At 44.6% G+C, this 105,273-nt stretch overlaps 1 protein-coding gene and 1 pseudogene across 5 annotated transcripts; one reads left to right on the top strand and one right to left on the bottom strand.

The window, feature by feature from the left end:
- Window positions 1–316: 316 nt before the first annotated feature.
- Window positions 317–71,858, bottom strand: Itga6 (integrin alpha 6). Of its 5 annotated transcripts, none has more exons than NM_008397.4 (26): window positions 71,424–71,805; window positions 41,990–42,114; window positions 40,184–40,263; window positions 38,490–38,745; window positions 36,175–36,306; window positions 33,025–33,235; window positions 32,161–32,354; window positions 31,933–32,021; window positions 30,730–30,848; window positions 24,950–25,048; window positions 24,674–24,735; window positions 20,316–20,476; window positions 20,023–20,166; window positions 18,067–18,182; window positions 17,769–17,958; window positions 17,594–17,677; window positions 17,416–17,495; window positions 17,188–17,265; window positions 16,998–17,100; window positions 15,442–15,615; window positions 12,863–12,961; window positions 12,661–12,771; window positions 12,482–12,580; window positions 9,238–9,363; window positions 5,081–5,210; window positions 317–2,890 (listed from the first exon to the last, which is right to left on the bottom strand). In NM_008397.4, the coding sequence occupies exons 1-25, from the start codon at window positions 71,603–71,605 to the stop codon at window positions 5,103–5,105; spliced, it is 3,222 nt and encodes a 1,073-aa protein (NP_032423.2). In that variant the 5' UTR covers window positions 71,606–71,805; the 3' UTR covers window positions 317–2,890; window positions 5,081–5,102. The 5 variants fall into 5 exon arrangements, with proteins under 5 accessions (NP_032423.2, NP_001264899.1, XP_017171196.1 ...); XM_017315707.1 differs by lacking the exon at window positions 36,175–36,306 and adding an exon at window positions 34,305–34,421 and having other exon boundaries at window positions 401–2,890; window positions 71,424–71,858; XM_011239308.1 differs by lacking the exon at window positions 5,081–5,210 and having other exon boundaries at window positions 401–2,890; window positions 71,424–71,671; window positions 71,746–71,858.
- On the top strand, window positions 95,982–96,512 carry Gm13739 (predicted gene 13739; annotated as a pseudogene).

Raw genomic sequence — 105,273 nt, 5'->3', positions numbered from 1 at the left:
AGCACCGACTGCTCTTCCAGGCGTTCTGAGTTCAATTCCCAGCAACCACATGGTGGCTCACAACCATCTGTAATGGAGTCTGATGCCCTCTCCTGGGTTGTCTGAAGACAGCGACACTGTACCCACATGCATGAAATAAATCTGAGAGAGAGAGAGAGAATCTGAGAGAGAGAGAGAGAGAGAGAGAGAGAGAGAGAGAGAGAGAGAGAGAGAGAAAGAGAGAGAGAGAGAGAGAACTCCCAAAAGCTGTTCTCTGACCTCAGCATGCACTCTGGGGGCACACATGCACACATAAAAGCGTACACACTAAAATAAATAAAATTACAAACCTTCAATCACATTTATATTGTATCACACTTTAGGTATCTTTAGCTGTTCTGAAATTATATGGGACACTAAACAAATATTGAAAGCTTTACTTTGGCTTGATGAAATACAAAGAAAGGCAACTCAGGTTGTCATTTATAATCTTAGAGTTTGCTTTCACATACATGATGCTGTGTTAACAAGCGATGAGCACTTTTGTAAAAAATTTATTTCACACTTTTATACAAATATCCACAGGTATTTTCTAATTGAAATAATCTTATAATGCTAGTTAGTATAAAAACCTATCAAATGCAAACAGACCAGTGACTTGACTTGAGATGACATTTTAGACAACTATTAAATTTAAACATGACATTCTTGTTTCTTTGTTGTTGAACTCCCTCCCAACCCTTTCCAGGACATTCATTTTTATAACAAAGGTCTACAAACACTGTCAAGGTATCAGCTTCTTAGCTGTGTCCTTTAAAGCCAGTGTGCTAGGCTCCAAGATACTCCAGAGAGAAACTGAGACTTTACACATGACTAGGCCCTGTGGTAGAGAGCTTTCTGTAAACAAGGCATCATTTGTAAAACCAGTTTTGAGTGAAAAGACAGAAATAGAACCAGAATAAAGGTCTTTAATATCTTAAGACTGTAATGTTTTATGAAAGAAAGAAAAAAAAAGAATTAAAACTCAAAGCAACAATGGCACATTTAGCAATGTTTTGTTCTTTTAAAAGACAGAGAAGTGGCTGGGACCTAATTCAGTCGCAGAGTGCTGCCCTAGCACCGACAAAGCCTGGGGTCAGTCCCAAGCGCACACCTGCAATCACAGCCCTGGGGTGGGGAGGCAGGGGAATCGGAAGTTCAAAACTATCCCAAGTTACCTAAGGAGTTCAAGGCCAGCCTGGGTTACTTGAGACCCAGTCTTAAGATAGAGAACTGCTTATATAACTAATATCCAAACAAATTAGCACCTGTTTGCTGTTGGCACCTGTTTGCTGTTGTTGCTCTCCATATAAATTATTTTAAAGCACAATTAAAAAAAGATTTGATAATATATTCAATCTCTGTTGAACATATATATAAAATAATTGTTTTCCCCCTCCTACCATTTTTACAACCAACCAAGGCGGGCCGAGGCACGGTAAGCAAGCACTTTAGCAATGAGCTAAGAGTAGTCACAAGTCCTTTGGAGGAATTTAGATTCGGCGAACAATTTGAACAAAAAGCAAACACAGACTCGCTGGCTGAATGGTTCCGATGTTATTTAAGAAGCTAAGTGCTGGGGCACTCCATCTGTTTGGTGTGGCCGTTCTGGCAACAGATGTTCTTCAGTAGTCTCACACTGGATTGGTCTGGATCCACACGGGTACTCACTTCAGGTCCTGAATACAGCGTTGGCAGCATCTAGCACACAGACCCTAGAGTTCAGTGAGCACACCCATGTCTAAGAGTTCTGAAAGTTACAGCACGAAGTTCAGAAGTTCCACACAGGGCTCAAAACAGTACATCCACTGCCGGGGAAGGACGAAATGTCCTACAGTTAACCCCCTTTGTCAAACTTTCTGGGTTGGTGGAAGGCCTGCCAGAAAGGCAATTACGGTATCATGTACAGGTGAGTTTAAGTTATTAAAATGACCCTTGCATGTTTATAAAGATCTTTTTTTTTTTTTGCAGTAAATAAGTAAGGTCAGAACAACAACAACAACAAGACCTCCCAGGTTCTCATTCTCATTGCTTAAACCACCCAGAAGCATCTTTGGCCTATTAGTCAACAGCAAGATGGCTTGAAGAAAAAAATAAATATCATATACAAACAAATGTAACTAGCATTCAAGTCTGTCGACCCTGTGCTTTAGTGACAAGGGAGACGGGAACCTGTGTGCATTTGGCGTCAGCAAGGGTCCTCACTTCTAGGAGATGGAGAAAGAAGGCCAAAGGGTAACATCACCTTCTATTGCACATTTAAGACAGAACTTTCACCAGAGGCACAGCTATCCATTGGCAGTCTTGAGCCAAGGTCAATCTTATGAGAAGAATGCTTGTGGGAGCAGGCTGGGATAGCCACTCTGTTAGCACAGGTGACCTGGGGGAGAGCATCCCAGCAGTGCAGATGGGCAGGCCCTGCCCCAGCGTGTGGAAGTCAGCCACGTCAAAAACAAAGGCAATCCGGAAAGTTAAATTAAGGCAGTTAAAGAAAAATCCACTCTACCAGTCTTAAATTTGGCTGTGCAAAACAGGAGCCTTAGGTGTAACAATATCCACAGTTGAAACTGTAGGTCCATACTGGGTGTCGTCAGTCTGAAATCATATATGGGGGAGCTGAGCAGGCTTTGAAGCCACCTGAATTTCTGAGCTGGAAAAAATAAGGGGGGGCTTTGGGTAGTGTGAGGTGTTCTTTCCTGTGCCCTCCTCTCTATGAGTAACTTTCGTTTTCATTCCACTTGGTGATCCACTGTTTTTTTTCGAGGTTATCCATGTGTTTCTCATCTTTGATCTCTCGCTCTTCTTTCCGGATCCGCACCGCATGGTATCGGGGAATGCTGTCATCGTACCTAGAGCGCTTAAAGAATCCACACTGGAAGGGGTGGGGGACAGAAAAACAAGATGGAAGTTAGTTAATCTGAAGACCTGGTGCATACACCAGAACTTGTAAGCACTCAGTGCAGCTAGGTCTCCCTCTGGAGTGCTCGGAAAAGGCACTGATTCCTTTTAAGAAAAAGTAGGCAGTGGGGTAAGCAGGGAGAACGGATGTGGGCCCCACAGAAAAGTCAGTGTCCACCTTCTTTACTTTTTATAGCCTCAGCTATTTCATTATAAAACATCTTGTATTTGTGTGTAGGGAACTGGAGCTTGCTTTGTAGCCAAGGTTTGCCTCAAACTCAACATCATCTGGTCTGAAGCTCCCTAGTGCTGGATAATAGGCGTGTGCATACCATGGCCAGCTTAAGAGGATTTCTCTAAGGGTATAAAGAAAAAAAATCACTATTTCTCACCCATTAATAAGCTGTGAATCAGATCACAGGTAATTTTACAAACGCTGTTTGGTGCGCCATGTTCCTCTAACATGATTCTCTCCCCCCTGGGCCTCTCATCCTCCAATCAATCCTCTATCAATAGTCATTGGGGAGACTCGGTGGGGTGCTTCCAATTACGCTGTTTTGTTAATGAGTTACAAAGTAATTTGTTGCATAAGAACACCAGTCAGTCAGGAGCCTCACAGGACTCACGGGCAGCATCACTACACTGAATTTTGGAGCATTCCCCAATTTCTCCTCTTCCTTTAAAAACAGGAAGGAAAGAAAGAAAGGGGGAGGGGGCTTGTGGAGGGGAGGGGTAAGTAAAGAAGCCAAATTATTAAACTTTATTTACTTAAAAAATTTTGATCTAAACAAAAGTTCACTTAAAAAATATGCCTAAGATTTTTGAACCAGATTTTTAGAAGTTATAAATAAGAATTTACATGTTTTTTTTTCTTTTCAAAGGAGTCTTTTCAAATTTAAAAATGCAGTTCAGAAGAGGGATCTATGTAGAATGATCATTTAATGTCCTTATTTTGTGACGGCAACAGGAATAGAATAATTATATTGAAGAATGTTGTGTTATAAAATTGCCACAAGGCAAGGCAAAAATCCCAATCCCAAATGAGCCTGGAGTTTGGTATAGGCCATTTCTCTATGGTCTCATTTGTAATTCTGTGCAGAAAAAGCCAATATACTTATTATAAAATATGATTTCTGTCTGCCCCATTTAAAAACAGAAGAAAATGCAGTTGAAATGTACAATCAAAATGGCCATGTTGGGATCACTGGGTCAATACCTTGGAAAGGAACTGTAGCAGTAACTGAAATCCCTCTTGCCCATGGGAAAGAAAAGGGAATTGACAATAGTTCCTGTTTCCATGGGTTTATAAATCATAGGAGAGAAATACGAACTTAAAATCAGCTGAGAGCCAAGGTGGAAGAAAGGGGCTAAGAACACGAAACCTGGTCAAACTCCATTACAACATCTTGAAGTAGAAACCACCCCAGTACTTGGGTGCTAGAATTTTTTGCACGCTGGTGGTTACTTGGGGAAAGGACCATGTCCTGAAGTATTCAAGAAGCCCACGTGCTGACAAGGATTCTTTGTTGTAATGGCTTTGGCCCAGGAGAGAAAGGAGGGAAAAGGAGGGCGCATGCTTAGCTAGCACAGGACCACGTCCAAGCGGCAGTAAGAAGCGCCCCAAGCCTGGCCATCGCTCTAGAACAAGGACAACCATGGAGACAAGGACAAGAGAGCCTCCTCCCAGGAGATACACAAACTCTCCCACATGCAACAGGTTAAGCAGGCAGTCGACAAAAGCTCCTGCCCCCAGGGAATTCCAAAACGAACAAGAAATCTGGGCCGATTTCTCATGCACTTTTGAAATTCCGAGTGGGACACGATACAAAAACACATGGCAAAGGGCAGCTACGGAGCTCTTAAAACCTAATCAGACAAACCAGTGTGGCTGCCTTCATTGCTGTGGTGTTGTTTAACAAGAACACAAAATAACTCACCTGCAACAGAAGATTCTTTGTGCAACAACAAACAACATCATCATCAACAACAACAACAACAACAACTGAGCTATCAAGTGAAATAACAAAAATAAATAAATCCAAGCAAGGCAAGCCACTTGGAAACAACTGTTAATGGGACAGACACAGCAAGCTGTCGCTCTTAAGTTAGCCACCACAACCACAGCAGGTCCCAAAGCTAGCGATGAAAAACATTGATCAATTACCAATTATGGAAGTAGATCAATACTATGCATCGGAAGTAAGCCTCTCTTTATCAGACGGCTGAGTATGGATCTCAGCCTTGTGATAGGTGGCATCGTAATGATCTTTCTTATTTCTCTTGAAGAAGCCACACTACAAGGAAGCAAGGTATTTAGTCAATTTTACAGTTTCGTGTTTGAGAGCTAAAAAACAGAACACCTCAGACTTTAACTTAAGCGAGCAGTCACTGTGCCGTCACCCTGTGCCAGCATTTAACAGAGTCTGTCACTCAGTGTCTCTACATAAAGATGACACGCACTGACTAGTTGACTTTTCTATTTGTAGCAGAAATCTTAGGGTCATCCTAAAAGGAAAACACGCACATTGGACGGGAACTTCAAGTGATTTTTTTTTTTTCCCTTGCAGAATGGACTCTTTAGAAAAGTCAAAAACAGTCCCTTCTGAGGTCTACTGAGACAAATGATGGGAAATAAAGTCTGTAAAACTCAGTACAAGTCAAAATAAAACATGAGTATAGTGTGTTTATCTGCTTCTGCAGTAAATTTTATGGACCAATACTCTCAGCTGGGTACCTCTGGACCAATTGGTAGTGTGAATCACAGAATAAATTCCAATGGAGGAGTAATTGCTGTTGGTTTCCCTGGATTCTGAACCACCTGTGCAACCCTTAAACGGGAGGAACCCAGGCTCCTCAGTTTAGGTCACTCTAAAGGAGCACAAAAGTGCAATTCTACTTTCTGTTCTTATTTTCTTGAGTCAACAACAAAAACCGTTCCCTATTTACTTCTATCTGGTTCACAGGCTGTGGGAGCTACCATTTGAAATAAAACTTGGTGTGGTGGTTTGAATATACTTGGCCCAGGGAGTGGCACTATTAGGAGGCATGGCCTTGTCAGAGTAGGTGTGTCACTGTGGGTGTGGGTTTTAATATCCTAGTCCTAGCTGCTTGGAAGTCAGTCTTCTCTTAGAGGCCTTCATATCCCGAGCTTATCCCCGTCCCGCGGGAAATAAACACAGGACACACCAGATTCTTCCACGGTTAACTTTTACTTCTATATCATATTGAGGTAGACAAAGAAAGCTCAGAAAGTGTGTGGCTTAAATACTTTTGGTGACGTGTCTAAACTAGGACTGGTAGCAACACCCATGATCCTCATGCACCCTGGGGATAGGTTAAAGCCCCCAGGGGTTGGGCAAAAGCCTCGGAGATGGACTGGTGACTTTGGCTGGCTGTGCTCTCGCAGCTGCGCACAATGAGGTTTAGCACCATCTAGTGGCGGCACGTAGATTGCAGCCCTTTACACCTTCAGAACGAGATGTACAATTCTCAGCTCCTCCTGCACCAGGCCTGCCTGGATGCTGCCATGCTCTCGCCTTGATGATACTGGACTGAACCTCTGAACCTGTAAGCCAGCCCCAATGAAATGTTGTTTTTATGAGAGTTGCCTTGGTCATGGTGTCTTTTCACAGCAGTTAAACCCAAACTAATACAGTCAAATAAATCTCCTGAAGAAATTGTGCCTCCTAGTCTAGCAACTCATAAAGGGGTGGGGGGGGGGGGGACACACACTACATCTGCCTCTTGCAAGGTGGGAGCTACCAACTGTACATGGTTATTCAAGTTTAGACAAATTTAAATTGAAAATGCAACTTTTCTACTGTACCAGCCAAAGGTGACTCCAGGGAATCAGGGGATGATGCCACTCCAGGACATTTCCATATTATAGATCATTGCACTGGGATGCACTGGATTAGCCTATCTCATGTGTACTTGTGGCTGTGGCTGTCAGGGTAATACACAGTAAATACAGCCAAGTTGCAGTCACAGGAACTAGTAAATAGGGCAGGAAGAAAAGTTAACCAAAACGAACAGTCTTTTGTTTTGTTTTTGACAGGGTTTCTCTGAATAGCCCTGGCTGCCCTGGAACTCACTCTGTAGACCAGCTAGCCTTGAACTCAAATATCCAATTGCCTGTTTCCCGAGTGCAGGGATTAAAGGGACCAGTGCCCAGCAAAATGAATAGTCCTAAGATCCCTGAGGACTTTTGTCTTTTACTTCTATAAGGACTCCTGTACAAGAGGCAGTATTTATGAAACAGATAAAACCAGGGTTCCTCTAGGTAAAGTGAGCTCTCCAGGAGCCACTGACACTGCTGTAGATGGACAAGCTCAGTTTACAGACTGCTGAACATTATTATAGCCCACCTATCATCCTTTCCTATCCTTCCCTCCACAATGCTGGGGAATGAAGTCAGAGCCTAGCACACAGTATAAAGCTGCTTTACTGATAAGCTACATCCCAGAACCCCAGAATCCTTTCTGATCCTTAAATTCCTTGGTTTAAATATGAATTTTTTTTTATAAAGAAGAATAGGAAGTAATAAGACTATTTCCATATGGAGGTTGAGGAAGGTATCTGATCATTTTAGAATCTAATTTCTGGAAATTAGAACGCAAAGAACCCAATGAAATCATTTAGTCTGACCCAATTATTAAACAGCTGAGATCCAGGGGGATGAAAATTATTTGCCCAAAATTATATACCTCTCAGGAATTGTAACTCTGCATCTACTGTCATGACTACATAAGGATTCAAGCGCCAATAAAATCTGCTCTGGGAAAAGACTGGCCTTGTGGCCTCTTCCAGAGAATATAAGAACATCTTCAGGTATCAAAACTCCAAATTAATTTTTAACATCAAATAATTATACCAAGAGCTCTAATACTCATTGGCTGTATTTGCCAGATACACCTACTGCTTGAGATATAGTGGAGTAAAACATTAAAAAAAAAAATCTGTGTATCAGGAAGGCTACTGGTATGGACAGATACCAAGTCTCAAGATTATCTCAGCCTGGCAAAAGGAAGTTGTTTGGAAGAATGGTGGGGGTCGGGGGGAGACTCACTCAAACCTGGCAAGTCAGAGTATCCTTCGTCTGTCATACTCGGACACAATGGAAGGAAAAGTGTGGTTTGACCCTAGCGCATTCTTACTTCCCACCAACAAGCCTTCTAGAATAAACACATTGGGAAGCACTCCACACACAATGGCATTGTAATAAGAAGGCTAGTGTTTCTGCGATGCAACTCATGAAACCAAAGAGTGAGACTGTAAATATTATCTCCTCACATCATATCAGGTTCTACCAAGTCAGTCATCAAGGTGCCAGTTTCCAGAGATTTCTGTAATCTGGAATCACCCATAAGGACGGTGGACCTCCATTACTCCCTGAGACTCACATGAGATCTATAGAGGTTGTAATCTGTTGACAAACACTCATAACTATCTCCTACATAGTCTTTTGATGGCATGAGTCTTTATGGGTAGGAAGCAGGGCGAGACGCTCACACCTTGTGCGGTCAGAAGATTAGAGTCTAATGAGGACCATCACACTGAGCCCGAGTGTTTGCCATGCTTGTTACAGGCTGAGAAACCGTGAGATGGAGTACTCTTTCTGCCATGTTTCCCTACTCCTAAGTTAGATGTAAGGCTGATGATCCCCAGCGGCTGACGTGAAGGCTTCTTTACAGAAGGGGAAATTAGCAGGAATTTATGTTCAGATCCAACTGTTATCTGTCAAGTTGGCTTAGATTTAGGGTTTGATTGCAGGCACAGAGAATGCTAAATAAAGTAGCAAAATTCAAATTGTCATTTACCAAACAAGCTGAATTATATATGAGATATTAAACTTATTTTTAGAAACTTTTTACATATGAGTAATCTTTAAATATAAATTGTTAAGATATATGGGTATTCCTTATAAAAAGTCTCGCAGATTTACCATAATTTTATGATAAAATGTTGGGAAAAGGGGCTAGAGAGATGTCTCAGTGTTTAAGAGCATTGACTGCTTTTCCAGAGGTCCTGAGTTCAATTCCCAGCAACCACATGATGGTGCACAACCATCTGTGAAGGGATCTGATGCCCTCTTCGGGTGTGTCTGAAGATAGCAGCGTACTTACATACATTAAATACATACATACATACATACATACATACATATATATACACACACACACACACACATATATACATATATATATATAATGTTGGGAAAAAGAAATAATGAAAGAAGGAACTACAAATGTGTCAGTGTGAATCCTCATCTATAAAGACATGAAGTTTACATCCCAAACTCAAGAGACAGACACAACTTACCTTCCACAGTAAAAACACTAATAGAGCCAGCATCAGAATCCCGGCAAGAACAGCCAGGAGGATGATCCACCAAGCTACTCCTGAATACTGAGCTACAGTCTTTGAGGGAAACACCGTCACTCGAACCTGCAGGGCACAAAAGAGACACCACTATAAACCCGGTGCCAGCTCACATCAGGTACCGATGGCTTCAGTTCGGCTCAGTTCTGCTCCTATACATGTTCTGAATGAAAAAGCGGGAGGACAGACAAGTCGCTTCCTTTGTCAGCCATTTCTCATAACCACAGAATATTGCTTCAATGGGCTTTCCCTGAAAATCTTATCCAGAACTGGAAAGGCCTGGGTTGTATTTCTAATGTAAGTCTTAAAGTAAGTGTGTGTGTGTGTGTGTGTGTGTGTGTGTGTGTGTTTTAAAGAAAAGCAGAGAAAACTATACAATGACGTACCCACCACTCCCTTTTGCGTCTGAACAGCTATCAGCAGCTAACTGTGTTTCACCACAATTACTTGGTTTTGTTCTGTTGTTGTGTTTAAATCTTGCTGTACTGGAGTCAAGCTTTGCACATGTGTAGTAAACACTACCTCCAAGCTCCACCTCCAGCCTTCAGCCAACATCCTTTTGAGAAGGATCAGACGTTTAGTCAATTTTCAGCCGTGGAAAGGAACGGGTAAGTTTGGGTGCAATTATTCTACAAACCTCAGATTCCAAAGACACTGTGAAACAGGGGACAAGCTTTGTAACAAAGAGGAGCCATTAAACTTTTTTTTCCTTAGGCTATCAAACTAAAGATCCTCATTTTAATTTCCTAAAATGACTTTTTACCATGCCAGTATGTGTGGACAAGGTAGGTTTCTCCAGGTGTAACTCAGACTCCAGCTGTAGCAATGAGACATTCTAAGCATTTGATTAATGGCAAACACCCATCAAAAATGTTTAGCTCCAGTCCTAAAATGTCTTAGGGATTTGTAACAACACAAAAGAAACATCTATAAGGCTTTATAATTCCTAGTAAGTAACTTTTCCCTTTGGACTCATTAAACTTTGTGAGTTTCCATGGGGGTGGCTTTCCATAGGTGACATCATTTACCATGTGCCAAGAGCAGAAAGGGCTCACACACTCTACTGGTGTATCCAATTTTATCACCAATAACCAGTACAGAGGCCACATCAGCTTGTTAACTGCCAAAACACCTGCCCCAATTTACATTATAAAGCCCACTCTGACCGAACAACAGTATAAGTCATCTGGCAAAGGGGCTGTCACAACTTTTATAAAACTTAGTATCAAATTTACCATCCACCTCTATGCGCATATAAGCCCATCTTCTAAACGCACACGTATCTCAAGTTCTCTGAATTTGAAACCCCTGGAATGAAAATCTCACTGCCAGGAAGAATGGGGCACTCATTTCTATTACAATTTCTTCTGTCTTCAGCAGCCAAGAAACTTGGATAGTCCCTACATGATTCTTAGGAATAGAATGGAGACACGTGTACACACATACACGGCCCCTTCTTTCTTGGATTACATTGAAATCCTCAACACTTTTATTCAGTTTCACTTCTGGCACCGTAGTACAGGGAAGACACCCATGTGTTTTAACAGGTGCTTGTTTGCATGTGCATTTAATTAAACTGATGTCAAAATACAATCATCTTACCTGGCTCAATTGTGTGGTTTCTGATTTCACTTCTTATGACACTGTCTAAACTTAAAAGTGTCTTATGAGTGGCAAATACTTAAACTCTTGAAATTGGGCAATTAATAAACAGATTTCTAGTTTTCTTTCTTTCTTTTTAAAGCAGGATTAGGTTTTAAAAAGACTGAATTACACAATCTAGTTTGTGGTTATTAACAGAGAAAATGATCTTCAGACTAGAAAGGAAGCGAGCCCTGAGATGAGGACAAAAGTGTAACCCAAAACAAGTCAGGGGATCGAGGAAGAGGGCATCCTGAGGCTCAAAGTAAGGTCTAATATTCAGGCTTAAACACTGCACCTTCGGATATACAAGGAAGTGCCAGCATGGGTCCTGAGCTATTGTAGCCCAAAAATCACAGAAAATAGGAGGTAGTAGAAGACCAGCAATAAAAAATATGTCTCCATTTTCAAAAGAGATGGGTTCTAGACAAAAGGCTAGAAAGAAAGTAGGATCATACAGAGACTCCATCTCTACAAGGAGGCTGGATAAAATAACATGCCCAAGACAAGGATTTTCCTTTGTGAATAGGCAACCAGACTTGACATCAGGCCCTTGGGTGGTAACCTTCTAGAACTGAGAACTGAGACCCGTTCTCAGCCCCACTGACAGGTCACAGGACAGTAAGGGAGAGACAATCTTCCTTCTGAAGGTGTCCAAGGAAACAGGACAGTTCTGTCTGTCATTGGAAAGGCTGCTCCATGGCCAAGGCTTGTTCCAAAGGAAACATCAGGGACTTATTTTACAAAAGTCAATTCTAGACTAATAGATCGATCGACTGATTGATGATTGATCGATTCATTCAATCTTTCATTCACAGGGGTTTTGAGGTAGGGTCTCACTGTGGTCTATTTTAACCTGGGATTCACTAAATAGCTTAGGCTCCCTCAAACTTGCAACAACCCTCCTGCTTTGGCCTTCTAAGTGCTAGGATTGTAGAAGTGAGCCACTGTGATTGGCTTCTCAATTCCAGATGTACAGAGAAATATCTTTTTTAGGATCCTCCATTGGCCACACATAGCACAGACATTCTTAGGATGGCTGCAGTCTCAGGGATGGGCTGCCTTCACTACCTACTGGCTGTAAGCTATTCTTCCATTGTGTGGCTGCCCGGTTCTCATCCTGACCACAGCTCTGCTCTAGGCTTCTATTTTTGGGGGTGTGTGTAGCACCTGGGATTGGACCGAGGGCCTTGGGTGGTGGTAGGAAGCACGAACTATCTATTGACTCTTTTAAACTTTTATTTTGGAACAGGGACCCACTAAATTGCCCAGGCCAGCCCTGAATTCACTCTGAAATCCAGACAGACTAAATCAGTGATCCTCCTGCCTCAGCTATTAACACACCTGCATTACTAGGCTTGGCTCGGGTCCATTTTTTATTTTCAACACTTTTACTAAAATACACCTTCAAATGGCAGAACCTCAAACTGTCCTTTAAGGAGGAACAGGACCTGAGGAGTAGGAGGACCAAAGAAGATGACCACAGGTTGTAGCCACGGTGTAGAGAAGTGGCCATCTCTGAGTTTAAGGTCCCAGATCTCACCTGAGTGCCCGCGTGAGGGAGCTTGATATTCTGAGCAGCAGCGGTGACATCTATGGAAGCCCTCAGGAGAATGTCCAAGTAGTTCAGTTTGGAATATTCCTATGGGTGACAAGAGGTGTGTTAGGAAAGTGACAAATGTCCCCGGCAGTAGTAAATTCTCCCAGGAGGCAGAGCCGCACCTCTAGAAATGTGCTGTTCCACAACCTGGAACGAAGAACGAGAGAGGCCTTGCTGTCCAGCCCTCGCAGTGGGCACCTGATGTTCACACACCTCACGTTGACGCTGCAGTTCTAAAGAGGAGACCGGTGGTCAGAACCCATTGTTCTGGGAAGCCATTCCTTGTTCACACACAGCACATTCACAATCTGGAAAAATACTCACGAGAGTCTGGTATTTTCTTTCAGGAAATAAAGAAAATTTCCTGCTGTCATCTATCTGTTTTTCAGGAAGTTCCCGTTTCTTTCTTGAGTTGTGAGACTCCTAAAAGTGATAGCCAAAACAGACAAACATTATGTAAATCTGCCACTGCTCTATAAACCTCCAAAATGAAGCCAAATTTATAGCATCAGTAGTATTCACCTTCTTATATTTCTTTTCCTGTTCTATGATAAAACACCCTGAGATAGGTAACTTACAGGAGGAGTGTGATGGTTTGCATATGCTCAGCCCATGGAGTGGCAGTATTAGGAGGTGTTGAAGTAGGTATGGCCTTGTTGGAGTAGGTGCGTCACCATGGGAGTGGGTTTTAATACCCTGGTTCTAGCTGCCTGGAAGTCAGTATTCCTCTATCACCTTCAGATGAAGATGTAGAGCTCTCAGCTCCTCCTGCACCATGCCTGCCTGGATGCTGTCATGTTCCCACTTTGACAATAATGGACTGAACCTCTGAACCTGTAAGCCAGCCCCAATGAAATGTTGTCCTTTGTAAGACTTGCCTTGGTCATGGTGTTTGTCCACAGCAGTAAAACCCTAACTAAGACAAGGGGCCTTCTTTGCCTCACGGTTCCATGTGGCAGTGGAAGGTGAGGAGCTGAAGGCAGCTGGTCACATGGCATCCACAGTCGAGAAGCAGAGAGCAATGACTGCCTGTGCTCAGCTCACTTTCTCCCTTCTCTTGGGTCCAGCATCCCAGGCCAGGGCTTGATGCCATCTATCGTCAGTGTGGGTCTTCCCACCTCAAGAAGCCTTATCAGAATTATCCTTCACAGGCATGGCCGGAGGCCAAACAATCCCTCTAGTGTGCTCAGTGTCTCACCGAGTCCAAATTCTGCCAAGGCTACCATTAAGCGTCCCATCTTCCTTCCCACCATCAAAAGCAGAGGAAAGGTAAAACCAGCAAGCATTATGGCCATTTTAAAGTTCATCGGTGGGGACTCTATTTATTTAAGTAGTTTATTCCTAGTGTGATACTGAAACTCGGGGAAAGAAAGACACCTCCTCAGTTCCTGTCTCTCCACTCAACCACAATACACAGCATCAAACTGTTAGTCAGTAGATCAGAAACCAGAGATCTACCCTACCCCAGCATTCAGCCCCATGTCCACCACATCAGAGAGAGTCAGCACATATGGAATAATGAAAAGAAGCCATGAAGAACAACAGGAAAGCACAAGGCCCTTTGTATGATCAACATAGAGAGGAGCATTGAAGACTAAGACAGATAAGAACTTTTAGCATTATGTCTTCCTTATACAAGGTGAGTCTCTCCTATGAGCAATCTTTACAGCATTTTTGCATTTAGGATTGCTTAGAAAGGGATAGTCAACTTATACTTAAGAATAAAAATAACAGGCCAGTATGTTTTTCAGTGTTGCTGAGTCAAGGAGCAAGCTGTAAATCTGCGACTATACAGTCACTTTGGAATTTAAAATAAGAGGGCTGGAGATGTAGCTGAACTAGCAGGATGCTTGCCTAGAATGCATGAAGCCCTGGGTTTGAGCCTAGCCTAGCCTAGCCTAGCCTAGCCTAGCACGTATGGGCGCAGCAGCACACGATGTAATACCAGCACTTGGGAGGTAGTGGCTGGAGAATCAAGATGTCAAGGTCATTTCTGGTTACCCCAAAAGTTCAAGGCCAGCCTGGGCTACATAAGACCTGCCTCAAAAATAAACAGCCAAGCCAGGCATAGTGGTTCATGTCTTTAATCCCAGCACTTGGGAGACAGAGACAGAGGGATCTCTAAGTTTGAGGCCAACCTGGTGAGTTCCAGGACAGCCAGGGCGACCCAGAGAAACCTTGTCTCAAAACAACAACAACAAAAACCCCAACTAAACAACAGCAAAAACCCTAAGAATTTAAAAGAAAAAGAGCAGCCATCTACCACACTGGAACTCACTCACCTGGGCTAGTTATGTAAGTGTGCTGCAGTAGAGGGATTAGGCTTCGAAGTCGGTGGGTGCTTATGCAGAATCCACCTCTCTCTTAAGAGCTGTGCCATTTTGAGGGTACTTAATGTCTCAGGGCATTCATTGTGGGGAAGGGGGAGATAGTAAAAACTATCTCAAAATTCTCAAGAGAATATACACAGTGCTTGGCCTGGCAGTGACACAGTAAGGGACTCGATGAACACTTACTATTAATAAGATTGCAAGTGTTCAAGGTCGTCTGCCTCAGTACAAAGGCCTTGGCTGTGCCTTCCTGACGCTCTGTGCAGCTTATGTCCACTGCTTCCTCCCCGGGGCATGTTCTCCTTACACAGCTTATTGGGTCATAACACTTTAGAAAATGTCCTTCGCCCCAACAAGTGGATGTTCCATAACAGTCATGCATCAGCGAAACCGCTTCTGTCCCACTGGCTAACTCAGTCATAAATGAGGAAACTGTGACACCCACAGAAAAAGTCAGCACGCCACAGTGCAGCTTCCTGAGCAGAGTCGAGCCTACCCCACTCACTCTGGGGGAGGGGGGGGATAGGGGATGTGGGGAGGGGGAGGGGGCATGCAGGAAAACCGTCAGCATACCTTCAGCTTCAGGTAGTTTATTTCATTGTGTGGCTCACAAACAATCTGCTCCAAACCTTTGGATTCAACTTTCATCAAATAAAGCAACCATTTGCCATTGCTAATCTCCTTGGGCCACTGTATATTCAAGGTTGCTGTGCCGAGGTTTTTAAGAGGCTTGCCTAAGTTAATCACCTGTCGGAAAACAACGTATATCGATATAATATCATCCTTTTATGGCAAAATTAAGTAGCACATCCTATTGCCCATAGGCTAAATTCCCAGCATAAACCTACAAGGAAGCACAAATCCCACAAACGGATCAGGAACAGAGCTTGCGAAATAGTCAGTAGTAATTAGAAGATTTTTGTCATAAAAATAGAAGGGGAAAATGGTCAAAGAGGAAGGATTGCCTGCTCAATCCACAAGTAACTACCTTATGCAGTTATGGCATGTTCCCGTCAGCACAGGCAAAGTCCCGGGCTTGTTTGTGGATTGTTCAGTGAGCACCCTGCCTGGCAGATGGCAAAGCCTCTGCTATGGCCCAGGCACCCATATCCTGCTTCTGGAAAACCTCCCTACTGTGAAAATGAAGCTGCCTCTGCCATCAGCCACACAGGAAAGGTTATGGAGAACTGCATGACAGCTCAGAGCCAGTGCTGGGGTCAGAGTAGCTTTCTACAACAGAGGCCCAGAGTGAGAGGGCAGAGTGGCCTACCTGCACTACTGAGCACAGTTCCGATCCCCATCTTCCTGACTGCATAGCGCTCAGGTCAGCCAGCCTTCCTGGGGAGACCTTGCCTCTTTAGAGTGCTGGCTTAGGGCCACGGCCACTCTTGCCATTTCAGGCTTTAAGCTCAATGCTCACCGGCATTTAGGAACTCATTTGCACTATGCAGACCCAAATCCATACGAGGCATAAGGCAGACACCACAGTCCATGTCCAGTTTGTTAAGCTGGACCCAAAGTCACTGTGGTTGCCCACTCTGAGCCTATCACCCATCTGCCTCCTTTGCTGGCAAATACCAAGTCTACTTTCACCACTAAAAAATTGGGCTTGGTGAGAGGGAAGTAAACGAGAGTATTCCTTCAGCCAAGGGCATCAGAAGATGACTTTCTAACAAAGAACGAATTACTTAGGCCTTTTTCTTTGTTTTACAGACCCTGAGGGGGAAAAATAATTAAGTATTACTTCTTGTCTATATTACATGCACATTACAATTCCCAAAAGTTATTCTGTACTTGGGAGAATAAGGTTTCCACTGTTAAAAACAGGCAAACAGGGGCTGGAGAAATGGCTCAGCAGTTAAGAGCACTGACTGCTCTTCCGAAGGTCCTGAGTTCAAATCCCAGCAACCACATGGTGGCTCACAACCATCTGTAATGAGATCTGATGACCTCTTCTGGTGCATCTGAAGACAGCTACAATGTAATTAGATATAATAGTATATACATAATAATATATACATGTTTAAAAAAATAAAAAACAGGCAAACATTTTCAACTGAGTAGTTCCTTAAGATGTCTGCGACTGATCATTGATTAAAATGACATGTAAACATTGTGTCTGGCCTTACCCTAAATTCATACTCTATTAAACTTCCTACTTCATCTTCAGATTTCATAGCTTGCTCACCAACAACTGTACCTCCAAAATACACCTGCGAAGGCTTAGCGACTCTGTCAAATTAAAAAAACACACGTTTCAGTGGGAATTATAAATGGTTCTTTCAAACATTGATTTGTTATGCCAAACACAACACTTACCCGGAGACCGATAAAAGCAATTCAATAACCACTTTTGCCTTCGCTGTAATTGGAGCCAAATTATCCTGATTGCTTGTTCTGAAAATGAAAAGGGGAAACAATGGGGTTTTATTTGAACAGTCAGTTTTCTCATTACAATTACATTTCTTTTATGAGTTAGATCAGTGCTAATTCAGCGACTCTCGGGTTCTCCTGAAGTAAGAATGGAGAGGTTGAAGTTACGCTTACGTTTCCAACTTCAGATTAATATCCAGATCTGTGGTGTCAAAGGTGACCTCGGTTGTACTTAAAATCAGATAGAAAGTAACCTGAAAAAAATATATGGGAAGAGCGGTTACCAATGGCCAGGCCTCTGGGCACAGCACTGGCATTCAGAACAGTAAGACAGTGGGGAGGCATCACCTACACTGGAATTTCTCTTGAAAGGATTTCCGAGCTCACAGTCGGCTTGGGAGCCATTCTGGTTGGCCACACAGCTCAGCTGCTTCTCCTACGGCAGAAAAGGCCTTGGGGTCACGGTTTGTTCACGTGCTATGTGACACCGGTCTTTCCCTCCCTGCTGCTTTCTCAAAAACACTTACAGGGAAAGCCCTCAGTTCTCTGTAAGCGGAATATGTCAGAGTGTCTGGAAACGTGGCGATGAGTTTGGCTTCATGGGCATCGTCGCCATCTTTCCGGGGATTCCTTGGATCCGAAGGGCTGTTGGTCACCGTTATTTCCAGAGCTATATCTTTCTGATCTTTTAGGACTAATTCTGGGATGCCTTTTTGACTATTAAAAAAAAAAGAAAGAAAGAGAGACAAAGACAATCTCAACCCATGTTCAGTTACTTCTGTAACCAAAGCCTAGAGGTCTGTTACTTCTGCTTGTGACTCTTACATTGGAAGGTAAGAGAATTTGTCTTGATTTCCTTCTCGGGTACCAAATTTATACTCTAGCTTAAGGTTGCTGTTACAGACATTGTCGTCTCCACATCCTTCCTTTAAGAAGTGGACCTGTAAGGAACCAAATGCAGAGAGATGAGTTCCCAAAGGTCTCCACAGTCAGTCCACTTCCCTATGATCTTCTACCCTCCTTTGACAAACACTTGGCTCCTGCTCTATCAAAGTGACTTTGACCAGGTCAAGGCGGTGGGGTGCAGCAGAGCATGAGCCCCCACCAAGCTAGAGAATCTGAGTTCCAAGCCCTCCTCTCACACCTGCTTAGCTGTGTGGCTTTAGACAAGACACTTAACTTTCCATTCTAGCTTGGTCTCATATAGGGCAGTACGACTTTACTTTCAGGGGATCTATAGCAGTATCACGACCTTATGCTACCTAAAGTGATTTACATAGCTTAACTCACTTAACCTTCAGGACAGTCTGAGGGACTATCATTCTGTGCCCATTGTACAGATGAGGAAAATACAATTAGGAACAAGGTCTCCTTTCCTGTTATGTTTAACTTGGCTCAGGAGCTAGGAATGTACACAAGAATTAGTAATAGCCAGGTGGTGGTGGCACATGCCTTTAATCCCAGCATTTGGGAGGCAGAGACAGGTAGATTTCTGAGTTTGAGGCCAGCCTGGTCTACAAAGTAAGTTCCAGGACAGCCAGGGGTAATTCAGCAACAGCTGGATTGTGTGTGTGTGTGTGTGTGTGTGTGTGTGGTGGTGGTTGTTGTTTTGAGTTTTTATGAAGATGGGGTGTGAGTTAGGTCTCAAAGTTGCTATATAGTCAAAGATGGCCTTGCCTGTCAGATGCTCCTGTCTCGACCTCCCAAGTGTCAGCACTACAGGCGTGGAGCACTTGCCATTGTTACATGGTGCTGGGGACTGAAGTCAAGGTTTTGTACACACTAGGAAAGCACTCTGCCGACTCAGCCATATCTCTATCCACTGATTGGATTTTGACAGCTAATGTGCAGTGTCAGAGCAAAGCACGTGGTAAGTGCCTGGGAGGCCCTGGGAATAATTTCCAGCACCAAAACAGTAATCAAGATGATAATAATAATAATAGCCAGGCTGTGGGGGCGCACACCTTTAATCTAGCACTCAGGGGGAGGAAGAGGAAGGTGGGTCTCTGAGTTGGAGGCCAACCTGGTCTACAGGGCAAGTTCTAGGACAGCCAGGGCTATGCAGAGAAAACCTGTCTCAAAAGCAAAACAAAAAGATAATAATAACAACAATAATTATAACAATAATAATGCCAGATCAAGATGTCATACTTTCCTAGGCTCATTTCCGCTCTGTCCTAACACACAGATCCCATATCCTACGCCATGCCCAGCAGGCCACAGAATGCACATTTGCTTCCCACAATGACCCGAGCTGCATTAGACACTTTAGTATTTCATTGTGAATTTTTCCTTGCTTTGCTAAGTTTTGCTATTCTTTGGTTTTAATAATATATATTTATCATACTGTGTTGTTCTCGGTGGTAAAATAAAGTATGTCAACTACAGGAGAATGAAGGTTTGGCTAGCTATAATCTCAGTAAGGACCAGGGGCTAAAAACAATGAAGAAAACAAGGAAGAAAATAAAACTCTGGTCCCTAAATTTCATCTTAGGTTGTTATCTTCACTGCTACCTTGAGAAACACCTTCTCAGAGGCCAATTATGAATATAGAAATAAGTGGTATTTCTGTTGATTATTTTTTTCTTAGACAGGATCTGGAACCCTGATTGAGCTGGAATTTGCTGTGGAAATCACACTGACCGTGAACTCAGAGATCTCCTGCCCCTGCCTCCGAGTGCTGGGATTAAAAGCATACACAAGGTCACCATATGTGGCCACAGGAAGTGGCCTGTAAAAAAAAAAATCCAACACTGGCAAAAGAGAAGCCAAGCAGCTTACATCTGTCTGGACCGTTTTGGCTTCATTTGAATTCAGGATGGGAAGAACTTCGGGGAGTGAGTTCACCCGCCGGCGAGAGCTGGGCTCCTGGATCTCCACAGAAGCCGTGATGGGGATGGGACGCAGCTTGTCTCTGATGTTCTCCTGCAAAGGGGGCAGGGACACAGTCAGTGTGCCCAAATGCCAACGGACCTCCGAAACGATGGCAGAGCAGAGATGAACGGTGCTGTTCAGAAACTAAGCGTCTCACAGAACACCGGAGTCCTGTGGAGACGACCCTGGCACACACTCACCTGCAGCCAGAGGGTCTCCTCCATGCACGCCCGCTGCTTCTGCCGATTCAGGGTCAGCTCCTGAGTATACTTTGGCTCGGAACCTTGGTTTCGAAACTGAACTCTCGATGACAACCCTGACTTTCTTCTTTCTTTTTCAGCTTCGAGAATACCCAAAATTGCTAGGTTGGAATGAACAAAATCACGTTAACTTAAAGTGCATCTTCACACCCCCTGAACTACAAAGAAGATGAGTTCTTTTACAGCACTTGCCCCAGAACCTTCGCCTCTCAGAATCTCCTGGAAGGGGGCCTTCTGGTGACCAGAGGGGTTTTTAATCCAATTGTTCTTCCCAGTGCTGTTAGTGTTTTAAATTCTCACTGGACCACCTGGGGGCGCTCGAGAACAAGCTAGAACCTTCTGCAGCAGCTAGGAACCCATCAGTTTCTGGCTGAATATCTGAAACTCAAAGAATACTAAAGATAACTGGAAATCCCCAATGTTCCTGCCCCGGGACTCTTTCAGCCTATGCGTCATGACCTTGGCGGGGGAGAGTCCTTGCTATTTGAAAAGTTGTCTGAGAAAGCAGGCTCCTACAGCAGAACTGGTATTTGCATTATAGCACTGGTAATCAAAGGAGACACATATATTAAAGATAGAAGTCACTGAGAGCAGGAAGAGACACCTGTAATCTCAGTTCTTGGGAACAAGGGGTGCGTTCTTTTACAGGACTGCCATGAACTCAAAGCTACCTTCAGTTACAGTGTGAGTCTGTCTGAAAAAAACAGATTAAAAAGATAGATAGATAATAGATAGAATGGTAGATGACAGACAGATCTGGCTGACATGTGTTCAGTAGCCGGAAGCCAGTTGTTTAGCCTCACACAGCTTTTATACACAAGTCTCCAGCCTGCAGCAGAGGTGGCCAGCTGCTCCGTGGAGGCAGGCCAGGATCGGGACTGTCAGGAGCTCACTTCTGGACTCTGGAATGCATTCTTCACTGGGTCACTGGATGGGGCTACTAACTATGCTTCTCATGGGCCAATACTTCAATCACTTGCATTCATTAAGCACTTGCTAAACCCATCAGAGGAAAGAAAGCACAGGAGTGTACACAGGGAGGAGAAGTCAGCCTCCAAGAAAAACTCAAGAAAATGGAGAAAGCTTATAGTCTACCATTCATGCGAGGGGGAAGGAAATGTCTTTTGAGTGTTTGTTGTTTGTTTGAGACAAATTTCACGTGGCCCTGGCTGCCTGGAACTGCTCCTCCTTCCTGCACGTCCCGAGTGCTGGAGTTACAAGCATGCACCATCACACCTGCTTCATACAGTGCTAGAATGGAACCAGTGCTTTATACTTACTTACACAGCGCCGGGATTAGACCAGGACTTTGTGCATACTAGGCAAGCATTGTACTAACCAAGCCATTTATACTTCTGGCCATGAGACTGTGCGTTTTAATGTCCTCTTTATAAATTAAGAAAGGGCAGCCGGGCATGGTGGTGCATGCCTTTAATCCCAGCACTTGGGAGGCAGAGGCAGGTGGATTTCTGAATTCCAGGCCAGCCTGGTCTACAAAGTAAGTTTCAGGACAGCCAGGGCTACAACACAGAGAAACCCTGTCTTGAAAAACCAAAAAGTAAGAACGGAAATTCTGAACCCTACAGCAAAGGGCAGCATCATCAACAGCTCCAAGTCTCTACCTGGCACACAAAAGCTGGCTGCTTTATACAGAGGCTTAGAGGCCAGGTCTCACCGCCCTTCCCCTTCTGCACTGGCCCCTCTCCTCCTCCTCCTCTCTATCCTCCCCAACTCCAAACTAAACCCTAATCCATTACTCTTCAGATCTTGACCCAGACTTTAACCCAAAAGCCTGTCCTGGCTCCTCCTGAGCCACTGAGAAAATTCTACCTCTGAGGCTATACACTGGGACTTACTGTCCTGCAGAGTGTGGAGGAACTAAGGACAAAGACTGCATCACCCTTGTTCACCAACTGCCACACTTGATAAAAATATCATCCACAGGACAGATGAGTGGAATGGAGTACCTGGCCCCATGCCACCCTACGCAGGGCGTGACACGTATGCATGTGCACACAGTGTGATGCAATCTCTGCACTGAAATCCTATTCACATAGGTAAGACCAAAATTTAGAAGCACTGGCAGTTTCAATAGCAATTTCTCTGTCCATCTGAGATATTCTTAAATGTCACGACTGCCAAATGGAATGCCCCTCATTTTTGGCCTTCTGCAGCCCTGACACCATCCACTTATCAGTGACCTGCTAACTTCCCGATGAACCAAATGAAGGCTCCCAGGCTGAGTGCCCCTCAGGGCAGAAGTAGAGGAGGGCATGGGTACATTAAAACCGTTTAGCTACCAAACCCTCGCTGACCTCTGTAACCTCCAGACAACTCACATCATCTTAAAATCCTTGTAGGTCACCTGTGCTGACCTCCTGAGGAACAAGCCAAGAAAACTCATTAAGGCTCAATTATAAATATCTGTGCATGCAACATCGCACGAAGAGGGCTGTCAAGCTAAAATATCGTGGCCCCACAATAAGCTCACTCTTGGGATACTGGGATATGATGCTGAATGTATTATACTTCTTCAGCTTTGTGGAAATTCTGTTTTATTTCACTGTAAAGTTATTACTGTGGAAGTATAATGAAAGAGTTCTTCCAAGTGAAGAGGCCCACCTATCACAGGCTGCAATAAACACGCAGGTAATGGAATGGGTACATACTATAAAGGAGACGCACATAGCAACAGATGTTGCATTAAGGCTAGAGGAAAGCTCATAACCCCGCTCTATAAAGGCAGTTGTTGGATGGAGCACACCGGTGAGATCTGACACTTATCGTCAAACAATGGTTTGAGGGGGGAAATGTTTTCTCATTTCTTCTCCCTTTACAAGAATCCAGTCTACTCTTATTTCTTGAATTCATTACAAATGCAGGTAAAAAGCATCCAGGTGAAGAAGGTGTGTGTTTGCTTATCATCAAAAAACATGTAACAAGGGGGCTGGAGAGATGGCTCAGCGGTTAAGAGCACTGACTGCTCTTCCAAAGGTCTCGAGTTCAATTCCCAGCAACCACATGGTAGCTCACAACCATCTGTAATGGGATCCGATACCTTCTAGTGTGTCTGAAGACAGTGACAGTGTACTCATATACATAAAATAAATAAATCTTTAAAAAATTAATGCAACAAGAGGTTGGTAAATGGTTCAGGTTGTAAAGTGCCAAGAAAATGAGGAAACACCATTTAAATCTCCAGACTATTGACTTTTTTAAAGCCAGGCATAGTGACCTTCCTGTCATCTCAGTACCAGGGCGGTGGAGATGGCTCTGTCCTGTATAATCCTGAGGACAGAAGTTAGGATCTCCAGAACCCATATGAAAAGCCAAGAAAGGACAGCAGCCTGTGCTCATCAGCCCAGCCCTGGGGCTCACTGGCCAGCCAGCTCTGCTAAAGCAATAAGCTTCGTTTTCAACAAGAGATCTATCTCAAAGAGTAAAGGTAGAGAGCCAGCAATTATGGAAAACACTTGCAGATGTCTTCTGACTTCTACACATATGTGCATGCATACTTACACACAAAAGCACATGCTCGGTTTACCATGTAAGTACATGTATGTACACACACGCACACACACGCACGAATGCCAATCCCACACTGAGCGCCAGAAAAAGACAGTAATTTAATAAATTAAAAGACAAAGTGCCTTCCATCTGGTTGTCTCCTTGATCAGCTTCATAACCCTAGACAATGGTGACTTAGGGGCACTGTTTTAACTGACAGGAAAATTAAACCCAAGGGCCAAGGACTTGTCCTTTGCTGTGAGTCAAGCAGAACTGAAGCCAGAAGCAGCAGCCGGCTCTCTGCTCCTATGGTCAAGCCTTCAGGTACTCAAGGTCCCGTACTGAGCACAGCTTAGACATTGTTGGGCTGCAGTCTCCGTGGGAGGGTCAGTGAGGCTGGTTAACTTGGCGAGTGAACCAGCCGCAGCTGTGCTCTGGCTGCTAGAGCTATCTTTCCACAACAGCCACCCGCCACCTCACCTCACAACCACACAACCCATTTTCCACAGGGCTTTTCAGAAACTGAAAGGGAAGAAGCTGTTGTGACAGCAGGTAAGTGCTCTCCCAAGACATCCCATCCCAAACCTGCTCGCTGCTCTGGAAAATTCAAATGGGGAGCAAATGGAGAGCCTTCCCTCCCTCCTGATTAAAGGGGAGACCACAGACAAACTTCCTCCTCTAGACAAGACTTTATGAGCTCACTTTGGCCACTAGAGTTTTGTTTTCCTGTTATTTATACAGAACTTTCAACCTAGCAGAGAGAAGATGTTTTTAATGTACTGGGCACTTACATATTGGAGGGTTATAACCGGAAGGTTTCGCAGTATATTCAAAACAGGCTTTAACCTTGAGGCTGCATAAAATCAAACACATATTTCTTAAAAGATGCACTGTAGCAGTGGAAGACCCCACCTTGTCCCCAGCCCTCCAGTGTCCCCACTGGCTGCTGGACAGTGTCTCGACTTGTCCCTTTGTCCAGTGCACCCTTCCCCTTCTCAGTGGCTCATCATGTCAAGGAGCTCATCGCCAAGCTGAGAACTGAGCCAGCGCCCAGAAAAGGGACTCACCATATCCCGCTAGGTGAGCCACACATGGACTTCTGGCGGAGGTCAATTCTGTTAGGAGTCACTGTGATGGTTTTTAGAATGTTAATCACTGGCCGGGATCTGTAAACAAGAGTGAGAATGGACCTAAGCCTTTCAGTATCTTTTGAGTCATTCACACATTAGCAGTATTTGCAACAGCTCTGCCTCTTCCCAACCACAGGAGAATGGTATGTGTTGGTGTGACTTCTACACCTACTGTGGGAACAAATCAACTAATGCGTATAAACTTATACAATACTTAAAATTGTACTATATTTAAAAACCAGACATTGCATGCAATGTCTTCAAGCAAATACTTTCTCCATTAAACACACTCACACCCCAGTGATCTTGTATGTTCTTTTCAGACATGTTATCTGTCTATGTTTCTGTTACAAATACTGCCTACTGCCAAATATAAAAATACAGTCTCAACTAAACAGGAGCTTTTTTTTTTTTTTTTTTTTTTTTACATTAAGGATTCTTTGTGGAGGTGTTTCTCATTCATTAACATTTGGGGAGGGACTTGTCCTAGCATATAAATATGACTCATTACCACTCACCTGTTGTGATGCTTAACTATAACAATGTAAAGTCCTCTATGTAATCAATTATCACCAGCAGCCATGCTACAGCCATACAGAAGTCTGTGTTTGGGCTTGAGAGATGGCTTAGAGGTTGAGAGCACTGACTGCTCTTCCAGAGGTCCTGAGTTCAATTCCCAGCAACTACATGGTGGCTCACAACCATCTATAATGAAATCTGGTGCTCTCTTCTGACATGCAAGCATATATGCAGAAGAACACTGTGCATATAATAAATAAATAAATAAATAAATAATTTTTTTAAAAAAAGAGAAATCTGTGCTTACACTTGAGTTTACTTATGAATAAATCCCCAGCAGTAGAGCTTCCAATTCAAAGAACATGCATGTTCAAAGCCTCAGGAAGCAGAGGCAGGAGGGATGCTGTAAGCTCAAGGCTAGTCTGGCCTACATATAGAGTTCCAGGCCAGCCAAGGTTATATAACAAGAACCTGCCTCACTACATAGAGAAACAAATAAACTTTGTTTTACTGAATTTCTAAAAACCTATACATACATATATAAAAGTATAGAAAACAGCTAGGCATGATGGCACAAGTTTGTAATTCTAGCACTTGAGAGGCTGAGGCAGGACTGCAAATTTGAGGACTTCCTGGACTATACAAGTTCAAGGCCAGCCAGTGCTTCATAGTGAGAACCTGTCTGTCACTCAACACTCACTAATTCCACCTCTCCTCCCCCTCCCCCTCCCAACCTCCACACCCCTAACTCAACGTTGGTGAGTTTGGTGATTTTAGATTGCACCCATGAGTGAGATCATGTGACACTGTCTTTCTGTGCCTGGCTTGTTTCACTTATCACAGTGTCTAATTTCATCGCACTATCACAATGACAAGGTTTCATTTTAATAGCTGAACTGTGTTCCGCTGTGCACATGCACATTGTCTTTACCCATCAGCTGATGCTTAGGTTGTTTTGAATAAAGCTGCGATAAACATGGAAGCCTGGGTATCTCTTGCAGCCTTCATTTCACTTCCTTAGCTGATGCATCTGCTGGGTCACAGGGGAGTTCTTTTACTTTTAAAGAAACAACCTCCACATTGCTTCCCAGGATGGTTGAACTAGTTTTAAGTTCTCACCAGCATAAGCATTGCCTTTCTCTACATTCAGGATGGCATTCGCTACCTCTGTCTTTCTGGTAAATGCTATGTCCTAGAGTACGGTAATACATGCATTTTAATTACACATGTTTTAATGATAAATTCAATAACCTCCAAAGATTTATACTGAGCCACCTGACATGTGGTTGTTAACAGGCGTCTGCCCTGTATGTTAATTTTAGTAAGACTGCCAATCATGAACTACTTATTTACCCTTCTTTATCTGTTGGATTCTTCCATTCCTCACCGTAAAAACAGACTAACATCTGGGTATTGTAACACGCATATGGTGATTCGGAGGCTGAGGCCATCTTGAGCACATAGTAAGACTTTGTGTCTTTAACAAAGCCCCACAGTCTCTCTGCAAACCAAAACTTAAACCCTTAACCATTCCCCATCTCTGCTGAGCTCCAAGCCTACAAACAATACTCTAAGTCCTACCCTTTGGCTCTGCTCATTACATGAAAACATCTTTTCTCCCTTATGTTGTTCTCTGGAGCAGAGAAAAAGGACAGCAGAGGCCTTTGGCTTGAGCCATAAGGAGCATCAGCACCTGGTGGCAGTGTGCTTGTGGGCAGAGGGGCATGATGGGAAAATCCTGCCTAACCTTTCACCTTCATTGCTCCCTCCAGAACTAAGAGTGAGTACAGAGTTTCACTACCATGAGGATTCAGCCAGGACCCTGGTGAGCTTGTGGTAAACACGAACATCCTGATGAACATGTTTTTAATAGGAAAATCTTCCAAACCCCAGACAGCCACCTCAACCTTCTTGAATCAATGCACTGGTAGCTGCAGAGGGTGCCAAGCCCATCCTGGGGAAGGCAGGCATGAGGAACGGTGATGGGGAGGGCAGGCCCAGGAACAGTGAATACTCCCACATACCCCATTTCTCCATGTTTCCTACTGACCTCATCCTATCGTACATTCAGACAGCTGTGGATTTCCAGGACACTAACTAGATGCAGTCTTGAGTTCTGACAGCAAACTCAGAAAGTGAAAAATCTGTATCCTTTTACTTATTGTACTTATTCATGCATTTTAAAATAAGTTGCCATCCAGGGTTTTGCATATTAATTTCTTCATTAGTACATACATTCCAAAATATTTGAACACACTTGGCTGTGAGTCTGCTTTAATTTAAATTTTTAAAACACATAACACACGCAGAACACAGCATATAACATGATAGGAAGTGTGTCTTTTCATGCACAAGGCAACTCTTATGGTTAATCTGCCACATGGCTAATTTCAAAGACACTTGGGAGGTTCAGGCTGGAGGACGGTCTGAGTTGAGGAGTTCAAGACCAGCCTGGGCAGCAACATCAAGTGCACGTCTCACTAACAATGAAAGTGTCCTGAGATGGTTTCTTCTCCCAGGAGTCTTTGGAGGAAGATTATATTTCAGTTGCAGAGGATGCCTGTAACACCTCACATTTTTCTCAAAGTCAGCTCTGAGCCTACAGCACAGAGCCCTCAGCTCTGAGCCCATAGCACCAAACCCGCAGTGCCCAGTCTGCCGCATGACGTTACACCTTATTACCCATTTCTCTAAAGGGAATTTTAAGAAATAAAAATACTCTAAAGTCAAATTTAAAAAGAAAAATGAACAAACAATCCAAACCAGAAACCACATGTGTGTGATAACACACTGCTATAATCCAATATAATCCATGCACCTTGGAAGAAGTCAAAGAAAGAGTGGGCCAGTTTCAGGCCAGGCTGGGTTACAGAGCAAGGCTCTGTCTCAGAAACAAAACAAATAAAAATAAAACCCCAAAACCCAATCAATCAAATGGTTCCTGTTCTCTCTTTATTTTTTGTTTTTGTTTTTGAGACAGAGTTTCCCTGTGTAGACCTGGCAGTCTACTCTGTAAACCCAGGCTGGTCTTGAATTTACAAAGATCCGACTGCCTTCCCCGCTCCCCCTCCTCCCGCCCCTCCCCCCCAATCCCCCATGGTGTGCACCACTATGCCTGGCTTTCAGATGGCTCATTTTGAGAGAAATGTAAATTAAATCAAAAGGTAAGATCACTTAACTAGCAAAAATTAGATTCATATATAATACTGTTAAGTCTGTGAGAAAATAACCTCTCAATGAATATAAAGTAATATATGTATATGTAATAAGTATATGTATTAATGTAAGTGGTTGCTATCCTATATCCTATGAACTTTAAGAACATCATATAGGGATGTATATAATGTAATATATCATGTAGTTTTTAATAAAAATCCAACACTATCTACATTTTCCATCAGTTTTAAAAATTAACTCAGCATGTTTATAGCAGGCTACCACTATGTCATACAGGACAACTGTAGGGGTCTATTCTTTTCTTCTGCACCCAGAGGACCCAGGGATGGACCTTAGGTGGCACTGAGCCAGCTTGCTGGTCTAATTTTTTACATATTATTTTAAAACCGGTAGACCTACTTGGCCTGGACTTTAATATGTAAATCAGGCTGGTCTCAACCTCCCAAGTACTGGGGCTACAGGCATGAGCCACCTCGTCTGGCTAGACATTAAATTTTTACATTAACCAGGTTAGGAACAACAATACCTGTGGTCTTTTACTGACCATAAAACAACAGAGCTGCTCTCACCCGTTACGTCATTCTGAGGAAGCGGAATATTTAGGAACTTCATTTTCTCTACATTTGAATTAACACTAATTAACAACAACAACAACAACAACAACAACAAAAACCCAAGGAACTTCTACTTAAAAACCAAACTTTCTCAAATGGGGATTGTCAGGAGTGACGGAAACGCATCCAGCAGCCCACTTTGCAGGACCACAGCCTCTGAGCGTCTCTGGGTGAACCCAAATCAAGTCTGCAGATGCACACAGAGACTTCCCTTTCAGAAGCTCAGTGTGAGGAGCTGGCTGTGGGCTGCACAGCCAGAGCTCATGTTGCAGAAACTCACTGTCAGGAACTGACCGAGAGAGCATGACAAGTAAGAGGGTTTTTTTTTTAACTGCTGCTTTTTGTACCATGGGCTGGAGGGAAGGGAGGCATTTAAACCATCACCAACGATACGGCAGCTGGTCAGATAAAACGTAAACATGTCCATCCACAGCTCGTTACCCTCATTCAGAAAAATACCCAGAGACAGGGACACGCGTCATAAGGCCACACGGGCCAAAGCATGTTACAAACAATTGGGAAGTATTTTTTTATTAGCATGGCATATAGAAGATTGGAAACATAAAAAAAATAATACTAATTTTGGAGCTTTAGAATGGATGGTAAAACAAGTTGAAACAAAAGGGAAAATAAGATTTCCTTTATATGTTTTACTTTTTCATCAATAGGAAAGTTGCTTTTAAAAAATGCTTTTGGGGGCTGGAGAGATGGCTCAGCAGTTAAGAGCACTGACTGCTCTTCCAAAGGACCTGGGTTCAATTCCCAGCAACCACATGGTGGTTCACAACCGGCTGTAATGGGATCTGATGCCCTCTTCTGGTGTGTCTGAAGACAGCAACAGTGTACTCACATATATAACATAAATAAATCTTCTCATGTGTACGTGTACATGTTTTTCATGTGTAGGCAGGTACTCGAGTATGTGTGGAGAAGCACCGTTGACTCTGAGTGACTCAAGAGATTCCTTGATTACACTTGCACTGTATTCGCTGAGGCAGGGTCTTTCAATTAAACCCAGTCCTACTAAAGTCTAGTGTTACTAGCTAGCTAACTCCAGGAATCCCTTCCGGGGCTGGAGGGCCACCACACCTACCCAGCAGTGCTTGGCAGGTACCTTGAAGCCAGAGCCATCTCCCCATGATTCAAAAAAAAAAAAAAAAAAAGGTTTTAAAGATATATTTAGGAAGCAACACTTTCCATGAGTCCTGACACATTTTATTCCAAATCAGTTCAATATGAGCAAGAAATTACATAATTTTTATCATATACTATTATATCCCATCCAAAAAAAATCTTCAAATTTATACAAGCCTTTGCTTCAAAAAAAAAAAAAAAAAATCAAGACAATAGTAGTTAGAGTAAGACCATTCTGAAGCTTGGTTAACCAAAGGCAAAGGCAACACGCACCTGAAAATAGTGACCGAGTCTGAGAGGGAGCCCACAGCAAGGTCGGGGTAGGAATTCCGATCCAGGTCCATATTCCCAGCGATTGAATAGCCGAAGTAAGGCGATGTCCCCTCGAGAACCTGGAATACACGGGGCACTGGAGTGAACACTGGGCCACTAACTGAGCTGGCTGGCTACCTCTGAGAAAAACACAAACGAGCTAGGGAGGGAGTTCAGGGGTACAGCACTTCCCTGGCACGGACAGAGCGGTGACTGGGGTCCCTGTCACCACGAGCAGGAACAAAGAAAACAGAGAAAGAAAAAGATAAATTTCATTCCAAACAAAAGCTTCCGTTCACTTTCAAACAAGCTATATTACATTATGGGTGTACAGTATGATTTATTTCATATCGTATGATTTATTTCATAAAATCCACCTGAGTCACAGAGTATATTCCAAAGGACAAAAGCCTATTTTGTTTATTAAGTTAAACAGAGTAGTTTAAAATCAAATCTAACCGCACCCCCCCCCCCCCCCCCGTCGTATTGTCAAAACAAGTTAGAACTTTTGCTGTCTGAATTCTCTGTGTAATTACAATCCTCTATTCGTCTGCTCAGTTTCAATTCTATTAAACCCACTGCTAAGGGCAACAGAGCACAGGCCACCCCCAGCCGCTTCCTGGACAGAACGGTCCTCACCCTGGGTTTATGCTGATTTCCTAACTTAGTTAAGACATTTTACAGTTAAAGCAAGCAGGTCACTGCATCTGTGTAAGTGAGCCAAAGCCATCTCCCAGTTCACACAGGGCTTGAGAGATGGCTCACCCAGGGGACTCCCGTTCTATTCCCTGCACCTGTGTCAGGAGGGTCACAACCACCTGTAACTCTAGTTTCAGCAGATCCGATAACCTCCTGAGGGGCGTTCTCTTTCTCTCTTCCTCTCTTCCTCTCTTTCTCTCTCTCTCTCTCTCTCTCTCTCTCTCTCTCTCTCTCTCTCTCACACACACACACACACACACACACACTCTGTCTCTCCTCCCTCCCTCCCTCCTTCCCTGTCCCTTCCCTCCTCTCTCTCACACACATAATTAGAAGTAAAATAAAAACTTTTTTAAAATTCATACTATTGAATATTTGAAACAAATACGTGTGAAGATTAACGTAATCCTACATACAGGTAGAAAGCTGACACTGTTCACTGTTTTAGAGACGTTATCTGGTTACCTGTGTTGGCTTGGTAATTATGCCAGTCGGGGATCCATGATAGATAAAAACCTTCCCCAGATCATCATAGGGAGCTCCAACAGCAATATCTGTTGACACAACATTTTTTTAAAAAATTACCATTTAAAAAAATACTACAGCGCCTTAAAGTAAGATGCATAAGTATGCTCATTAGGTACCCGACCAACTGGTCTAGGACTGGTGATCATTTCATAATCTATCACCCACCTGGATAGCCATCTTGGTTAATATCACCTATATTTTTCACAGAGATTCCAAACATCGAGTCTTTGGTCCCATTTAGACGAATCGGCTTCACATTACTCCATTTGCCTTGCTGGTTAATGTAGACGTAAACTGCACCCCCGACTTCACCATCCCTATCAAAATACTGTGGAGCTCCGATAACAATGTCTTGCCACCTAGAAACACAACGAAGGGGAGAGCTAGGGACCACTGCTAAGATGCCAAAAGGCTTAGGGAAATTACTAACAATCCAGGCTCCAAGAAACACAACAACAGAGAGCCTCAAATCAAAGACTCACATGTCATCAATTAAAATACTGAACAGAAGATCTGCGATAAGCCAAGGAAATAGCGAAGGTAGCAATTTAAAGGCAGCTCCTCAAGTCGGAGCCACAGAACAAGAGGACTTCCAACAGGGACCTGCCACTCCATTTCCATTTCCAGCTGGCCCTAAGAGCAATGAATCCTCTAGGTATCAACATGGTCACCACTTCCTGCTTTCTGTGAGACGTTCTGGATGCTTAACAGCTGTGCCCTTTACCCCCAAGAAACCAGAGATTGTCATGTAGCCGATATCATTTTCTAAGTCTTTTTTTTTTTTTCAAATTTAAATTTTTAAGAAATTATGGTCTCCAAACTCAAGTGAAAGCATAGCATTTAAAAGGTCATTCCACACCACGGGGCTGGGGCAGGGGGATGATGATGAATGCCCAGCTGTCAATCAATGATGAAGACAGGATAGTAAAGCACGTTTTTTTAATCAACGAACCCGTAGTCCCTTCTCTAGACCTACGGAAGGCAGCCATCAGCAACGTTAGCTGAACATAACAACAAAGATATGCTTACCCATCTGCATTGAGGTCCACCACTGCCACATCATAGCCAAACGAGGAAGCCAGGCCTTCTCCGTCAAATATATACTCAGGGAGCAGATGCGCGGACTTCATGTCTCTTTTTAGCAAAACTACAGCCCCACTGTGATTGGCTCTTGGAGCACCAGACACAAAAGTGATGTCATCTTTAGAAACAATACCCTTCCCTGAGTCCAGTGAAAAGCCTAGAAAAACAATACAGAGCCGCATCAACCCTGACCTTTGGGAGGACACTGAAGTGCTAATTCCACTATAACCTTTCCCTCTGCATCCTCACACACCTCTCCACACCATCCGTCCCTCTACTTCCACATTTACTACAGGAGTCATAGTGCTAAAGGACTTGACAGGTCAAAGGCAAAGGGCTACACCACTTTTACTGCTTTCTATAAAGACTTTAAAAAACCACTTTTATGCTATTTAGCACTGGTATAGCTTGAATTGTGAACTACTCACCCATCTTAAGAATCAAATCAAATCCTATTCTGATATTAAAACTATGACAAAGGAAGAGCAAGCCAGATACTGGAGTGCCTAGGAATGCTACATCGTAGTGCTCATTACAGAGTGTAAGTTACAGGGTTCTTCACTGACCAGTGACTTACATGAACAGCATCTATGCTTTCCAGTCTGCTTGGTAATCGGGTAAGAGCAAATACTAATACATACGGTAAGTAGCATCTCATTACTTTGGACCAAGTCAGTTCTCAGGCACAAACATGCAAACAAACCATGCATGGTGATTCAGTCATTTGAGAACCTCGCATCAACAATAGAGGTGAGTGAACTGTCATTTGGATCAGTGACATATTGTTCAAAGGGCAGACAACATTGGAATGTCCAATTATAATGCACTTGGGGTGACTCTAAGGTCTGCTAGAAAAGCAGATAGAACTATCCATTGCCAAAACTCTTCAAATGAATCCATCTCGCTCTCTGTATAAAAGCAGCTGGTGCAGAATAACATTAACTTCACCCTTTTTGTTGGGTTTTATTTATAAAAAGCGTCACCACTACTGTCGCAGTTCTCAAATTGTGAGGTGAATTGAAAATATGATGAGCCCCAAGTTTAGAGCCGGGAGACATGGCTGACCCAGTGCTGAAAACCATCTGGCCACTGAGCATGCTTTTTCTATGTGTTTCACTGGAAATGAAATAGAAAATAAGAAGATTTATGCTCTGTATGGACCAAAACAATTTTGAAATGACCATGAGCAAGGCAATAATTCATTTGTCATCTCAGAGGTCACAAACCTAAGTAGCTATTCATCATCACATCAGGGAATGCGTCAGGCCGCTCCCTGGGAGGCCGTGTTTTATAAACAAACTGATCGGGATCTGTATAGGAAAGGCTGGTCAGAAACAGCAGGCCTGTCCGTGTGCATGGAGAGATTGAAGAAAAACGGTTAAGCAGTGTGGTAAGAGGCCGGACCGTGGCGTCGTGTCTGACAAGCAGTGCCCCTTCCACAGGCTCAGGCAGATCATTACACCCTACACCCACTCATCTTTGGAAATGAGAACCTCGCGGCACAGACCAGCAAAACGTAACAACGTACACCGGACTTCTTTCTCAGACATATACTTTTGAGGAAACCCATTCTGAAGGAGGCAAAGGGGTCTGAGAACAAACAAACAAAGTGGCTCACATCTCCCTATGTTCTACCAGTAGCCTGTTTATAAACCCCAAGGGCATCTGAATGACCAAACTTCTGGCTTGTTCACCGGAATAATTAATATTAGATGCAACCCATCATAAAATGATCCCTTAGTAGCACATATCCCGAAAGAGAGCTTGCTAGTTAATATATGCCCATGGAAAAGAGTGGTTTGTTGCCATTTTCCTGGAAGATCCTAGCCCAGAGAGCCTGTCTTGTCCCGCAAAGCCACTAACAGACCTCGTGCACGCAGTCGCTACATGGGCGCACTGTTTTTCATGAGTGTTTCTCTATTGCTTGGGAAATTAAGCTCCCTCAGTAAACACAGGGAGGGGCAACAACAATCTTTAATAATACTGTAAATGTGTAAAGTACTGACCATAGTACCCTACTCATAGAACAAGTGTTTAATAAGCAGCTGCTATAAACGTTCTTTCAATACTGTCTTATCAAGTTTGTAGAGAGGGTGGGAATGGTGCATGAATTGGTATGGGATTTTCTTTTTTCATAAATACTACTGCTCATGTGTATTTATACAATTAGATTTACTTACATGTATGTTTACTGTAGCATACTGTTTAGATGTATTTACTTATTCAGAGCAGCTTTTTCTCCCTTTTTATTAAACCTTCCATTGTTCCAGTAATATCTCTAGAATATGTGTATTCCCCTGCCCATCACTTTTTAAAAATAGGTTACTATGTAGCTCTAGAAGATTTTTTACATTTTTCCAAGAAATGTACAGTAATTATTCTTTATGTCAACTCACACCAAGAATTAAAGCTTTTAAAAGCCTTTGTGTAATTACCATAATGTGCAGGAATAATTTAGGACACCATTAGTAATGCAAACAAGCCTCAGGAGTTAAGGAATTGGCACTTAGACACAATCTGGGTGTTCTCCAAGCTGCGTTAGCAGGTCCTAGTTGGCCTCCTCTGGGACGCCCTGTGCCACCCACAGGGCCCTCTGACATGGAGCTCAATCCAGTCGCAGGGCCAGGCCTTTGAGAACAGCAATCACCAAGGAAGGATCTGGAAGCCCTGACCTGCCACTTAAAAGTAACTTTGTGAGTGGAGCTCTTAAGTGTTTGTCTAAAAATGGCCCTGAAGGCAGAGGAAGGACCCCTCAGCCTACTCTGAACACCCAGACATTTCCTCATGGCTTCACGATGGTCCTGCTGCAGTCTACACAGGCTACCATCAGCTCAGGAAACGTAGCTCCCTTCCAAATGGGAGGAAGCATGATTTGGAGGTGATGGCAGATTCCACCCCACTTTGTGGAAGCTCAGGCCAGAGGAGTCAGTCAGCAGGCAGCCTGCCTTCCCACGAGCACAGAGGTGAAGCTGAAGCAAACACAGCAAACACAGCAAGGCCCCGGCTCCCACCAGACCTAGTCCCAGCTCTGGGTCCTCAGGTGGAGAGTCACCCAGTGTCTGAGGAGACAGGTGTGGTGCCTCTGCTGGCTCCTACCTAGGTAACTGTTAGCAGGAACGGGCACGAGACTTTCATCATGATCAGTCTCTCCACCAACTTCATAGGGCCCATCTTCAAAGATGTTCATGTCAAAAAAAGTGTTATTCTTTTGTTCTACACGGACGATCCCTAAAGGAATGAAATGGAAAACAACAACAACAACAACAAAAATAAATAAATAAATAAAAAATAAAGATGAGACAAAATAAAACAGATGGTTCTAACAAACATGTAGAAGGAGAAAGAGAATGAAGAGGTGATGTTTAAGATTCTTCAACATGGTCATGTAAGTTTTTCCTTTTATTTTGGTGGTGGTAGTAGTGTTTCAAGACAGGATTTCTCTGTATAGTCCTGGCTGTCTTGGAACTCACTCTGTAGACCAAACTGGCCTCAAACTGAGATTAAAGGTGTGTACCATCATATTTGGCTTTCAGATGGCTCATTTTCAAAGAAATGCAAATTAAATCAAAAGGTAAGACCACTTAACTAGCAAAAATTAGATTCATCATATTTAATACTGGTAAGTACTGGGATTGAAGGCAGGTACCACTACCACCCAGTGATCATTTAAGTTTTTATGTGAAAGAAATCTGTTCTAGGAATCTTAAACATCACCCATGCATTCTAATAAACTATTTTTATTACGCCAAGAAGCTAGATGGAAAATGGAATGTTTGCTTAGTCAACAGAAATCTGTGGAAAACTAAATCTGAATGACACGACCTTGAAATAAATGACTATTTTGTTATCTATAATTCTCTATCAAGTTTCCTTTTCTGTAGTGTAAAGTGAAAATAATATATGCATCACCTCCTTAAACTGCTTTAATGAAAATTTCATCTTTTGGAAATTCTACAATTCTTAGAAATATTTCAGTATATTAAACCCAAATACAACATGACCTTTTAAAACTAACATTTTAAGTCAGAGCTGGTAAGCTGGAAGATTTATTTTCCATGAATTAAAATGGACCTAACTGGTGGGTGTTTTTATTGTTCTGTTTTACAATATAATGGCCATCTACTCCTGCCAAAAAAGACTCTTTCTAGATACAAAATGTTCTTTCGGTGAGGTTTGGTTCTATGAAAGAGTCTATCATAGATGTGAGTGAGGAAAAAGGGAGAACTCTCCAGTGTCAAAAAATGACGTATGCAGGCTCAAGGGCCATTTTAATAACAGTTGAGACTAGAATTTATGTGTGTGTATGTGTGTGTGAGACGCTGGAGAGGCCCTCACATACATGCTAGCAAGCCCTATATATCAAACTACACCCCTGCTCTTTTCACAAATAGTTTTAAAAGAGTTCTTTTTAAAAATATATCTTTTATTTTAGTGTGTGTGTGTGTGTGTGTGTGTGTGTGTGTGTGTGTGTGCGTGCGTGCGTGCAAGCACATGTGTAGTTACAGGCAGTTGTGAGCTGTCTGATGCAGGTGCTGGGAACTAAACTGGGTTCCCTGCAAGGCTGGTGTGTGCTCTTAAACACTGGGCCATCTCCCGGCCTCACCCAATTCCTGCCCACACACTTTATTCTGACTCAGGGTTTTCATGAAGTGTCGAGGCTAGCCTTGTTTTTTTGGTTCTCATGCCTCAACCTTCCACATCGTAATTTTTTTTTTTTTTTAATTTCACAAAATGTTTTATTCCCAAACCAGATGTGGTTCTCTTCATCATGGATTACAGCAGTTTTCTATATTCTTCCTAAGTTTTCCAGAGAAACTGATGTTAATTAAAGGAATTGACCCGACTCATCTGATCAGAACCATGGGACATTTTCCTCCCACGCCCCAATGTCTCCTTTTCTCACCATAATATAATACTGCCAAACAGCGTTACCTCACATTGCCTCCAATTTTTGCCTCAAAAAAATCCCCCATCTGCCAGCCATCCGTTCTTTTTGTTATTAACTATTAGTAGAACATGACCTTCTAAAATAACACACAATGCAATGTCCACGTTAACACAGTCCTTTGTGCATACCATTTACTTCAACAGCAAACAGTTTTACCTTTCAAGTAACAAACAGAAAACAACAACAAAAACAAACAAAAACCACAACCAACAACAACAAAAAACCCAAACCCTATTAATTACTACATTCTTAGAGAAAAAGATTAACCACTTCCACAGATGAAGAAAAACCCCCGACCCTAAAACATTTAACATTTACTGTTAAAATCCATAGGAGAGATTTTATTTTAATATTCTACCTGCTTTAGTAAACACCTTATAGCCCATTTAAAATGTACTAAACCATGGGCATATTATAGAAACTTTACTGATATCCCAGGTGTCTGTAAATACAGAGGCCATACCTTTCCAGTTGTAAGTCCCTGGGGCTCCAAAAACAATGTAATGAAAGTCCTTAGTGAAAGTAGCCGCTACTCCTTGCTGACAGGAGCCAAACTTTTCATGGCCTCTCAACCGGCCATCGCAGAAACTCCAGTCTCCTCCGTCCATATCATCTTCAATTCTGAGATTCTGACTTAGGACATAACATCTTCCAAAGATATCCCGCGACTCCTGCTTCGTGTTGACGTGCTGCCGTTTCTCATATCGATGTGCACACGTCTGTCAACAAGTGGAAATGGTAAACCCTGTTATTTAAAACTTGACAGAACTGGGGGCTGAAGTGATGGTGCAGTGGTTTAGAGCATCTAAACTGTTCTTCCAGAGGTCTTGAGTTCAATCCCCAGCTACCACATGGTGGCTCACAACCACCTGTAATGGGACCCAATGCCCTCTTCTGGTGTGTCTGCAGACAACTATAGTGTACTCACATACATAACACGACATAAATAAATGAATCTTTAAAAACAAAACAACAACAACAACAACAAAAAACTTGACAGAACTGGAACGCTTAGCAATAATAAAGAGGTTGGTTCTAAGTAAGATGATTAAATATGTCCTTATCCAGGGAGGGGATCCCAGAGCATACCAATCACCCCCCACTCCGAGAGGTCATGACCAAGACAGAGAGGACCCAGGGCTTCTGCCTTACTCTTAAGAGAATAAAGCCTCATTCCAAGTATTAACATACCAGTTCACATCCACAGGCAATTCACCTGTAAATTCACCTGCACAGAAAAAAAGGCAACACCACCTCCCTGCGTCTTCTTTATTTAATTGGCTTTTAATGGCTGTAAATAACTGCGTCCTGGACAGGGGCAAGGACATATTTTCTCAGGAGATAAAGCAAACACAGCTAAGGCAGAGGTGTTCTCTTTCTCCTGGCACTATCCCCTGGCAGTGAATCCCAGTTGATATTCTGTGCTCTCAAAGTCTTGAGAACTATTCCCCATCATTAAAAGGCAGAAAGAATTACCCAGCCCAGAAAGACAGAATACTCTCCATTTTCTAAAGGGTCTTTGTGGTTACTTCCATGGAACCCAGTCTGGGTTAGTTACAGGGAACCCAGTTGATATCCTATACTGTGCCCCTTAAGTATAAGCTTCTCATTGCTCTCGAGTTTCTGTGTAAACTTTATTACAGCAACTAGACTGTGAAAGAGACAAGGTCATGCTCTTCCCACCAGCCTACCCATCAAGCTGCCTGCCTTCTGCCTGAGAAGGTTAAGGGTAAACAGAGTAAAGGTGAAGTGTTTGTCCTTAGTCATCCCCATGGTTTACAATACTTTTGTCTATAAAACTCCAAAATGTTCCTAGGGCAGAAATGGTATCCTTTGGCTTTGCTTTTTCACTTTGTTTTTGTCTAAAGAGCAGCTAGTATTAGAGATGTTAAAAAAATGTGTTATTAAGGTCTTTGAATCTGGATATTTTAAGGTCTCTCTCTCTCTCTCTCTCTCTCTCTCTCTCTCTCACACACACACACACACACACACACACACACAGAGGAGACTTGAAGTTTTGGCTCATTCCTGGCATCAGGTCTGGTGTTAGAGCAGGGTGCTTCTTGCTCAAAGGTAAACAGAGGCAGGAGCTTGGTGGCCACTGCTGTGAGCCCATAGCCAGTCAGCACTGAGGATGGTGCGGTTTTCCACACTTACCACCACTTTGCCCCCTGGACCTTGGCTCTGAACAGTGACTCCCATCCACTGGTCTTCCTTGCTTTCTGACATAGGATCAGCTGCAGAAGAACATGGGTAACACTGACAGTTAGTGTGTTGGAGTGACCAGAAGCCTACACAGATCCACAGGGTAACATAAGAAGACTCCACGCCTGGCTACACAGGAAACTCAGTGAATCCTGAACATTGGTTTCTTATCTCAAGGAGACTGTGACATGGTTACCTGAATCATTCATAAAAACTCTATACCTAGGATGTTTGAAACTTGTGTAACGGAGAAGTAGATGCCTCTGATGCAGCAATGTAAAACATAGTGTCTCAACTAACAGAAAATGGGTACTTCTCTGTTCATTCCTCAATGCTTTATACAACAGACTCAATTATTGTCTTAAATGGAGAAGGGAAAGAGAATACACAGAAATATCACCATGTGTTCATTTCATTATCAATTTAAATCTATTTTTGCCTTCCTTAATGAGAATAAAAATATTAAGGTGCTATCTAGATACTAAGACTAGTGGCATTTTACCCTTTTTTCTTTACATGTATCTGTATATTTATAGGTTTTCTGCCATTATTATGGAGCATTTCCTAATCAGTAAGAACACACTATTCCTGAAGAATGCAGGCGACAATGCGAACACGAGCCTGCTTGTCTACTTAGGCCAATAATCAAATTTGGTTTCCTCCAAGCTTCTGGGAACACTAATGGCTCTGCCCAGCCTACCGGAAACCAGGTAAATTAGCTGGTGGTACATATGGACTCCATTATGGCATCTTCCAGCCACCCAGAGGCTTTATAAAATGGGATATTAAAATAAAAGGGAAACAAGCCTGTCTTTCAGAGGTGGCAGCTTTAGCTGGGTAAGAGTCGGGAGTTTAAAAGACCCTTTTGGAGGCTGGAGAGATGGCTCAGCTGTTAAGAGCACTGGCTGCTCTTTCAGAGGAGCTGGGTTCAATTCCCAGCACCCACATAGCAGCTCACAGCTGTCTGTAACTCCTGTTCCAGGGGTTCCAACGCCCTCACATGGACATATATGCAGCCAAGTCACCAATGTGCCTCCTGAAGAATTTTGAAACTTATTTTGGCTCTACCCTAACTCTTGTACCACAATCTCCAGGGAGATTTTACTCATGCTGTTCCGTTCTCATTTTACAGGATTTTCAAGAAAAGTTTTTCAGGGCTAGAGATGCAAATTGGTGGTAAGGCACTTGAATAGGATACACAAGGCCCTAATACCACAAAAACAGGCAAACATATACAAATACATGAGTTAAATAATAAAGAAAAGTAAACAAAATAAGTCTTTCCCCCCAGTTTTTTGTTTGTTTTTTTGTTTTGTTTTTGAGACAAGTTTCTCTGTGTAAACTCCTCTGTAAACCAGACTGGCCTCACACTTACAGAGATCCGCTTGCCTTTGCCTCCTGAGTGCTGGGATTAAAGGTGTAGGCTGTCACCACCTGGCTTCTGCCCCCCTCCCCCAACATTTTAACAATACGTGACTTTTTTCCCCCCTTCTAGTGTTTCTTCACAGCCATGAACTCAATTTTGCAACAGTCTCAACAGACCACTAGGTGGCAACATAAACACACCATTCTAGTTTAACCGGGATGAACCGAGGCAACAAGTATTTTCAGGACAGATAAAACACTCAAGACTGACAAAAAATTAAAAGTGAGAGGCCTTCTCTGCAGGAATAAATGCTTTGTTTCCTGTCCTATCTGGTGGCAAGTGTCACATGGCACAGACAGGCTGGCCAAACGAACAGTGAGGGCAGAACACACCGTCATTATCAAATTCAATCCGTGTACAAGGTCCCCGGGAGGTGATGTCACAGCTGTACAGGCCCCCTGTTCTGTTCGCCCTCTGCAGCGGGAGTGCTTCTGCCCGAGGTGCCCCCACAAGCAACCTGGTGACAAAACAGAAAGAACTTAGGGACTTGAATGTTGCATATTTTAAAGTCTAGCCAGAGCTGTGGGCATCATTCTCTGCCCTGCAGCCCACGAGTCCCACAGCTGCTGAGGAGTGGAAGAGAACAAAGATAGAGGCTTCCGGGGCACAGGTCTCACAGCTGAGACGGAATGACACCTGGTGTCAAACAGAGGAGAGTGAGCCTGTCCCTTACAGAACTGGCAGGTAGCTGGGCGCAATGCTGGTATCGGAAGACACTCTTCATAGAACAAGCATAGACCATGTGACTCACAGAACAGTTTTCTCTCTCAACTCTAGGTGGGAAGCAGCCATCATGTTCTATCTAGTAGGTACACATCTGTTTCCAACGCTGCCTCCCCCCCCCCCCCCCCCCCCCCAGGTACTGTACTGGCTGGTTTTGTGTGTCAACTTGACACAAGCTGGAGTTATCACAGAGAAAGGAGCTTCCCTTGAGGAAATGCCTCCATAAGATCCAGCTGTAAGGCATTTTCTCAATTAGTGATCAAGGGGGAAAGGCCCCTTGTGGGTGGTGCCATCTCTGGGCTGGTAGTCTTGGGTTCTATAAGAGAGCAGGCAGAATAAACCAGGGGAAGCAAGCCAGGAAGGAACATCCCTCCATGGCCTCTGCATCAGCTCCTGCTTCCTGACCTGCTTGAGTTCCAGTCCTGACTTCCTTGGTGATCAACAGCAGTATGGAAGTGTAAGCCGAATAAACCCTTTCCTCCCCAACTTGCTTCTTGGTCGTAATGTTTTGGGCAGGAATAGAAACCCTGACTAAGACAGGTATCCTCCAGGGAACACTTTGACTACACCTAGCTTTGCAACACTGTATCTACAGATTAAGAATCCAACTCTTGCCCATGTCACAATTAATCTCTTCCCTTTTTCTTTTTCTTCAGCTCTATTGAGGATATAGTTGACAAGGAGAATCTCCATCTATTTAAAGTGCAACACGTGATGTTCTGTCTCATGGGTACATGATACAAGCTCCCCCATATCAACCAGTCTCCCACAAAGGCTGAGAAATGAAGTGGCAGCTGTGGGTGGGACATTCCTCTTCTCTCCACCCCAGACTTTCCCCAAGGAGTGGCTCCTAATCCCAACTCATGATCGGCAGGCAGCGGAGAGCTTTCACTTCATTAGCAGAGGGGCTGGCTGGTCACGTGGTTTACAACCTCTAGGGTAAGAAACAAACAATACAAGAGACAGAAAGAAAGAACACACACCGGACCACACAGAGAAGTGGAAACCAGAGCTTTGAGGTATGGGCTGGAGATGGAAAGCCAGCTGGGAACAAACAATAAACCCTCTGAAGGGAGCAAAGTGCACTGGGAAGCCTGCAGGGTCAGGTGCAAAAGGAACAACAAAAACCAACGCTAGCTAACATCAGCAAAGTGCACTGGGAAGCCTGCAGGGTCAGGTGCAAAATGAACAACAAAAACCAACTCTAGCTAACATCCCCACTACCTCTTCCTTGCTGGGATGGATCCCAGTTAAAAAGTAAATACACTAACGGCTATGCTGCTGCAGGTGCAACAGGGGGAAGGGGATCACATCTGCCCAGGAGAAACAGGAGCATGACGATGGCTTCCATGGGGACAGTGGCTGCCCTTCCTACCAGACAGATAACCCATCTCCTCACCTGAGGCAGTTCGCACTGCCCACTTCTAGTTCCAAGTCTACATTGGAAATGATGAACCCGCACACACCAAAGCAACGGAACTGAAGTGGAGACTTAGGGAAGCAATTGCCCCCCGGGTCCCCAAATTTATCAATCAATAGGGGGTATAGAGAAGCCAGGGTGCAGGGGTCTGCATAGGCCCACCAGGTATCCAAGTAACACTGTCCCTGCAGGAGCTCACAATACCTGAGAGACGAGGTGGCCTAGAATGTGCAGAGAATGGGTTTTGATGCTTGGCAGATGTGGGATGGACCCTGTGCTGGGGTGGCTAGAGAAACAAACAATGAGCTGAACCATGAGTAAACAGAAGCTAAGGAGCCTGCACCCTCCCATTTGATAGGAAATCGAGGCCTTGACAGAGATTAATTATGAGGCCTCTGGACCTCACAGCCAGGTGCCAGGCAGGACAAAGATTACCTAGAAACAGTGTCCCTGTCCCTGCGTAATGAATGCTCCCCAAGAAACAAAACTGAACAACTAAAACGTTTAGCACAAAAGCCAGCCTATAACAATGACACACTGAAATAAAAACCACTGGCATACTGACAGATTTAAGTCTGACTCCCAGCAGGCGAAGGGAAAAAGAACCCAGGCCCAATGGTGGGTAAAGGTAACCAACTGCCAAGAGGAGACTCAAAGGGCAGCTCCGACAGCCTAGACAGCTTTCCCTCCTCTAACCACTTCCTCTTACACACACCCAAGGAGGCTGCTAAGGGTGGCAGGCTACTTCCTGTTTACCAAGCTCCTCCTACAGCCAATTACTGCTTCAACAAGTACTGCCCCAGGATGCATAAGGGACGGCCTCCCAGGTAGCTTCCATCTCCTAAAACTCCAGTGTGGCTCCACCTGATCCAGAAGTAGCTAGCTCAGAAAAGGACTGGGAGGGAGAGGGCAAGTGCTTTGTAGAGAGAGTGCTACCAGGAAATGACAGCAGAAGAGACCTAGGAGGGACAGCAGAGAACAGGCAAGACTGGCTTTGCTTCCAAGGGAGGAGCTAGAGCAGTGGGTCTCAACACTCCTAATGCCACCACCCTTTAGTACGGTTCCTCATGTTATGGTGACCCCCAACCATAACATTATCTTTGTTGCTACTTCATAACTGTAATTCTGCTACTGTTATGAAACATAATGTAAATATCTGATATTTGAACCTAGTGAAAGAAAGGGTTGTTTGACCCCTGAAGGGGTCACGACCCACAAGTTAAGAAGCACTGAGATAGCCGCCGTAGGAGACTGGAGTCTGGTGATTTGGTAAGTGGAGTTGAAGATGGACAGACAGCCTGGTGAGAAGACAGGCTCAGGGGAGAGAGGTAGGAGAGGAGGCCCGCAGAGCCTAAGGATGCAGCCATCTCTTGAGCCTTTCTGGGTCCCTACATGGGATAGGCACTTCAAAGGTTTCCAGCAACATGAACAAGCTGTGCAGAGGCTGGAGGGATGACTCAGTGGTTAGTGCACCTGCCTGTTCTTTCCCAGAGGAGCAAAGTTCGGAGTCCAGCATCATCAAGTCTAATGCCTATAACTCCAAAGCCCTTTTCTGGCTTCCGCGGGCGGGGGGGGGGGGGGGGGCGTGCACGCGGGCTCTCTCTCTCTCTCTCTCTCTCTCTCTCTCTCTCTCTCGCGCACGCACGCACACACACACACACACACACACACACACACACACGTTTAAACAATAACAGACTGTGGAGGTTACTCCATGCACAGCCACAGGTCTTCAGAGCCAAGGGCTTTCTCCAACCCTTCTCTCCTCCATCCCCGGTGGGGCACAGGCATTGGACAGAGAAGGAAGTGGCGGACTGCATAGAATAAAGGAAGGAGCCAGGTTGTCAGGCATAAAGACAATGTTAAGAGGCATACATCTATAAAGGATAATGCCAGTTGAAAGGGTGCCTACCCCAGACTCTGCCCACACGGCTTCTTAAGCATCCTGTTTCCATTTCAGATACCTTCTGGGAGGGAGGGAAGAGGATCCACACCGGCTGCAGGAGTGGGTGGCTACAAAAGGGAATGGCCTGCCAGCAGAGGGCGCCTGTTGCACCACTCTGCATTTCAAGGCTATACTGCGAGCTAATCCAATACAACGGCAGGTCCCAGAAACAGATGAATAAAGTCACCCCAACACTCAGCAACCATTGGGGACCCATTTCTCACAGTTACCCTGGTTCAGAGATTAGCAAAAAGGCTCTTAATCTCACTTGGAATCAGCTTTATATACAGTCACAGTCCATTAGTTCAAGCTATGTCTGTGAAGAACAAATAAATGAGCAAAACTAGACCAGTATGCAAACAAGGACACCGGGGACAACCGTCTACTTCTAATCTAAGTCATTTTAGGTCATGGTGTAGGTTAAATGCTAGGCACACATTGATTCTTGAGCTGCCAGGTGCTTGTAGGTTCTGGAAGAATAGCCCATTTCAACCAACCCCTCAAAACGCGTGCCAAAATCTGGCTTTTGTATAAATCCAAAGCTTCCTCCCGGTTCCTCACAGGAAGGGCTGGGCGCCTGGCTGCCCAGACGGGTTTAGTAAGGGAACCAGGTGCTCTGTGTGCATTACTGCTCTGTGGGCACCAAGTCAACTCCAAGGACCAGGGCTGCAGGTATGCCACTGTCTCTCTGCTGCTGCCATACTCTCAAGACTCTGTCTCTCTGTCTCTGTGTGTATGTCCCTCTCTCTCAGAGACATCTGTCTGTCTGTCTGTCTGTGTGTCTCTCTCCCTCTCCCAGAGACAGGGTTTCCCTGTGTAGTGCCAGGCTGTCCTAGAACTCAGAGCTCCACCTATCTCTGCCTGGGATGAAAGGTGTGTACCACCATGCTCATAAGTAGAAGCCTGAACTACAGCAGCAGCTCTGCACTCTACAGACAGGCTGGGGTGGGAGCGGGGAAGCGAGTCAGGCCTTGTAGGGGCAGGAGCAATGGAAACTAACAAGAGCAGCATCCAAAACCCTGTTCCCATATCAGGTCCAAAGGAGAGACTACAAACATGGGGCCAGTGTCTAGAGTTTGGCACTAGGAAAAGTCACTGTTCAAACTGCTTGCCTTAGAGCCACTAGACAGCGACTTCTACTAAGTTTTGTTATTTTTCCCGTGTTTTGGGGGGAGGGCAGGATTTCTGAGGCAGGAATTTCCTCTAATGCACCATCTTTCTTCCCTCAGCCTCCCAGGGCTGGATTAAAGTTGAGCCACCATGGCCACCTTCCACCGAGTTGCAAAGTTGTACTGGAGTAACTCCCTGAAGATTTCAACATATTGGAAAATATTTAAAGATAAGACGCAAGAGGCTGGAGAGATGGCTCAGTGGTTAAGCGCTGCTCTTCCAGAAGACCCCATGTTTGGTCCCAGGACCCACACTGGTAGCTCACAACTATCTGTAACTCCAGTTCTAGGGGATCCGAATCCTCTTCTAACCTGCACCGACACTAGGCACACACGGTACACACTGTACATGCAGACAAACAAACAACAAAATCCTTTAAAAAACCCTCAAAACCACAGCACCATCTTTAGCAAGAAATAAACTCTGTCACAGAGAAAGGCGATGTCAAAAAGCATGGTGGTCACTCAGAGTAAGACATAAACTGAGGTCTTCAAAGGAGACCACGTTTACAGGCTAAAGGCTCTGGATGCACTACCACAGTCTGAATAAGCTATCCTAGAATCCAGAGCGGGCCACTCCACCAGTCACTCATATTTGCACGTCTCCCCCGACAGCTGGCCTACTTCTGTATTAACTATTTCCATCAAGCGTCCTAAACACTGGCATTCTTCAAGCTTTAAAGACAATAGCAGCTTTGCTTCATTGTCTTAGGCAATAATTCATTTCCTTAAGGATTAAAGAGTGTGCCTCTAGCTACTCAACTCTGTCTCGGGAAATGTGAACTATTGCTTCATTAGAACAAGGCCACTATTATTGCTTAATTTAAAACACTGTCTTCTCAGCTCATTTGATTGAAGACCTGAAAAAGCAGGCCACAGCATTACCCAGAGAACTGTGTCGCTCTGACATCTAGAGCCATCTTCAAACTCAATATTTCATTTTTTTTTTTGTAAAATAAATAATAAAGGAAGGCAGGCAGGCAGGCAAGCAAGCAAGAACGAACAAACAAACTTAGGGTCGAAGTAATAGATTCTAAACTCATCCCAGGCTACAGAAATGGGCAACTCTTACTTTTATTCTAGATTTAACCTCTCTTTATTTATAGATTGTGATATTTATTTCTTGATTAGCCAATGTTGGCCCTATCATCAGAAGGGGAAGCCAACAAGACACTTGTTGCTTTGGGTTGTATTGGCTATGTTCCGTTTTAAATTCTTGAACTTCTATTTCCTTTCCAACATTTGATAAAAATCTCAGTTCCTTCAATGAGTGAGATGAAGGTGCAAGCATTCTGATATTCCTTCTTTCCAGACATTCCTCTTCATTTCCCAAGTCCTACTATGTGTTATCTTTCATTTACAATGAAACCAAGTCACCTTTTGGCAACCACAATTCGCTCATCTCTCTCTTTTTTTTTTTAACAGACCCAGATATTATTCAGTGTGAAGTATAAATTGAAGTGGAAATTTCTGGTTTCTTTGGAAACTCAGTTGTGGTATTTTTCTAGAAGCTGTTTTACGAGAGGATGTTTGGCTGAAGCAGACACGTGACAGGGCATGTGATGTTTTGCTTGAGCGAGCGCTGGAGAGGGTGTATGCTGTTTGAAAAGAGTATAAATGGAACCCCACAAACAGTGAGAGGCCGCTGTCGCATTGTGACGCAGTGCACCACTTAGGTCTCGCTTCTTCGCTGGCCTTTACTATGTAGAGAGAAATGCACCAAAGAACTTCTTGTGGTATTCCAGCTGATTCTGGCTGCTTCCACGGACTCAAGCCAATTCAGAGGAGCTCTGTGGTTCCTGTTGGACCGAGCCTCCTCTACCGATTCATGTTTGGCGTTTGCTATTGGACCACACTGCTGGTATCCTGACAACAAGGAGTGGAGTTGCTCACCCCAAAGAACGACTGTTAAACAGGTCCACACCCCCCTTTTCCTATTAACCTTCTTTCTCCCCCATCTCTGGTTGAGGTATTTGTTAGAAGGGAGGTTGAAGTGTTGTTAAGAACCCTAAGTAAAGTAGATTTAGAGAAAAGCCTAAGCCGACAATAAATGGATGGAGGACCAGTACCAGAATCAGACGTCAGTGTCCTCACAGGAAGCTGTCTCTAATGTTGAGGTCAAGCAAACTTTCTCCCCCACGTTCCATCATGTGGTGTGATTCATGTTCAGACCCTGACCTTTGTTTTCCTGGTGTTTCTACCGCCTTTCTTTTTCTAGTTTCACTTCGCTTTATCTTGACTCCTAAGCTCCCAATCATGCTTTGTAGTAGGTCCAGACATTGCCCTTGCTCAGACTCCTGTTTATCTGACAGTCACCTAGGCCCGCTCTACAGGATATGCTACAACACTATGGTGATATGCTCTGACCTGGGGCGGGGGGAGGGGCATTCTTTCCTCTTAGTTGGATTGTCTTACTGTCTTAACAGTTCATGACGAAGAAGCCAAGCCTGAGTATACAAACTTCTTTATTTGTTCTCACGTCAGGTGGAGTCAAGGCATACAACTCATCTCCTGAGAACCTGGATGGCAGTGCCGACATCTAGACTTGCGTTCCTTTGAGGGTGGCTTTTCTGCAGCTCACTTTATCCCAGGAATCCTGGAATGCCTTAATCTGTATTAAAAAGCCTTTATCGATACATAAGTTCTAAACAGCCTCGCTCACACTGGGAAGAACACATTCACCCCCAGGACACGCCTCCTGTCACGCACAGAGCATTCCATGCAGTCTACTCTCTCATTCTCTTTCTGGAATCCCCGCTTCTTAAGGTGTTGGATATTTGCGGTAATCAACCTTTCTCTTACATGTTTGTCTCTTCTCTGTGGTTCGGACAGGGCCCAACTTAATTTCCAGTGTTTCTACTGACATCTTAGAATTCTGCAGCCGTGTTTGCTAAGCCCCTGGAAGCTCATTCCAGGTGTGCTTTTTACATAACTGTATTTTGTGCATTTGGTATGTCCTCAAAATTCTGTGTGTCCCACCTACGAACTCTCCTGAAGCTCCCTTTGTGCCTCTGGAGGCCTTTTTACCTTCTCCATTACTTTCCTCCACCCACTGCTTGTTCTGTGGGTTTTGTTCTTTGGCCCTTATCTCTCTGAGAACCCCTTTTTGACCATCACCTATTCAATGAGTGTCAGTCATTGGCTGATGCTCATACGTATAAAGGCTCTCGTAGCATCACGGCTATCACTCCAGGTTCTCATGAAGTTTAAGACCATCAAAGAAAGAACCTAGAAGTTCATCCAGCCAGACTGATATATCAAAATTAAGTGTAGTAGTACTCAGAGGTCCTAGCCACGGGGTGCATGAAGAATCAGGGGTCATATCCTGATGCTCAACCATGGTCCTGGGGGACAATAAGGAAACAAAGCTCGAGCTGTGTGTACAGCAGCTTCCAGGTCCCGCTCTACAGTGTCGAGGAGCTAGAGGCAGTGGTGTGCACGGGAGATTTGCTGATATTGGTCACACTTCCTTTAGGACTCACAAAGTCATTATGGGAAGAGCAGCCTAGTTGGCCATCAGTCACCAATGCCCGTGGCAACAAAGAAACTGAAGAGATGGCTCTTGGTAGAACATGTACATGAATAGTCTCCTGCACCCACTCCTAGCAAAACAATGGGGCTTTTCCTGTTAATCACGAGTAGCTAAACTTTGTGCAGATGTGGGGAGGATAGTGACATTTGGCATCCATGGATTCTGACTCCTCATTCCCAGCTCTCTCTTACATTATCATTTCTGGCTTGGGGGAGGGTGGATACAGAACAGAAAGTCCACTTCCTTTAACCAGGCTGCAGCTATTCAGGGGCAAAAGGAAACCATCTTTCCAAGTCTTCTATGATCTCTCCAACTGTGGACAGGCATTTGGGGGGGGGGGGGCGGACTAGGCCTTTCCACATAGGTTACATGGTACTGAGTTCATTTTGCGTCCCCAAACTATCCCATGAAATGATCTGCTCCTAGGCCTTTCCATGGCTGGCTGTAGCCTAGTTGTCACCAGGTCAGGCCTTGCTCACACCTGTTGCCTGAAGTTCAATACCCACTCTCCCTCCCCACCTTAAAAAGGTTCTGGTTCGAAGACTGGTGATGGTCAGCCCAGCCTCAGACATAAAGCTGGCTGGAATGTGCCCCATGCAGCATCAGTTGCATAGTGAGCACCTTGTCCAAGTCACACTGTGTGATGAGACACAGTGTGGGTTCACAGGCCCTGGAGAGCTAGCTTTGCCCAGGAGTCCTATAGTCAGTCTCCCACATGGGTAATTTGTGTAGTCACCAAAGCTCCACTGATCTTTCCAGTAACCCCACTTCCTCTCAGCTGAGACTCTTTAGGAGTCCAGTAACAGAAGGACCAGTGGCTAACAAGAATGACCCCACTATTTCACCAACCCCCTAGGCATTGCCAGTATATACAATACCCTAATCAGGTCAATGCAGATGCACTAGCCTAATCAGATCAATATATACACACTAGCCTAATCAGATCAATGGGAAATCTGGCCTTTACTCACTGTCTAAAATTAATTTATTCTGCTGCATGCCCCCTGTGCCTTTCTTACACAGGGAGAGGTAAAGGAGCCACTAAAACTTGCCCACGCCAAGCCATGCACCCCTGCGCCGGCCGCTGGACTCGCAGCTCACATAAATAATTGCCTTTAAATTATTTCTAACTTTAATAACATTGTCACACATACATCATTTTACTTTGTCATATTCCACCCCCATACTTTCCCTTATTCCTGGTTCCTTTCCTCCCTCCAAATAGTCCCCTTTCTGCTTCCTTATATTTATACATGTGTGTGTGTGTGTATAAACTGTGCACACATATACACACATTTCATTTATACACATGTACATAATCATATATATATACATATATTTTAAAATCTAGATTCCCACATTTCTCATTTTTAAAAGAGCTACAAAATCATCATTTCTCTCATTTTGGTGAACTCGAGAACTCTGCACCCACAGGAGCATGTCTGTCGGCACAGGGCTGCGCCCCAGCAAATATTATCCCATTCAATGTGTCCTACTTTATCAGTCCTAAGAAATCATTTCGAAACAGCTTCAAGGGAACTAAACGCATGCATATTGGTAAAACTTGAGTTTCCCTCCAGGCAAAAGTCACTGCCGTTCTCAATGCTGGTGTGATGAGCACTGAACACCTCGTTAGCCTCCAGGGTGGATGCAGGTACACGCTGCTCGTGCATCTCTGGATATGGCTGGCGGAAAGCCCAAATAATACACAAACTACCCATATTTATAGAACGTTCGACAATCACATTCTCGTCCGTGGATCTCTAAGCAGTTGGAGGATAGCTGTCTCCATCTTACAGATAAAGAACCCAGGACTCAGACATTCCTGACACGGGTAGGTCTTCAAGCCCAAGGCTCTTCCTGCTGAGCCATTTCCTTCCAGCTACAACTGGGAGCCATCCCTCCATGTTGGAACCACACCCCGATATCCACCCTAGGCACCCTGCTCTCTTCAGTTCCTAGGCACACCCTAGCACACACCTCTGCATGTTTCCCAATATCCAGCTTCCCCAGTAAACACACAGGAAAGCTGCTTCCTCTAACCATCCCCAGGCTACAGCTTCTGGCCTTACCTGTGAGTCTGCCTTCCACACCCCACCTTCTCACAGTGAACTTCGCTGGGCCAGCATCTCTCCCACCCCAACTTAACTATCACCTCCTTGAGGACAGGAATCTGGGCCCAGTTTTTAATAACCTAAGGCCAAAAGCAACAATTAAAAGAAAAAGAAAGCCCTTTTTACTACCTTAACTGGCCAATCCAGTTGGACCAGTAGGAGCTCCAGCAATCTGCTCACCTCCTTCGTGTTTTCATGTTTACACAGAAGCTGATAAGCCACAACCTCCATTCAAAACACCAGAAACCTCCCACCAAGACAACGTGCTCACCACCAAATAAGGGCAACAAGCTGTTACAGCACTAACAACAGGAGCTATCCTGTGGATGCTGCCATAAGGCAAGCAGGACTCTGCTCTGAGCCCAGGGACACAACCAGTTCCTCTCACTTCACTAATGTGGATGGACCCATGGTTAAAGAGGACAAGAACCTACCAGGTCAAACAGCTGGATAAGTAACTCCACGGAGCTGTACCCAGCACTCCCTAGCTCTCAGATCTTGTGCTGAACCACTAAATCCCTAAGTCTACTCTTGGCTTGGTTTGACGGCATCACCCCAAAACCCCAATGAACTCTTGAAAAGAATATTTATTTACCAGAGGCGATTATAATTAAGGCCTACTAAGTGCTTTATACCCACCAGGAGCTCCCAGAAATTACTTGTTGCCTTTAACCAGATCACAGGACCAGTAATTTGGTTGTGGCCTTTTCAAAAACTAAGAGCCTTTCCCCTGTCTCTCTGAAAAAGCATGCTAGGACTAGCCCCAGGTGCCAGTGACCCGGGAACGCATGTACCAGCTAAGCCTGTGGGTTCTAGTTCTTACCTGACCTGTGCAGTTTCCTACAGGCGTGTCTCTGACTAACAGAGATCAGGCAAAAGGGTCATCCAAGGCCAAACCTGTTTCTATTAACTATAACACCGAACGGTTCAGAAACCTCTACCTCATACCGGGGTGGGAGTAAAAGCAAGATCACAGCCACTGACTCACATTTAATGGAATGTCTGCGCAAGTGGTCAGACTAAAATGGAAGAGGGGCTGGGAACAGTTCTGGTTCTACCTCTGCATCTGTCTTTGATGTGACCTTGGACCACCAACATTTGCTTATCTCCTGACAATCAGGACTTTTGTCACCTCTAAGGAAAGGAATACCAACACTAAGAAAGTCAGAATAAACACTGGCCATATTTAAAGCGGTCACGAATTCCATTTCGACTCAACTCAAACTTCAAAGTATAAATCTAAAACTAATTCATTTAAAAATGATTTATTAGTTTATTTATCAGTTTATTAAAAATAATAAACTAATGCACTGGAAAGTGTTCCCTAGCTGACAAAGCAACTCAGAACAGCAAGATACTATCCAAGGGCTGCAATAAAAACTCTGACTTCTGGAATCAGAAAAGGGAAGACAGGAAAAGTTCCCAGGGTTTTATTTTTTTGTTTTGTTTTTTGTTTTTTTTTTTCAAGACAGGGTTTCTCTGTGTAGCCCTGGCTGTCCTGGAACTCACTTTGTAGACCAGGCTGGCCTTGAACTCAGAAATCCGCCTGCCTCTACCTCCCAAGTGCTGGGATTAAAGGCGTGCGCCACCACCATTGGGCTGGAAAGTTCCCAGTTTTAAGGCATATCTCCAAACAACTCTGGGATTTCACAAAGTGGCTGCCAGAGCCTGTCAAATGTGGAATTTAATCATGTCCTAGACTTGCAAGTGATCAGATGACCCACTTCTCAGTCCTCAAATCACATTTGTCCTTTACAGGAGTCCAGACTTTCAATCTTCCTTTCAAGGAACCAGCCTGGAAAGCTGTAAACATCTGGACCTGTGACCTTCACCCTTGACACATGGTGGCGGCAGTCTAGTAAATTTCTGCTAAGGGAATATTTACTTTATAATTACTTATCATTTTTAATATTTTATATTCAAGTAGGTAATGACCAGGAAATCTTTACATATGCCAACACACAGGAGCAATATAATCAGTCAAGTTTTCCTAGTAGATGCTAGCAAAGAGCTCATATTTCATTTGCAAAGGAAAGAATAATCAGGTTTCATCATTCTTCAGTAAAATGTTTTTAATGAAAACCAGGAAGAGATAAGTTATATCTAACACGCTCACACCAGGCTGAGTGCCATACCTACTCTACTACCTTTTACAAGCTTAGGAAATCCATATTTTTCACTGTTTTAACAAGGAAATTAATATGCTCGCACAGCTTATTTTCTAACTGTGATAACAGAAGCAATACAGCTGGCAGTGGTGCCAGGGGTGCTGGCCCATGCCAAGTACAGGTTCCCTCTTTTTCCATGGTAAAAGGCTTTTAGCTGGGCGTTAAGACTGCCCAGAGGACAAATTCCCTAAGGCCCCATTCCCCCTGGCCACGTCACACTGGGTCCTGCTGAACGAGGCATCTATGACTGCTTCTGAGACCCCTCCTTAAGACGTTATGGTATGGTGGGGGGCATGCACCTATAGCTTGTTCTTCACTTCTGTCATCCTCTGCCATCTTGGACGATAAGGCTGAGGCCCCAGTGGTGGGAAGATTAGATAGTGAGTCCCAATACCAGAGACCAGACACTCAAGCTTTGCTAGACCAGGAAGGCACTAAGCAAAACATAAAACCCGAAGAGGATTTTGGGGATTTTTCTTTTTTTGCCCTGCTGAGTATCAGGCCTTGCACACAGTAGGCAAACACTCTGCCACTATGCTACATCCCTAGCTGGGTCTCTTTCTCTCTCTCTCTCTCTTTTTTTTTTTTTTTTTGGTTTTTCGAGACAGGGTTTCTCTGTGTAGCCCTGGCTGTCCTGGAACTCACTTTGTTGACCAGGCTGGCCTCGAACTCAGAAACCCGCCTGCCTCTGCCTCCCGAGTGCTGGGATTAAAGGTGTGTGCCACCACGCCTGGCTGGGTCTCTTTCTCTTAAACCTAGATTTAGAAGTAGAATACTGTGAAGAGAAACATGAGCAAATTTAAACACAAATGTGACAAACACCAAACAAAGTTATTTAAACAATGACATCATTTACTACTCTGTGGCACTTGGATATTTACAAAGTATTTAGGGACCAGAGTGGCTTAGGAACCAGTTAGCTAGCCCAGAGGCTACCTACTGCAGACAGCTTATTTCCCCATTAGCAGCTGGGTGGTGGGCATCAGAGTTTCCCATGCAGAGTGGCCACAGCAGTGCAGAGGGGCACTCGAGCTGTCTGGAGCAATATTTACTAGGATGGAAGTACTCCCATACCTTCACACCTTGTACTACTCACTCATCCATGCCTGGTTAGTTGTCTGTGGGCCTGTTATTACTGAGATAATGTGGTACATGCCTGTAATAGCTACTATTTCCAGAAAACCTGCACCTTGTCATCTGTACCATAACAGCCAGGTAGAGCAAGACCATAATCAGAAATACCTAGGGAGTTCCAGGAGTGTATGTATTGTTATCTCGGTATCAACACAGACTATATGAAATGATCTAAATGTCTTAGTGGGTGCTGTAATGATCCCATGAAATAATACCTGATCGGCCTGCAGAGGACCACACTTTCAATACAAGTGCCCTTGGGGACACACCACATCCAAACCATGGTTTGCTGTTTTGTTTTTTCCTTTACAGGAAACTGGCAGAACAATGGCCTCCTCTAGGACCAGCAGGGCTACTGTACACCAAGCACCAGAGTGTGACTTTCACTTCACAAACTCTTTGTACCATACAACTATAATACATTAAAAATGTAATTTAAAATACACTGTCAGTCAACAGACATGAGTCACTGGAAATCTTGCAAAGAAAACAGAGCAGGCCGTGGAGGTAAACCTTATAATTGAATGAGACAGGCCTACACTTGCCATCTCCATTGAGTCAACTACAGGCCAAAAAAAAGAGTCAAAGATTAACGCCTCTGGGCCATCCATCCCAGAGGCATGACAACCCACTAAGAGCACATAAACACACCCCTACTCTGCACAGGCACTGGGTGCCGACAGCCTGGCCCTAACAGTGAAGCGCACCTGCAAAGCACAGTTTGAAAGATACTGAGAAAATAAATGTTGATGCTTTAAGAGGCAGGCGTTCCGACGATGCTGTGCCGCAGCCAAGCGAGGCACAGCACAACCCAGCAGTGAAGAGAGGAGCTCACTCCTGAGTTCTAGGTCGGAGGTCCCCAGGAGCACTCTGCGGAGCCGCTCAACTGTGGTCCCTCACCTCCCCCTTACAGGAGAGTCAGACAGCTCAGGGAGCTGAAGCTTGGCAAGTGCGTCTCTGTGGGCTCCTAAGGTTGTCTCTGAAAACCATGGATACTGTCCAAGCTGCCTGGGTCATCACTTCCCATAGGAGGAGCTGACTTTACTGAGCACAGGGTGAGTCACCTCCTGAGTCAGGCCTCACCTTTGATCCGATCTAAAGCCATGAGGGGAGGGGAGGGAGGACTCCCTGATCAGAAAGGTATCAGAGGACAAGGGGCCAACGGGACACACTTGGGACTTCTGCATTTCTCATCCTGAGGCAAATCCAAGCCTAGCTCCTAAGTAAGAAAGGCCTGTCGCCCCCATTAACTCTCAAGGAGAGAGAAGAGGATTGGGGCTTGGACAGATCTGCTTAAATGTATAGTGACATTTATAAAGACAAGCACAGAGGCTGCGTGTGTCTCTGCTCGGGAGTGAGGGTGGGGTAGGGGCCTGAGTGGGAAGTACAATAGGGAGAACTCTGAATGTGAGGGGGTTGTGAGAACAGTTCAGTCTGTCTGTCGGAAGCTAGAGTGATGGCTTCAGAAAAATCTTCAGCCCCCAGTTCTTCATCTATAAAACAAGGGCAGCGATTCCACTTTGGAGCAGACCCCAAGTTCACCCACAGGTGCCAGGTGGTAAATAATTCTAATGGCAACAAGATTCCCCCAAAGCATGGCTGGGTACAGTACTAGAGTACACCTGCTCAGTGTACAGCAGGACACCCCGGGGCACGCTGAAGGGCAGCAAATGCCAAGCTCCAAGTCAAGGTTCTAAGAAAATACAGAGAAGCTGGAGCCCAGTCTGTCTTCCGAGTTCCTCACATTAGGAACCCACAATGTTTTTTTTCTGACAGATCCCAACAGCTTCTGAGAAATCAGCCTATGAGAACCAACGGACAAAAAAGAAAGAGAGAGAGAGAGAGAGCGCGAGCTCCTCCCAGGTAATAAAAGAACACAGCCTACAGGAAGTAGGGTGGGGCTGGTAAGAAAAGCACTGGCTAGGCAATCTAAAGATGGCCTTATTGAGGGACAGCTGCTAGTACAAATGGCAATCCCTGAAGAAATAGGTACTTTCTCTCGACCTCTGATCCCTAAATGCGTCCCTGTCACATTGCACCTAGCTTAGGTACTCAGTGTACAACTAAAAGCACTCTCAGTTTCATTTTAAAGCCACCGAGAGCTAGGAAGGTATGGTAGCAAGGAAGGTATGGTAGCAAGATATGACCAACCAGCTAAGATGGCTAGGCTTGTATATGTAAGTATACTGTAGCTGTCTTCAGACACACACCAGAAGAGGGAGTCAGATCTCATTACAGGTGGTTGTGAGCCACCATGTGTTTGCTGGGACGTGAACTCAGGACCTTGGGAATAGAAGTCAGTGCTCTTAACCACTGAGCCATCTCGCCAGCCCCATGGCTAGGCTTTTTATCAGCACAGTTTTCTCTTTAACACAATTAAAAACTTGTCAAGACAAAATCTTCTAGCTTCTCAAAGGATGCTGGTGTCCTCCACAGGAAGGGCCAGATACACAACTGGAGACGTTCAACCAGTACCTTCATCAACTTGGCAGAACGCATTGGCAAGTATGAGACTGAATTCCAACTTCTATCGTAAATGCATTAAGTGTAACTGCACTGCCACTACGTCAGATACAGTAGCAGATAATAAGTAATTCAACACCCTATGCGCAATCAAAGTTTAGCTTGCCAATACCTTAGGGTCATTTATCATTTCTAAACAACACAGAACAAGAAGTACCAGGGTGGGGACCTGGGAGATGGCTCAGTGGGTAAAGTGCTTGCTGCTCAGTCCCGATACCCAGCGCTCACACACAGCCAGGTGCTGTGGATTCCAGCAGCAGTAGGGGAGTGGAGACAGCAGCTCCTTGAGGCTTGCTAGTCTGGATTAAATGCTGAACTCCAGGTTCAGAAAGACCTTGACTCAAAACATAAGGTAGAAAGGAACAGAAGACACCCACAGCAACCTTTGTTCTCTACACACACATGCACAGGCACACATATCTGCACATATACATACACCGTGTGTGTGTGTGTGTGTGTGTGTGTATGTGTGTGTTTGTGTGCGCGAGCCCACACATGCACACCCAAATACACATGAACTATACAACAGTGTGAATACACTTGAACTACCAAACTGTATTTAAAATAGTTAAGGTGAGGAACTTTCAGTCCTAAGGTTCATTTTATCGTTTTAGCTAGCGTATAAGGATCATTCCAAAGACCTGTCATCCCATTCCTACTCTCTAGGAGCCACGGATGTAGATGAGGAATTAAATCAACTCAACGAGCCTTAGAAATGCCTGTTCTTTTCGGGGCCACAAACTAAGAGTGACCATATCTTCCCAGGACACATTTTCAGAGTAGCCTTCATACACAAGGGATTTGGGCAGGGCAAGCGGACAGTGTTCTCTTCTGTGCAAACACTCCACACTAGCAGAGGCTGACAAGTGCGAGCCCAAGGAATCCCGCCAATCAGCAGAGGAGAGAAAAGGAGATCCGCCTGTGTGCCTGCACTCTGTTCTATCTAGGCCACCGTGTGGGGACATTTTTCAAAGCTAGGATATTACTCTAAAGGTATGATCATAGAGCCTAGCTTTAATTCTAAAGATTGGCTACTCCATCGGACGGCAGGCAGTGGATCAAGTGGATGAGGCTTCAGGCACCTGGCTTTAGGACTCATTACTACCTCCTGCCACTCACTGGCTTTGGGGGGAGAAGTCTTAGTCTTCTGTCTTCAGAAAAGGTTACACTGGTCAATGCTTCTCAAATCATTTCATGAAAATGCTCAATGGGGGCTGGTGAGATGGCTCAGCGGGTAAGAGCACCCGACTGCTCTTCCAAAGGTCCTGAGTTCAAATCCCAGCAACCACATGGTGGCTCACAACCATCCGAAATGAGATCTGACTCCCTCTTCTGGTGTGTGTCTGAAGACAGCTACAGTGTACTTACATTTAATAAATAAATAAATCTTTAAAAATTAAAAAATAAAATGCACAATGGCCCAGTGATGAGGATAGGTGAACATGTGCGGATAACAGCAGAGAGTGAGTGTCAGGAAATGTCACTAAAAGCTTCATGTTTCACATTTAGAAATTCGCACAGTCCTTCCTGCACAGGGTTTAAAATGATACAGGGTTTAAAAACTTAAAACCAACAAGCCACCACGCCACTTCAGGAAGATGTTCCATATTTTGTGTCATACCCAGGAGAACGGATGCCGATATCCTGATTATTCATTTTTATGTAATTCAAAGATATTATCTCTTGTTGGATTACTAAAGGCCCATGCCATTATTTCAATAAAGAGATTGAAAATGACAGGAGGTGGCTGGCTGTGGTGGCCATGCCTTTAATCCTAGCATTCAAGAGGCAGAGGCAAGCAGATCTCCGAGTTCGAGGCCAACCTGCTCTACAGAGCGAGTTCCAGGACTGACAGGAATACACAGTAGGACACTGTCTTGAAAAAAAAGAAAAGAAAATGATAGCAAAACAGAACCAAAGTGCAGATTTGTCCTCATTTTCCACCTCTCTGACAACTCAGCAAGGTCACAAGCCACTTTAAAAGAACAGAATTCAGTCCCCCCAACTGGGGCAGGGGAGGTTTTCAGTGTCCTAAGCAGCAATAAGTGTTGGCTAAATTGGTTACAAATGGGGCCATGTAGCTCAGGAAGCAAGGCCTGGCCACAAAAGAGTACCATACTCACTTCCACAATGCATGGTTATGTGCCCACCACTGTACCACCTCAGCTTGAAGGAATCATGCAGACTGTACAGTGCCAGACTCTCTGGCTACAGCCTACCTCCATTCAGGACAAGTTCTCCCTGCACCGCAAATGAGTCTGGTAGGAATTCAGCACAATGAAAGCTGCGGATCTCCGTAGCTCAAATATAGCATAGACAAATGAAGCCCTGCAAACGTGTTTAATGCGCTTCTATTTCTTCATCTTCTGAGTCCTATACTCCCTTCATGCAGACACTGCAATGGTGCCATCTGCCTGTGAACTCCTTCCAACTTTATCTATAACCCTACACAGGCAACATAGCCTTTACCTTCATCCCCCTCTAGAAGGACAGAACCTGTATGCAGAGCTCCAGTATTCACAATTCTAGAGGCAACGTGACCAGGACTACAATGATTGGAGACAAGTCAAGAGAAACCAACAGAAGGTCAAGGAACTAGAACTGAGTCTCTGTCTGTCAGCCTCTGCAGAGTGGGCTTACTCTTATCAGGGTCCTAGTGTGCCCTCTATTGCTATGATAAAGACCAAAAGTAACTTGAGGGTCTCTTTCAGTTTACGGTTGTCCTACATTATACAGGGCAAGAACTCAAGACAGAAACCTGGAGGCAGGAACTAAAGCAGAAGCCATGGAGAAACAAGGCTTATTGGCTTGCTTATGCAAATCAGGACCACCTGGCCACGGGCGGCACTGCCCACAGTGAGGACCCTCCCTCATTAATCATTAATCAAGAAAATGCCCTATAGACTTGCTTATAGGGCAGTCTGATGGAGGCAATTCCTCGGTTGAGATTTCTTTCTTTCCAGATATGTCTAGGTCTGTATCAAATTGACAGAATCCTCCCCACACACCAGGCAAGCTTCCATGTTAAGTATAGAGTAACCAGGCTCAAGGACTATCGGCCGGCAAAATCCCACGCCTCCAAGACCCCTCTCCACCTACCTGCCCCTGTGCCTTTCTCCTTTCTTACTACAAAAAGCCACGGGTGTTCCAATTACAAGGCCAAGTCCCCCAGCCACTGAGCGATCCCCTGCTGGCAGACATCAGCCTGCAACCTGGCCTCCCTGCCTTAACTTTCCTTTTCTTCTGAACCATCCTCAACAAACATGCTCACTATAAGGTTCTCAAAACAAAACAAACTAAAGCCCCTCCGACGCCATTTCCCTAAGGCCACACAGCTCTGCTCCCCTGTAGAGCAAACCTCTAGTACTGCTGCCTGGGGTCACCTGGCTCTCTCAGACCTGCTCTAGCTGGCCACCACCCAAACCTTTTACCCGAACTTCAGAGTCATTCAACTGCCTACCAGTAACTACATATGCTTGTCTAGAAATCTCAACTCCCATTCTGACCTGCAAATCCGTCCCCGTCTCCATCCTCCCCATACCTTTACACAACCACTCTCTCCCATCTGCTCACAAACCTGGGGTACAGTCCCCCCATCTGTGTTTCTATTTACATACTGTCCACATGAAACCCTGTTGATTGACTCTCAATTTGTAGCAAGAACCCACCCACTTGTTCTTGTTTTCTTGCCAAGCTGGCTGCAAATTTGCAATCCTCCTGCTTCAGCCTGCTGAGTGCTGGGATTACAGGGGTGTACCACTCTGCTCAGCTCCAAATGTCTGTCTTCACTGCTAAGAGGCTGGTTCAAACTTTCAGTATTATCTCTTAATACTAATCAGTATTATCTCTTTCCATGGTTGTTTTGTTTTTTGTGGTTTTGAACCAGGAACTATGTAGCCCAGGCTCCCCGTGAACTAGAGAAGCTCCTGCGTCCACCTCCTTAGAGCTGGGATTACAGGTGTGTGCAGCCACGCCCTTCTTCATCCTCTATTTCACCATTTCATACTCAAGGTAGCAGCCAGAGAGGATCATTTAAAACCTTCCTCGCAGTGCTAAATGGCTTCTTATTTCACAAGAGTAGAGGCTTCCAAGCAGACTCCTGGTCCCCTGGCTTTTTCTGAGCATGTCAGACACGTGCCTCTGCGTGTGCCCGACTCCCCAACCCTCCACCCTTCCAAGCTATTCTTTCTAGCATCCGCTTCTCAGTGAAATTATGCGGGACTGACCTACTGCCAACCATTCCCTAGCCCTATCCCCACCACCTAACCCCCTTTCTCCACTTTATCATTTATTGTCACCTACCATTAAGCACCTATGTATGTTGTCTATTGTTTATCTTCTCCATGAGAAGACAGATTTTTGTCTATTTTATTTGCTGTAGTATCTCCATTACTAGAACAGTGCCTGAAACACACTGAGTTTGTAGTGACTGCGTATTCAGTGAACCACAGCTATAGGGAAACCAGCACAGGCTGGCTATGATTTCTCTGACAGGTCCAGGGCATATTCCATTCTAATGTTCAAATAAAGATTAAACATCCCTATGTCTTTTAGACTGAATCAGGAAACAAATGAGAATCAATACATATGTTGATACACACACAAATGACCTCATTTTCTTATCCTGGGGCACTGAAAAATTTCTTCATTCTGCTAAGCTAGGGGCATGGTGAATCTGTGTGTTTGTGTGTGAGATAGAGTCAGTGTGTGTGTGTGTGAGAGAGAGAGAGAGAGAGAGAGAGAGAGAGAGAGAGAGTATGTATATGAGTAAGAGAGATGGACCAACATCGCTCCTGCTGCCCTCCTGGATATACCCACTGAGTGGTAGGATACCTCTCCAGCCCCACAATTCTTTCTCAGCCAAGCCCTTTGTAAACACGGTGCATCTGAAAAGGCTTTTCTTTCTAAGCAGCCTTATCTCACAGGAATCTGAGATGACCTTACCATGTCCTTGGTTTATCTAAGAGGTGTTCTGCTGACCTTTGGAGTATCCATTTCTGGAGACACTTCTGCTCTTGAGCCTCTCTAGAAGAGCTCAGAAGAGTTCAAACCATCTCTGTATGTCTAGCCTCGTGTAAGGCCTCTTCATCAGCCTGAGTGGTACAGTTTGGATGGTAAATGCCCAAAAGCCCAAAATTTTCTCCTATCTTCAATCTTTTGGTAGTTTTGGAAAATTGCTTCAACACCTTCATTGTACAGAAACAAGCACTGTATTCCCTCTAAGTAGTAGGTCAGGCCAAGATCTGACTGACTTATTAGCAGCAGAGAGGCTTCACTTCAGCGAAAAGCATTAACAGAAGAGCCTCACACTCAAACCCACGTTCCACACATCTGCCTGTAAGTCACGTGACTGTGGCCCTCTAGTTCACTTTATATCATGAGTTAGAAGAACCCTAAAGACTGATCTTAATCTAACGACAGCATGTCCTGAAGAGAAAGGCAAAGTAGGTACTTGGCTAAGGGGTCTTAAATCGAGTAACATCCTACCCTCTAGGTCTGAAGTGCTTATCGTGTCCGTAGGCCACTCAGCACAGAGATAATTAAGACAATCCAAGTACCAATGAATAGGCTTGTCAACAAGGAGAAACCACCGTGACCTGGGTATCAGCAAGCAAAGCAAGCAGATTTAGTAAACAGGCAACTCCCGGTGCTTCGTTCAGCGTCTGCTCTCCACGTAGCTTGCTCGCCCAAGCACCCTTCTCAGATTACCGATGGACTGCTTTTCCTTTTACTCTCTTAGGCTCAAACATGTATTTCTCTAAAGCGCTTTTCTTATACTGTATCTGATGTGGGTTTGTTTGCTTTTTCTGAAGTTTCAGATTGCAGGACATGAAAATAGAGCCACCTGGTTGATAGATAAGCATGTGAACAGCCCTCCTGGGTCCCATCCCCTGCTCTGGCCCTCTGCACACACCTTTAGTGGTACGTCTCCTTACACCCTGAGTGCAGAACAGTTCTCTTTAATTAACTTCCTAGGTTAATTATCTTCCTAACTAGGCAGTTTCCTCAGCAGTCTTGCCATGTGTCAGTTAGGGATTTAAGGACATGGCCCGAGATTCAGACACGAGGACACAGGTGAGGGTGAGGTGGGGAGGGCCTGCTCCCATGAAAGCCGCTGTCCTAGGAACACATCAGCACAGGAACACCAGGTCGATTTATCTTCCCTTGCTGATGTAAACAGAAGACCCAGACAGCAGCAGATGAAACGCTGGCAACCCCATCCTGCGACTAGGCAGACAGGCACTAAGTAAGAACAGGTCCCAACTACCTGCGCCTCCATGGGTAACTAATTCACACTCAGCCTCTAAGTTCTAAGAGCTCGCTGCTCACAAATGCCAAACTCAGGTACACAAGCCTCAGAAAAGGCAGCTTCCTCACCTTCCCGTGCATCCTTCAACCCTGGGTTGACAACAATTAGACGCAATGTTTGCGCAAGTTCCTTCCTATCAAGCATTTGATAAACGTGAAGGACTCTGAAACATAAACCAGCTCTGGCAAGAAAGAGTATAAATGGCTCAGGACCCCCACCCCAAACAGGGAGGGGCTTTCACAATCAGAGGCTGGACAAATCCGGGCCATCAGACAGCTGTCAATTCTCACTAATGAGCCCCACCCCTGTTGCCCTCCAAGGGTGTTTCTCTGCAGTCAACCTGGCTGTGCTGGAGCCCTTCATGCCTCTCCACACATCTGCCTACTCAGCTCTGAGACCTCACAGAAATTTACTGACTGCTTCAAAGTTACAAGATAGCTCTTCTGAGAAAAAACAATCCATCTAGTGCATGGTAACTGCTGAACCCAAGGAAAGGGAAATGAACACACCAACACTAGCCAAATCAAAGCCCAAAGGATGCACACTCATCTCCCCGAGGTGTAGAATTAAGACCAACTCGTCAAACTCACCTTTCACAACCTGGGTTTCCAGGTTTATTTAACAAACACAAATGTGTTTCCTCTGGCCAGAACCAGCGTAAGGTGCTCATGTCTATCCTTGCCATTATAAGAAAGGTTAAAAATCCTACACAAAGCCATGGATAGCAAAGGAAATGATTCCGTCTAGCCTGGGCTCGGTTCTTCCCCAGCACCTCACAAACTACCTTCAAATACATGAGGGATGTGTCTCTAGTTCAAACCCAGAGCTCTGTGGGAGCAGACTCTGGGGTCACAGGTATGGAAATTGAGGCCACTGATATGGGACCACCTCAGGAGACTACGTTGTATGGAAGAGCCCCCAGGAGTTACCTTGATGATCAGACATTGAAAAACCACTAAGTTCCTTCCAAATGATCAAGTTATTTGATTCTAGGGGGTGTACCCAAACCGACAAGGAAGATACAGTGAGGACCCAGCTGGCCACATACACCATTCTCATAGCATACAGTCCTCCCATTCATCTCAGAGCCTGTCAGAGCAGTGTCAACCAACCCCAAGATGCCCATTCTCTGACTCTTGGGCCCCCCATAAGGATTAAGTAGGCAGTCAACAGTGTGTCTAAGAAGTTAAACATAACCAAGAATGAAGTGGGAACTTCTAGTTCTTTGAAAAGTCAGTTATGTCAAATGATGTTTTGCTGGGGTACACAGGTAAAAGGATGTTTTGCTAAAGCAAACACATGAAAGAATGTTTTCCTAAAGTAGACACAGGTGAAAGATGTTTAGACATAGCAAACACATGAAAGACGCTTGATGAAGGAGTATAAATATGACCCCACAGACAGTGGAAGATCAGCACTGAACTTTGGTTTGCTCCACCTCGGTATTCTTCGATAAAGACACACATGAATTGGTTCGCCTTACATAGCGTTTTTGAGCTCAACTTGTGATAACACCACCACTGAGAGAAACTCGCCCAAGCACTGCTCTCGAGGTTCCTGCGATAGCTTGTTGCCTCTGCGGCCTTGCCTTAGGTCGGTGGCTGAGCCTGGTGGTTTCTTCAGGATTGAACTACAGTTGCTGGTTTGTGCCTGGTGTTTGCTTACCTAGAGGACCGGTTGGCAGCTGCTGATTCGTATTTGGTGTTTGCTATGGGACTGAACTGAACTGCTGCCAAAGAAGGTTGGGCTCATCCCCAAAGAAGCACTGCTGAACAGGTCCACTTCTCCGATATCCTAGTAACTTTTCTCTTCCACTACCACTACCTCTGCTTATTTAAATTAGGTTGCAAAAAATGTATGTCTACACAAGACCACTTTGTTATCTTCACCATCAATTCCCAAGTACCCCCACATGCATTCCCATTGGTTCCCAGTTATTTTCGGGAGCTTGGTTCTGGTTCTGTCTCTGACTAGACTCATACAACCAGGCCACTTGGGAAATCCTGTGTAGCCACTGCAGCTCAGGGTAGCTTGTCTTTGGAGGTTAAGTTCTAAAGTCTGCCTTCAGGGCAAAAGGCAAGTGTAATTGAAAAAAAATCATTCTCTCTCTCTCTCTCTCTCCCTCTCTCTCTCTCTCTCTCTCTCTCTCACACACACACACACACACACACACACACACACGTCCCTTAGCTGGGACTTGGTCACTATATTCAAAAACCAAGAACTTCCATGTCTCTTTGCATCATTCCTGTAGCTTCCCTTTCCCTAGGGACTGCTGACCCAGACCCCACCCACCCTGAGCAAGAAATGGCAAAGCAGCGTACCCCCACCCACCCACACATTCAGCGAGAGCAGTTGATTTCAGAAGTTAAACTGAGTGTATGATTTGACCCCTTTGTATCTGGAGGGCGTAGCTAGGTGCTGTCTGCAAATAGGAGCCGTGGGTCCCTGCCCTCACAGAACCTATAACCCAGTTAGAGATTACATCACCCCCTGAAGATGAATAAAGCTTAAACCTCAGAACTGCCAGACATGTGCTGCCTGCATTCAAGGGATGAAGAAATTGCTCTAAGGTAGGCTAGTTCTTGGAATTGAAGGGTTATTTTTGTTTGTTTTTTGGTTTTTTTTTTTTAAAGATGAGCTGACTCAGCACAACTCAGTGTTTCATGCACACCTGGGAGCAAATAACCGTATTTTTGTTTTAGCTCCACTGTTGCTATTTAAAACACAGAATTCACTGCCATATTGGTACAGAAATATGTTAAATCCAGGTCCTTGGGGCCACGTACCATAGAATGCCAGTACTTCCAAACTGTAAAATCTTAAATGGTAGTGTATTGTTCCTAATATGTCTTCTAAGTCTCCTTTGACTACTGCGGTTTCTTCTCCCTACTCTTGGGACTCAAGGTGACACAGCAGTTCTTAGAAGATGGCCCCAAGCCACTCACTCTGTTGTAGGAATGAGATCAAGGAAGCAAATGCCTGGGTGCACATCCTCTGACCCCTGGCGAGAGGCCGTCAGGTCGCATCCTTTAGCTGTCAGAAGGAGCTTGACCCATAGCCAGTTGGGCTGAGGGTGACTAGGAAGAGAGTCCATGTACTGATACTTAAATAGATAGCCCTGACCTACATGGGAAGCAGTTCAATGAATCAACACACTGTAATACATTTCCAGAACTCAGCAGCTTGCCAATGCCTCCACATCTGAAGGTCGTTTCTGAGGTTTCCTCTTACAAAAAGAGCACAGGCGTGAGCCAGAAATACCACCTTCACAACCAGATCTTGATTAAGATTCTGCCTAAGTAGCTGGAAAGCTTCGGGTAAGACATTTCATGACCTTCAGCTCCTGTTTCTCCATCTACGAAGGGGTCGAATGGACTGCATGATCTCCAGCTACATCCGACAATTGAGTAAGTCCAACAGTCAACAAGCATCCAAGTGAGGAGAGAACAGTAGGCCTGGGATGCGCTCAGACAATATGGAGGAGACCGAACAAACAAACGAACAACCCAAAAGGAGAAAATGAAGACTAGGAGTGAAGCAGACTTCTCTCCATGAACGCAGCTCCTCCCAGGTGATCATACACAGATACATCCTTGCCCAGAAGAGAGCCAAGTGAGTGAGTCACAGGATAGATTCTATTCAGTCATCACTTTGTACCTTCCACGGCTAGAGATGACTGGGCCCCACCTACCAAGGAGAGGGAGGATTAAAGTGCTTATAACCCAACCTCAGTCACTCAGCTGTCTGCTTAATAACTGCTGGAGTCTTATGTAATTTATCTCCGGGAAACATAGATAAAGTTTAAAGTGCCTAATCCAATGTGACAGTCCCCAAATATCAGCAATATCCAGTGTGTTTTGGGGGCTCTCAGACACAGTATTACTCCCTATAAAATCTTAACTAAAGCTATTACTGAATATATAGATGGCATTATAGGAAGTTTAAAATCCAAAATAAATAATAGAAAGGAAGAAAGAAAAGAGAGACAAGGCCTTATGTTATGATATGTTATGATATGTTATGATACATTCTCTATAGCTGTGCATTTATCTTATACGCCCGCCCACCTATCTTCTGCCTCAAAGTCATAAGTTCAAGAAGTTTGCTTCTGCAATGAATCTAAGGCGGAGTAAAGTTTAGCTGCTTTGGTGTTCATAAGTCTGATTGAGAGTTCAGGATATTAATTTAAAACAAGAGCCTTCGGTTTTAATGTGAGGTGATCACAGACTCACCAAACACTTACCACACCTGTATGGCAGCTGGCATCTAACACTGTAGGCCTAGAGATTCTACTTTTAAATGCATCGCTATCAACAGCTTCCATTTAGCCAACAGGTGTCCATGCTGGGCAGACCGGGCAGACACTAAGCATTTTGCGTGTTCTTTTAATCTTCACAACAACCCAGAAACACCTACACTGTACAGGTGAAGAAACCACAGCTCGAAGCAAATGGTTATCAGTGCCAATGACCAAGAAACCTAAACTCAGCTGTCTATCCCCAGGTCCCTGAGATGTTGTCACTGAGTTTGGAAACTGGGCCCAGAGTCCCATCAGTCTCACTGGCTAGCACTGACACCCACCTTCTTCTCCGTAAAAGGAAGCCATGGGCATGATATGACTCTCCTCAGAGGATTGATGCTATTCTTGAACCTGGGAGAGTATATCACAAGATGAACCCACAGCCTCCTGGAATGCAGATTCTGCCTCTAGGTTCTAGGGTGTGGCCCAGTACCCCTTGCCATGGGTCTCTTCTCATCTGAGGGTCTGACCTGGTACTCCCATCTGTCGTCCTCTACAACAGTGGTTCTCAACCCTCCTAACACTACAACCCTTTAACACAGTTCTTCATGCTGTGGTCACCCCACACATACACCATGACTCCCCCCCCCACACACACACCATAAAATTATTTCATTGCTACTTCATAACTAATATTACTACTCTTATAAATCGTAATATAGATATCTGATATGCAACCGCTGTTAAGGGGTCACAACCTACAGTTTGAGAAACACTGCTCTATGGCTTTTTTTTTTTAAAGGCACCAGAACTTGTCTTGGGAGGACCTGTAGCAGCTGTAATAGCAGAGAAGCCCTGCGGTAGTGACAAGTTTTAGCAGGCCCAAGGCTGCTCACCTTAATGACAACAGTGATTCCTGGCTAAAGGCACAATTTGAAATCATTGTCCTCAGGACATTTCTTGCCCCAGTTTCCCCCCATTATAATGTCTGCTTGGACATGTCCATCCAGGAAGCCAATCTCTGTGGTCTGATACAGACAGAATGCTAAATAAAGGCAAAGAATGTTTTCCCTCTGTTGGCCCACAGTCACTTCTATACTAAGTTCAAATCCTCCATGGGTAAATGTATGTGTTTCTCGAATAGTGTTTGAGATTTGAAATGTCATCCTCTTGAGTTGACAAACAAACAAACAAACCCTCTCACTTCAGATTTACAGCTGACCAACAATTATTTTCGGGAGAATGCCACGCCTGCAGAGTCAGACCCCCTCCCTGCCCGGGACTATCCCACCCACAATAGACTTCTGCTTCACCTAGCAGGTGGTATCAGAAAAATCTGACCTTAAGATTTTGAAGTCCACAATATGCACAAACCCCAAAGTTGTTAAATATCCGAAAAGGGAGTTTTCTCCAGTTTAAAATAATTCTGGCCTCTCCTTTCCCCTTGGCTGCACTCTGTTCTCTCCGGTCTGCTGGTCCTGGAAGGACCTGGGTTCAACTCAAGACCTGGGCGGGGAGGAGGACCTTTTGTTGTGGGAATGAGCATGGATCAAGAATTTAACCCCACTGCGACTGGGCGACTAAGCTCCAGAAAATCTTCCCCAATCAAAGAACTGGGTCATGTGGGAGCCAACACTGTTTAAAAGGCAGAGCCAGTCGCTTTCTCCTGGAAGAAACACTTGGGAGGATGACTGTCACTTCCGAACCTTCTTTTCTAAGTCCCTCCTAGAAGGGGCACTTTGCTCTAACTCCTCCGTGAGGCCCACCCAGCACTGGGGCCGGAGGATCCTTGAGTGCTGCTGATCTATCAGGGAGCTGGGAGGGGGAGCTAGCACACCGACTCGAAGAAGCCTGTTTTCACAGCTGAGCTAGTCCTGAGGAACAGGTGCTTTTTAAGAAGCATGTTAAAGTATCTCCTGCAGGAGAGCCCACTCTGCAGGGAAAGTCATACGGGACAGCGAAAAGTGGCTTCCCAACTTCCACGCGGCGCGCGAACGAGGGAGGGGACCGGACGGTCGGAGAGTTGGAGAAAGGCCTGCATTTCCCTGGAAGACTTCCCGCAACCCTGTGTCCCATCACTGTCCCTAGTGCACACGTGAAGCTCAGCAAAGCGTGCCACCTGCCGGGGTCCCTGCAAACTAAGCCCGAAGTGGAGAACCGCGGAAAGCACTTCAGGGGAGGGGGAAAGTCAAGTATCCCGGGGCCGGGCCCGGGGTTTGTCCCTTCGGCTCTCCTCACTCCCGGGAGGCGCCGTGTGCAGGGCGCGGCGGGCCCGGATCTCTCAAGTCTTGGGCCGAAGAAGTGCGAGCGGGCAGGGCAGGGCAGGGCAGGGCAAGGTAGGGAAGGCCAGGGCAGAGCAGAGCCGAGCTGGGCTAGCCCACGGATAGGCTCTGGGCACGCGGGACGGGCGGCAGCAGGGCGCGCCCTCGTTCTCCCTGGCGCAGCGCGGCGCCCCGGTGGGGATGGGAAGAGTCGGGGAACTCACAGCCGCTTGTCCTCCGGCTGCAACTGCCAGTGCATGGCGAGCGAGAAGCCGAAGAGGCTCCCGGGATCCCCCGATTTCCGGATCACGTTGTCCTCGCGGGTGTCCAGGTTGAAGGCTGTACCCAGCCGGGCTAGAAGCCCCGCGGACAGGTAGAGCAGGCACAACTGGCCCGCGACCGCCATGGGCGCGCGCGGTGGGAGGGACCCGCGGAGCTGCTGCGGCCTCTGTGCGCGCGGGCTCGGGGCCGGGGCCGGGCTGCCTGGCGCGCCGCTGCGGCCACTTGGCCTCGGTCGCCCCTGCGCGCGGCCCCACCCCCGGCCGGCTCACGCTCACTGTGCGGCCGCTCCCCCACGCCCGCAGCTAGCTGCTGCTCAATGAGCCCGTTGTTCTCTGGAGACTCTCAAGCGTTTTATCGAGTGACCGGGACTCCGGCCCCGCCCCGCCCCGCCCCGCCCCTCCCGAGGCCCCGCCCGCCACACGCACCTTCCCTGCCGGCCCCGCCCCGCAGCGGCGCACCCGCCGCAGCCCTCCCACCTTCCCGCCACCTGCCCGGAAGCGTCCCGGAGCTTGGCAAGACTAGCCAGGCTTTTTTTCTACCTGTCACTGAACTGCGGGCCTCATAGGGCTGACTTGCAAAGACATCCGTTCTCCAAGGGTTCAAGACGCGCCTAAGTATGCCCAGCTCTTGGGGTTGGCTTGATGTTGCATACTCGCTGGCTCCCCAGGGACCCAAACGTCGAAAACGTTGCTGTGCTACTTAAAAACACACTGTTTCATTCAGGCCTAGGAAGCGGGCTTCTCTGTGCTGATGAGTTTTGGTTTTTTTTTTAAAAAAAAAAAAAAGAAAGAAAGAAAAGAAAAGAAAAGAAAAGAAAAGAAAAGAAAAGAAAAGAAAAAAGTCAACTCAGATTTTTGTGGGAAGATCTCTAGGTAGGGAACACTGAGTCCTTCTATCTTGGGCCCTGGAGTTTAGCTATTGTCCCCTTTTCTTACCCTAAGTTTCCTAGTCTAGTTAGAACTGCATAGATAGAGACAGCTAGAGGTCCGTGTGGGTGGCTTGAAGGCTTGAGTCTCGCGGGCATAGGGTGGGGCTTTCCAGCGAGGTGTTGGCTTTTGAGGCATGTTTATTTTAGGATAGAAAAACTTGCTTCAGGGACGCTCAGAACTTGGTTGAGAACAAACAATATACATTTTAGTGAACCATTTTTTATTATCCTCTGACATTTAGATTAGCATGTTTTCTCTTATGAATGTAGACAGTAAACCACAAAGGCAGGAGACTGTACCAACAACCCAATTATCAGTAGAAAATACTGTTTTATCCAGAAAAGTTGGTTGTTGCAGATGTTTCAAATTACAGTTGTTATTAGGTAGCTACTCTGCTAGATCTCGATGTATGTCAATAAAGAAGCAATTTATTACTATAGAAAAAAATGTTAACATTTTGACATATGTTAATATAATCGATTTTCTTCTTAAAAACATGTATGTTGTGCATAGGGTCTTGGTTTTCAGTAACTTACTGAACGGGCCTTGTTCTACCCTGTCTCCTATCGATGTAATTTAATATTTTAACCAAAAGCCACCTGAGGAGAAAAGAGTTTGTTTTATCTTACATTTCCAGATAATAGAACTCAGGACGGGAACCTGGAGCAGAGACCATGGATAAAAACTGCTTAGTGGTGTGCTCCCTCTAGTTGTGTTGAGCCAACTCTCTATACAAGTCAGGACCAACTGCCCAGAGCTGGGTAACAATCACAGTGGGCTGTACACTCCTGATGCTGGAAAGGGCCTTTCCATGGAACCTAACAGGCATGCATAGGAAATAGAAGCAGGGTGCAGTCCCAAGGGAGACCCAAAGCGTCCTTCTACATCTGTACCAAGAGAACAGCTGGAGCTACTCAGAGAAGCTATGTGAATATCACGTGTGGTCTTCACAGGTGGCAGCAGCTGCCAGAGTGAGTCCCCAGCAGATGTGCCACTTCCCAAACAACTAGTAATCTCACATCTTGCCCTGGGTGAGGTATAATGGATCTAAATGCACACGAGATCTTGAAGATCACACGGTTTGAACAAGCGCTTCTGAAGGACATTGAGAAACTGTTAGAAATGACTGTCTAGTGAGGTAGAAAATATCAGCAGTGTGATTTTTAGTGGGTGTCACTCACAACCGTTTTCTTCTTTCATGTATGGCAACCACTATCCCTGAAAGACAGGTCCAATTGATGATGGTTGGACATAAGGAACCTCAAGGTCATTGTTACCTTCTTGATTTCAATCCTCAAGTTGACATTTAAACATTTAATCGCAAGGTAGTTCTCAGCCAGGAGCCAGTGATGTAGCTGCCATGTTGCTGAAATACTTCTGAACTGGTTAAGAAAGCTGTGCTGAACAGCCAAACCCTGCGCATATGTCCCAGATCCATCAGATTCCACTCAAGTCCAAGCCCTGTACTGCAACTGCTCCCTCTGACCAGTCATGCTCAAGTCCTATTAGCCAATGGCCATTCTGAACATCCCTCCTCCTCCTAAGACTAATTCTAGGCTGTGGAGAACCCGTCATTCCCTTCCTTAGACATATTGGCAAATAATACATGAATGGTCATTGTTACCTTCTTGATTTCAATCCTCAAGTTGACATTTAAATTACAGTAAATTAAATTTAAATATTACAAATGCACAGTGCAAATCGAATGGTACTTGTAGAGATGAAATCTGGTCTGAAGAAGGCTGAGACGCTTGTTCTGGAATATGCCCGTACTGGGTAAGAAACTATCAGTTGTTGTGCCTGTCTGTCTTCCACCTGTTTCCTGCCTAGGAAGCCAAACATCCCTGGTGTTGAGTCAAACTCTCAGACTCCTAACAGAATCTCTTGGAAGATTGTCATTGCTTCCTATGGAAATCTGGCCTTGAACTCCATAGATAGTTGAAGATGACCTTGAACTCATTATCCTCTTGACTCCACCACCAAGTACTTCAGTTACAGGTGTGTGTCTGTGTCACTAATTCCCATTTTTTCTTTCTTGTCTGTCTGTCTGTCTGTCTGGTTGGTTTTGGTTTTGAAGATAGGGTTTCTCTATGTAACCCTGGCTGTCCTGGAACTCAGCCTGTAGACCAGGTCTATAGACCTCAAATTCAGAGGTCAAAATCCTGCCTCTCTGATCCCAGTAACCCCAAGTGCTGGGATTGAAGGCGTGTGCCACCACTACCTGGTTTATTCTCTGTTTTTTAGTCTGTTTGAGACTCAGTTATCATTTCCATTCCAAGACTGAGCTGCATATTTTACAGAAGCGTATTATAACGTGGAGGTTAAAAGGTTGGTCTGTACCCACTGAGGCTATTGCAGTCTCTGGGGCCGATGATGAAAGGAACTGAGACCCTTAAAAATTATGAGATAAACACAGAGGGAGGGAAGCCCACAGTTTTCCTGGGAAAATGATGAGACAGAAAGATCTGCCACTGGTTGCTAATTGATGTAGGGGTGCCCAGCCCACCGTGGATGCTACCAACCCCAGGCAGGTTGTCCTGTGGTATATATAGAGCTGACTGAGAGAAGAGGCAGAGATAGAAAGAGATAAATAGGTGTATGGATGGAGAGAGTGGTGTAAGAATTCAAACCTGGTGATACAAGCTTACTGACCACCCAAGTCAGAGTCTGTGTATGTGTACGTGCATGCATGTGTCTGTGTACACGCCTATAGAAAACATACACATTGCAAGAAGAGGCTTTGTAAATTTAGTTACCTGGGAAAACTACTGTATTTAAATGAAGACTTAGGAAGATTCCCATGAGTTGGAGGCCAACCTGGGCTACCTAGCATAAACCTGTCTCAACCTCTCCTTTTCTCTAAAAAGGCTTAGAAAACAAAAGGAAATCTGAGAGTCTAATTATACTATCTCAGAAGAAACTTTCACATCCCGGAAATCTTCACTGCAAAGGCAGTGAGAGCTATGAGCAGAGATGTTCACTCGAACGAAGATTTTGGAGTTCTTAGTTTTATTGGTGTCTTAGTTTTACCCGTATACTTGACAAATAAAAATGTTATTTATTTAATATCTCACCATTAGTAGGGGAATTTTCAAGTATTTTTAAAGTACTGGTCACCCAAAGAGAAGGACAAAGAAGTTGTGCCATATCCAATATAGTTTCTGTTTCCTGGGAACTGGAATCACTCTGCTATTAGAGAATATCCTATATGCTGCTTTTCTGCAGCATAGAAATTCTTCCACGTCAGTGAAACATTTTAACCCAGGCTTACATTTCCTGGGAACCCTTCAAAGAGAGGTCGTGTGTCAGAGGTTAGCCCGGTCTGCGGGACCTTGTCCTTGCCTCACATCCTGCCTCTGCCTTATAACCATGGGGCTGTTTCATTTTCTCAACTGTGCAGTGGGAATGACCTGCCTCCCCAGGACCTCGCTGTAGAAGGGATTAACCGAGTTGATAAAGCATAATATGTCCATAATGTCGCACTAGAGCCACCCTCCACTCAGGCTCAGGCTTGCCCATGAGCTTTCAGGAGCTAGGCATCCTGACCCCTGTTATAGTCTTATGAATGAAAAGTGGACATTGAATGGTTTCAAATGAGGCTATTCTCAATGATAGGAAGTTTTCTCTTCCATATCAAATTGTAATATTTTTAAGTTGTTTTATTTGTTATTTCCTATGTTAAGTCATTTATTTGTTAAGTTGTTTATTTATTTATCAGTTGTTATACATTGTATCTTCCTGGGACAAATGTTTCTTTGGTTGAGGTCAGAAAAATCCCACTGCCAGCTGTCTCTTATTTTAACACCCAGATCTATTTTAAAGTAAATTGCTCTTGAATGTTTCTAATTCATTTACAATGAGGTCATTAAAATGGGGTAGACTGCAGAGTATTTCATGGTGCCATTTTAGGGTGAGAGTCTTTTTTTTTTTTTTCCTCCAGAGAAATTTTCTAAGCCAGGGAGCTACATTTGCCAGCCAGAAAAAAAATTATAAAGCTTAAACAAATCACGTTCAATGGAACAGCAAGTTCCCAACTCTGAGATGAGATCTCTGCCATGGCAAACTTGGTTCTCCAGCCCAGACACTCATTATTAGAAAAAAACACGAAGCCCTAGGTATTCCTTGTCTTGCACAGTACAATCTTGAAAAAGCTAAGAATGAGTTATTTTGGAATTAACTCATTGAAGGGAAAAACTATCGGCTGTGTTAGTCAGCCTCTTGTCTCCGTGACACAACGAGCAAACAGCCTGAGGAAGGGTTTATCTTGGTTTATGGTGTAGAGGCTTCAGTCCATTGGAGACATTGTTTCTGGGCTCTGAGGAAGCAGAGCATTGAGATGCAAGGATGTGGGAAGCAGAGCTTTTGGACTTCGTGACTACCCAGAAGTTGGACAGAGAAGGATCCAGAGCAAGTAGCCCCAGGGACAAGTCCCCATTGACCCACTTCTTCTGAGTAGGTCCCACCCCCACAGGATTCCATCACCTCCAAGTAACTCCATCAAATTATGAATCCCTCCGTGGGCATAGCCTCACCCACTGCCCACCTCGGGCCCTGGAACAAATGACCTCTCTAGCTGTCACGTCTCTTTCCTTTTTTCTTCTGTTTTAAAATTTATTTTTATTTTATGTGCATTGGTGTTTTGCCTGCGGGTATGTCTGTGTGAGGGTGTCAGAAGCTGGAGTTACAGACAGGGGTGAGCTGTTGTGTGGGTGCTGGGAATTGAACCTGGGTCCTCCAGGAGAGCAACCTTTGTGCTAACCACTGAGCCATCTCTCCAGCCCCAGTTTCTTTTGAGAAAATGTTGGACTTCATTTTATACTTCCTTATGTGTATGTGTGTGCACTGCATGTGTGGAGATGTCTGTGGGGTCTACAAGAGAGTTCCAGATCTCTGAGGAACTGGAGTTACAGGTGTGCCACCTGATGTAGGTGCTGAAACCCAAACCCCAGTCTTCTATAAGAACAGGAAGAGCTCTTAACCTTTGCCCTGTTGCTCCAGCCCCCTAAGACTCAGGATTCTAATCTGTAAAATGTTCAGAATGCTCACCTCAGCAGATTATGAGAGAATTAAATGAGATTATATATTATGGGAGATGTGTAGTCCAGTCCATGTACTCCTAAATACTCGCTTAATAAAGCAGAGACAGTGAGAATGAAGAAGGAGCAGAAAGCACTTTAACAAAGGAAGTAAGAGACTTCGGGCTGCAGGCATTAAACACAGAGACTATAGCAATGAGATCACTTAGAGCGGCACTTACTGACGCTATATGGACAGGAGGAACCGTTGTCTGTGGCTGGAGTTTGCAAACAGCCTCTGTCAAATCACAGTTTCTCAGTGTCTGAGGTTGAGTTTCAACGAGCTTGTGTTTCTCTCTGATGCTGAACAGTTTCCGTCTTGCCAGCCTTTGGTGAAGCAACAAGGTACACTGAACTTGGCACCACAGCCGCAGAAGAACAAACAGCTCAGGGGAGCCGCCGGCTAGGAGGCCTGGTGGGAGAGAGAGGCGAGAGCAGAAGGACTTTTCCAAACACCTCCTGAATCTTTCTCTTTTTACAGTTTGGTCAGGGGAAGACTTTGTGCGATGACACATTGTTCACTGCCAATGGGAAAACTCATCACTATTACCTTGGGCGATTTATGTTCATAACGCATATTGTTGCGAATTTTGAAGAAGCTTATGCTATTAAAAGGACATCCTATTGGGCAGAGAAATCAGACTTTATACCTTAATGTTTCCTCAAAATCTTTGCATCTAAAGCTGGGTGTAACGACACAGGCCTCAAGCCCTAGGGCTCATGAGGGGGAGACAGAGGAACAGAGTTCGAGGCTGCCTTCAGTAGATAGTGTGAGTCTACTTGGGCTCTAAGAGACCCTGTCTCAAAAATAGAAATTAAAAAAAAAAAAATCTGGAAGGCAAGCCTCTTGAGTGACTTGAAGGCAAGTGCTCGTGAGTGACTGAGCACTGGCTGGGCATTAATGGCTCTCTGCTGCAGGCAGCTTAATGGAACATTCAGAGGCAGCTCAGTGGGCTCTGCAGAGTGGACTACATGGAACAAGTAACAAAGAGGAAAGAATGTGCAGAGCCGGGCCACTGGCTAGCTAGGCATGTCCCTGCAACAATGGCATTGCTGTCCCGGACCACATGACCAAAAGCAAGGGGCCAAATGTTTCTATATTAGATGATGCGTTTCTGGGCATTCCCTGGTGACAAAGGAGAGAACTTGGCTCACTGATGACCATATCACATTTTCGTTTCAAAAAAATCTGTAGAAGTCAGGGCATAGCGGAGCATGTCTGTAATCCTAGCTCTTAGAAGGTGAGAGCAGGGAGATGGGGAATTCAAGGTCATCCTTGGCTATGTAACAAGGCAGCCCAAGCTACATGAGATGGTCTCAGAAGAGAAACAAGGAAGCCAAAAAAAAAAAAAAAAAAAAAAAAAAAGCAATCTATAGAAACCCTGACTCTGGTACATCTGCTCAAGGCAAAAGCCATTGTTGTCAGCCTATGCCTACAGACATTGAAACCGGAATGTTTGTAAAGAGAAGCTGCCGGTATCTGACCAAATTAAGAGCCAGGATTTCCTGACTTCTGATGTCATCATTCAGACCACTCCCTCAGGACCCTCTTCAGCCTTGGCAGGCAAACCGTCCACTGAGACCCCATTTCCTGCTTCCAAACAAGAAATTGTACTGGCTCCCCAAGTGTGATCTTGATCCAGTGTGTTTTCTGACAGGAAAAAAGAAAAAGCCACCAGTCACATGTGAGACTGGGGTGTTTATATATAAACACACGCTCCTCTGTCTATCTTCCTTCTCAGAGCAGGATAGAAACATAGGAAGCCCCCACAGGATGTGTGCCGTCCTAGAACCAGAGGGAACTCTTTCAGCCTGGGACAGTCCTAGGAAAGAGAGCCTCCAGCCCACTGTTCTAGAACTTTCTTAACCACTGGATGAGTGACTCATCTGTTGAAGTGGGGGTAAAGTACTGGAGACAAGGACAGTTACCTCTCTGAGTCTGAAGGGCTTTTAGAAATCTCCATACTTACTCTGTAAGTGACCAGAATGCCATGTATGTCTTTGAGTTTCTGAAAGGGGCTGGGACAAGCGAAGGATAGCTCTAGTAGGTTATAAACAATTTCTATCAGGGTTTGTTTTGTTTAGTTTTTTTGAGACAGGATCTCTCTGTGTAACCCAGGTTGCCCTCAATCTTATGATCTTCCTAAACCTTCCCAGTGCTGGGATTACTGGAATGTAGGCTTGCTGTCACCATACCCAGGCTCCATCTATATTTTTTTAAGTAATTAAAATTCAGGAAAAAGTGTTATGTATTACTTTATAAATATATTCCAAAATTCAAGTAGCTTATATTTACTGTACACACACACATACACACACACACGTTTGTATGTATGTTCTTGTGTTCTTGTGTGTGTGTGTATTCCAGTTATTTTTCACCTAGGATAAAAATTCTAAGAGAGAGCTGGGGGTTTGGGGTTGTGAAATGCCATTGATCCCAGCACTCAAGAGGCAAAAACTCTATGAGTTCAAGGCCAGCCTGGTCTACAGAGTGAGTTCCAGGACAGCCAAGACTACACAGAGAAACCCTGTCTCAAATAACAAAGCAAAATAAAACTTCAAAGAGAAGTAGTGTGGCCATAGAAATAAGATGGTGGACCAAGAGGAAAGAGTAACAGGGGTATGCAATGTGTTAGTCCCAGAGTTGAAGCCAGACTCAGTTTTCTTGGTGATTTACTCAAGGCTGATAGTAACAATTCCAAGCAAGTGTTATCTATTACAAAGCTGTGTGGTTACCCTGAGTCATGTATTTGCCTTAATGGATCTTGAAAATGTTACTAAATATTATTAGGTACTTAGTGTTTATCAGGATTAAAAGCCAAGATGTTGGGAGAGGGGCCTCAACCGAGCCAAATTTAGAGCTTTTGTTCTCAGAGAAACTTAAACCAAGCCTGGCAAGAAATATAGACTCTTTTGAATAAGAAACATGCCTTTTCCCCTGGGGCTATGTAAAGGATTCTTAAGAATTTCCTTCTATCTTTTTCCCATTAATGGGTAAGAGATTTGAAAAGTACTGAATTCTTTTTCTCAGGCCACAAGAAGAGATCTACAGCAATCTGGTTGGACATAGATGATATATATTTATTCTGAGTTTCCACCTCTCATCTCTAATCTGAACTGGCCTTGGTGGAATAAACATGGAGGGGATTTTCTTTTTCTTTTTTCATTCTTTCTCTCTCTCTCTCTCTCTCTCTCTCTCTCTCTTTTTATTTTTATTTTTTTGCCCTTGTTTTTTTGTTTGTTTGTTTGTTTGTTTGTTTTTCAAGACAGCATTTCACTATGTAGCTCTGGCTGCCATGGACTCACTGTGTACATCAGGTTTGCCTAATATGCATAGAGATCAGCCAGCCTCTGCCTCTGCCTCTGCCTCTGCCTCTGCCTCTGCCTCTGCCTCTGCCTCTGCCTCTGCCTCTGCCTCTGCCTCTGCCTCTGCCTCTGCCTCTGCCTCTGCCTCTGCCTCTGCCTCTGCCTCTGCCTCTCTGCCTCTGCCTCTGCCTCTGCCTCTGCCTCTCTGCCTCTGCCTCTCTCTGCCTCTGCTTCTCTCTGCCTCTGCCTCTCTCTGCCTCTGCCTCTGCCTCTGCCTCTGCCTCTGCCTCTGCCTCTGCCTCTGCCTCTGCCTCTGCCTCTGCCTCTGCCTCTGCCTCTCTGCCTCTGCCTCTGCCTCTCTCTGCCTCTGCCTCTCTCTGCCTCTGCCTCTGCCTCTCTCTGCCTCTGCCTCTGCCTCTGCCTCTGCCTCTGCCTCTGCCTCTGCCTCTGCCTCTGCCTCTGCCTCTCTGCCTCTGCCTCTCTCTGCCTCTGCCTCTCTCTGCCTCTGCCTCTGCCTCTCTCTGCCTCTCTGCCTCTGCCTCTCTGCCTCTGCCTCTCTGCCTCTGCCTCTCTGCCTCTGCCTCTGCCTCTGCCTCTGCCTCTGCCTCTGCCTCTGCCTCTGCCTCTGCCTCTGCCTCTGCCTCTGCCTCTCTCTGCCTCTCTGCCTCTGCCTCTCTGCCTCTGCCTCTCTGCCTCTGCCTCTCTGCCTCTGCCTCTCTGCCTCTGCCTCTGCCTCTGCCTCTGCCTCTGCCTCTGCCTCTGCCTCTGCCTCTGCCTCTGCCTCTGCCTCTGCCTCTGCCTCTGCCTCTGCCTCTGCCTCTGCCTCTGCCTCTGCCTCTGCCTCTGCCTCTGCCTCCTGAGTACTGGGATTAAATGCTTGTGCCATTATGCCCGATTTGTGGAGAAGATTTTCAAGGCTACAATGTAAATAGCTTTAAAACTTACTTCTGGGACTCCTGGAACACTGGGCTTTAAAACTTACTCGGAACACTGGTTCTTAAAAACTCCAAACTAACATCTAAAGGGTCCACTTCCCATGGTTGAGTGAATGTGAACAGTGCAGAATGGGAGAGACCCCCTGAGCACAGCCTACCAGATGTTCATGCCAGGATCTTGACAATGGTGCTATCTTGGACCCCACAAGTGTGCCTAGCTACCAGCTAAATACCACTGAGTAACCACGGAAGACACTAAAAGGAACAGAAGAATCACCCAGCCAAACCCTATCTGAGTCTCAGACCCATAGAATTATAGGAACTAATAAAATAATTGTTGTTTTAAGTCACCAATTTCCAAGGCAGTTTGTGATGAAGCAGTGGGTCTCCAAATCAGAAGTAGTTCAGTGCTCCCATAAGGAGGACCTCTCTGTGGGACAGTATCAGCCTCTACTGCATTGGCCACTTCCTCTGCTATTTTCACAGAGGGATTAAGTCCATAGCACTAGGCTATAGTAGACTGAGCTATTGAATGATGCTCTCTAAGAAATGACATCATTTATCCTCGAAAAAAAAAATGACTAGAAAGAGTTTGGCGATGGTGATTTTATGGCTGTGTGGCCAATGGATCCGAAGCCTGTGCTGATGGGGTAGGCTTTGCTCAGTTTCCCTCAGTCTCTAGCTTAGGGCTGGGTGAGAGAGCAGGAGACAAGTGCTCCTCACTGTGTGGTTGGTAATGGCTTCCACAGACCCACACGGTGCTACCTAACCCACTTCATTTTTAAAATCATTTCTTGCCCTTGCTGTATCCAAGTCAAACGCATCCATGATCACACGCTGTGGAGATGGCTCGGCCAGTACAGCACTTTCTGCACAAGCATGAAGACCTGTGTTTGAATTCCCAGCACTCACATAAATAGGTATTGTAGCACATATCTGCGATCCTAGTAACAAAGCAGGCTACAGACCGATGAATCCCTGGAATCTGTTACCCAGGCAGCCCAACTCAAGGTCCAGTGAAAAAGCGTGTCTCAGCAAGTAAGATGGACAAACCAGGCATGGTAGCATACACCTCTAATCCCAGGGTTTATGGAGCAAAGACAAATGGATCTGTGTGAGTTTAAAGCCAGCCTGGTCTACATGGCGACTTCCAGGGCAGCCAGGCCAATGAAAACACTGAACATCAAACTCTGTTCTCCATATGCATTCATGCACATGTGTGCCCACACAAACACATATATGCAACACATGCACACACACACACACACACACACACCATGCTATGATTACAAAGTACGGAGCTGCCATTGTAAACTTAGTGGTAAACAAGAAGGCAGATCTCCAAATATCATCTCAGCACAGAAACCAAAGCTGCCAGCATGAGGCAGCCATCCCGGAAACGTCAGTGATGCTCACAGAAGCCTCCCTCTTCATTAAATGAACTGTGTGCTTTCCACTCTCCAGCTCTCGCTTCAGTCCATGAAAGGCTTCGCTGCCTTCTGTGCCTTGAGCAGATGAGCTTATCGAAATGAACTGTAAATCTAATCAGTTTGGCACTGGGGTTTCGTGGGCGCCATGGAGACAATGGCTGGAGTTGTGTTCAGCTTCACTGACTCCAACTGATTCCCCGTTTGGTTCATTTGTGCAGAACAGTTGGAGATGCAAAGCCCAGCCCATTCATTTCCAGAGAGCAGCTCTACCAGAGGAATGAGCTGTTGGCTCCCCGAGAGGTTCACTGTCCACGCTCCAATTTCGTCATTTTATTTATGATAAAGCAACTCTTTATGTTACTCAATTTCCTTTTATTTCCCCAATATTCTGTATTTCTAAGGAGACTCTGGCAGTTGTTTTTGAAATTTGAATCCTAAGGAGACAGGAACAGAGAACTTGTCCAAATCCTGATAGCCCCTACAACAGTGATTGAAATGTGATCCTGGATTGCATATTCATGAAGTGATGAGCTGCTTGTTTTTAATGTAATGCCCCAGATTACCTCTGAAAGTGGGACTTCCTTTCAGTTCCATGTCTTACTTACGTGCATCTACGAAAGCAGCCAGCTTAGAATGTGAATTTTCACTCTCCAGACTGGAAAGTTGAAGAGGCTGCAGCGCTGGAGTCCCCCTCATTTCCAGTCTCTTGAATTGCACATGCTTAGCTTCCAAATGGAAAAATGAGTGGCTATTCACCACAGCTCCATCAGGAATGCCAGTTTCCCATCACTCCCCGGTACTGGGCAGCATTTTCTGGGCCTGGGCATCTCGTCTTTATACACTAGCTGAAGCCGCAAGTGGAAGTGGGTGGAGCTGATGTTCGCCTCGTCCTTTTTTGTTCACAAGAGGGAAAGCACATGTTCTTGAAATAAGCAAATGTGAAAACATTTCTCGCTAATCAAAATGTTTACTGCTAGTTCTGAGTGGCTGACTGTAGAGCCAGTGATGGATCCTTCTGCTACGAATCCTCCGTGAGAAGAATATATTTACTGTGGCAGAGCCAGGGAGCAGAACTTTTGCAGCCAAGCCCAAGATGACCACTAGACACCCCACATTTCATTGTTGAGCAGGCTGTTGACAGTTCATAAACTTGAATCCAAGAGTTCATGTTCTATTCTTCCTGGCACAGACTTTCCCACCAATCAAGTCAACTGACAGCTTCAAGTCACTGTATCTAAAAGTAATGGTAGTGTGTGCACAAAGAGTGAAATCATTACAAGATGCAAAACGTTTGCTTTGTAAAATATTTCATATTTATTTAGGGATGTTTTAACTGGAATAAACTAAATTAAGTCTCTACTACTTTGGAGGACAACAAAAACCATGCAATTGCTCTCAATTTGATCCTAGGCAGTTGAAAATATTCATATCAGGAAAGTCACACACACACACAAAAATATATATGTGTGTGTGTGTGTGTGAAGTTGACAGAAATTATCAATGTAATTCTGTAGAACCTTGGCATAATCGCCATATGTTTCTTTTCATAATAAAATTAGAGCCAAATAGAATGGCAGGAAGTGACACAGAGAGATAGGGAGATGGCTTGGTGACAAAGCGTTTGACCCACAAGCATGGAGATCTGACTTCTGGTCCCCAGAATGCACATAAGAACTTGGGCGTGGCACCGTGCGGCTGTAGTCTTAGTGGTAGGGAGTCAGAGACAGGAGGATCCCTGGAGATGACTGGTCAGCTATTGCCAATTTGGATGGCCCCAGGTTCAGTGAGAGACCAGGTTTCAGAACTTAAGGTGGGCAATGAGAAGGATGCCTGCCATTGATTTCTACACACACACACACACACACACACACACACACACACATGCACGCATGCGCACGCGCACACACACACACACACAGGAATATACATGTCTGTTGCATGCATGCAAGTGCACACATTTGAATGCACAGTTATTAGCACACATACAGAAAGTAGCACAAGAGAGCAGATGTGTTGGTGAATTATTTTTCAAACCCAGCATCCAGGAGGCTGCTGGGAGAGCAGAAGTGAGACTTTGAGCCTGGACTTTATAATAAAACCCCCTTTTTTTCCGTTATGGTATAAGAAATATGCACTTTCTCAACAAAGAATACTTTACTATCAAATTCACGGAATCAACTATAATGATAAACACTAACATTTATACAGTATTTTCTGCACAACAGATACTGTTCAAAACACTTTACATTGTAAATTAGTGGATTTTTAAAAATCTCCACAGTATCCTATACTATATAGTATATGCACACTGTTATATATAACAGTAATATATAACATATATAGTATATATGTGAACATATATGTATATATAACATATATAATAGTATATACACATAACAATACATACATACATACATACATACATACATACATACATACATATAATGGTCTCATCTAATACATTAGAGAAGTGACAAGCATCAGGGGTTAAAAAAGTCCCCATGGTTCAGAAGCACTGCAGAGTACACACAGCTAAAGTGTAACGTGAAGGAAATTGAGTGGCTAGATCTTTAGTTTTCGACTATTGCTGGTGAAGAGAGACTTAGTGGCAGCCTTGTCTCCAGCAGGAAGGAGGAAGCAGGAAGAAGAAACTTATACCAAAGTCTGAGTTTGTTTCAGGAGAAACTTGAAGTGTACCATGTCTCTCAGCTCTCCCATATCCACCTCTGTAAAGAAACTTAGACTTTGGCATATCATGCTATACATAAAATCGATACATGTAACTATTCATCTACCAGAGTTGTTGTACTTAATCGGTTTTTTGTTTGTTTGTTTGTTTATTCATTTTTTTTAAAGATGGCAAAGGAACTGTATGATACTCGTGGCTTAAAGTTTTTGATTTAGAAATTCTAAAGGTCAGAGAAACTTGATGCTACTTGATGTAGAGAAACAGAGCTGACATAAAGCTCAATGCTGTATGTGTTGTCTTGAGAAAACTAAGGCCCATAAAGAATGAGTGACAGAATCAGAACCAAACAGTCTATCTCCTTCATCTCAGCAAACATCTCCCACAGGAAACCCAGTTAGGACAGAAAGTAGCATACTTACCTCTCAACAGCCACCCCATCCTCAAGACCCCGTGGGGTCCTGCAGCAGACCACCATCACGGACCTATCCGCCCAGAGACCAGGAAGCTGCAGAGCAAATGCTTTGGTGCAGGTGAAGCAGCTCACGGCCAGCATTTAGGCCTCCTCACTCACACTGCATTCTCTGCTTTCACAGGGCACAGTGATGGCGCTCCGTGCCAGGCAATGTACCATACTTCCCGACCCAGGAATTCAAATGAAAAGAAACATAAAAATCAGCCTTGTAGACAAAGGCTCTACCTGGTTTGTATTCTGGTTCCTCCTAACATCCATCAACTCAAATGAACTTATCCTCATGTGCCTTGAATCTTATCTATGGCTGGTGTGAGTGTGAATCCAGTTTAATTTCTTTTTTACAAGTGAACAAAATTACTTTAAAGGAAAACGGTGCTGCTTTGTAAGGTCTGAGTCACATACTCCTTATTAAACAAAGAAACTTGAACAATAGAAGTATATGAAACAGAAAGTGACATTTTCTACCATGTCCAACACCACGCCCTTGAGATAAGCATTGTTAACTGTTAGGCTTACATCCTCCTTTTTGTGCATGTCAGAAGATATTTATAAATATTTGGCTTTCCAACTTTGACTGATGTCAAAAAGCTGCCTGCTAGAAATCATAAGTCAAGCTTCTTCGATGTATCAAATCCCACTTCGGGGAACCTGAATCTACAGACCATAAGTACAGGATGAAGATGAACTGGTTAGGCTTCCGAAGCTTAGCTCAGCCATGCAGACAGCACAAGTCTGATCACTTAAAAGCAGGATTCTAGTTCTTAGTGATGTTACTAATACAAGCTACGGAATGTTCTTCCAGTTCCGGCCAGTCTGCTGAGTTTCAGAACAGCCTCAAGCACAGGGAAGCCCTGTGTGTGTGTGTGTGTGTGTGTGTGTGTGTGTGTGTGTGTGTGTGTGTGTGTGTATTCAGTACTCATTATTATCTTATTTAACACTCACAAATTGATTTTGTACAACCTTTCTGGTGGCCTATACTCTGGTGATTTCTTTTGGTTAGAACTGTAATTATGGCTAAGGTGATGTTTTCTTGCTACTTAGGGAGGTGGCTAGAACTTACTGTGATTTAAAAAACAACAACAAACAATCTCTCTAGTCTCTTTATGACTAAGAGAGAGAAGTTCCCACCCAGATACCTGAGGGTTGTGCCTCCACATGCCACAGCTGAGGCCATGTATCCTCAGGTGCTATTTACCTGCAGGGCTCCACAGGCTGCTCAAGGATACTTGGGAAAGACCAGAAGCTTCCCATGGTACGCATTTGCCCCATTGGGGGCCTGTAATTAGAAGAGGTAACACCAAAAGGCTTGGTTCCCCCTCATCTCTGATTATCAGCTTCCATTTGGAGCCCTGTAGTTGAATAGGGACTGGGGGAGTGAGGTGCAGAGAGCCTGCATTTAGCCCGGGTCCCAGATGTTGCTCTCCTCAATGTGGCCTGAAACACCAAGAAGTTTGATCCAGCCATCCTCACAAAAACAGGCAAAGTCAAATGGATGGTTAGCAAATCAATGGCTGGGTGGTTTCGGTTATCATCCAATACACCATCTTGGGCACAACAATGACCCCTGACCTGAATCGCATCACTATTTCACTTCATCCTGGAGTGCTGTGTCTGCTTCAGTGGATTCACCTGCAGAATAGGGTCAACAGCGCTTGTCCCTCACAGAAGGACCAGTGCCAATGATTGGTGCTGAACTACAGATCAAATGCTTGTTTGGAACAACTACAAAAGGTCCCCCCAGTTTCTGCTACTATATTTAAACAAGAAATCAACAAACAATTACTACTTCAAACAAGGTAGAGTGTCATTTCTCAAACTGAGATGGATACATTTGGAATGAAAGCACGTAAACCTGGGCTTTTCCTCTGGATAGTGATCTAAGAAAAGAAATCCAAGAACGTTCTAGGCCACCGGGATGACCAGCTTGCAACCATATGCTGCCTGGAGCTCATTATCCACATTTGGGTTTCAAAAGGAAATTGTGTTAAACCGTTGAAGCCACGTTGTACACAGTGTTGTATACAGGACATGCTAAACTGACCGGACAGCTAACAGCAGATCAGTGGATAAAAACAGAAATATAGGCATTGACAACCAGGAAGAGAGCAGTGACGGTCCATCATAACCAAGATCAAAAGAATCAAGTCAGCAACCGAAGTGCGAAGCAGACACAGCTTCCTATTGTTCAGCCCCACACAAGCCATTTAGGTTTGAGAGAACCCCATCATCTGCCACAGTTAACATGGTGCTCATTTGAATTTAAGGATCCTAAAACTATGAATATTTAAAATGGTTTTATATCTGAGGGTCAAAAGACCAAGAGGTATGTAACTAGTTTTATGTTTATATTTAAGTAAGGTTATCCATAAAATAATTTAAACTGTTATGTGGGCTAATCCAGATTTTTTGTTTTCATTAAAAGCATTCTATAAATTGATGAAATCTTAGAAACACTAAAGGCCCTAGATGGAGATTTAGTCTTATTTAATAAGTGCTATGTTAAACACTTAAGAGAACTTTCTGACCAAGTAGCCTGGCTAGGGGCACAACTCGGCAAACTTTGAAAAATATTTACTTTTATTATTCTATTTGTGTGTGCTTGTCTTTGTGGCATGTGTGCGCGCGCGCGCGCATGTGTGTGTGTGTGTGTGTGTGTGTGTGTGTGTATTCTGCATGTGTGTGGACATATGAGTTTGAGTATAATTGTATGTGCCCGCATGTGGTAACCCGAGGCTGATGCCAGGAATCCTCTTGCATACTCTCCCAGCTTATTCTTTGAGGCAAAGTCTCCCAAGCCCACACTCCTCATATGGACGTGGATAGTGTAGGCAGCTTGTTCTGGGGACTTACTGCCTCTGCCTTGGAAGCTGTGGTTATAAGAAAGCTGCCAAGCCCACCCAGGATTTTACGTGGGTTCTGGGGGTCTGAACTCAGTCCTCACCCTTGCCAAGTGCTTTAGCCTCTAAGCTTTCCCCTCAGTCGTGTAAAATTTATTTTTAATTAGTAAACACAGTAACGGGTTTCCTCGTGGGGTCAGTTGCAAACTAGTTTGGTGGTTGGGCATTTTGGTTGATTCCCACCAATCTGGCTGGCCACCATCCCTCATCACTCCCTTGGGCCACCAGCATTCTCTGTTCCACATATATATCTCACATGTGTTCTATTATCCTCCCCAACCATCTCTCTTTAAGATTCTTTCCCCCTATCTCATAGGCCCTGTTCTAGTTTCTTGGCCTCCATTCACATTCACACCCACGTAAATACACATATGTAACAACTAGAAGCAGGGATCTGCATTTGGGCTAGAACGTGCTGTATTCATCTTTCTGAGCCTCCTTTGATGAGTTTTAAGTAGAGATTTAAAGCTTATAGAGTTTCCTAATATCGGTTTTCTTTTTAATGCACATTTTTTTTCAAATGCTCATTTACTCATTCATCAAACATTATCCACCAGCTGTTTACATTGTAAGCATGGTGCAAACGTTAGGAGTAGCATTCAATTAATCTATTTCTGTAAGAATATCATGTTGAGAGCAGCTGGAGAGAGAGCTTAGCAGTGAAGAGCCCAGGTGCTCTTCCAGAGAACGTGTGCACGGAGTGTGCACGGAGTGTGCGTGTGCTACACAGACACACATGCAGGTAAAACACTCATACACATAAAAGCAAGTAAGTATTTAAAAAAAGACAATACTGGGGCATTGAAAACAAAGTAAAACAAGTGAAAATATAGTATACAGTTTTCCATGTACTTAAATTTGCTATTGTACACCCCCCCCAAAAAAAATAAGTAGCAATAATAAACAATTGCTTTTACAATTATCCATCTAGGTTTGGCATGGCTAAGTCTTGCTTAGTTGTAGTCTTAGAGCACTAAACCAAAAGAACTGTAAACTGGCTGAGCATGGTGGTACATACCTTTCATTCCAACATTCAGGAGGCTGAAGCAGGCCGATCTCTGTGAGTTTGAGGCCAGCCTAGTCTTCATTGTGAGTTCTAGGACAGCCAGGGCTACACAGAGACACTTTCTCGAAAAAACCAAACCAACCAAACACAAAAACAAGCAAAAGCGAATTCAAGACCTAGGCATTACAGGTCCATCATGTGGTGAGAACTTGGTGCTTACAGGCAGCGCCTTCTCACATAGCAGAAGGGACTAGGAACTCTCTTTTCTAAGGCAGTTAATCCCTTTCACGAGGCTGGAACCATCAGGGCCAGGCAAACAGTCCTAACTCTATCAAATTGGGGCATAGCACTAAATAAGTATGGGGAGGGGAGGGGGAGACAGACAGATGGACAGACACAGAAATTCTATGGATTAATCTTTATTTTAGTATACTTCATTTCTTCATATAGAAACAGTATTGACTTGCATAACTGCTGCTTATTCATGCCGATAACTGGCTACTTTATAGTGCTTTTCACTTGAAGACCTTTAATGGACAAAACCAATTTAAATGATGTCATCTGTTCAGAAAGTTTTTAACTCACTTATCTTATTTTGGTAACATTTGCTTTTTTGTTGTTGTTGTTGTTTTTATTTTCTGAGACAGGGTTTCTCTGTGTAGCCCTGGCTGTCCTGGAACTCACTCTGTAGACCAGGCTGGCCTCAAACTCAGAAATCCGAAATCTGCCTGCCTCAGCCTCCCAAGTGCTGGGATTAAAGGCGTGTGCCACCACTGCCCAGCACATTCATTTTTTTAGTGGAATGTTAGTCATGATACAAATATCTGGAGCCACACCCTGACTGGTAAAGCTGCCACCTTGGGGTAACATACCTGACTGTATCCCAGGACATTCATCTTAAGTTGACACACGGAGTTTCTCAGTTGCTTCCCTTGGTTTAGACAATCTTCTAACAGACTTCTAGCTTTTTAAGAAGGCATTATTTTAAAAATTAAATATTTGTATCACATAAAATAATGTTGTGTTACAAAACAGGAACGGAGCCCGCCATCAAGCTTCACATGGTATTGGCTTCATCAGACACCCTGATAACATCAAGTGACAGTGGGCTGTGCCCATCTCAACAGTGACGGGGCAGAAAGAAGAACCTGGTCACTGACCACTGCTGGTGCCAGGCCAAGCTTGGTTGTTGGAGCCCGGGAACGAAGGCATTTTTGTCCCCTTCACTCACTATTTTGGCCAAGGAAATGAGTTGGATGCTTGCCCTCTTTTTTTTTTTTTTTCCAGAGATGCCATAGATTAATTTTAAAGACTTTCTTTCATCTACATAACAGAATGAGTTCAGATAGCCTTTTAAGCTATTATCTGCACTTAAGAACTTTGTGCGGGGAAAGTCATACCAGCCACACAAAAGGGGCCTGTTAGGAACACTGGACAATGAGAGCTTGACATTTTTTTTCTCCTCTGCCTCCAGAAAAAAACCCAAAGCAACTATTTTATTGCATTTATGGCTTTCATAAAAGAATGTGGGGTTATATTTGTACGCCAGCAAACGACATGGAAATGCCTGGGCAGAGGCACTTGTTCGGGGTGGGGAGATGAGAGGGGAATCCCATTAATGCCCCATTCCCATTGTCGATAACTTTGTGTTCTCTTAGGCCCTCAGACTGCACGCTTAGCATTTGGTGCAGGTGAGGAGCGTCAGAGAGGAAGACATTGGGAATGATGTGCAACGTATTTCACATTTTGCCCAAAAAGTGATACTGCGTACACAAATATTTTAAACAACAAAAAAGTTAAATGTTAAGAATTACTGTGGTCTTCCAGGCTCTTGGTTACATTTTCATTTCAGTTTTCCTCCCTTGACTTCATTGATTTTGGGTGAGCGTGTGTGTACATTCTTTGAATAGAAATTGCTCTAATCGGGCTGGTGAGATGGCTCAGTGGGTAAGAGCACCCGACTCCTCTTCTGAAGGTCCAGAGTTCAAATCCCAGCAACCACATGGTGGCTCACAACCATCCGTAACAAGATCTGACTCCCTTTTCTGGTGTGTCTGAAGACAGCTACAGTGTGCTTACATATAATAATAAATAAATCTTTAAAAAAAATTGCTCTAATCAAAAACCACCTGAACCAGAAAGCTTGCCCTGGCTCAGGAAGCCCTGCTCTTAGCTTAGCAGAGAGAGCAGTAGGTCGGTAGGAGGGTTTCATGTCCTGCTTGCCCTTCCAAGGGAGCTGCGGTTTCTCCAGGACAATCTCTTCTTTGAACACGACATGAAAACACATTAGTGCTCTTTTAGGAACAAAGAAATATACATAGGAAATAAAGACATTGTTTTATCAGGGCCTCATCTTCTACACTGACGTAAGCTGGCTGGAAACAAAAGCATCCCCTTCCGAGAGGAAGGTGGCTTGGGTCTGGTTTCTCCATACTTATGAGTTCTACTAAATCTACTGGACTTGAGAAATAAGTAGAGGCCTGGACCCACTTCTTCCTTGCTTGGGTTCAACCCAGTCTTTATAACTGGCCTGGTTATGAATGCTAGCCACACTATGGGCAGAAAAGGTTGCCACGTAACTAGAGCCTCTGCTGGGCTCTTTTAGCTGCATTGCATGGGCTTTGTTTAACCAGATTCATTGAAATGGATTCAGCCTCATTCCAAGTGAGGAAGAGTCTCCACTGTGAGAACAGGAAAGTTATCTTCCTTCATCTTGTCCTACAAAGGCAGGCCAGGGACGGCCAAGGATGTCTCTCTCCATCAGTCCTCTGATGCTGATGATGCATCTGTTGCCTGAGGTGACCCCTTTCTGAGGCACTCTCTCGTTTCTTTTCTTCGGGTTCCTCTTCTTGGATTCCATTTCTGACTCTTCCCTACCAAACGTGGACCTGATGCCACCTTATCCCTACTCTTGGACCAAACACTAGCCTCACTCACTTGTATCACCACTCTGAGGTTTTGGCTCAAAGTCTCCTCCCATTCTCCAGCAAAGACATAACACAGGACAAGAGGTCAGTGAAACACAGGGAACTCCCAGACTGTGTTCACTGACTCTGGGTTTGTTCTACTCATCTTAAGAGCAGGAAGTCTAGTTGTGCTATTCAATCATCTGCAACCCAAGGATATTTAAGGAACATCCAAGCCAAGTGTTGACAAAAGTCACATGGCTTTAATTAGTATTAAAAGAACCAGGCTCTTCAGGAGACACAAACAAACAGCAGCAGAACAGTCTTCCATTCATCTCTTAAAGAGAGGTAAGTCTACAGATCTGTTTTATACTTAGTGACCACCTACTGCAGTATGCAGTAACTGAAATTACTGGTAACAGAAATTAATAAAGGCACAGTCAGTTACCACAGGAACTTGACAGTGTAAGGAGGAAGTGACACATATCCATAGATGAAAATGGGGCATTGAAAGATATGTGTGCCAAGGGCAACAGGGACCTGAGGATAAGCTTAAGAGACACTGAGTCCAGGGTTGGAGCATTCCTTAAGCACTTCTTAGAGATGCTCTACATATGTTCCAGACACTAGGAACAGAGCTGAAAAGATCCCTGCTTTCCAGCAGTTTCCTAATTACAAGGTTAGCAAAACATCAAACAGGCATGTGATAGAAAACGTAGCAATGGCTAACTGGGGTTCATATGGGCACAGTGGGGCTCAGAGTTGGGGTTCAAAACACACGTGACACTCAAGACTGTCCACTGCCCAGCTGGACCTGACTCCCAGTTTACACAGCCCCCTGAATGGCTGTACTGTATCTAGGCCAGTGTGGGCGACAAGGAGCCTCCTGGAGGAAGAGAGGCCTGAGTAGACACTTGAGAACGTGTGTAGCCTGGCAAGAGAAAAGCATTTCAGGCAGAGACATCAGCACAAGGAGATACTTCGTGACTTGAGATTCCCAGACACATCCTGGGATGTGTCATTCCTTCACCACACACCCATAAGGAGCACCCAGGTCATGTACACTGGGGCTTATCAGAAGCAGGCTCCCACAGGAGTGACGTGCGAAGCTAGCCACAACTCAAAATCACACACACACACACACACACACACACACACACACACACACACACAGAGAGAGAGAGAGAGAGAGAGAGAGAGAGAGAGAGAGAGAGAGAGAGAGAGAAGCTGTTACTAACCAGGAGCCCGAGACACACCCTGGGATGAAAACCCAACGAGGGAGCCAAGGATGAAAGGGGAGAGACTGAAAAAGCTCTCCAAGTAAGCAAGGAAAAGCAAGCCAAGGAGAGAGGGTAAGAAGTAAGATGGCCTCAGGAAAGATTTCCTACAAACCAAACAACAAGCCGCTCCAACCCTGTTCTTGTGAGTGATGCATAAAGATGAGCCTGTGAGGCTGACTGCAGATGTGACCAGGGCAGCAGCAAGGGGAGCTGATGGTCCCCTTCATCCTGGAGCTTGCTGCTGTCTTCCTCAAGGGAGCGTTTCTTTCAAGGAATAAGCACAAAATACATAGCACAGGCACAGTACTGTGTGTCTTTCCTTTTGCATGCCACCTGTGTGGAATGGTGACTACTGGAGATACCCCATTCTCTTCAGCCTTGTGATGCATTCACAGCAACACACACACACACACACACACACACACACACACACACACACACACACACACACACACACACAAGGGATTTCAGGCAGAGATATCAGCACAAGGAGATACTTAGTGATTTGAAAGTCCCAGACATATCCTTGGGATGTGTCATTCCTTGACCACACACCTCTAGGGAGCACCCAGGTCACGTACATTGGGGCTTATCAGAATCAGGTCCCCGCAAGAGTGATGTGTGAAGATAGCCACAGTTTTTCCTTCTCAGGACCTCCTGGTGGAGTTGTACAGGGGCATTCTTCTTTACCTGGCTTGCAATGCCTTAGCAACCATTGTCTCCGTCCGTGAAAAATGAAGGGCTCCTGGACTCCCCTGTTATTTGAGCTAATTCCCATTTTTGCTTTGGCTGAAGTCTTTCCAAAAGGTCCCCCATTAAGTCAACAAAAGCTTTCAGCTACTAAAATAATGGTTTTAAGTGACTGGCATTCTACTTGGCTACTAAAGACTTCCTTATATGGCCAGATCATTCATATATATATGTGTGTGTGTGTGTGTGTATATATATATATATATATATATATATATATATATATATATATATATATAAATAATCTCAAACAGAAATATTATAAGACAAGGATGAGTTAACTTGCACATAAAGCACTCAGTTGTGGCCCATTAAGGAATTTCTGGCACAAAGTTTGTGCTAACAAAAACACTATAAAAAAAAAAAAGTGTCTCTCAGAAATATTTTTACCTGAGCCAAAAACATTGCCCAATTTCTTCTTTTATTCCAGAAACATCTATTGAGCAAGTCCAGGCCAGGCACCTGCTTAGTGCTAGGGAGAAACAGAAAAGCAATATCCCTACATGAAGAGGCTCATGGTTCTGAATGAGGCAGACATGGATAGATCCACTTGTAGAGAGCTGTGAGTCGTGAGATATGAGTGGCCAGGTAGTCCCCAGGCAGGCAGGCAGCTGCCTGCAAGAAGAAGCAGAAACAACCCTTCCAAGTCAGAGATGAACACATCTCCAGACAATGCAGGTCCACAATTGATTACAAGTATGAATGAAGGTGAGAAGGATTCAAGGCATTTACCCACTTTAGGGCAGCAGACAGGAACCCTACACCCTTGCTGGTCCTACGCTAGGCACAGTCACATGCTCTGTATTGGAAAGTTCTGAGGATGGAGCTAAGGTCGTGAGGCCTGGTGGGAGGCATCTTTATTCACTGAGTCATCTCTCCAGCCCTGAGTTCTTGCCTTGATATATCAAGGAATTACTTAAAGGCTGCAAAACAAAGCTGGCGGGAACTCAGCATCACTGCAGCCAAGGAAATTGAAGCTGGTGGTGGTCTGAAAGCTATCACAATTTTTGTACCAACTGGAATCTTTCCAGAAAAATCTATGTCCAGTTAGTGTGGGAACTGGAGAAAAAGTTCACTGGGAAGCATGGACTCTTGACTGTTCTGAGGAGATTTCTACCGAAGCCAGACTGAAAAGGCCATATGAAAGATAGGCAAACATGCCCCCAGAGTGTGCCATCCTTCAGAATGTGGTCTTCCCAAGTGAAATTGTGGGTAAGAGGATGTCAGCAGCCCATAAAGGTTGGTTTAGACAGAGTACCGTGGAACAGCATTGCACAGAAGGTTGAGACTATTCCTGGTGTGTCCAAGAATTCCGTAGGCAAGGACATTAATTTTGAATTCCCAGGGTTTCAATTACAAACAGAAGCAACTAAATAAAGTATTGTTAGCAGTTTAAAAGAAACGACTACAAATAAAAAGTTTGTTAGGTCCAAGAAAAATTTCTGTATATTTAACCAGGTAAGCTTTCTTAAGTTGGTTTTTATTTGCATTTGATTTAGAAAGTCCAGAGCTCCTTGGCATTTTCTGTGATGTATGGTGAATGCCGCCTGGTAATCTCTGGGGAAAAATAAAAATGCTATCCTTCATGGACTACATCATATAACACGTGTGTGTTAACTCATCAAACAAAACAAAACAAAACATAGCTCTGTTTTAAATAATACACTTCAAAAAGTTAAAGAGTATGTATGTATACTCTATTTATCATGGAACTTATTTTTTATTATTTATTTATAGGTAGATAGTGAACATGGCTTAAGCAGTTTAAGCATCGTAGGATTACTTCAATACAGAAGACACAAAGCTAATTTAATCAAAATTGCTATTCAGCAATGAAAGTTAGCTCCAGCTCTAAAGATCTAAAGATGGAGTCAAGTGTTTCTCCCCTACTGCTCTTTTAATACCTATTGGCTCTTTACATGCTGACCTGGAGGTCTCCCCTTCCTGGAAATGACTAAAAGCCTGTGATGTAGTTCCTGCAAGCCGCCATTCAAAACCCCCTGCAGCATGTTCAGAACTTCACACGGTCAATTGCCGAGAGCATGAGAGTGAGCACCACTCTGTTCCCCGCCCTTCTGATAGTTACTAAGTGAGAAGTATACAAACACAAACAGATGATCCTCCACGTATGAGGGGGCCGTGTGCCAGTAAAATCATCATTGAGTCAGAACTGCATCCAATACTCTTAACCTATTAGAACCATATTTTAGCCTTGCCTAGCTTAGTGTCCCCAGAACACTAGGTCTATAGTTGGACAAAATTATCGCACATGTGGTGGTTTGAATATGCTTGGCCCAGAGGGTGGCGCTATTAGGAGGCGTGGCCTTGTTGGAGGAAGTGCGTCATTGCGGGCCCTTGGGAGTGGTTCTGATGCTTTGATCTGGAATCTGCCTGTGAACACTGAAGGTCCTGTTCCCCAATGTGTTCTTGATCGATCAATAAAGATGCAAGCAGCCAATGAGCTGAGCGGAATAGTTGGGACTTCCAGTTTTCCTGCAGGCAGGCTAGCAGCCGCAAGGGAGAAGAGGATTCACCATGCTGCAGTCAGTTCCCATCACCTATGTCAGATGTTACAACAACCTGTAACTCTAGCTGAAGGAATGCAACACCCTCTTCTGCTTTCATAGGTACCTACAGACATCTGCACATACCGGCATACATATACATAACTAAAAATAGAATAACTTTTAAAATATATACATTTTACATAATTAAAACCTGTTCAGTCTATATATTATTACCTTTTTTTTTTAAGGGCTGACCATTTGGTAGTATTTGTGTGTGTGTGTGTGTGTGTGTGTGTGTGTGTGTGTGTGTGTTTGTGAAACAACCATTGATGAAAAAGCAGTCATGAATTGAAAGCAAGGAGGGAACATGGGAGGATTTGTAGGGAGGAAAGAGAAGGGCAAAAGGATGTAGTTATAATCTTACAATGAAAAGAGTTCATTAATGCCTACATTATGGCGAGAGGCAAGCACCAACACTAACACCATGGAATCAAAGAGTATAAAATCCATGGTTTCTAGATCCTTCACATTCTAGAAAAACATAGAAGCCCCATGCCATTGTAACGCTGAAGGATGCTTTCAGACTATCAACACAAAGATCTAGAGCCAAGTGTACAAATGTGAAGAGGGGTATTTGGAAACCCTTCCAGGAAGTGGGATTAGCACACTCTTGAAAGACGTCTCTATTACCCCTGGCATGCAAGGCCTCTGGAGTCAGATGGCAAAATCAATCACTGAGGAAACAGATTCAGGCCAGCTGGGATGCATGTCTGGATGCCTTCTCTCTGGAATAGCCCCGGAGGGGCACCCTAGCCAGGCAGTGCCCTCTACTCACCTCCCGCCCTCTCAGCTGATGCAGTAAACAACTTCTGGGCTTGACTGGCCCATCCCTGTCCCAACACCTGTGTCCTTTCCATGCCTACAGAGAGAAATGGCCTTGAGATTATACCATGCGCAAGGGAGAGGGTGGGAACAGAGGACACCTGAAAATCCCCAGGGAGTTAGGATATGGATTCTTCAACTCATTAAGCCAAAGGGAAAGTCGTTTCATATACCAAGCTTACACTTAGGAGGTAGTGATAATTCTTCACCATTAGCCCCTTCTTCCTGCCAAATCTCTATGAAATAAAAGAATCCGCGTCAGTGTAGGTTCAAGTCCCTTGGAAATTGCCCCCTACCATTCTTTCCAGTCACTGTAATTAGTTCCCTACATAACGTTATTTGAGGGTTACCGACCTTCTCTAATGAATAATTTGGTGGACTGTAAAAATGTTGTTAGAAGAAGGTAGGTATCCAGCGATGGAAATCTAAGGGCACAGACAAGTCGCCTGACTTGTCCCAGGTTACATGAAGTGGTGACATAAGATCTTGAAGACCATAGTCCGTCTCTGGATTCCTTGGTTGTCATATTGCCTCTTACATATGCCAAAGCTCTCACCTCAGCCACGCATACAAAGAATGAAGGCAGTTTATACTTGAGCAGATTTGTCTGTATGTTAGTGAACTTCCAGGTACTTATTTCTCTTGACAAAGCAAACGGCCATCAGCTCAGCCCCTTGTGGTGCTTAAGTTTCTCTGCTGGGCTCTATTGATCTGCATTTGCCTACCCTGAAGGATGATTCACGCACTGCCGAAGGTCTGCCTGGAATCAGACCTGAGGGACATGGAGAGGATACCACCCAGAGAGCTCGTGGAGGCGTCAACTCCTGGTGCTTCGCTTTGCATCTGTTCCCTGCCCCTGGCAGGGACTATCACTGGAATCCAACAAGAAGGCTGAGGGTAATTACTTGCTCTGGGGCTGACAGCTGTTAAGAACTTGTGAGGGAGTGGCAGTTTTCCACGGGCAACTGCATTTCTGAGAAAAGGGCCTGAACGTGAAGAAAAAAAGAAAAAAAAAAACTAGCACTTATTTCTCTTTCATGAGAACAAGCTGTTAAACCTTAAGTGGCAAGAGAGTTCATAAACCCCTTGATCCTCCACTCTTGGTACATTCCACCCATCCTTGACTAAGAAGTAGGTCTGAACTATAAAATAAACAGTTGGTATAGCTTCCCCTGCCTCCCCTCCCCCAAAACACACACTGAGAACCTAGTGAGTTGTCTTAAAGATTCCTCATTTGCAGAGAGGAAGGAGCGAAGACATATCTGAAGAATGAGGCTAAGCCACTGTGGCACAGGCTCGTATGCCCGTCCATCACTTGTGCGTGGCGGGTGGGGTGGGGTGGGGCTCTAGGAGAGGGGGGAAATGCTAGCAGACGCATGCGAAGTGGCTGGTACTTTACCGAGATGAAAGAGGTATCTGAATGAGCCCTGCATATAAAGAACATATAATCTGGAATAAGAACTAACTCCTTGGCAACAATTAAAAACCGAAACAAGACAGAGCCCTACCCATAATTCAGAGATGGCAGAGTGTTGGGAGCAGAAAGGTCGCTGAAGCTGGTGCGTTGTCTCCCGACTCTTCTCCATGCCAGCCTTCCCATTCAGGCTGCCTCTTTCCTGAGAACGCCCGATGGCCTCCTAAGTGCCCAGTGATGGACTGCTAGCTTGAATGAGCTTAAGTGAGAAGGTGTCCACCTCAGTGGCACATTAGGCTCACCCGAGGACCTCTAAAAGTGACCCAAGTGTAAACCCCACCTTAGACCAAACCGAAGTCCCCACCAGTATCAGACTCTAATGGGCTACTGGGTTGGGAACCACAGGTGTAAGCAATGAAGGGTCATTTGCTTTCCCAAAAGAAAAAAAACACCAGACGAGCCAGGTAGAGCTGCCCTTAGACACCACGAGCAGCAGGACCCTAATCACAACCAACGCCTTTTGTTCCACTTCTCCCATGGTCTGTAGCATTTTAGACCTGTCCCCCACGAGCAGAATTATTATGGTGGCTCTGAACTACACTTTACTTAATAGAGAGGATAGACCTGTTCTGTCTGGATTTTTGTTTAAAAGCCCTGCATCCTCCATTGGGATGGAGATAGACAGAAAAAGGATCTGATAGCTCCCAGGGGCATGTCCTTCCTTACTCTACACTGAGATGTTATCTTTGGTCCAGCTTGTCTCATCTTAACTTTTTTCCCCTGGGGGAGATGAAAGTAAAACCTAGTGATTCAAAGTATTGTTCATAGACCAGCGGCTTGAGCACCACCTTGGAGTTTCTTTAAAATGGGAATTCTATCCATATATATATATGGATAGAATGTGTGTGTGTGTGTGTGTGTGTGTGTGTGTGTGTGTGTGTTTTGTTATTGTTTCTTCTGTTTAGTGAAAGTATGGGTATTTCTTCCATCCTCAAATAGAATGACCTGAAAGTAGAAGAGAGATTATCAGGAAATGGGAAAGGGAGGCTGGAGAGGGATGGGAAGGAAGTGGGTTGGGAGGAGGAAGGGTATGATTCAAGTGTGACACATGTGCATGTATGGAATAACAGTGAGCAATGTGCAGCATGTGTATGTGTGTGTGTGTGTGTGTGTGTGTGAGAGAGAGAGAGAGAGAGAGAGAGAGGAAGTCCCACTTATGTATATAACTAATATGTGTTAATAGTTATAATTTTCAAAAGAAGGAAGTATAGCTATCCCTCCCTCTTGGGTCAAGCCTCTCTCCTCCATAGCTTCTGGAGGCACTGCTCCTGATATCAGGTCTGCAGAACCTGGTTGCCAAGAAACCTAGTCACTCTTCTCTTTACTCCTCCGCAAGAGCTGGCTCCAGTCAGGTTCAGGGACAGTCTGTGGTTTTGCTGCGGTAGCTGAAAGGCAAGAAGCTTTGCTTTGGGCCAAGTAGGGTCCTGCAGCTGGTGCTTATCAGCCACACCCTGCCACACACAGATGTGTCCACCCTGAGCTTCCTGGCTGAGGACGTGTGGGAACTCTGAGCTTCCCATGGGAATGGAGGACAGTGTGGGGAAGTAAGTTGGTGCAGGAAGGATGGCATGCTGCCAGTTGTCCCAGTACAGACCTGGCATCCAATCGGGACACTCTGCTCGTCCATGTCTTAGGTCCTCCTGTGAAAAGACAGCCTACTGAGTTCTTATCTCATCTTTGCCTTTCCCTGGCCATTTCCTTTTGAATTCCAAGGAGGAAACATGTCAATTTGTGGGTATTCAATACATATTAGTTGAAGAAATAAATAGATGAATATGTAAACAAATGCTGTTTATAGTTCATATACAGAAGAAAGGGCTCAACTTGGCTTTTCCTTTGCATGGATAGATGCATAGCTTCACATCTGGGAAGTGACATGGACTCTCAAGCATTTTCATCATTTTTGTTTTAGATAGTTCCTGCGCTACCAGCCTTTAGAAACAAGAGCTTCTCCATATATTGCACTCTCAAATCCCACTTTCTAGTTCTCCCACATAAGGGCTTCAGGAGGAGCCTGCGCTTTGGTCCAGAACTGCTTGCCAGCAAAGTCTATAAAACATGATTTCTCCTAATTATTCAAGTACTTTCATCTTAAGAAGAAATGCTTTTCTACTGTCTGAATGTGAGCTAAACAAACAAACAAACAAACAAAACATTGCTTCATTTGATAGAAAAGCCAACAGAATCCCTGGGAAAGGGGAAGGGATTAGCTCTGTCTGAGGGCACACACACTATTAGTAAGAGGCAGTCATTTGCCTAGCCCCATAGCTGCTTGAGTTTGAACCAGTTTTGATCACAGGGTAGGGGGTTGAGAGCTCAATTATCAACCATCACATAGTGTCTCGGTGCTGTCACTTTCCTGGGACTAGAAGGTAACCTACTAAGGGTATCTATCCTACATGCTTGGCCTCATGGCTTATCCTCTAATGGTTCTGGTAAAAGATCTTTGGTGTGATTCCAGAAGTCGGTTCAACACTGACCCAAAGTTACAGAGCTGTTTTTCCCAAGTCCACTTTTTCTGTCTCCCTTCATCAGCTCAAGCAATCATGAAGAGCATTTTGCTCAAACTTTCCTAAGTAACTTCCCCTTTGGCTGATAGTAAGTGTGTGCAGCTTCAGGCCAAGGAATACTAAGTTTATGAGCCACTAAAAATAGACAGTTACAACAGAAACTCCCTCCTACTCCTGCCATGTTCCCCACTGGCTACACACAAAGACATACACGCTCCAATGAAGAAGGTTGGAAAAAGCAGTACACGCTCCAAGCTAGGGTAGCACCAGATGGGAAATCAATCTAAGAAACAACAATGCCATTTCAGGAATGGGTCTGGCCCAAGTATTACCACTGAAACCACGAACGTCCATCAGTGCATTTTCTAGGCCTGGATTCTACTTCCCACATCCAAAGGACAGAAGCAACAGGACTGCCAGGACTGCCAGCCAGCTGACAAGCCCAACACAGCTCTTCTCATCTCTTTGGGGAAATGGAAACTAGGTTTAATGCATAGTGTCTACTCAGGATCATTCCAGAACAGTTGCAGCAGGCCAGGCCAGTTGGGGAGACCACTCCTTGTCTTCTTGTCCAAGGTCTGTACCTGGCCATTTTGAAGGGTCTGTTCACTTTATAGGCTCTGGAAAATAACTAAGTTAAGTGTTATCCTTATGTTTCAATGTTCCAGGTTTCCTGCCAAGCATGGACCAAGAATCCCTAAGCCACATTCCACTGATGTAAAGACTTTAACTTCTAGATGGGGGTCACTTGGGTGTGCACTAGGCCTTTATAACACTCTAAATAGCACTAGGATGGAACCGTTGACCATACCAAGAATGGAGCACTTAAGTGTTTATGAGAACACAATTGTTAGCCCCGAAGCAAATGGCTTTCATGCAGATATGCCAGTGAAATACCCAAAATCACAAAGAATCAAGAAACTACACAGGCCTTAAGAAGCCAATGGACATCTTTTTCCATCTATCTATTTCATCCAGAGGGTGAGTGCGATTCTGTTTTCCCTTGAAGAAATGTTTTCAAGCTGTGCCAAACATCATCTATCTCTCTCTGGTTTCCTTCCTTCCTTCCTTCCTTCCTTCCTTCCTTCCTTCCTTCCTTCCTTCCTTCCTTTTTTTTCTTTTTTCAATTTAGCTTTAGTTTGGTTTTTTGAGACAGGGTTTCTCTGTGTAGCCCTTGGTTGTCCCAGAACTCACTTTGTAGACCAGGCTGGTCTCAAACGTACAGAGATCCACTTGCCTCTGCCTCCCAAGTGCTGGGTTTAAGGCATGCACCATCACACTCTGTTCCATGTATTTCTTATAGTTGGGCTCTGTTTTGTATGTGCTGCACTGAGAATTGTAAGGTAACACTGCTCTTGTTGTAAAGACTCCCAGGGGAGTCTTCCTTTATTGGCCATTATAGCAATTAAAAATTCTGTTTACATTTATTTATGTAGGGAGGGGGCACAGCACTTCCATTGGAATCAGAGGACAATTTCTGGAGGAGTTCTTTCCTTCTACCATGTGCATATGTGTGCGCTCGCACTTCCTGCTCATTAGCTCATTTTGTTAGATGGATAATCAGGTCTTATTATTATTTCTATTTAGTACAGGAGAGAACAATTGAAGGGAATTTCCCAGAATTAGAAACCTAGCAGCTGGACACAGCCAAATGGAAGTCTTCTGGTCCTCACTATATTGCTTTTTTCATGATCCTTCTTACAATTTAGGAGAACCCTGGAGAGCAGGTTTCTGTCACTCTGTATGGACCTCCTCTGTCTGTTGATACTCCCTGGCACCTTGGCCACACTTGTGTCAGAGCTCATCAGACATTCCATTTTAGGTTTCCTTCCTCCTGGAGAGTGAAGACCTGCCCTTTTCATCCTGAGTTTCTCATGCTTCATACAATAGCTAAGCCCTTATAGGTGTTCAATAATGTAAGCAGATGAAGGAGTAATTAATGAATGAACACAAAAGCATCCCAGAAATAGGACATATACTGTAGACTTTACTATTATGAGGCGTCTAAGCCTAGCTGAACAAAAGGTACAGGCTCATGGGGGCTCTCCAGAATTGAGCTTGATACCTTGATACATGTGTAAAATAAGCTTTACTACCACAGCATATTTGAAAGTATCATAACATTCAAATTACAAATGTGTATTTCTGTGGCTATGAATATTATAAGCTGGGCATGGTGGTGCACGCCTTTAGTCCCAGCACTTGGGAGGCAGAGGCAGGCGGATTTCTGAGGCCAGCCTGGTCTATAGAGTGAGTCCCAGGACAGCCAACGCTACACAGAGAAACCCTGTCTCAAAAAACAAAAACAAAACAAAACAAAACTGAATATTACAAAGATATATAATAGTGATACTAAATATTAAAGCAACTATACTGGGTTATTCTAATCCAGAAACTTTCTTTTCATGGTAATCTCTATTATTCTCCGTGAAAAAAATGACTCTCCTGTAGTCTTATTTTTTTCGAAACCTACTTCATGAAGTTTATTAGAACTAAGAGTTCTTAAATGCTTCAATATCCCTTCTAGCCCACCAACCAAAGGTAGGGGAGAAGAAAGGTTAACAGGAAATGGGGGATGTGGACCTGTTTAGAAGTAGTTCTTTGGGGGCAATTTTAAACATAAGTCGATAGCAGTGTCTTGATCCAGAAGAAACTGTGAGGCTCTGCCAAACTGGCACAAGCCTGGTGCTTTTTTCTCTATAAAGTCACAACAAGCAAAGATCAGAAAAGACCAGCAAAGCATT

The sequence above is a fragment of the Mus musculus genome, chromosome 2 (assembly GCF_000001635.26).
Source record: "Mus musculus strain C57BL/6J chromosome 2, GRCm38.p6 C57BL/6J".
NCBI classification, from domain to species: domain Eukaryota; kingdom Metazoa; phylum Chordata; class Mammalia; order Rodentia; family Muridae; genus Mus; species Mus musculus.
Note: the sequence above shows the minus strand (reverse complement) of the source record. Positions and strands in the feature narration are given on the sequence as shown.

Coding starts and splice junctions, on each gene's coding strand:
- Itga6 (XM_011239308.1), bottom strand. CDS start 71,605: ATGGCGGTCGCGGGCCAGTTGTGCCTGCTCTACCTGTCCGCGGGGCTT. Junction 24,736..24,949: donor GGCTCACCTAGCGGGATATG/GTGAGTCCCTTT, acceptor GATTTTATGCAG/CCTCAAGGTTAAAGCCTGTT. Junction 17,678..17,768: donor GAGAACTGAGGGCTTTCCCT/GTAAGTGTTTTT, acceptor TTTCTGCCGTAG/GAGAAGCAGCTGAGCTGTGT.